The sequence below is a fragment of the Globicephala melas genome, chromosome X, assembly GCF_963455315.2.
Source record: "Globicephala melas chromosome X, mGloMel1.2, whole genome shotgun sequence".
NCBI classification, from domain to species: Eukaryota; Metazoa; Chordata; class Mammalia; order Artiodactyla; family Delphinidae; genus Globicephala; species Globicephala melas.
Window position 1 is genome coordinate 108,115,075 of NC_083335.1, and position 112,555 is coordinate 108,227,629.

General features: G+C 40.1%; 1 protein-coding gene and 3 pseudogenes across 5 annotated transcripts; 3 read left to right on the forward strand and 1 right to left on the reverse strand.

Moving 5' to 3' along the window:
- Positions 1 to 22,378: 22,378 nt before the first annotated feature.
- MBTPS2 (membrane bound transcription factor peptidase, site 2) lies at positions 22,379 to 62,300 on the reverse strand. Of its 5 annotated transcripts, XM_060291832.1 has the most exons (12): positions 62,072 to 62,299; positions 59,075 to 59,223; positions 57,098 to 57,323; positions 47,449 to 47,552; positions 45,611 to 45,738; positions 37,496 to 37,614; positions 37,010 to 37,066; positions 36,388 to 36,568; positions 28,826 to 28,920; positions 28,265 to 28,460; positions 26,677 to 26,752; positions 22,379 to 25,336 (listed from the first exon to the last, which is right to left on the reverse strand). In XM_060291832.1, the coding sequence occupies exons 1-12, from the start codon at positions 62,144 to 62,146 to the stop codon at positions 25,114 to 25,116; spliced, it is 1,629 nt and encodes a 542-aa protein (XP_060147815.1). In that variant the 5' UTR covers positions 62,147 to 62,299; the 3' UTR covers positions 22,379 to 25,113. The 5 variants fall into 5 exon arrangements, with proteins under 5 accessions (XP_060147815.1, XP_030699556.1, XP_030699555.1 ...); XM_030843696.3 differs by lacking the exon at positions 37,010 to 37,066 and having other exon boundaries at positions 25,099 to 25,336; positions 62,072 to 62,298; XM_030843695.2 differs by lacking the exons at positions 22,379 to 25,336; positions 26,677 to 26,752; positions 28,265 to 28,460; ... (2 more) ...; positions 37,010 to 37,066; positions 37,496 to 37,614 and adding an exon at positions 40,955 to 42,980 and having other exon boundaries at positions 62,072 to 62,300.
- Positions 27,857 to 27,966, forward strand: LOC115845684 (U2 spliceosomal RNA; annotated as a pseudogene).
- LOC132594584 (heterogeneous nuclear ribonucleoprotein A1-like) lies at positions 51,045 to 52,783 on the forward strand (annotated as a pseudogene).
- Positions 62,145 to 67,342, forward strand: LOC115845666 (nudC domain-containing protein 2 pseudogene; annotated as a pseudogene).
- The last annotated feature ends 45,213 nt before the right edge of the window (positions 67,343 to 112,555 follow it).

The following is a 112,555-nucleotide window of genomic DNA, read 5'->3' on the forward strand; positions in this document are numbered from 1 at the left end:
GTCAGTGAGCAACACCTTTAGATTTCTCATTTCTGCACCAACATGCAGTGTCTTAGATTTCTTCAACTTTTAAAGGAAAATGTTTATGTGAGTTCTTGTATTTTCCACAACTGAATAACCTTACTATGGAAATGTGCTCATGTTACATACCATAGACTTCAATAGAAAGTTTCAGAGAATTTGAGCTTTTTAATCAGATGATCTTACTCTCGGAAAATGAAATTCCATGGGGAAACTGCTACTCAGAGCAGGCTTTGTTCTTTTATAATATTCGTTTTCTTTTATTTCTCTTTAACCAAGAGGATACTTCAAAAACCATCTGAATAAGGAGGATGGTATTACAAATGAGCAGTTATGAGCTTTTTAAAAATCAAAACTGTTTTGGAAACTACTGTCAGTTGGAGAGTGGGTTAAATGTGAACTGGGCTAAATTCCTTAAAGTTAAGCCAACTCTGAATATGCCTTATCCATGAAATAATGTTTGTCACTTCAGTAACCTAATAGACTAGCATCCATTTCATGGGCTGTGGTGACCTACATAATGCAAGATGACTGAAAATTATCACATGCCCTTATGGTTTCATTTAACCCGATTAATCTGCTTTTAATGGAATCATTTAGGCCTAATTAAATCTATCTAGATATGAATCTAAAAACAGAAAGGGTAATTTGTAATAAAATATCTGTAAAACTGTAAGTTTGGAGCAACATCACAATTCTATGTTTTTAAAGATACCTATTCATTTGTGTCTCTAAAGCAGAAACCCAGACTTGCTTTAAATGCCTATCTTTTATTTCTGTACGCTCTTTATAAATTCATTCATGGCTCTTTGTTCCAGCAGCTGTCACCAGACTGGGTTCGTGTCTGTTAAGGTGGATAGGGTGTATGTAGTGTTTGACTATGTTAAGAAAAAATTACCTAACATTTGGAAACAAGGCAAAAGGATGACTGCTTGTCCTTTCAATGTGGGACTGAAGCTTTATTTAAGGCCCTTTATCTAACAAGCCCACCCAAGGATTCAGTTCTCCATGGGAATGCTCTGTGGCTTGATTAAGGCTCAGACAGTTAACTTGTAGATTTTTGTCCAGTAGAGATGCAAAAGATTTCTGTGCAAAAGTGATAGCCCCAAAGATTATGGTTTTATTGCCCTGTTTTGCTTCTAATTTAGCAAACTTATTTCAGCATTATATTCCGTTTTGAACATATAAATCTCTGTCTCCTGAATTCTCTTTTGTACCAGATTTACCATCCTGCTGGCTCCCCCATTAATGCATAAAACCTGTGACAAGTATTCACACCATATTTTCATCAGAGTTTCGTTTATGTTTTTTAAAAACCTTAAAATTTTTTTTTTAAATTATACTTTGTCTCTATGAAGATAAGAGATGGATCTCGCAAGACATCCAAGAAAATGAATCTCATCACTTTAGTTCATCTAATTTCACCTCTCTAGGGAACACATTTGATAAGAATTAAACCAATGCATTTTGATTCCCCCCTTTAAATCCTATTCCCTGGTAGCCTTCTGACAGAGTCATCAAGCTTATTGTCCCAGGAAAGAAAGGACAGACAGGTGCTGCCCAGAACCGAGAGGCCATTCATCAGCTTTGAATTTCAAAGCTGATTTTCTTGACCTCTTTTTAGTAAGACAATGTACATAAAACCCAGGCTTTCTGAAGAAAGGGATTTCTAAATAACAAAGCTTCCTTTTTAATGCATAGGCTGTGTGTGCAGAATAGAAGGAAGGCCCCCCCACCCCAGGCTGTAAAGAAGAGAGGGGAAAAGCATTCCCCCAATCCTTCTGGACTCACTTGTAGGGGAAAAACAAGGGGGGAGAGGAGCCTGGGAGGGAGATCACAGGGAACAATTGTCCTGATCTCCTTGTTCCAGGCTGAAGTACTAGGGCAGGAGGTATGTTAGCTGGGTTGCTGGGCAAGCAGAGGACAGGAAGAGGCGCTCAGGGTCTGGATCCTACTTTTCTCTGGCAGGATTAACATCTGCCCTTTGCCATTTTGAGGTCAAGGAAACCACATCCCTCCCTCACACACCCAGATGCCTTCTAGGAGAGGATCAGAGGGAGGGGCGGAACTCTTACCGTTGAGCACTTAACTGAGTCATCCAAGTAGAGACTGTTTACCTACAAAGGCATTATAAATTATGGGATTGAACTGAGGTTAACAAATTGGACTTGATCTTATTCCTCCCTCCCTGCTTCTTCTACCTAGACGAAGGGAGCTTGTCAGGTAAATCAGAGCAGACTTAAGAGAAATAAGCTACATTTTTAACCTAGTTGAGTAATCTTGAGTAAATTTGAAAGGCTGCCACCTATGTATGTATTGCACGCTCTTCTATCCTCTTTCTGTCATACACAATTAACAAATGCATTGATGGTGGTGTGATGAATTGGGAGATTGGGATTGACGTATATACACTAATATGTATAAAATGGATAACTAATAAGAACTTGCTGTATAAAAAATAATAAAATAAAATTCAAAAATTAAAAAAACAAAACAAAACAAAAACCAAATGCATTGCTGCTTTTTGATTTCACAAAGAGCATGTCCTATTCTCTTGTGATTTCTGGTCACCACCTGACACATCTGTGCACTTTCTTCAATGCTTATCTGACAAGATCAAGTCGGCCACAGACTCCAGTAGCTGGTGCCAGAAGTACAACCACTGTGATTACAGATTTACTACAGGAATATGAAAAATACATATAAGCAAAATTTTCGAAACATCACCCTCTAATCCCACCACTCAAAGATAACCAGCCGCCTTTGGGGAGACGATCCTTACAGACTTACATTCATGCATATAAACATTTTTATCTCTTCCTATTCTTTTAAAGGATGTTTTAATGTATGCACGTTTTTAACCTGCATTTTTTTCACTTAATATATTGTAAACATGTTGTCAAGTCAATAGACATGTTTCTACATCATTTTATTGGCTGCTCATTTTTCTATTGTATATTTATACCATAGTTGACTTCACTAATCCTTTATGTTTGAGTTGTTGGACATTTGAGTTGTTTCCAATTTTTTACTAAAAAACCATTAAAGTTGTTTCTACTTTTTTTGCGTGGTGATTAATTTCATTATAGCCAATCATCATTTCCCTAGGATCATCTCTTAGAAGTGGAATTTCTGGGCAAGCAGCTGTTGTTTTTTTTTTTTTTTTTTTTTGGCTGCGCCACACAGACGGCAAAATCTTATTTCCCCGACCAGGGATTGAACCCATGCCCCCTGCAGTGGAAGCACGGAGTCCTAGCCATGGGTAAGCAGCTTTGATTATACCATTTTATAGGATTTTGCTTAATTTCTTTTCTTATGCTATTATAGTCATGCAATGAACAAAGTTTCATATCCTGTTCGCTCTCTCTCTCTCTCTCTCTTTTTTTAACAGCTTTGGTTTTTTGTTTGTTTGTTTTTAAATTTTTATGGGAGTATAGCTGATTTACAATGTTGTGTTAGCTTCAGGGGTACGGCAAAAGTGAATCAGTTATACATACACATTCATCCACTCTTTTTTAGATTCTTTTCCCATATGGGTCATTACAGTGTATTGAGAAGAGTTCCCTGTGCTATTCAACAGGTTCTTATTAGTTATATATTTTATATATAGTAGTGTGTATATGTCAATCCCAGTCTTCCAATTTATCCCTCCCCCCCTCATCCCCTGGTAACCATAAGTTTGTTTTCTACATCCATGACTCTACTTCTGTTTTGTAAATAAGTTCATTTGTACCATTTTCTTTTAAGATTCCACATATAAGCAATATCATATATTTGTCTTTCTGTGTCTGACTTAATTCACTCAGTATGACAACCTCTAGTCCATCCATGTTGCTGTACCTGTTCTCTTTTTTAATGAAAATATCTCCCAACGTTATCACATGTGTTCTGTAAAACAATTTTTAATAGCTTTATGGGAATATAACACTGAGTCATTAATCAATTTAATATATCCAGTCCACTATTTTGGTTGTTGGGCAATTAGGTAGTTTCCATTTATTCACTGGGGTAAATCACACTTTTAGGAACATCTCTTTGTAGAAAACCTAGTGTGTACTTAGGATAAATTCCCAGAAAAGGAATTACAGCCTGAAAGGCTATAACCGAGCAGGACCCTATGGGGCCTTCCCACAGGCTTTCCCCCATACCTTCTGCTTTAGCTCCTCTCTGAAGTACCTAGATAATAGTAGTTGATGCAAATTTCCTGAGTTGTTTTGCAGATGTGAAAACCCCCCACCAAATGGAAGATGTTAACTACTTGATGACCATGAGCACATCGCCCCAGGCCTCCTGGAGCCTAAGGACTGATAACGTGAACCCCTGTGACACCACCTGTTCCCTCACCATCAGCCAGTCAGAGGACTGTGCACCATCTGATCACATACCCTGTGATGCCCCCACCCACCCACCCACCCCCGGCTTTTTTTCTTTATTTGGTTGCGCAGTGCAGCTTGTGGGATCTTAGTTCCCTGACCAGGGATCGAACCCAGGCCCTCAGCAGTGAGAGCTCAGAGTTCTAACCTCTGGACCATCAGGGAATTCCCTCACCTGGCTTTTAAAAATGCTTTGCTGAAACTCTTTGAGGAGCTCAGGGCATTTTAGGGCATGAGCCACCTGTCTCCTTGTATGGCCCTGCAATAAACCTTTCTCTGCTCCAAACTCTGACGTTTCAGTTTGTTTGGCCTCACTGTGTGTCGGGCACATGAACTTGCACTAACAAGGCCATGAACATTTTTGAGGTTAGTTGATAAATATTGTAAATTGCTTTCCAAACTAGTTATATCAATCTACATTGTAATGTATCATGTCTTACCACGCTAAATTATAGGCTAGATGTTACAACAGCCTGATAGACTGTAGGACAATCTTCCTTAGAGATCTTCAAAAAGAAAACAAATTTCCTTTTCTGTGTTCCAGGTCAGACTTTCAAGGGTAAAGACATAAAAAAGGGTTGCCAACTCTCAGTTCAAAAAAAAAGACATTTAGGGACTTCCCTGGTGGCGCAGTGGTTAAGACTCCGTGCTCCTGATCCGGGAACTAGATCCCACATGCATGCCACAACTAAGAGTTCGCATGCCACAAGTAGGGAGCCTGCAAGCCGCAACTAGGGAGCCCGCTTGCCACAACTAAGACCCAGTGCAACCAAATAAATAAATATTAAAAATAAATAAATAAAGACATTTAAATCATAAACACCAGGAAGGTTAACATGCACTTGGTGTTCTTTACCTTCTCTCTTATTTCAGATCTTAGACTTGGATGGTAACTTTCTTTTCAAGTGAAATGTTCTCACATTATCTCTGAGAGTAAAGTAGGTACTTATTCTATGGATAGGGAAATACTGAGGCACAAGAGTTTTATAAGTGACTTTCTTTTTTTTAAGTGACTTTCTTATAGCCGTATAATTTACATGGCACTCGTATCTATAGTCCATACCTTGGGGAGGATCCTTTGCCATGCTAGTCAAGTTCAGGTTCACCTCCGGAAAGACTAGATAAAAAACAATATTTTTAGAGAGGGGGTTCCAGGAAGAAAGGCTTCATCTAAGTTCTGTTAAAAAACAAAATTCAACTGAGTAAATTTGAAGATCTAATTGACTGTGCTCAATGATTCATGAATCTGGCAGCATCCCATCTAGTAAACAGAAGGGTATTGTGAAGGGTTGTACAAAATGGAAGGTTTTTATAGGTAGAGGCGGGTGGGGCAAGAAGGCATTGGCAAAAGCAAAGAAAGAATGGTTTCAGGCCAGGCCATCTTCTTCTGGGGGGGGGGGAGGGAACAGCAGGGGTCTTTATCGTGCAGATTACCTACCTCACTAGTGTTGATCAAGAAATTTCAGATTGCCTACTTAAAGGTCACATTCCTGGAAGTGGTTGAAACTGCAAGTAAGTCTGGGTTTGTTGTTATCCCTGGGGGCAAATGATTCCATTTTGGGCTTGTTATTTCTTTTCAACAATTCCCTTCTGATCAAACTCACCCTAACCGAGAGATGTGATAAAAATTTAAGGCATTAGCATCACTCTCAGCTACTGCTCTGTAGTTCCCACAGCTTTGCTGATCCTTGGTGTGGTATCCATAGGTCATGACTTTTTGTTTAATCCCCGTGACAGTCACAGGTCACGGTTCCAGGTTCATAATCCTTAAATCTGTCATTTTCTTCATTCCCTTTTTGACAGTCCTGTCTTAGGGAGATCATTTGCCTGGTGGTTAGTGGCTGTGAACATGCATTTAAAGCTTTTGAGAGGATACAATACGAGGGAAAACATTATGATAACGATAAGCAGGATAATTTCCTAGGAGTACACTTTGGAGTCCCTATTGACTGAAAAACAAAATGCACAAGCTAAAAGTTGAGAATTATATTTTATTTGGTGGACTTTCTGAGGACTTCAAGCCCTAGAGGTAGCCTCTTAGATAGCTCTGACGGACTGCTCTGAAGAGGTAAGGGGGAGCCAGGAGATATGGGAGTTTTGCGACAAAAACCAGGTAGTCAGGACATTAAAAGATGACTGTTAATTAAAGAAAATCACACATTCCAAGTTAATGACTTTAGAGCTTTTCTACGTATGGGAAGATGCAAGAGTCTGGGCTCACTGAAATTCTTCCTTTGCTATGTGCCTCAGCTATCTGGGGCCAGTATCCTGTGCTTTCCCATCCTGAGTCCCCTCAGGGTACACTGTTGGGGGTGGCTGCAGTGGCTGAGGGCTTGGCAGCAGGCATCCTGTTGGTCTCCATCCTGAGTTCCCCCAGGCTCACCTTTAGGGGTGGTGGCAGTGGCTGATGGCTTGATGGCCGCAACATCCTTTGTTTGCTGAGATGGCGGACAACATCTTTTACCCACATCCTCAAGACCCAAACCAAAGAAAGACCCCATTGAAGGACCCCATTTTAAGCCACAGGGCTTGTTCAGTGATCTTACATAACTGAATTTCAACTTCCCCAGAAATATTGATCCAGGTTGTGGACAAAGAATGTCGTATCAGTAAACAAAGTTTACTTTGTTACTGCCTTATCAGTAAAGAAAGAATGTTGAGGCCATCCAGCCATCAGCCACTGCAGCCACTTGGACCGTGTGCCCTCAGAGGACTCAGGATGGAGAAAAACAAGATACTAGCCCTAGATAGTTAAGGTGTATACCAAAGGAATGATTTCAAAGAGCCCAGACTCTTGCATCTTCCCATAAATAGAAAAGCGCTAAATTCGTTAACTGGGGATGTATGGTTTTCCTTAATTAACAGTCATCTTTTGATGTTTCAACTACCTGGTTTTTGTTGCAAAAATTCCTATATATCCTGGTTGCTCCCTTACCTCTTCGGAGCAGTCTCTCAGTACTGAGAGGCTGTCTTCTGGGCTTAAGTCCTTAGAAAGTCCACAGAATAAAACATAATTCTCAACTTTTAGATTGTGCAAATTTTTTTTCAGTGGATAAGATGTAAGCACTTATGGTAGGGGGTCCCTGGAGAAAGAGAACCAGGCATGGCTTTCTTGACATGAAAGAAACATTTCTGGCCTAAGCATTTAGTTATCTAAGCCTGGCCACAATGGTTGTCCTTGAACAGGTCTCAGTAATTAATGATCTTAAGGGAAGTAAGGGAATGCAGGAACAAAGGAAAATCAGTCAAGAAACAATAGTTCAGAGATAAAACAGAGTCCTAATTCCCTCTCAAGGGATATACATAACAATCTGATACATATCTTTGAGTTCTGTGGAAACTAAGGCCCCCACTCGGGTGGAGGATGAAATAAGGAGTTGACCTTTTCTGACCCTCGTGACTTCAATCAACAAAGCTTGGACTCTGTTGACCTTTGCCCCAACTCTATGCTGAATCCTCCTCTGCTCAAGCCCCTTCATGAATATGCGTATACCCTTAGCTTCAAACTTCCCCAACTTTGGTGTTCGGGGAGATTCTGCTTTGGGAAAGATCCTTGGGGGTCTCCTTACTTGCTGCAAGTAATAAATCCTTCCTTTTCCTGCTCTTTGTCTTGGTTATGTCTTTGGCTCGACACCCACCAAGAAATGAACCCAGTTTTTCGGGTAACACTCCCAACAACTATGTTTAGATTACCCACCAAAACTTCATGAGACATTGGACAAAAATCAGCCATCGTTCTAAGTTATTTTTCTTGACAAATCCCATAACAGAGATAACATGGACTTATTTGAGTAGTAAGACCAGGTAGAATAAAAGTTGGTTATCTGCCTTATATTCGGTGTTGATAACTTTAAAGACATGTCTTAACTAAACCAATGAACTTAAACTACCTTTATTTACTGAAGATTATCCCAGATTACTTGAACTTGAAAAGCATCTGGGGTACTTTCCTGCTGGTCCAGTGGCTAAGACTCCGTGCTCCTAATGCAGAGGGCCCAGGTTCTATCCCTGGCCAGGAACTACATCCCACACGCTGCAACTAAGATCCCACAAGCCACAGCTAAAGATCCTGCATGCCGCAACGAAGATCCTACACGTAGCAATGAAGGTCCTGCAAACTGCAACTAAGACCCAGCACAGCCAAATAAATAAATATTTTCTTTAAATCATTTAAAAAAAAAAAAAGAAAAGCATTTGGGTTAGTTTCTGTTAATGCCCCATCCTTGCAAGTGCTTGCCTTCAAACCAACTAAATAGAGCTCTCTTACAAATTAATTTTGGCAATACCGTCAAGAGGTAGGAAAACACCACACATTTAATATATATACATATATGTGTGTGTATATATATATATACAGACAGATGCAAACAGATAACTTACAGTTACTAACATCTGTGGAGAAGATTTGCAAGATTTTTCATTAGCCCAATTGCAAAATACCCCTTTTTCTTTTTTTTTTCTTTTGATGGGAAACTTCTTCTTAAAGTTTGCATTTCAAAGAATGGCTCTTAGGTGCTGGAGAAGATGGGGGTAGAAAATCTGTATCACAAATGCATAGATTAAGCTCAGGACGATTCTGTTTCCAATGTCCTGATCTTTTCAAGCATTTTGAGAGGAATAGGTGAGGTCTGGCGGATTGGCAAAGAAAAAAACTGCAGGTAAACTTTAAACTTTAGGATTGCAGCCTAAATGATAAAGAGGCTGACCTGTTCTTACAACTACCTTTTCTCCAATTTGCATCTTTCCTTCTGGGTACATGGTTTTATTTTAGCTAAGGAGAGAAAGCATTTAAAAAAAATTCCTATCAGGCTCTGAATATCAGCTTCTGACTTGGCCAAATTTCTGATCATATAGTTATTAAATCCTTTCAAATATCTTATCAGATTTCTGGTTGGATAAACAGTATTTCTGGCAGTATTAAACAATCCCATTAATTTTAGTTTCCCCTTGCTGCTTAAGGGAATAATGTAGCAGTTTACCAAAAATTCCTGAGTTTCATCAATTCTAGGAGGAGTACATACAGGTGCATTGGAGTTGATGTTGAAGAATTCACATAGGGCTTTTGAGGACAATCTGTCTTCCAGTGCCCCAGTTGATTGCAATAGAGACATCAATTTTTGGGCCAGTGATTTGATAATGAACCCTAGGAGGGTGAAATGTAGGAGGCCTAGGTATTGTTTTAAATACCTTTTGTGTCTTTAATTTTTCATTAGCCTTTTGCCATGAATCTTTCAACAAAGCAAGTTTGGAATTTTGAAAAGTTTTGGAGCCTTCTGCATGCTAATCAAAATCAAAATCGGTATTCCATTCTGTTAGCTTGATTTGGGAGCCCTTTTTTGAGTCACATTAGAAAGGATCTTATCTATTTGGAACATTCCTCATAATGGCCATTGTAATCTCCCTGAGGGCTGGCAGCAGGTTGGTAGGTTCCTGGCTGCAAATGGAGTTTAACCCCCATTTCTATGCTGGCCATATTTTGGAGCCCCTACCCTTTCAGCTACCAAGCTAAGCTCTTAGGACACAGAACAAGCTTAGCAAGATATTACCATTTTTGTAACTATCTATAGCTTCCAGAATCACAGTTCTCAAACATATAATAATAAGCAGGTGTGCTTATTTTAGAGTTGAACTTTCAACTCTTTGGATGTAAAGGATCCCATTAGCAGTGAGCCTTTGTCTACAAAAAATAAGTCAAGCAAATACATGAAGATATTGGCAGTAACCAAGAGATGTTACTGTGTCCTGGCTGAAAGATGGCCTAGTGCACACGACCAACAATTCCTGTGGACCCTTGAATGGGGGAAGGATTGAACCAGCAAACCTGAAACAATGGGGACTGAGGACTGATTCCAAACAAAATGGAGAACTGCAGCTGCCACCAACAGTGCCAAATGTGGAATCTGGGGAAGGATTCCAAACAAATAGGGGGATTGCAGACTAAATGATCAGCAGTTCCCAATGTGGAATCTGGGAACTGAATCAAGGGCTGGGGTTTTCCATTAAAAAACTTGGGAACTGTGGTCAGAAAGGCTAGGGGCTTGGCTCTGGGCAGAACTATCTGCTAGCTTGATTGAGCTCTGGGCAGAATCGTCTACCAGCTCAAGCTGACCTGCCCCAAAAAGGAAAGCCAGTTAGTTTGGGAGCTTGAATGCAAAGAGAGTGGAGCTCAAATTTGAGAGGAACTTACCAATGGCCTTCAGAAACAGCGGGAACAACAGTGAACTCAAAAGTGTTTGTGGGGCACCACGCCTGTGTTTCTTGTTGTCCCCGAATGCCATCATAAGTTTGCTTTGGATCCCACCACTGCCAACAAGTCTATTAAAAAACAAAATTAAACCAAGTAAGTTTGAAGATCTAATTGGCTCGATTCAATGATTCATGACTCAGGTAGCATTCCATCTAGTAAACAGAAGGGTATTGTGAAGCGTTGTACAAAACGCAAGGTTTTTATAGGCAGAAGGAGGGTGGAGCAAGAAGGTATGAGCAAAAGAAAAGAAAGGATTGTTTCAGGTGAGACCATACTATTTTTGGGGAAGGGAACAGCAGGGGTCTGTGTCATGCAGATGACCTCACTAGTGTTGATCAAGAAATTTCAGATTGTCTGCTTAAAGGTCACATTCCTGGGAGAGGTTGAAAGTGCAAGTAAGTCTTGGTTTGCTGTTGTGGAGGCAAATGACTCCATTTTGGACTTGTTTCTTTTTATCAGTTTTGTCTTTGCATGAAAGAAAATATAACATCAAAAGGAGTTTCTCATACAAAACACACAATACATACAAGCTGAATGTTAACCTAATGTTTTACAGTTTGTAAGAATCCAGCCTTCCCCTGAGAAAATGTTGAAATGATTTTAAAATGATAATAATCTATTCTTTCCTCTATAGGAATTCTAGTGAACAAAGAACTGTTGTCGAACCCAAGTTCATGTACCCAATGTACAGTGAGGCCAAAGTAAATGAAAAAGTCCGAGTTTGTTTCTTCTTTTTCCTTTGTTTCTGCATTCCCTCACTTCCCTAGTTAGTTTGAATCTACCCTTCGGAACTCAGAGAAGGTCTAGGAGGCTGAAGCCTTTTTCGTACAAAGAAGAAAGAGCGGACACAGAAAGGCTTTGTACCTGGCAGGGCCTTGCAGAGTCCTGCTTGGTTTTAAGCCCCTCTTCTTTGATACTCCTCAATCTTGAGGGGAACAGGTGTCCGACAAGAAAGGAAATAAAGTTTTGGATAGAAAAGTTAATCATAAACTCGGTAGAGGAACTCAGTTTTAGGTGGACTAGGTTTCAGAACCAGTTTGTGCTGTATTTTAAACATCAGGGTGCTTGGTGTAGACCAGAGTTTCTCAACCCTGGAAGTATTGATACTTTGGAGATCATTCTTTGTTTTGGGGGGCTGTTTTGTGCATTGTGGGATATTTAGCAGCATCCCTGGCCTCTACCCACTAGATACCACAGGCACCCTGCTAATTCTCCAGTTGTGACAATCAAAAGTGTCTCCTGACATTGCCAAATATCCCCTGGAGGACACAATCATCCCAGTTGAGAATCACTTGTGTGGTACATATGGTATATTAATTGTATTTGATAAGCTCTGATTATGTCCAGATGAGTAACAGATGGCAAACGATGAAGAGCTTGGACACTAACATGCTTTAACAGATATTTTTATATTAATTTCATTTATTCAACTTGATTTGATGCATTTTGAGAAAAATATATGTCTTAGCAAAATAAATGGAAAAGGAAAATGGACATCAATTGCTAAGTATAAAGTGTTCCAAATCTGCAAATCAAATGTGTGGGTCCCATATAAATTACAGTAAATCTAAATGTTAATGAAGATAGTTTTCTAGCAAACTCGATAAAAAACAATGGATTTGTTCATTACGTAATTACCTGTGAACGACAATACTTTATCAGTCAATGGCTTTTCCTGTTTTATTAAGAAAAATACAAGGTCAGATAGCTAGGTTTTCTAAGATATTACAGAAACTACTTCTAAGCTGCTTTATTTATAAATTCTACTTTCAATCTGGATGATTTATGTGGCATTTCAAACTGGACAATTTAAAAACCTCATTACAATCAGAATAAATGACAGATTTGAATCCATAAGAAAATCCTTGACTAATTAAGATTGGCAGTCTTATCTTTGCCCTTATTTATTCACTTAGCATAAAACCCTCCAAGTCTATCCCTGTTGTAAATGGCAAAATTTTGTTCTTTTTAATGGCTGATTAGAATTCCAGTGTGTATTTATATAAATATACATTCTTTACCCATTCATCTGTTGATGGACACTTAAGTTGCTTCCATATCTTGGCTATTGTAAATAATCCTGCTAAGAACATTGGGGTGCATGTATAATATCTCTTTGAATTAGTGTCTTCATTTTCTTCGGATATATACCCAGGAATGGAATTGCTGGATCATATGGTGTTTCTATTTTTAGCTTTTTTGAGGAATCTTCATACTACTTTCAGCAGTGGCTGCACCAATTTACATTCCCACCAACAGTGTATAAGGGTTCCCTTTTCTCCACATCCTCACCAACATTTGTTATTTGTGGTCTTTTTGATGATAGCCATTCTGACAGGTGTGAGGTGATATTTCATTGTGGTTTGGATTTGAATTTCTCCAATGATTAGCGATGTTGAGCATTTTCTCATGTGCCTGTCGGCCATCTGTATGTCTTCTTTCAAAAAATGTCTATTCAGGTCTTCTGCCCATTTTTTTTTTTTTTTTTTTTTTGTGGTACGCAGGCCTCTCACTGTTGTGGTCTCTCCTGTTGCGGAGCACAGGCTCCGGACGCGCAGGCTCAGCGGCCACGGCTCACGGGCCCAGCCGCTCTGCGGCATGTGGGAGCTTCCTGTACTGGGGCACGAACCCGTGTCCCCTGCATCGGCAGGCAGACTCTCAACCACTGCGCCACCAGGGAAGCCCCATTCTGCCCATTTTTTGATTGGGTTGTTTGTTTTCTGATGTTGAGTTGTATGAACTGTCTAGATATTTTGCATTAGCCCCATATCTAGCCAAGTCATTTAGCTTCATTAAATGTCCCAACCTATAAGGCAGAGAAAATGATTGTAAAGGAGAAATCAAAGAGGTAATGTATGAAATTTAGCCACTTAGCTAAACATATGGTGTGATACAAAATAAGTTGTTATCGTGGGGGTGATGAGGGGAGGTTTCATAAGGGCAATGAGATTTGAACTGGTACTGGAAGGGTAGAGAATAACATTTATTGTGTGCCTACTCTGTGCCTATCTCAGTTTACATAGCAACATTTTTGAAGGTATTATCCTCAAAAAGAAGGAATTAAAACACAGAGATATAATTTGCCCAAACCTCAAAGTAGCTCCATATTTCAAATTCCTCATTTTTTCCACTCATAGGAAGTTGTGAAATAAAAAGGTGTTGATATTGGAAATAGATGATAATAGAACATAAAAAAGCAGAGATGATCAATAAATGCAGAAGCTGGTTCTTTTCTAAAAAAACATTTTATTTTGAAATAATTTCATACAAAAGTCTCAAGAAGAGTACAAAGAACTGCCTCATACCCTTCTTCCAGATTCAATAACTGTTAATATTCTGCCATATTTGCTTTATCATCTCCCTCTCTCTCGCAACCATCTGAGAGGATCATGCCCCTTTACTCTGTCAGAGAGAAAACAGTTTTTCCTCTACCCTCTTAGGTTAATGATTTGGGGCCTACAAATTAAACTGACAAAAGACAGATTAGCAAGAGAAAAAAAACACACCAGATTTAATTACATATATAACACAGGGGTTCACCAAGAAATGTGACTCAAGGAGGCAGCTGGAATTTAGGGCTTATCTAACATCTGAATGGGGGATGGGAAGGGGTGGAGGGGCACTTCTAGAAGAACAAATGACTTCTTAGAAGCAGGGGAGAAAGGGCACTTAGGAAAAACAAATGACTTTTTGGAAAGATAAATGGGCCCTTAGGAGTATAGGTAGGAGATACGGTAGTTTTGTGACAATGTTTGAGAAGATTAGAGGTGCACCTGGGGAGGCACTTTATGATAATTAGGCTCTTCTGGGAGGCTCTGCTTTTAGGCAGATAGAGGGTTTTAGGAACTCAAATGCCTTCCGCTCAAAATCATTTTTATGCCACAATGCCTTATTCTGGACCTCTTCGACTTTTGTACTTCAGCCCTGTGTTTCCTGAGAATTTAGGTAAACACAAAACATTCTTGAAATCACTAAATTCAGTGCTGTTATCCCAGAGCTGAGCACTGTGTGCCTGTTCCTCAAGTGCCTCTGCTGGCAGGTCTTACCTAGAAGTGGGTTTGGCTAGGCTGCTTCTTGCAGCTATGTGAGGACTATCTTACTCAACAAAGATTTCTAGAGTGCCTACTCCGTGCCAAGCACTGTTCTAGACACTTAAGACTCAGATGATGTTTGATGGAGAACTTCAACTGAGGTTCTCCATCAAACCCACAGATAACCACACCTGAATCCGTGTTTCCTCTTTCTCCCCTCTTAGAAAGGCATCCCTCTTGCTGCTTTGCTTGTGCTCTGGATCCCATCTCCTCCCTTGATGGTCTTTCTTTCTCTAGGGTTCTTTCCATTAGCACCAAAAACATGCCTCATGAACTTCCCATTGCTAAAGCAACGACAGTAACACTAAAAACTTTCCCCTACATCCTTCACCAAGTCCCTTCACTCTTTCTCCCCACCCCTTCCAAATGGAACTTCATGAGGGCATTTTCTGCACTTGCAGTCTCTATCTGCATGCCCCCCCTTCCCCTGTCCCCACAATTCCTCCATTCACTTCAACCTGGCTCAGCTTCCCCTGCTGTACTGGTGCTGCTCTCTTAAGATCATCTATGAACTCCTGCTAATCCCATGGACATTTTGCAGCTTCTCTCAACCACATCTCATATTATCGACACCTCCTTCTTGACACATGCTCTTCCTTTTGTTTCTCTAATACCAAACTCTCACTTATAATTTTCTTACTAATTTTTCTGAAGCTCCTTCTGTTTCCTCTTCCTTGTACCCTTCTTACCTAAATGCTGGTGTTCCTGAGAGCTCCATTCTAGGACACCTTCTCTTCCCTTTTCCTTTTTCTACATTCTCCCTGGACTATCTATCCACTCCCATGGGTTCAATTACATATTTGGTTTGCATGGTATCTCCAACTAATTTCTTTTGAGTTCCAGACCTGTATACCCAGTGGCCCACTTGAAGTCCTCTCAGGCATTCAGACTCAAGAGTTCCAAATTGAACTGTGCATTTTCTGATGTTCCCTAGCTCTGTTAATGGCACTGCCATCATTTAATTATCCAAGCCAGAAATGTGAAGTCCTCTTGACTCCTTCCTGAACCTAAACTATGTGTAACCATCAAATATAGTGGATTCTACTTTTGAGTTGGTCCTCTTCTCTCTTTTGGTCTTTCCGGCCACCATTCCATTCTCTCTTTCTTTTATTTTATATTATTTTTTAATCTTTTGGCCATGCTGTGCAGCATGTGGGATCCTAGTTCTTCAACCAGGGATCGAACCGTGCCCCCTGCAGTAGAAGCACGGAGTCTTAACCACTGGACCGCCAGGGAAGTCCCATGCCACCATTCTATTCTATATCATCATCATCTCTTGCTGAGATTACTGAAATAGTCTCCTAACCAGTTTTGTTGCCTACAGACTTGCTTCCCTCCAATCCATGCTTTACCCTCAGCCAAGGTGATCCATACAAAATGTAATTCTGATTATGGCACTCTCCTGCTTGAAACTTTCAATGACTTCCCATTTTTAATGAGGTTAAAGTCCACAGTCTCCTTATCATATTTGTAAGACTTGGCCTCTGCTAACCTTCGTTTTCTTTTTCTTTTTGGCTGCATTGGGTCTTTGTTGCTGTGCATGCGCTTTCTCTCTAGTCATGGTGAGTGGGGTCTACTCTTCATTGCAGTGCGCAGGCTTCTCATCGCGGTGGCTTCTCTTGTTGTGGCGCGCAGGCTCTAGGGCCTGCGGGCTTAGTTGCTCCGTGGCATGTGGGATCTTCCCGGACCAGGGCTCGAACCCGTGTCCCCTGCATTGGCAGGCAGGTTCTTAACCACTGCGCCACTAGGGAAGTCCCTCTGCTAACCTTTAATCTCTTGCCACCCCATGCCTACAACACTTAGTAGTAGTCAGCATATACTTACTGTTTTAAAAATAAATAGCATTTTTTTCTTTCAAAATACAAAAGAGAAAAATTGTCTTACTTACTGCAGCATCCTCAGAGCCCAGAACACTGCCCAGAACATAGTAGGTATGCAATAAATATTTCTTAAATGAAGGAAAGAATATATGTATCAGTTCTAGTGACAGCAGAATGAGGATGAGCAAGAAAAAATGGGACATTTTTAATCCAATAAGCATCTATTAGAGTAGCGTACTTACAGTGTCATACTCTAAAATCTGGCAAGTTAAAAAACCAAGTACAATGATCTCAGAAGCATTTTAAATGGGGGGGGGGAAGCACACTTAACCAACTTCTTTTAAACTGATCATTTATTATGAATAGAAAAAGTTAAATTTTTATAAGAAATAAAATACAAATTCATAGTATCCTAACCTCTCATTTTCCTGATTTTAAACCATGACTAAAATTAACGCATATATTTGAACAAGTAATCAAGAAATGCAGTGTTCCATACTTAATCATTATATAACTAAAACAGATGAAGATACTTACTTTAAAATCAGGACATCTATTTCAAAGACAGATTTTTTTTTAAGCTTTAAAGACTAATATTTAAAATTCCACAGAAAGAGGAATTAATGTTTGAAAATCTCAGCAAAAAAAATTTTAATTAAGAAGTTGATGAAAACAGTACCTTTAGATAATGATATATATTAAGGATAATCTCCAGATTGCTAATCTATATTGTTTAGGAATGAGAAACACTATTTCAAAAAAACCCAAAAAACCCGAAAAACTTACCTTAAGGAAAATAAATTATTTAAGCACTCTATTCAATTAAAACACATGAGATACATACTCTCAGTTCATTGTATTAATGAATTGAAAAAGTAAAATAATAAATAGTTGCTTCCTATATAAATAAGAATGATTTATCAAATGAGAGATAATTTCACTTATTATATCTATTCTCTCCAAGGTATATAAATTTATGCCTCTTCCTGGCTGGTATGAAAAATCTCTTAAGGCTAAACCATCTCCTTTGAGACGACTGGTTAATCATTTGGGGATAACAAAACACAAGGTTACATCCCTACTTTGCACCAACATCAAAATACACTGCACGTAGATTAATGATTTGAATGTTTGAAAAACAAAATAATAAAAATATTATAAGAAAATGTGAATCCTTATAAAATCTTGAGGAGACTTTCAAAACATATCATCAAAGGTGGAAAGCATAAGGTAAAGACTGACAGACCATGATATATGAAAACATAAAAATAAGCATTATACTTAAGTGATGTTTTAATATATTTGCAAGTAACAAATCAAATGATGGAGCTGAGCTTATGAGGAAAAGCAGTAAGAAGACAATAATCACTCCCTTGCAAAATGGGCTAAGGATAGGGATAAACAAAAAGAATACAATGGCCAATAAATACATTTTAGTATTCAACCTCTTTTCTAATCAAAGAAATGCGAATTAAAATGAGACGCCATTTTACCTTACCCAATTAACAGAAAAAAATGTAAATGCGGGCTTCCCTGGTGGCGCAGTGGTTGAGTCCGCCTGCCGATGCGGGGGACGCGGGTTTGTGCCCTGGTCCGGGAGGATCCCACATGCCGCGGAGCGGCTGGGCCCGTGAGCCATGGCCGCTGAGCCTGCGCGTCCGGAGCCTGTGCTCCGCAACGGGAGAGGCCACAACAGTGAGAGGCCCGCGTAACACACACACACACACACACACACACGCACAAAAAAAAAAAAAAATGTAAATGCAACAAGGCAATATGTATATATAAAACTTTGTTCAATTTCAAGATAGCAATTTTTCCTTTTAGTATTAAGTTTCTAGAATTACCCAAAATCATAGATATGCAAAAAGATGTAGTTATAAGGATATTCCTCACAGCTTTGTTTATAATATTGCAAAATTGGAAGTAATAGGGGCTGATTAACTTATGGCATATTTAACACTGCAATATTATACAGCTATTAAAATAACACCAGAATATTAATAACATTGAAAAGTGCTTATAATATACTGTCAAGTTTAGAAGGTAGCTTACCAATTATCTATAATATAATGCTATTTTTTCAAGATATTACAATTTACTTTCATTTAACATGTTCTCTATAATGAACTTGCCTTTCTTTTCTAGTAAGAAATATTCTATAAAGGCCCCTAAATTACATTATCTGTCTCTTTCTGTTCCAATTCCATATTCCCAAAGTAAACTCCTGATAACCAACCTCTTTTTCCCAGTTATTTCCGTAACAGAAAAGGGGATGGCCTGAACTGGACAAATGAAAATTCTGTAAATTGCTAAGTGCTACCTCCCACTGTAGATTGCTGGTGATACAGAAAGCCTAGGAAGAAAATTGGAAGCCATTAAAGGATGGAAACAAAGTGGCTGAAAGGGAAGATAAGAATGCTAGGAATAAAGCGTGAAGGTCAAGGGCAGGTAAAAGAAGTTAAGATATGGTCCAATATATTTGCAAACCCTTTGTGAAAATGTGAATCTTGAATGATGACAAGCAGTAAGAAGGTGATAATGGCTGCAGGGAAATATGGGCAAAGGATGTGGATAAAAAAGATCTACAAAACAACAGACATTAAAAAAATTTAGCCTCTTTTCTAACTAAAAAAATACAAATTAAAATGAACTTGTTTAAAAAAAAAAGAGCTTACTTTGAAATGCAATATCCCAGACTGTGTACAGCTTTCTATAGTCTGATTTAGTCCTCAAAGTTCATCCTGCCCCAAATTCTCTCCTACATTGCTTCATCACAGTGCTTCCTTCTGAATTAAGACAGTTTGGGTCAAATGCCCATGTTACTATCAATGAATACACCCATGAACACAGATTATTTTGAATAGTTTCAGTGAGCAAAATCCTTAGCCAACACCTTAAATACGATTTTAGGTCCATTTTTATTGCAGGAAAAAATATTTAAAAGGGTCAAGGCCTGGGGAGACACTCTGGAAAACCAGAGCTAGCCCAAAAGCACTGGAAGCCAAAAAGGCATACCAAATGGAGGCAAGATCTAATGCCAGTGTGGACTGAGATATGAGGGAAAATTTATGTTATAATTCTGCATTCTGAAAATAAATAGAGTACATAATAGTAACTTGAGCGTGTCAGGTGCCATATTAAGAACTTTAGGTAAACTGTTTTATTTAACAATATTATAAAGGAAAATACTATTATGTCTATTTTAAAGATAGTTCATTCTATACAGAAAAATAAACCTGGATTTCCTACCTCACACAATATATTCTAGAAATTAAAGATCACATTGTGAAAGTACAACTCTAAAGCAAACAGAAGAAAGTATAGGATATTATTGTGACTTTGGGACAGGACAGAACTTTTTAAGTAAGACTCACAAAATACAAACAATGAATCAAGAAATTAATAGATTTGACTACATCAAACTAAAAATCCTTGTTCAACAAAGGACCTCATAAATAAAAATTTATAGATGGATGATAGACTGGGAAAAATTATTTGCAACATCTAAAATGGACAAGAGTTGATATCTAGAACTTGGGTTATTCTGTAAATAGATAGTAAATATTTTAGGTTTTATGGGCCATATGGTCTCTGTTGCAACTGTTCAACTCTGCTGTTGTAGCATGAAAGCAGCCATAAATGAATGAATATGGTTGTGTTTCAATAAAAACTTATTTACCATAATAGCTGGTGAGCAGGATTTGGCCTTCAAGCTATAGTTTGTTGATCCCTAATCTAGAATATACAAGAAATTCCTATGGATCAATAAGAAAAATTTAGGATGCTTGATGGAAAACTGAACAAAGGATATCAATAAGCAATTGGCAGAATGAAAAATCCAAATGGCTAAACAAATATATAGATGTGCAATATTATTAATAATATGAGAAATGCAAGTTCAAAGAAAATGCCATTTTGCACCTAAGGGATTTGTCAGGACATGGAAGTCAGGTAATTCAGGTGGAGGTAAGGGTGCGGGTAAACATGAAACCCACATGCCTTGCCAATGAATAAATTTCAGTTACAGAGAGCCCTTAAGTGCTAAGTGAAATTATTGCATTTCCATACTCCAAATAAAGGAGGGCTCTTTGATAAAGGGCAGCAGGCAACCTTTTAACAACACACATACATTATCTTTATTTTGTAATTAGAGATAATACACATTATCTTTATTTCACTATGGATCCAAAAACACCAACATAGGCTGTCACTAGTCTACAGACCAGCTGTTATATACTTTCTACCAATGTGTTTTATTTTATTTTATTTATTTATTTTTTGGCCACACCGGGTGGCTTGCGGGATCTTAGTTCCTGGACCAGGGATTGAATCTGGCTCATGGTAGTGAAAGTGCTGAATCCTAACCACTGGACTGCCAGGGATTCCCTCTACCAATGTGTTTTAGACATGAAGAAAAATCTTAATATTCATAGGGTTTAATTCTTTTACAGTTTAGAGTTTCATATCTTTAAGAGGAGGACTGGCTTTATGATGCCTGATTAATGGAATGTAAAATTCACATGAATTTAAGATAAAGTGAGATTCAACTTTATAGGATGGAGAGCCAATTACAGGGTTCTACTCTTAGATACTTCTGGGTTTTCCCTTCTCTACAGTGTCAGGAGCACTTCAGTACAAAAGTCTGAGAAGCATTCAGATAATAAGGGACATTTATTGAATATCCATCAATCTTTAGCTAAATAAAACTAAGATATAAGGGTGTTTTTTTTTCTTTCTTTAATGCGAAATCAAATTACACAATATAACCTGCTTGGTAATTAGAACTGCAACTTCCTTTAGCCATTTTTTTCTATCTCCACCCTGAATATAACCTATTGTAGCATTAGGTTCTGAAATAGAGGCTTTCCCCTCATTGAATTCATTTGCCATGGTCTGATAAAATATACAATGGATTATTCAAATTAGTATGGCCTAAACAGCAAGAGTAGCTTGCATATGCACTGATTTAAAAAGGCTTACTGTTTCAATAAAGTATATCCACATGCTTTCCCTTAAAAATAAATTTGTTACTTAACTCTATCATTGATCACGTGTTCATGTACTTAAAAGGATAGATTATACTAAAGCGTATGTATACTATTGTTTGATGAGTCATTAAAAGAAAACTGGTTTACATTGAATCGTACATTTTAAACAGGTGAATTTTATGGTATTTAATTATATTTCAGTAAAGCTGATAGATAATCAATCATCTAGTCTTGTGGCTCTTAACTGTAGTATAATGGGATCAGAGGCAAAGAGGAGGTGTGAGATGGGGCTACTAGTCAGTCAGGAACTGCGGTAAATTCCCAGCCTATTTTATCTGGCCCTTAGTAACCAAGAAGAGAGAGGAAGAGGGGGAGGGGGAGAGAAGGAAAGAGAATGTGAGTGTGTGTGTGTGTGTGTGTGTGTGTGTGTGTGTGTGTGTGGTGTGTGTGTGTGTAGGAGGGAGGTTGGCTCTGTGGACAACGGAGGAAGTGCTAGGGCAAAAGGTGAAACACTTTCTTTCACGAATTCCTAAAAACATAGACTTAGAGAAGACTTCTATCAGTCACTAACGAAACATGATGGTCTTCTTTCTTTATCCATGAACAGGCCATTTCCAAAACAGTAGTGAGAGTACAGGGATTTCATTTAAAAAAGACTTCTTTCTGTGGCCTACCAACAACTTTCATATACAGATTGCTTGAGTGAAAACTGAGGCTGCTTTTAGAATCAAGAATTTTAAAACATCTAAGATGGTACTGTATGTAAAGGGAAAAATTTTGACAGAAAAGAATACAAATTTAAAAAAAGACAACACATAGATGATAAAACATAGAGTGCTGGTACACATTTATTCTTTTATTGCTAAACATTAAACGCCAGCAACTACGATATCTTCAAGTTAAAGCCTAAGAATGAATTACAGCTCAGTTGAAAGATTTATAGAAAAAAAATACCTGTGTACCATTAGTATGTGGACATTCAATAAATACCACAGGACAAACTGATGACTAAGAGCCACATATCCATGAAGTGCATGGTTACAATTTACTGTTAGAACAGATAGTGACCTGTAAGAGCGATGATCAGAAGGTCAAGTTTAACTGCATGTCTTTTCAAACTGAAATGCTAAAAAGAATATATACATCCTTTACGGATTTTAAGTGATTAAAAACAACCCTGAAAAATGTAAACAGTGCAGAATAGAAACACTGAAAATGAAGTTTTACTGCTGAACAACTGCCAACACAACACTTTCTTCAAATCCTCAAAATAATTCATTTTTCTAATTGCTCTACAGAAACCAAAATGGACTATTTTCATAAAGATGATAATATATCAGGGACACAGACCTTCCAAGTTATTATTTTATGTTATATATTTACAGTATATTCAATAATACTTTTTACAGCTTACTTAAATAGAAACATGCTTTTCTAATCCATAAATAACACTAATCATCATCCATTCAACCACATTTATTAAGTATTTTTGATGTCTCATGCACTGTGCCAGGGATGCAAAGATGAGTATGACATGGTCCTCGCTCTAGAAGTGCCCACAATCAAGCTGAAGAAACAACACATAACATTTCCTTTCTTACACAATGAGGCCATTTCTGTAAAAATGGGACTGATGTGCTCAATATCCTAATAGAGTGTTTGCCAAATCCTGACCCAGTGTAGCAGAAGACCAAGGTGTTTAAAAGCCATAAGAAAATGACATGCTTGGGGTTTTTTTTCCACCCAGAAAAAGAAGTTTACAGGTAGGATTTCATCTATTAAATTTTTTTCTCAGTTTTAAAAAACTGACCTGCACATATATAGCATTTCCATTAATAAACTGCTTAGTTCATGTAATAGAATTAATTATGTAAGTATTTCATGGTATTCCCCAAACGTTACTACCTGAACAGGTCTGCGTAACACTCTGTTAATATACTTTAATCCTGAAAGACTGTCTGCCTAAAAACAGAACAAATGCCTTTTTCCTAGGATAAACCAATAATTTGTACAGTTTTAAGTAGTGGTAATAACTGATGACCTTGAGTCATTAAAAATATTAAAATTATATTCAATATATAATTTCTGTTTAAGAAGGCAGGCAGATTTATAATACAATCTAAAGTTTCCTTAAAAATGGTTAAAAAGTTTTAGTGCCTAAAAAGCAACTCAGTGATCTGAAAGAGGTGAACCCCACGAATACCTCAATTAATGAAAAACTTGGATACATGACTAGTCATGTTCTTGAGTATATGAGAGAAGCAAATATTTTTCATCAAAGAAAGAGCTTGCTCATATACTTCTAATACCAACAGCTTCACACTGGCCTATTGACTTCCCAGATCTTCCAGGGCTGCATCTCCAGTCCAAAAGATCTCAAACTAGGCAGGGCTCTTTTGGGCTCAAGAGGCAGTTCCCGGGCACTGGCAAATCCACATTTGTACTCACATGCAGCCATACTCACTCTACTACCAAGTCTTTCGTGGACCCACAGAGGTAGCTTAGGGGAAAGATGGAAAGCAAGGACTACATATTTAATTACCCAACACAGAGAAACATCGGAGCCACTGGTGAGGACAGAGTATGGTTCAGGGCTTAAGGTAATTGCTTCTTTTTTTTTTTTTAAGGTAATTGCTTCTTGAAGACAGGGACCTAGGAGCTAGGCCCCAGATAGCTCCAGCAGCACAAGAGAAAATACCTACCCTGGAAGGATTCCAAGCTTTGAAGCTCTGTAGAGAACAGTAACCCAGACTGCAGAAGGTCCTGTGATCTGTCTTGTGACCTGCCGCAAGACCCACCTGGCTCATTTCTGAGGTTCACCCCTAACTGTCTCAGCTCACATACTGCAGGTGGCAGATACTTCTGCAGCTCACTCTGAATGTCAAGGGTAGTGTTGCTTTATGAGAGTATAGGGACATATTATCAAAGAGGCAACTCTTGTGGGGCAAAACATGTCTCACCCTATTACAGACCCTACTTCCTCTTTGTTCATTTATTTGGCATCATTTGACAAAGATTTTCCCTTTCATGTCAGCGGATTCTTTTACAGAATTTTATTAATTTAATTGTAATCAGACCTCAGTTGTCAGAGTACAAAATAATACACAATTTAATTTAAAAATACTTTTCAAACAAGACAAGGGACAAGAGATATAGACCAAGAAAATGCTCACCTTTCCACTTGGCCAAAGTCTGGTCTCCTTCAAATCTGGATTAATGATGCTTTTTCAAGAAGTTTTTCCCATTTAATCCTACCCAATTCTGTTTTCCTTTACATTATTTCAACATGATACGTAGACACACAAAAATGGTTTAACATGAATTTGCACTTGTTTAGGAATTGTTCCACAAGCATCTGAAGGTTGTAGGTTCAGTCTTTAAAACTAGAATGTAATCAGGGACTATGCCTTTCATTTCTTCTGTTTATCCCATAGTTTGGATACTCTGGATAAAGAACTTAAAGTTGTTGGCTAAAATGTAATTTTAAGGAAACACTTTATATTTCACACCAAGTAAGGTTTTCAATATTGTATATTGTAACTCAGAGATTCTATCAAATGAGTGCAGATATTACCGTGCTGTAACCATCCAGAGTCCCAGGGTCACATTGGCAGCCAAAAGTATACTGCCACCAAGCAAGATGAAAAATCCTATCAGATCTTTGACATCATTGTCTCCAATCACTGAGGTAAGAGTAGCATCTAGGAAAGAGTTTAAAATCCATTGTCCGTCCAAAGCAAAGCAGGGCACTGCATTAACAATAGCCAGAGCTCCCGAGAGGGAAATCAGGTACCTGGTTAAAATCGGTTAAGGAGCTTACGGCGAGGTCTGAGGGCAAAGCACATTTGTGGGAGTCAGAAGCAGGCATTTTACCAGGACTGGATTTGAGATTACAGGTGACTTCCTTCCTTTCTTTAAATCTCTGCTTACCAGTATACACCACTGCTTCTTAGATCTCTACTATTTAAAACAAATGACATATTATTTCGAAGTTCAAAAACCTTGACTAGAAAAATAAAGGCCAACCACTTGTAGACCAAGACAATCTGTAATGAACTCCTTCAGAAGACTAACTCTTTCTAATTCTTTAATTATACATCAAGAGAAAGGAATAAGAAATAAGGGAAAATTACTTTTTGATCCTTACGAAGTATACGTTATATTAGATATATAAAGATTTTGGCCCCTTGAACTCTATTTTACTATCATCTGTAAGGTCATAGTGTAAATATCTCTGAGAAAAAGCTGTAGTCTACAAGGTACAATTTTGACTGTACACATTTTTTAGTAACTCATTTGTTAACTAATTTGTTACTAATTTGCTCATTTGTTTCATTTTTTTTGCAAATCATTAAGGAAAGAAATTAAAGATTTAAAAGTGACAAAAATAAAGAACCTTTCCAAACTGTTCAGTTTATTGAAATTCTATATAATAACCAATTAAAATTTTTTTTTACATGCAAATATAATATGCTAAAGAACACATGAGATTTTGTCCTCTGAATGCTATTTTAGTATTGGAAACCAGTTTGATCTCCCTTACGCATTCCTCCACTTGATCAGAGCCAACAGGCTCAGAAGGGGTGGAATTCATCACCGCATCAGTAGCTGAAGCGTTCATCCTTTATAAACGTACTAAAAGGTTTTATACCCCTAAATTCAACTCTCAATTTGTATTCTAGGTTCCTTCCCTTCGACATCTTAACCTTTCTCTCCTCCCAATCAATCTTTCTTCTCTGACTTCTTCCTCCCTAGGTACAATCTGATCTTTTTCAACTTTAAAGTCTCTTTTTTTGGTATTAGCAGTTAACTGATACTTGTAAGGTCTGTTCATGCTCTCTAACCAAGGTAAAACTAATGAAGTTCCAAGTAGCACTTTTTTTTTTTTTTTTTTTGCGGTACGCGGGCCTCTCACTGTTGTGGCCTCTCCCGTTGCAGAGCAACAGGCTCCGGACGCGCAGGCTCAGCGGCCATGGCTCACCGGCCCAGCCGCTCCGCGGCATGTGGAATCTTCCCAAACCGGGACACGAACCCACGTCCCCTGCATCGGCAGGCGGACTCTCAACCACTGCGCCACCAGGGAAGCCCCCAAGTAGCACATTTTAAAAACATCTTTCACGCCAGAAAGGATACTTGACAAATGTCTCCACAACCACAGGCAGATCTATGCTTAGAAAGTTGAAACGTGGAATAAAACTGGTGATGCTCACTAAAAAAGAAAAATAAGAAATAATATTATTTATACAGATAAGCAACAGCATTATGAATTTTACCATATGACTAAAAATTGGGCTAGCCTATTAAATTGATTGAGAAAGCCCTTCCCAAACATATGCAGGCAGGCTCTATGGCCCACATATAAAAGCAATTGGCAATTCTAGAACATCTAATAAAAATAGTGGAATACAGAAATTCATGTCTCAGTGTACTTATATTTTGAGGTGCGAATATGATAAAACTGATTATATACCAACTATGACTACCAAATACAGAGATTGACTTTAAAAATACAAAATATTTTTCAAAATATTTTTCAAAGTATTCCATTTATATGAAATGTGTAGAAACAGGCAAATTTGCAGAAACAGAAAGTAGATTAGTGGTTGACAAGGGCTGGGGGTGGGTGGGTGTAGAGAAGTAGAATGACTGCCTAATGGGTATGGGCTTTCTTTTTGGGGTGATGAAAATATTCTGGAACAAGATTGTGGTGATGGTTCCACAACTCTGAATATATTAAAAACTACTGAACTGTACACTTTATTTTTTATTTTTAATTTTTTTTAACATCTTCATTGGAGTATAATTACTTTACAATGGTGTGTTAGTTTCTGCTGTATCACAAAGTGAATCAGCTATACATATACATATATCCCCACGTCTCCTCCCTCTTGCATCTCCCTCCCTCCCACCCTCCCTATCCCACCCCTCTAGGTGGTCACAAAGCACAGAGCTGATCTCCCTGTTCTATGCGGCTGCTTCCCACTAGCTATCTATTTTACATTCGGTAGTGTATATATGTCCATGCCACTCTCTCACTTCGTCCCAGCTAACTGTACAATTTAAAAGGGTGAATTGTATGATATGTGAATTATATTTCAATAAAACTGGTAAAAAAAAAGGAACATAAAAAAAATCTTGTACAACAAAATAAGTTAGACTGTATGATCTTCAGCCATATGGAGAAGCTATATGTTTAATCCAATCATGTTGCCACTGTTAAAACAATTATGTTGGCCCGGTTGTGAAATTATATTCATATAAAATTCATGTGTCATGCACAAATTACTTTATCATCATTATCACTGTGATTCCAATCGCTTCTCGGCCTTTTGGCTAAGATCAAGTGTAGTATCACTATGATTCCAGGCATTCTTTGACATATGCTGCTCTTGCTACTGTTTTGGGAGCTTGGATAAATTTAATAAACGCTCAGAGAATATCTTAGAGATCATCTATGTGATATAAACGGTAGTGAAGGAAAAATGCGTCATGTGTCACTCTCCATAGGCAGACATGGTGTTCAGCTCCATCTTGCTTTATAAATTCAGATTATTTTCCTACTGCTTAAATTTCATTTCGTGCTTAAGAACAAGTTAACAAGACTTTGAAAAGTGATCAAATATAATAAATAAAATTAATGCAAGATGTGTACTGAGTTGCTACCACTGAGAATATATGCCATTGTAGCGATATTCTGAGGGTCTACCACAATAATACCCACCTGTGTAGTGAAGGTGCAGTGGATGTCCTACATACAACATATCGATTTGAGGTGGGTGTTTCACTTTTATTAAGCGAGTATGAGTTTCCAAAGAAGGTATTATACAGAAACTTGAACTTGAGCTTTTTTTACAATCTTTATTGGTTCTACAAACTTGGGTGGCTTCCACTGCTTTCCGGGCAGGTAGACATGTATGCTAGGGATAGAACATTAATTAGTCAATATTAAAAATGACTTGTTAACAAGAAAAACACCAAGTTACATTACTTCAATATCTTTCATGTCACCTAGCATATTAGAAATGAAGCTCATATAAAGGAAATGCCATTTATGTGTATCTACTATAAATTAGATTCAATTATTCCACTTTGGCCAAATAAGATATTACCATTATAAAATTTTTAAAGATTCTCAGATGAAATATGACATGTGAAATGTAGAGATTTTAATAAAATTATACAAAGCAAAAGGGCAATGGTTTTGTAGATTCCATTTTAGTTCTATATGCTTATTTTGTAATAATTATATCAGGCAAGCAAGACTGCTTCAGGGACAACTTACCAAACGCTTATTAAAATTATTTCTATAGGAAAAGCACACATCTGTAAGGCTGTGATTGTTACAGCATTCAGTCGAACCGTCTAGCCGTTTGTATGCTGAAGAGAAATGGTTTATTAAAATCTGTTATTAGAAAAAAGAATCCATTACACAGAAGTACATTTGTAATAAGAATTTTGCTTTCAAGACAAAAAGAATTAAGTAAAATGCATATGAATTCAGAAACAACTGTATAATTGACAGTTCAGCTTGTCAGCTACTCACTGCAGAGTTTGATTTTACATTATAAAAAGAGATACATCCAATTTGAAATCAAGAAGCATCAATTACCCTAGGTTAGTTGTCTTCATATAAACTTACCCACTCGTAAAGCTGGAGTTCCAGGGTCTCAGTAGGTTTTGCAATAACTCCAGGTGGTCAAGCACAAATATTTAATGAGCCACTATTAGATGTCCTAATGCTGCTGATCCACTGATCCAATTTCACTACTGAACTCCTGTGCTGTGCTGTTAGCACAGTGAGCTAGAGCAGGGGGTCCCCAACCCCGGGGCCGCGGACCGGTAGCGGTCCACGGCCTGTTAGGAACCGGGTCGCATAGCAGGAGGTGAGTGGCGAGCGAGCGAGCGAGCGAAGCTTCATCTGCCGCTCCCCATCGCTCGCATTACCGCCTGAACCATTACTCACATTACCACCTGAACCACCACCCCTGCCCCCTACCCTGGGGAAAAATGTCTTCCACAAAACCGGTCCCTGGTGCCAAAAAGGTTGGGGACCACTGAGCTAGAGGATGCCTAAGAGACTCTCATCCCTAAGGACATCATATCAAATATCTCTCCCACCTCCAGGCTTATCTTGAGGCTTTCCCCACAGAACCAGGGCAGCCCAATTGGACCCCACAGATATGCACATATTTGCCTGCATACTAGTAATCCAGTTACCATTTTTGGAAGATAACAGAAACAGGGCAAGTATCCCCATTATTCATTTATTTTTTCAAGTTCTTTGGTAGACTGCTTCTCTTGTGTCTAGGGTAGAATAAGGAAGCTAAATCACTGTTACAGCTGGGACAAAAATTTTTTTCCATATATTTATTTTGGAAGGTTTCCTGCATTCAGCACATCAAACCTGTAAAGCAAAATTGATGCGTGGGGACTTCCCTGGCAGTCCAGTGGTTAAGACTCCCAGCTTCCACTGCAGGGGGCACAGGTTCGATCCTTGGTCGGGGAACTAAGATCCCACATGCCACGGGGTGTGGCAAAAAAAAAAAAAAGAGAGAGAAAAAAAAATTGATGTGTGGCAAGGACCAATTAAACTTAGAATCTTATATACCTACTACCATACTCATATGTGCTGAAGAAGAGAAAGTAAAGTTATCCCCGATTTCCAATACTACGAAAAGCATTATTAACAAGAGTGCCTTTAGGAGTGCTGGCGTGAAAATGGTTGTTGATATGCAATCTGACTTTATAAGGATTTTATATTTCAGGCAAAGGTTTCTGTTTGTTTTTAAATCTTTTCTTTTTTTCTTCTAGATCATTTGGTTAGACTGGATGTCCTTAAACACGCACTGTTGCCAACGCGAAGAACAAAACAGAGGTGAAGTAAACTAACAGATGCATCAATTTCTCCTCTGCAATGGCTAGCTGTGTGGGTAGTTTTGCCTTGTTTTCTTACCATAACTGAATGGGTATTTAAATTCTGGGTGATGAGTAATATTTAAAATATGAAAGCAAACTGTGAACAACTAATGGCACAAACTTGTGCCTATAATCACTCATCAGCCCTAACGGTAAACTATAAGGTAAAAAGGTGTTTAGGATTAAAAAAAAAAAAAAAAAAAGATCCAGGCAAAAGCCCTCAGTATTTTTTCTCATCAGTTGCCAAGTCGCACCAATTTTTACCTTCTCATTATTTTTCTCTTTATTCCCACTAAAGGGTAGACTCCAATTCTTTCTCACTTGACCCATTTGAAGAGAGTACTAACGCATCTAGTTTACCACCTAGCTCTCATATGCAAACTTGTCCTACATACTGAATGCTTCAGATTAACCTTCCAGTGTAGAACTCTGAGAAGGTAGCTCTTCTAATCCAAATATCCAAAGACTCTGTGCTGCTCCCTAACAGTCTAAATGCCATAGCCTAAAACATAAAGACTTCTACTTTTTTTTTTAGTCACCTTAGCTCATACTCTTCTCTTGCTGAACCAAATTATTAGCAGTTCCCTGACCAACTTCTAGTCTGTGGCGCCGAGGTTCATTTATATCGGTCTCCTGAAATTAAACTCACTGTTGAGGCCCAGCTCAAGAGCTGCTGCTATGAAGCCTGTCCTCATCTTTTCAGTCAAGACTGACTGCCATCAACTCTCACAACTCCCAATACTTTTTGTCATTAATTATATTTAACCTTGTACCGTAATGTGGGCATGGTCTAATTCTTTGATTAGACTGTGAGGTCTTTGAGGGAAAAGTTTCTCAGTATCTTATATAAGGTGAATAACTCAATATGCACTGAATACATAAATGGTGTTCTATGCCACTTGCCTTTGTATCAGTAATGATTTTTAAAAATTTACATCTGATGCTTGATTCTTATTTTTTCCTGGAGGAATGTATGCAACACAGAATTGAAAAGTCAAGAATTTGATATCACTGTTGATATAGCATGTCTGATAATACAACAGCTTAAAGGGGCCAAGCAGGTATCAAATAAATGAAGTGGATAGTGTGTGGAAAAAATAGGAAATGGTGGGGGTTGTGATGAATTAGAGAACACATACCTTGTTCTAGGCCACTCAACTTGGGGCCGAGAGTCAAGAGATCATCTATTTTATTCCATGAGAAAGAAGTCTGGACCCTCATGTGAAACCTTTTCTTTTTTCTTTTTGGCCGTGCTGTGCAGCATGCGGGAACTTAGTTCCCCGACCAGGGATTGAACCCGTGCCCCCTGCAGTGGAGTCTTAACCACTGGACCACCAGGGAAGTCCCGAAACCTCTAGTCTTCAAAGGATGGTCTAGACCATCCTTTGGTCTAGACCATCCTCTGGTCTAGACCAGAGGTAATTTTGGAATAAGGCTGGAAGGAAGAGACTTTTTCAATCTATAGTTCACAGTACTCACTACTTTTTACATCACTAAAATGAATTGAACAATTTTCTTACCCTAGTTTAATAAATATATAAATGTAACTAGAGTTCCAATATAGGCATGCAAACCTATTTATTCTATTTATTTATTTATTTATTTATTTACTTATGGCTGCATTGGGTCTTCATTGCTGTGCGCGGGCTTTTGTGGCGAGTGGGGGCTACTCTTCGTTGCGGTGCGCAGGCTTCTCATTGCAGTGGCTTCTCTTGTTGTGGAGCACCGGCTCTAGGCACGCGGGCTTCAGTAGTTATGGCTCGCGGGCTCTAGAGCACAGGCTCAGTAGTTGGGGCGCACGGGCTTAGCTGCTCCGCGGCATGTGGGATCTTCCCGGACCAGGGATTGAACCCATGTCCCCTCCACTGGCAGGCAGATTCTTAACCACTGCGCCACCAGGGAAGTCCTTTTATTCTTAGTTCTATGGTAGAATTTATACCAGCACCACCTAGTACCAAGTAGTTAAAAAATTATAAACTCTCTCTCTCTCTTCAATTGGTGAGAGCAAAGAAACCTTGGATGATACCTTGATATTCACAATGGGAGAACAGACACTTTTTTCTAAACATTAGAGAAGATTTGAGCATAAAAACAATCTGGGTACTCAAACTATGTGGAAAAGATTTCCAGAGTTTTCCTTTTACTATTTTAAACTAAGTCAGGAACGGCCTTTTCTCACTTCAGTTAAAGATGCATAAGATAGGACAATACTCCCTGTGCCAGGCAGTTACAGGTATATACCCTCATCTCCTCTGAACAGGAATATAGGCTATTCAAAGGGGATGCCTGTGTCTGGACTCATAGCTTCATTTTAGGGAGCGGTTGCCTTTAGTATTCAATCTCACTCTTTTTAAAATGCCATTCAAATGCTGGACTTAGTAGTCTTTCTTATTCAAGACAATGCTTCCAAGAAAGAAAAAAAGGAATTTAGCTTTAGGCATATATGAAGAGTGTCTCCTGAAACTAAAGAAAGAGGATGCAAGCTACTTGTTAGAAAATAATCCCCAAAAAGAAACAAACTAGTTCTTGTCTGTAACTTTTAGTTTCATTCAAATCACTAAGTGGCATATGGACACAGAGCAATCTTAAATTAAGCAGAGGCTTGAATATGAAGAGGGGAACTTTGTTCTGTTCTGATGCAGAATGAAACCAGAGATTTATTCCAGGTACAAAGGGCTCTAAGACTCACCCAGTGTCCTTTTTGGGGCTTCCTGGAAAGGCCATTCAATCTGCAAGGAGTGTGTGGGACAAGCTCCTTAGGCTTCTTGCCCCATGTACCAAGGGCAGAGGTGTAATTAAACCAGCCTTGGTTCTGTTGGTGCTGCTCATAGTTTAGCAGGTTAATGTTTAAAAATCAAAAACGAAAGGACTGACAGAAGAAAAAAGTAGTTCCCAACAATTTCATAAAATGAATAGTCATTTCATGTTGATTAACCACATTTTTCTAATTTGCCAGAAATATACCTGTTAATATTTTAAGGAGAACATCTAGTGTGCTTAATTAATACCGTAATTAATTAATATCTTAGGGAATATCTTTAAAAATTTAAAATTACACCTGGGAGAGTCAGGGTATGAAATGAGGCCAGAAATGATTGGCTGGGACAGCTTATGAGCACTTTCAGGGTCAGATCTTTCTAAGGTGGCTTTATTGTTTTCAAGTGGTATAAATTTTCAGAATTTGAATTATGTATATTGAATTCTACTCTAAATTGAATATGAATCACTTTTGGATTATGAGCTACTTTGCATTACCATATTTGGCTATATCTTTGCCATCTACTCATAATGTAGGATAACAAAGGTCCCTAGATACATGTAAAATAATATCAATCCATAGTTTTCTTGTTTTTTTTTTTTTTTTTTTTTGTGGTACGCGGGCCTCTCACTGTTGTGGCCTCTCCCATTGCGGAGCACAGGCTCCGGACACGCAGGCTCAGCGGCCATGGCTCACGGGCATGTGGGATCTTCCCGGACCGGGGCACGAACCCGTGTCCCGTGCATCGGCAGGCAGACTCTCAACCACTGCACCACCAGGGAAGCCCCGTAGTTTTCTTAAATGTCCATAGCCACTTTGGTCAAGTCTGCCATTAAAATTAATCTAGTAGGGCTTCCCTGGTGGCGCAGTGGTTGAGAGTTCGCTTGCCGATGCAGGGGACACGGGTTCGTACCCCCGTCCGGGAAGATCCCACATGCCGCAGAGCAGCTGCGCCCGTGAGCCATGGCCGCTGAGCCTGCGCGTCCGGAGCCTGTTGCTCTGCAACGGGAGAGGCCACAACAGTGAGAGGCCCACGTACCGCAAAAAAAAAAATCTAGTATATATTTTAAGTTACATTTACAGTCATTAAGATTTCTACAGTCTGGCTGAGTATATGTACTCCATTTAAAAATGATTAAATGGAGGTACGGGTTTATCAGATACAGTCATCATGTAAAATCAGCAAGTATCCTAATACAGTCGCTCCTAAGGAAATGAGACATATATTGAAGAATTATTATTTTGGGATTGATTTTTTTATTAGTGTGGGAAGAGTAATATCTGCTTTGGGTTTTTAAACAAATACCTCCAAAATATAGCATATGATCCATAATAGTGAAATACTCAAAAAGTTAATAAGGAAAGAGTTTCAGAGTATTTCAAGAAAAATTTCACTTCCATTCTGTCTGCCTGAATAAAGACAAAAGCTTAAACATCTGAAATGCAGATATTCTAAATAAAACAATCCTACTGGAGAGAGCTTTATTTGATTACGATGTCATTTTGGCTTTTGTAATTCAATACAGATTGTACCAAGTTTAGAGAAACTTGAGGAAAATGATAAAGGACTTAAGAAGTATGAAATTATGGATTATTTCTCTTACAGAAGAACACACTGTGGATTACACACCCAACTGAAAAGATGCGATACATGGAAAAACATGAGATGCAATATGAAGTACTGAGTGCTACCTACGAGGTATTTCTGCCCCTGCCAAAAATGGATCCTGAATCTAATCAAGCCTCTGGACCTAACTACCATCTATAGGAAATTTGGGGGATACCGAACATGTTAATGATAAATTTGACAAAACAAATGACTCAGTTTCTTCAATAAATGATATTAAAAATAAAAAGTCAGGGGGAATTGTTACAACTTAAAAGAGACTTAAAAGGCATACCATCCAACTTAAACCAACTATAAAAACAAAACCAGAGAAGAGTGCAGGTATTAGGAATTATTGTTAATTTTGTTAGGTGTGATAATAGTACTGTGGTCATGTCTAAAAGGTCATCATCTATTAAAGATATGCTGAAGTTTATGGATAAAATGACAGGATACCTGGGATGTGCTTTAAAATACTTCCCTCAAAAGTGGACAGGCTGGATAAAAAAAATGGCAAAATGTTGATAATTGCTGAAGCTAGGAGAAGGATACATGAGGTTTCATTTATACTACTCTCTCTCTCTTTTTTTTTTTTTTTTGGGCCGTGCTGTATGACTTGTGGGATCTTCGTTCCCCGACTAGGGACTGAACCCATGCCTTCAGCAGTGAAAGCGCGGAGTCCTAACCACTGGACCACCAGGGAATTCCCTGTACTACTCTCTTGACATTTATGTATGTTTGAAAAATGTTTACAATAAAAAAAATTCTTAAAAATGGGTTATACATGGAAGACTACATTTGAAAAAAATTTTAAATCAGTTCTTACTACTTTGTCACTGTTGTACACAGCACTTTAATACAGTTATTCTTGATAATTAATCATATTTCTTAACCCCAGTAGATGTAGACAAGTATCCAGGCATTTCTTGACTTAAAGATGTAGTCTGTGAGCATAATTTGTGCTTTCCAGCACTTTCAATAATTTGGGTCCCCATAATTTTGTATGAAGAGTTGGCAGACTGGTTTTTCAGAGCTGGAAGAGCTAAAAATAAATTTGGAAGCTTCTGAGAATAAACTTGCTTCACCCTGTCGCCTACGACACAGAACAACAGATGTGACTTCAGTGGGTATTTTCGGACACCAAGATGACTTCCTCTGGATGACTGCCACACAAAAAAACCCTACCCCAAATAGCTTTGGACATGCCACCATCCATACAGCACAAGGGTATTTAATTGCTGGAATTTAGTTAATTGGTTATGTTTGAGCTTGAATGCTGACTTAACACAAGTGTTTTTTAAATGCTGAAAGAATTAGATACTAGAGTTCTGAAAATCAAATATGAAATTAGTTAGAAGTTCAACAACAATATATAATAAACAAAACATACATATTAGTATCTAACTTACCAAGAAGAATGTTTACTAGTTTAGGCTTATTATTACTTTACTGATTTGTTTTAAATAAGTTAGGACAAAATAAATCTACAGACATGATCTAAGAATTAGCAAATGGCAAGTACTGCTGCTTGAAGCATTATATTATACTGAGGAAATATACACACCTCTAACTGGGAAGCTTAACTGCTGTAAAGTTGATGCACTTATACAGTAACCAATTTGGGGCTCATAGGCGATGGTATCGAGACATTCATTCCAATCTTGTACATTTGTAACAGGACAATCCTGTAGATGGGTGACAAGGTCTCCCACAAAAAGGCCTCTGGGTCCAATGGCAGGTGAGTCCTTGGGAAGAGGGCAGAATTAAATCAGATAATGTGTGAAGACAAGCTATGATTAATCTGAGCAAATAATAAAGACACTGACTTAATTAAGTAGACTATTTTGAATAATGTAGAAAATAATCCAGCTTTGAATCCAAGATGTATAGTCCTAGAAAATTAACAAAATAACACCCAATAATTATACTTTTCATATTTCACTAAAATTTTGAATTTTTCACAAATGAAAACCAAACAAACCCCACTTGCCAACAGTTAAGATTAAAATGATAAACTTTTTCCCAAACTGCTAATTAAAATTTTTTGTGAAAGTAGTCATCAGAATGCTTTCAATGTCCTATATCATCAATGGATAAAATTATAAGACTTATCTAAACACAGTCCCAAATATGCAGACAATACCGTCAGCACAATGAACACATGAGTACATGAGGCAGTTGCTCACAAGGTAATTTTCCTTGTCCCAAAGTGTGAAGAGAAGACTTGATACCATCATAGTAGTCTAAGGGAGTGAAATACAGAGTTGAAGACATTAATTTAAACTCCCACGAAATGTTCTGCTGGCTAGCCTAGGTTCCATCTTTCTTACTTCTTAGGAGTAACGACATCTGACTCAAAAGCAGAGTTATAAAAATAAACAGTAAAGGTAAATGATGCATTTAATCAAACTACAGTTAGAAAGTCTTGATACTATCCTTGTAACTCAGAACAGAAACAATTTTCAGTATTTTAAAAGAGCCAATGTAGTTCACAAAACTATTTCTTTGATTTGAAAGGATTACAGTAATTTCTTCAGGAGAAACTGAGCACTCTGTACATGAGAACAGTTTGAATAAAAGTTCCTTAAAAAAAAAAAAGTTCCTGACATAAAATGCTAAGTGTTACATCACAAAATCTGGCGAAAAAATACCCCAAGTAATCTGTTATTTACCTCAGCAACTTCAGTGATAAGCACCCCGACTCCAGTGTAGTAAAACGGCAAGAGAATTACAGGAAGGAGAACAAGAGCTAAAATACCCAGGAGTGCAAGGACGAAATTATGCCAGATACCTGAAAAGAGGGAAAAAAAGGAATAAGCTCAACCAGGGGCAGGAATGATATCATTCCAGGTAGTTGTACTTCATAATACTTAGGCATTCTGATAAATTAGTAAAGTAACCAGAAGAAGCTGTGAGGCAGATAGATCTACTTATTAGTACAGAAGACAGATGTTCAGTTAGAGGTTTCTTCCATTTCAGATATTAAAATCTAAAATGAGCATGTTAATACAATACTAGGAAGACCACATGCTAATATGATTTAACACTATTAGAATCTATATTCGATTACATACATACCTCTATTATATATGTAAAGGTGTGTGTGTATATAATGAATAGAATATCTTCTACTTACTACTCTTTTCTCAGAAAATGTATACATATTAATTTAAACATAGTTGTGAAAAAAAACATACTTGTGATCTTTGAAAGGAACTTCAGAGCTATCAAATAAAAGTTATGATGAAGTAAAAAACATTCTTGCTGAACTGGGGTATGTATCTTACATCAAGACTATAACTATCTCTGCCATCTCTGAAGAGATGGTTAGGTGAACCCAGTGGTGTGCTGGAGCCTGCTCCTACCAGCTTGCCACAGTTGACCGGGCCTCTTTAACCAACTCCTCCTTCAGGAACTTCAAGTTGGCGCTTTGAAATTGGCCACGGTGGGAGTATTTACACCACAGAAACCAGCAAATGCTACATATCAGAGCTCTCCACCCTCTCCTCCAGGGCTAGATGTTAAACATTCACTAGCATACCTCTAGATTACCCCCCCTCCCATACTGATCCTTGCCCTCTAGTACAGTTTTTCTCATAAGGCAGGGTGGAAGCACTACCCACTCTCTGAGCAGTGTGATTCTTAGTTGTGCAGGTCTTGTCCTTTACAATACAGGACATATAGCATTCCCGACTCCATCTTCTGAAAGTCATTAGTGTTCTCCAGTCACTGAGACAAGCAAACAACTGCCCTCACCCCACACATTCCAAATATCCCCAGGAGGGTGATAGCACCAGTGGTTGAGGACCAGTGTTCTATAATGATAGAAACATAACTTAAAAGACATCTCCCAGACTCTCAGGAGGCTGAGTATGGCCATATGACTGTTTCGGCAAAAGGATGCAAGTGGAAGTGATGGGGATTGTCTTACTGGCTGGAATGTAGCTATGATGGAGCTAAACCTGAGTCCATGACGCAGAAGCTGCATGTTGGGAATAGTAGAGCTAAGACAGAAAGAGTCTGAGTCCCCCAAATCATAGAATTATCATATCAGCATTGAACTACTTACATTTGCAATGTTTTATGAGAGTTTAAGTCACTACTATTTTTAGCTTTTACAGCAGCCAGATACCTAGCTAATATGGATCATATTCACAATGTAAAATGTTCCTCTAGTCCAGGACATATTGGGTAAACAATATTTTCTGTTTTGCACACAGCAAGATCTTTTTTTTTTTTTTTTGGCGGTACGCGGGCCCCTCACTGATGTGACCTCTCCCGCCATGGAGCACAGGCTCTGGACGCGCAGGCCCAGCGGCCATGGCTCACGGGCCCAGCCACTCCGCGGCATGTGGGATCCTCCCAGACCGGGGCACGAACCCATGTCCCCTGCATCGGCAGGCGGACTCTCAACCACCGTGCCACCAGGGAAGCCCCAGAAAGATCTTTTAAAAACACTAATGGTATCAAGCTATTTATCACAAACTATATTTTGCTTTTTCATTTATATATTTTCGACTTCTTCCTCACCTGCACATTCATATCTAACCCACTTCTTATATCCACTACAGAGTAATCCATTTCAAAAAAAAACATTGACTTATTTATAAGGTTCCCTCCTAATGATCACTTAGGCTGTTTTAACTTTTTCATACAATGCTGCAACAAACAGCTTTGCTCATATTGTTATGCATCTAATTAAGAATGCATCTGAAGGTATGGAAAATTGCACAGAAATGGAATTATTGGGTCAAAAAATACATACATTAAAACTGACCTCCAACAAGTCTGCATTATATTCTAAGTGGCATATGTTTCCCCACCCTCTGAACAATACTGGATGGGATGCTATCATAACTTTAGACTGCCATCTGCTAGGTGAAAGGTAAAATCTCATTCTGATTTCTATTTCTTTAATGATGAGTGAGCTTGTACATTTTTCATGCTTATTAAATGGTTATTTGTATTTTTGTCTGAGAATTGCTTACTTCTATCCACTATCAGTTTACATTTTTTGACTGGGTTGTCTTTTTTTTCTTAAACTAATTTATATATATTATTATTTGTAATACATACACTGAGGAATTTGTTCTTCTGTACGAGGTATTATAATCATTTCCTCCAGTTTGTTTGGCTTGGTTTATAGTTTTGCCTATGCAGACATTTTAAATTTTGGTGAGGTCAAATGTCTCCTTTTGTATTAAGCCTTTCCCAGTTCAAGACTACAGAAGACACTCACCTGTGTTTTCTTGTATTGTTTTCATAGGTTTTTTTTTTTTTTTTAATTTTCACTCGAGGCATGCGGGTTCTTAGTTCCCCCACCAGGGATTGAGCCCATGCCCCCTGCAGTGGAAGCACAGTCTTAACCACTGGATGGTCAGGGAAGTCCCTAGCATCATTTAAAAAACAAAATTAAAACAAACAGAAAAAAATCTCTAATTCTTTGACCCACTGGAATTTACTCTAGTGAAACTAATTAGGAATACAGCTATACCACCCCACCACCCTGTTGCTAGTCCCAAGACAATTTCACAAAATAATCCAGCCCCATTGATTATATTTGCCACCGTTACCATGTGCTAAATTCAACTTTCCCCTTAACCCCTCAGGAGGGCCTAAAAGCTTGCACCCGACCTCTCCCTTATCAGGATGACACCACCATACGACCCTGGCTTTTCTCATCCAAGCAACAGTCAGAGGGGCACACAGCAGCACTGCTTCTTTGACTCTCTGGGCTGGACTCTCCTATCTCTTGTCAGGGATGCAGCTGGTACCAGACCACCCTGTTGGATTCCAGATTTGCCCATGATGGCTAAATTGCAATGCAGGTACCTTTATTTCCTTTATTTAAACAATCTCTTGTTCATTAATGATTTGCTTTTTGAGTATACCAAACAAATTTTTGTTACAATTTTTACTTTTTCTAGAGCAGGGTTTCTCAACAGTGGCACTACTGGCATTCTGGGCCAGATAATTTTTTGTTGTGGGGGACTATCTTGTGCACTGTAAAATGTTTAGCAGCATCCCTGGCCTCTACCCACCAGATGCCAGTCGTACCCTCCCTGTTTTCTCTATTTTCTAGGTACAACATTTATATAGGCAAGTTTTTTTCTTTCTTTAGAACAGGTATTTTATTTTTTGCTTTTTCTATTACAAGGGATGTATGTACCAAGTATTAAAAAGTCAATACACACACAACATATTCCACAACTGAACACCACTCCTTAACTAAACAGGCAAAGAAATGACACTAAAAGACAGCACCTGGTAGTATTTGGGGGAAAATAAAAAGACTAAAACAGGTTTAAATCGACTACTACGTCCCATCCAATATTCAATACTACACAATCCAGTGCATCTAAAAGGTAGTTATGCAAAATGTGTTAATGTCAAAGAATACAACCAAAATTAAGATGGCAAACTAAACCTATATAACTTTTTTAAACAGGAAAATACTTTATAGATGCATGTAACTGTCCTTCTTTTAAAGAAAATCTCCGTTATCTACTTCCAGAAAAACCATATATAGAACTACTAAACGTATTCTTAAAAGTATAAATGTGAACATTTAGAAAATCCATAACTTTAAAATCATAAATAGACAAACTTGATATTTAAAAGAATGTGAAAAGTCCCATTTTTAGCACAGTTGTATAAACAACAGTCTTTTGATGTGAGCTTCATGAATTGTCCTTTTGTGACCAAATGTTACAAAAACATAACGTTTTTCAAACTGTATTACAGAACAAGACAGAACATCTTAACAATGTTATCTTATATAAAGAATTACTTTATCTTTTAAATTTTACTTTTACTAACCTATCAAAACCTGACCCTTAGACGTGTTAGAGTCATTAAAAAAATTCTTTTCTAGAAACAGTACACAAAAAAGAGGCATATTTATTTCCCATCACATTATTGGAAGATGCTTTCCGAGCCTGAGAAGTTTCTTCTCTCCTTTTTACTGTCTATCTTTATTCTTAGCATGTGCTAAGATATGAGTTTTCAGGTTAGCTGACTGAGTAAATGTCTTATTACAGTAATTGAAGGGGCATATGAAGGGCCTCTCTCCGGTATGGATTCGCACATGGGTACGCAAATTGAAATCCAGGGAAAAGCTTTTTCCGCAGCCTTCGAAGGTGCACTGAAAGGGCTTCTCTCCCGTATGCACCAGTTGATGACGTTTCAGTTTTGAGCTCTCAACAAAAGCTTTGCCACATTCTGCACATACGTGGACTCTGGGACCATGGGTGTGCAGATGCTTTCTCAAAGCAGACTTATCCCTGAACATCTTCATGCAGCCTTTGCTAGGGCAAGCTATTGATTTCGGGGGCTCTTCTTTGGTTTTCTGGGGCTTCTTTCTAGTAAATTCTGCCACTTGTTTGGGATCTGAGAGGTCAAGGCCAGGAATTCCTCCAGGAGGCAGCTTCTTCCCCGTCAGGTACTCTGAATAACCAAGAGTTCGTTTCTCAGCAGCCTGTCTAGTCTCGTGGCCTCTCTCATCGCACGTGGAGCACGTGGTGACGGTGAACACACCTTCCAGGGATTTGACGTGCACCTGCTCCTGCTCCCACTTCTCGCTGCCCACCTCGGAGCTGCTTGCCGCCCCGGCCTTGCCGCCGGCGTAACTACTCTTATCGCTGGCCTTTGTGCCTTGGCCACTGTCCTTCCTGCTGTGGCTGTAGGCCGAGGAGGACGTGGAGGGTGGTGACAAGGGAGCCAGGGTCTCCTGGAAGCAGTTGTTTTCGTCGGCCAGGATGGCCGTCTTGTTCTCCAGGTTGGTGACCTGCAGGTCTTCAGACCGGTAGTAGCCCATCACCTCCTCCTGCATCTGCATCATGATCATTTCCTTGTTGCAGTCCCCTTGGTTTGGGGTGCTGATAATGAGAGGCTGCAGCACGAGCAGAGACGTATGGTGGTGGCCATTGTGGACACAGCTGCCGCTGATGTCTTCGTACTCCTTGGCTGCCTCAACCGCCATTGTCTCCACAGGGACGGTCTCCACAGGGATGGTCTCCACAGGGACGGTCTCCACAGGGACGGTCTCCACAGGGACAGTCTCCACAGGGACGGTCTCCACAGGGACGGTCTCCACAGGGACGGTCTCCACAGGGATCTGGTGCAGCTCCACAGCATCTGCGTACATCTCCGAGTTTTCTGTCATGATGTAGAAAATGTTGTTTGAGGCCATGGCCGAGGGCTCTTCTGAGGCTTTGGCTACTGGGCAGCGAACGAACGACAAGACGGCCGCGGAAAAGAAAGGCTGTGAGAGAAAAGCCCGAGCTCCAGAGGAAAGAGAGGGCGCTTCCGGTGCGGGACGCGGAAAACGCAGACGACGTGGAAGCTTCTGGACCCGCCTCACACGTTCGCTTTGGGGCACACCCCCCACCGTACATGCGCTTTACGTCACCCCACACACACGCTTTGCGTCACCCCGCACACGCGCTTTGCGGCACCACCCCCTCCCCGCACATGCGCTTTGGGCACCCTGCACATGCGCTTTGGAGCACTCCCCCCTGCACATGCGCTTTGGGGCACCACCGGCACATGCGCTTTGCGCACCCTGCACATGCGCTTTGGAGCACTCCCCCACCCCGCCCCGCACATGTGCTTTGGGGCACCCCGCACATGCGCTTCTAAGCTGGGGCACCCCAGGAGAGTGCAGGACCATGCTCATGCCCACGCTCACACACTCGTGCGTGCGCCAGCTCTCCTGCCACTGCGTGCCTCTTTGCTCAGCGCGCCAAGCTATTGTTTTTTTTGAATACAGCAACCAGGCTCTACAGAATTTTTCTGTATTTCATTTCCATTGACTTCTTTGTCCCTCCCCCTCCCCCCGCCAGGTATATAATAGTATGGGCGGGGAAGGCCTACTCCTTTCTAATACTTATGCTTCTTTTTTTTCTTATTCGATTGCACTGACCCACATTTACAGGCCATTTTTAACAGTATCAGTGGAATGCTTGTCCTGCCCGTTAATAGGAATGCTTCTAAGTGTTATACCATTAGGAAGTAACCAGCTATTTCTGTTTAGTACTTCTACTAAAGATTTCTGGGTTTTAGCCATTAATGGATGTTGAATTTTGTTAAATACCGACTTCAATATCTGCTGAGATGAGGATATTTTTCTCTTAAGAGTAATTAATGTTTACCACATTCAAATAAGATTTCCTAATTTTAAGCCATCCTTGCACTGTTTAGATACACCAACCGTCTGCAGAATTTTTTTTGTGCTTTACAAGTATCAGTGGTACACTGACTTTTAAAAAATTCTTAGTTTCCTTCTCTATGCGACCTGGAAAGTTTATACTAAATTGGAATTGAAACGAAAAATTTTTTCCTTCAAGATTCCTTCAAGACTTGAAAGAATTCTACCTATGAAACTTTCAGGACCACTCTTAAACTTTCTTAATTTCTCCCATGGTAATTAGCCTATTTATATTTTTTTTCTGTCTCCACTGGGGTTAATTTCGGCTGTTTAAAAAAAAAGATAATTATCCAGGTTTGTGAAAATTTTTTGCAGAGATGAACAAAGAACACTTTTATAATTGTTTAAAATTTCTCTATCAGTTGTCATTCCCCAATCTGACTGCTAATTCTGTCTATAAATGCTTTCTCCCATTTAATCTTTTTTTTTTCTTCAAAGAACTCTTTTATTTAACAGTTCTATTTTTTCTAATTTATTATTTTTTGCCTATATGCATGCTAATTACATCATTTCTTACCTATTTTATAGTTCTTTTCTCACTTCTTCAGTTTAACTGATTTACTTTAATTTATTTCATAATAATTGCCTAAGGCAGTGACTTTTCCTTTTAGCAAAACTTTACACATTATTTCATTATCATTTTTAAACATACTGCAATTATGGTTTTGAATTAAATTGGCCAATTTTTATAAATTTCATGGGCACTTGAAAAGAAATTGTCATGGTATAGGATTTGACATAACTGTTGATTTTGACTTTGCTAATTAGAGCTTTGATGATTGAAACTTTTTCATACTTAACCTGCTATGTGTTGAGAGATGAGATAAGCCTCCCTTATTACATTTCTGTTTTTTCCTTGTACTTTTCCCATTTTTGTTTTGATGATGTGTTACTTTATTCAGTAAGACTCACGATTACATTTCCATTGTGGATTACACTCCTTATGATTATCAAGTGATCTCCTATGTCTAATTTAATGCTTTAGTCATATTTTCATGATATGTTCTCATTTTTTCAATCTTTTAAAAATAATTCATGTTAAAAAAATGAAAAAAACTGGAATGTAAATTATTTTGCTCTACCACTTCTGACTGAGAGTCTTTTTTAAAAAAATTTACTTATTTATGTATTTACTTTTGGCTGCGTTGGGTCTTTGTTGCTGTGCACGGGTGTTCTCTAGTTGTGGCGAGCGGGGGCTACTCTTCTTTGCGATGCGTGGGCTTCTCAATGCGGTGGCTTCTCTTGTTGTGGAGCATGGGCTCTAGGTGTGTGGGCTTCAGTAGTTGTGGCACACAGGCTCAGTAGTTGTGGCTCGCGGGCTCTAGAGCACAGGCTCAGTAGTTGTGGCGCACGAGCTTAGTTGCTCCGTGGCACGTGGGATCTTCCCGGACCAGGGCTTGAACCCGTGTCCCCTGCATTGGCAGGCGGATTCTTAAGCACTGCGCCACCAGGGAAGCCCTGACTGAGAGTCTTATAAACTGAATTTATCAACCAAAAGGTGAGGTGTTTTCAGTTGTGATGTACTTTCCATAAAACCACTAATAACACACAGATGAATAAAGAAATTTAAGTCTTTTACCTGCGCAAAATATCCTTAGCTGCTGGACTGGTGATATAAGTTGCAAATGAGTGGTGAACAGATCAACAAATGCTCCAGGATAAATAATGAAGAGAAAAATCCCAAAGCCATTAAATCGAACTTGTTCCCTAAGAAATCACATAAGAAAAAGGAATTTACTACTAGTATTGCATTTTTCAGATTAATAATGCATGTAATCTTAAAACTTCCCACTGTAATTCAAATTCTTGCTTAAAATACAAGTCTCTCTGGAGAGTCAAAAAATTATATATGATATATATCATCATAATTTTATAATAGCATACAGATTTAGTTACCAGTGAAATTGCATTTTGTAAAACAGGGCATTCTGAAATAGACTTAACAACTTCAAAAATTTTTAGAAACCAATATGCTGAGCAAATAACTTAAAATTAGTCACTTGTATAAAGAAATAGTTAATATTTCTATGAGAAACTAAACGAAAAACATTTTTATGGTTTATTCTGAATTATTTTCAGGGAAGGAGATAGTAGAAAATAGAATTCAAGTAAATTATCTAAATATTTATATTTCTCTTAGCCATTATAAAGGTGGAGGTTTATCTAAGTGTATTCCTGTTGAATTAATGTTAAAAATAAGTACTGCATTTAAAAATGCATAATGCTCAGACTGTCCTCAAGAGAACTATTTTTTATCAATTCATTCTCTAAAACTGGAATTACATTTAAAAGCCTCGTAAGACCACACAGCTACTCTAAAAAAAGCATCATCTAAATATATTGTGCTGTCACCTAGCATTAACTATATAAGATGACTGTAAAATTCACTTTTTCTTGGCAGTGGGATTTTATAAAATATTACCCAAACTATTTCACAAACATATTATGAATGATTAAACTGTAATAACAATGCTTTTCTATGTAAAACCCTAAAAGCTGCAAAGTTAAGGTGCAAGTAAAGATGAAAGAGAGAAAAGAAAAAAGTAGCCGACCACTTAAACCACTACATGGCACACCTGTGTAACAGTATATGCTCTGTCAAGATGAGGGTTTATTGCCAGTCAATAGACTCTTGTTCATAAGCAACTGGAAAGTAATAAGAAGTGATTAAATCTTCTCCTCTAAAGCCTTTTATCTGGTCCACACACCCAAAGGATGAAACACATTGCCATCAGTATGTGTGTTCATTATGTGGGAGTGAAGGGGAGTTGTGACTCAATCTCTCCCCACATCAGGATTTTACACATTTAGGAGTCTTTAAAATGCTCAGGTATAATTACAATGATACATTTGGATAGTCAAGACAAGAACATGGCATGATACTTGAAGCAAGTCCCAGGTCTCATCCTCCCTTATCTTCTTCCACTTGGATTTCTAGATAGGCTATAATATTTGTTAACAAACCCAGAGCTTTCAGTGTTCTTGCTGTAGCCAGCAGAGGCCATGAGTAGAAGCAGGAAAGTATTTCAGATGATGAGCCAAAGAAAGTACTAAGAAGGCAGGTGGATGGGCTTTGATTTGAGTGCAGTGGTTATCATTCTGATCCAGTGATGAATAGAAAGATTAGGTTTCAGGATTGGATGAAAATAGTGAAGAACCATGAGGATATAACCATGCTGGCAAAGGACAAAGGATAGAAAGACCCAGATTATAGATGTGCACATAGTTAATTGAGCATATTCATCAATATATTAATCTCTACAAAAGAGAAGTTACCTTAAAATAATAATGGTGGATATGCACTGGGCAGTATCCAAAGAAAGAAAAAGTATCAAATGTAGCAGATTTTAGTAATAAATACTCCTAAATGAAAAGCTTCTTTGCATGGAATATAGAGAGAGAGGTAAATACCATTACCTAATAGCTGCTATCCCATGTCCAATTTCATGTACAACACCACTAATGAGGACTGCAGCGAAGAAATAGGTCAGTTGGTTGACGGGTAAATTTATGCCAGGAACCTGTTCACAGACACAATGATAAAAACACACTTGGGCACCAAGAGAACACGATGTTCACTCTGTACTAAAACTTAACCTTCCAAACTCAGTGTTCGGTAAGCTAAAACTAATATGAAAACTGATGGTCCACTTCTCCATTTCTATCATAATAAATATAAAAACACCAGTCAGTTTTTTTGAACTAGGCAGTTTTTGAGCTAAGCACACCACCAATCTAAAGAGAATAGGAAACACCAGGTTAAAAAGTTGAAACGTTAGCTTCCTGAAGTCTTTACCACGGGAAAGAATTAGGGAGCCTGGCATAGTGCCAGGGAAGGCAGAGTGGCAGTGAAGGAGTCAGTAGCTGATCCACCCTCGAGGGCTGGCAGCCCGATTTGGGAATTCTTGTTACAGTTCCCATTCCTTCCGCTAAGTGTTATTGCAAGGCTCCAAGTACTTATGTGAGTAATACAGGATGTCCCCACCCCCCTTCAATGAGTTTCATTTTAGTATTATCAAGTTATATGAGAGTTGATCATTAAAGGCAGTGTAATAAAGTGCCTTATTGGTGTGGGAGCACCAGGCCCTTCGTTTCTTCTATCAGTTTGTCTAGAACATTGGTTAGAAAAATCATATCAAAGTGATACATAAATATTATACTAAAATTGAAATTTAATGCAGAAAGTAAGGCATTTGGAACATACAGACATGTTAAGGACCCACGTGCTCCACTGTTATGCACTTAAGGTTGCTATTTTAAAGGCTGCACAGTAAAATTTTTTTAGATACCCAAGAATCTTCTTGCAAGATAAATAATCGTTCCTAAGTTCTATTTCTCACAATCCAGGCAGTGGGACTCTAAAGGTATCCTTCTGGAGGAAAGTTCGTCTTTCTTTCATTAGTTAGTATTTTAAATTAATTACAAAATATGTTTAAAGCAGGAAAACTTGAAAACTCAAAGAATAATAGAAACCGTTCCTGTTCCCCAAACACAAAACAAAAAACCATTCTCAGTGTTTCAATGCATGTCTTTCCAATCTTTTCATGTACACATATTAAAAAAAATTATACTCTTTTATTATAAATATGGTTTTGAAATCTACCCTTTTCACTTAATAGTATCACAAACATTTTCCCATGAGTATTTCTGGTTCAACATGATTTTTAATAGCTGCATCGTATTTCATGGAGTAGATTGTTGGGCATTTAATTGTTTTAAAGGTTTCTGCTCTTATAAAATACTGTGATAAATATATTTGGACACATATACACAAATATTTGGAGGGAATAAATTGTTACACAAGCACGGTTGGTTCAGGCTCTGGGGACATATCATTTGGGTTTGGTGTTCTGGCTCCATCATAACTAGCTAAGGGACCTTGAAGAACCTTGGATTATTCCTCCAGTACTTCAATTTCCCCATCATTAAAATGGAAATCACCACATTTACATAAAAGGGTAATTCTGAGGATTACAGGAGATAATCCTTGTCCACTGTTTAACATTACGCCTAACAGAGAGGGTAATTATACACAAAATTTAAAGGACTTTGATACATATCAAACTGCTCTCCAAAGGCAGACACTTCAATAACCTTGGGTAAGCTCATTTTATTCAAATCTGCAATTTGAGAGGAATAAAAAGCATCCCATTGTTTGATTTCTATTTCTTTGATGATTATTAAGCTGAATATTCCCCCTACTTTTTGACCACTGATAGATCTTTTGTGAGTAGCCTACTCCTGACTTGTCAATTTTTTTCTCCTTAGAGTGTTCATGTTTTTCTTATTGTCTGTAAGATCGCTTCAAGTATCAATTATTAATTCTCTGTGATACACATTACAGATGCATTCCCAAGTTTTGCCATTCAATTTTATTTTGCTTTTGGTTTTTTGATATATAAAAAATGTTATGTAGTCAAATCTATCAATATTCATGGTTTCTGCCATTAGTTTTATGCATATGTCTTTCTCATTCTGTGTTCCTATAAATAGAAACCTGTTTTTATTTCTTTCAAGGTCTTTTATGATTTCACATTTTAATTTTAATTCAACTGCACATTTATTTTTGTGTATAACAAAGGAATTTCACTTTTAAGCCTTTTTTAGTAACTGAAGAGGAGATTCAAACCATGCTGCCTGGATTGCTTTCTAAATTCATTGATTCCAAGAGTCCTTTCTCTAGTTATGAAACTAGCTTTCATAGTCATCATTTTTAATGTATTCATAACATTTCACTGAATGACAATCTCATAATTTAACCATTCCTCAATTACATATTGTGGTTGTTTCTAATTCTTCATAGTAATAAATGTTAGGATAAACAGCTTGATGAATACTAATTTTTCTATAATTTGGAAGTGTTTCCTTAACCTAGAGTCCCAGATGTGGAAGTAAATGGTCAGAGGATATTTTTATGATGCTCATTATCTGAAGTTCTCTCTACTCAGACTCTACTAAGCAACTCTTTTCAAGAACATCAGTGTACCTTTTTCTACATATCTGCTCCATTCCCATGTTGTCAGGCATCTGTCTGTTCAGACCTGTAGTTTCCTTTTCTCTGATTCCTCTCTAAATTTATGTACTTAAGATTAATACTCATACATTCCCTCTATATCACAAAGTATTCAGGTTATCTTACCTTTATTTCAAAAAAATCAGTAGCCTTGATCCAATAGGATATTGATTTCTTCTCTTTATTATTTCAGTGATGTAATAATGAAATAAGGTAAGGATTTGAACATGTGACTACACCAACAGATGGTAGGTCTTATTTGCTGGCAACAATACTCGACTGCCCATCTGTCTCAGCCGTGATCACACAGGGTATTAGATGTACCAAAATACTGATCTCTCAATAACATAGAGTGCCAGGTTTTGGGGAATTAATACTGAATGAGGCTGTAGGGAATTATAGAGTAAACAGAAAGTATGTGCTCTAAGCTACAAGAGCTCATATCAAAGTCAGGAGATACAACAAACTTAAACAAAAACATGCCAGGTAGATATACAGAGGGCAGCTGACTTCTTAATGGTTCCAAAGCATGGCTCTCCTAACTGAATCAATATTTTGTAAGCTCTATGAGTAAGTTGAAAAGCAAACAGAAGAAATAATTTCTTCTGTAAATTAACACTTTACCATTCAGGCAATGATTCTTTGGACATGATGCCAAAAGCACAAACAACAAAAGCAAAAATCAACACATGGGATTACATCAAACTCAAAAGCTTCTGCATAGCAAAAGAAACAACCAATGGCAGCCTACAGAATGGGAGAAAAGTTTTGCGAACCATATACTGGATAAGCGGTTAATATCCAAAACATATAAAGAACTAACAAAACAAACAACCCCCCGCCCAACAATCTGATTAAAAAATGGACAGAACTACTATTTAGTAGTTCCAAAGAAGACAGCAAAATGGTCAAAAGGCACATGAAAAGATGCTCCACATCGCTAATCATCAGGGACATGCCAATCAAAACCACAATGAGATACCACCTCACACCTGTTAGAATGGCTATCATCAAGAAGAAAAGAGACAACACAGGTGCTGGCAAGGATGTGGTAACCCTTACACACTGCTGGTGGAAATATAAATTAGTCCAACCACTATGGAAAACAATATGGAGGTTCCTCAAAGAGTTAAAAATACATCTAAGGTATGATCCATCAATTCCACTTCTGGGTATATACCCAAAGGAAATGAAAATATTTCAATGAGATATATGCATATCTCTGTTTATCACAGCATTATTCGCAATAGCCAAGATTATGGGAACAACCCAAATGATCACCAACAGATGAATGGATAAAAACAATGTGGTACATGTACATAAACAATGCATTACTCAGCTATGAGAAAGGAAGATATCCTCCCATTTGCAACAACATGGATAGACCTTGAGCACATGATGCTAAGAGAGATAAATCAGAGAAATACAAGTACAGTATGATATCACTTATATATGGAATCTAAAAAAGTCAAATCTATTAAAAAACAGAGAGTAAAATGGTGGTTACCAGGGGATGGGATGGATATGAGTGACGGTATTTAAGGGTACAAACTTGTAACAAGTAGTAAATAAGCTACAGAGATCTAATGCACAGTATAAAGAATACAATCAATAAAATTGTACTATAATGTGATAAATATTGCTCCAATGGCAATCATATTACAATAAATAAATGTATGAAAGTACATAAGGTGTACATCGCTGTACACCTTAAATTTGCAAACAGTAACATGTCAAATTTATCAAATAAAAAAATTTAAAAAACTTTGTTAGCTTTGTTTCTGCTCGTGGACGCCGCTGAGTAAGCATCATTAAAGTCTCCCCAGCCCCACTGCTGTCACGTCTAAATCAGAGTCTCCCAAAGAGCCCGAACAGCTGTGGAAGCTCTTCGTTGGAGGTCTCAGCTTTGAAACAACCAGTGAGAGTCTGAGGAGCCACCTGAGCAGTGGGGAACGCGCACAGACTGTGTGGTAACGAGGGATCCAAACACCAGGCGCTCCAGAGGCTTCGGGTTTGTCATGTATGCCACTGTCGAGGAGGTGGATGCAACCATGAAGGCAAGGCCACACGAGGTGGATGGAAGAGTTGGGGAACCAAAGAGGGCCGTCTCAAGAGAAGATTCTCAAAGACCTGGTGCCCACTTAACTGTGAAAAAGATTTTTGTTGGTGGCATTAAAGAAGACACTGAAGAACATCATCTAAGAGATTATTTTGAATAGTATGGGGAAAAAAGTGACTGGCTGAGGCAATGGCAAAAAGAGAGGCTTTGCTTTTGTACCATTTGATGGCCATGACTCTGCAGACAAGACTGTCATTCAGAAATACCACACTGTGAAGTAAGAAAAGCCCTATCTAAGCAAGAGATGGCTAGTGCTTCATCCAGCCAAAGAGAGCAAGGTGTTTCTGGAAACTTTGGTGGTGGTCGTGGAACGGGTTTTGGTGGGAATGACAGCTTTGGTCGTGGAGGAAACTTCAGTGGCCGAGGTGGCTCTGGTGGCAGCCGTGGTGGGGGATATGGTGGCAGTGGGGATGGCTATAATGGGTTTGTTTGGTAATGACGGAAGCAATTTTGGAGGCGGCGGAAGCTACAATGATTTTGGCAATTACAACAATCAATGTTCAAATTTTGGACCCATGAAAGGAGGAAACTTTGGAGGCAGAAGTTCTGGCCCCTATGGGGGATGAGGCCAATACTTTGCCAAACCACGAAACCAAGGTGGCTATGGCAGGAGGTTTTAATTACTGCCAGGAAACAAAGCTTAGCAGGAGAGGAGAGCCAGAGAAGTGACAGGGAAGCTACAGGTTACAACAGATTTGGGAACTCAGCCAAGCACAGAGGTGGCAGGGCCTAGTTGCTACAAAGACATGTTTTAGACCAGCGGTCCCCAACCTTTTTGGCACCAGGGACTGGTTTCGTGGAAGACAATTTTTCCATGGATTGTGGGGGGGGGGGGATGGTTCAGGCGGTAATGCGAGCGATGGGGAGTGGCAGATGAAGCTTCGCTCACTCGCCTGCCACTCACCTCCTGCTGTGCGGCCCGGTTCCTAACAGGCCACAGACCAGTAGTGGTCCGCGGCCCAGGAGTTGGGTACCCCTGTTTTAGACAATACTCCTGTGTATGGGCAAAAATACCCCAAGGACTATATTTGTGACTAATTGTATAATAGATTATTTTAGCTTCTATTCTGTGGAAAGTGTAAAGCATTCCAACAAAGCGTTTTAATATAGATTTTTCTTTGTACCCACGCTGTTGACTGCTAAATGTAATAGTCTGAATAAATGTGACACTGAATAAATGTGTCTTTAAAAAAAAAACAAAAACACAAACTTGTTAAACTGAAATAAAACCAAAAACCCCCCAAAAACCCTTTTGCCATTCTAATCCTAGCAGGCAGACAGGCCAGTGATCATATTTTCTCCAAGCCTGCTTCTTTCTCTACTATCCTCTTTCTTGGCAAACAATAAACAGCCATGCAGCCTGAGAGTCATCCTCGACTTTCTTCTCCCTCTAGCCTCACATTCAATTAATGACTGAGGTCTGAGAACTCCACTGCAAAAGATCCCTTGAATCCAGCCCCTTCATTCTCCTTACCACTAATTTAGTTAAGATCTTTATAACTTCTAACATGAATTATTCCAAATGCTCTCTTAAATGGTCTCCCCATCTTCGGTGAAACCCTACTCCAGTCCATTTTGCATAGACTTGTTATCTACAGATAAAATCAAAACTTCTTAGAATGGCCCTTCATAACACAGACCCTACCTATATCTCCCATCTTATCTCCTACACCATATACCTTCCACCATATACCTCTTAGATACAGGTCAAAGTTACTTTATAGTTCCTTGAGGAATTACTGGTCTTTTTTAAGAGAGTAGAGCATACTGTGCACAGGCTCTGAGGTCAGTGGTGGGTGAGTGATGGACCCACCATTTACTAGCTGTGATCACAGGCAAGTGACTTAACAGCTCTGTGCCTTGGTTTTCTCATCTGTGAATCAGGGATAACAACAATGCTTACCTCTACATTGCTGCAGGAATAAAATAAAATAGGCACAAAAAACCTCACATGGGAAGCATTGCATATTAACTAGTATTTTTTAAAAATAAATTTATTTAATTTATATTTATTTTTGGCTGCATTGGGTCTTCGTTGCTGCGTGCGGGCTTTCTCTAGTTGCGGCGAGCGGGGGCTACTCTTCGTGGCGGTGTGCGGTCTTCTCATTGCGGTGGCTTCTCTTGTTGCGGAGCACGGGCTCTAGGCGCACGGGCTTCAGTAGTTGCGGCACGCAGGCTCAGTAGCTGTGGTGCATGAGCTTAGTTGCTCCGTGGCATGTGGGATCTTTCCGGACCAGGACTCGAACCTGTGTCCCCTGCACTGGCTGGCAGATTCTTAACCACTGTGCCACCAGGGAAGCCCCTAACTAGGTTTTATTATTAGTATTATTATTCCCTCTGCCTTTCCATGTTATATGGTTCCCTCTGTTTCTGGCATGCTCAACTGCCATCTTCCTTTCCCAGGCTATGTGGACTCTCCTTCCCTTCCCTTCTCCTCTACTCTCTTCCCAGTACCAGGCACACCTCAGCAGGGCTTGTCTTTGTTCCCGCAGCACCTTGTACTCTGTCCAACTGTAGAAAATCATAGCAGCTCTCCCTCTAGACTAAAAGCTCTGTAAGTGCTAGGATTGGATTTTGTTCCCTGTATAAGCAGGACTAAGCACAAGGCCAGTAGGCAGACTACACTCAGTAAATGTTTGCTGAAGAAATAAATCATCTCGTCTGAGGCCTCACCCACCTGAATCCTTCTAACCTCTAAGAAAGAGCTATTACCATAGGAGAGATTCTTTATGTTTTGCTACAAATGACTTGTAATCTTCCCATAGTGACACAGCTAGTAGAGGCCACAAAGAGATGAGTTAAAAAAAAATCTGTCAATCTTGAATAGACATTTTTCCAAAGAAGACATACAGATAGCTAACACATGAAAAGATGCTCAACACTGCTAATTATTAGAGAAATGCAAATCAAAACCACAATGAGGTATTACCTCACACCTGTCAGAATGGCTATCATCAAAAAGTCTACAAATAACAGATGTTGGCGAGGATGTGGAGAAAAGGGAACTCCTGTGCACTGTTGGTGGGAATGTAAATTAGTGCAGCCGCTATGGAAAACAGTATGGAGGTTCCTTAAAAAGCTAAAAATAGGACTACCATATGATTCAGCAATCCCACCCCTGGGTATATATATGAAAAAAACAAAAACACTAATTCGAAAAGATACATGCACTCTAATGTTCATAGCAGCACTATTTACAATAGCCAAGACATGGAAACAACCCAAGTGCCCATCAGACAAATGGATTAAGAAGATGTACATATATATATATATATATATATATATACACATATACATACACTGGAATATTACTCAGCCACATAAAAGAATGAAATACTGCCATCTGCAGCAATGTGGTTGGACGTACAGAATATTATGCTTAGTGAAATAAGACAGAGATAGACAAATACTGTATACTATCACTTATATGTGTAACCTAAAAAATAATACAAATGAATGTATATGCAAAACAGAAGCAGACTCACAGATATAGAAAACAAACCTGTGGTTATCGAAGGGGAAAAGGAAGAAGGGAGGGACAAATAAGGGGTATTAACAGATACAAACTACTATATAGTTTGTATATTTGGGATGAAGTGAGAGAGTAGCATTGACATATATACACTACCAAATGTAAAGTGGATGGCTAGTGGGAAGCAGCTGCATAGCACAGGGAGATCAGCTTGGTGCTTTGTGACCACCTAGAGGGGTGGGATAGGGAGGGTGGGAGGGAGGCTCAAGAGGGAGGGGATATCTGTATACTTATAGCTGATTCACTTTGTTGTACAACAGAAACTAACACAACATTGTAAAGCAATTATACTCCAATAAAGATATAAAAATAAAATAAAGTAAAATAGATAAGTAACACGGATATACTGTATAGCACTGGGAATTACACCCATTATCTTGTAATAACCTACAATGGAATTTAATCTGCAAAAATACTGACTCACTATGCTGTACACCTGAAACTAACATAATACTGTAAATCAACTATACTTCAATTTAAAAAAAAGTCACTAACTCATATAGTCTATTTCATTAATAAGAACACGATTACAAACATAACGTCCATGACTCACGGAAATGGAAACTATTAACGTAAAAAATTTAAAATTGAAGTTAGTCAGTGGTAAAGCACCCTTTCAAACTCTGGAAACATGAATTGATAAGGTATTGGTCTACACATGTGCTTTAAAGTGGGAATTATTTTAAGTAGCTTACAGTCAAAGGAGTACAACTCAGCACATTATTCTTCATATCAAGAAATCACAGTGATCATTCAAAAGGTCTTTTACCTTTAATTAAAAGGATATTATTGCTTAAGAATCTGAAAGCCATGAAGAAGAAACGGGAACATTTTGCATAGGATTAAGATGCAATTTATTTCTACATTATAGAGATCTTAAATCAGTATGCTTATTCCTTGACAGTAACAATTATTCAACACCTCAAGAAGACAACATGAATTACCAAGTTAGGTATAAAACAAGCTACAAGTATATATTTTACAACACAGGGAATAGAGCCGATATTTTATAATAACTATAAACGGAGTATAACTTTAAAAAATTGCGAATCACTATATGGTACACCCACAACTTATATAATATTGTACAGCAACTATACTTCAATTTAAAAAAAACCTTGCACTGAAAAAAAAGGCAACATGAATTAAATCGAATACTTGTGTAATTGTTGACAGTCTTAGTGGTGGTCCATTTGTTCTATTATTACTACTACTACTACACATTGCAACAATTCTTTGCTATACTCTTACTAATGATTTTGTTTCAGCAAGTAATTTGAGAAATTGTGAGACTTTTCATTTATTTCATATTTATATTATGGATAGGAATTATGCTATCCAGAAGAAATTTCTTATATCTATGTTTCAACAAAGCTACTTAAAGCAATAAGAAGGCACTTACCACAACTTGTAGCACCTGTTCGTTGTGAAGTGAGGAAGAGGAAGAGGATGAAGAGGAGGAGGAAGAAGAGGAAGAGGAGGAAGAGGAAGAGGAGGAAGAAGAGGAGGAAGAATAAGAAGCGGGAGAGTCAGCCATCATTTGGCCTAAAGTCTGCATCAGCGTTTTCCCCAGAAGAAAAAAAGAGCTGAACATAGCAATTACACCAAACACCATTCCAAAATTGAACCTGTCAAGAGGAAAAAAATTACATAAATGTACAATTCCTCACAATTCATGGACTAAAAAATTCATTAACCAGCCACCTTTCATAGCTTCAAAACAATGTCTAAAAATTTCAATAACTCTGCTTCTTTCTCCTACTTGAAGTTCAGATACTTGACTGAAGCATGGGCACTAGTCTCTTTAAGCAGTTATAATTTACAATTCTCTCATAACTGAAGAGGCTGAATGTTGTTCCCAATAAAAAGTTTGTTTCCTCTCATATTTTTTTGCTCATTTACATAGCATTGTTTTGATCTTGTTCTCATGTAGTTATGAAAGCTCTTTTCACATTATAGACATCATTCTTTTTCATCTACCGATTCTTTTGTTTGCATTTTATTTTACTTGAATTTTGTAATGAGCTTAAATATTAACATGGTAAAACTTAACAACAGTTTCTTTCTTCTACTGTTTTAATAATTAGAAATTAGAAATCACTCCTCTATAGTTGGGAATAATCTATTATATTTTCTAACTTTTTGATAAGTTGTGTTTTTCAAGGCATTTGTCCATTTCATCTAAATAGTCAAATTTACAGGTATACAACTGTTCACAATAGTTTCATTTTTCAAAATGAGTCTCACTCCATTCTCTCATTGCCAAGGGCGTGGGTTCAATCCCTGGTTGGGGAACTAAAATCCCAGAAGCTGTATGGTGTGGCCAAAAAATAAATAAATAAATAAATAAAAATAAAATAAAACAAGTCTCAGAATCTATAGTAATGTTTCTCCTTTCAATTCTGATTTTTAGTTATTTTGTTTGCTTTTTTCCTTGATCAGTCATGGTAGGGTTTTATTAATTTTATTAATCTTTTCAAAGTACCAACTTTTGGCTTTGCTGATTTTCTCTACTGTATACTTTCTATTTCATTTATTTCTGTTCTTATCTTTATTATTTCTATTTTGTTTGCTTTGATTTGCTGTTGCATTTTCTGCTTTTTGATGACCTGATCGTTTATATTTAGCCCTACTCTAGTTGGAGCTAAATTTTTAACAGAAAGGAATTTCGACAAAGGCCCCCTACTGCCATATTAGAAATTCTGTCAAGTACAGAAACTGTCAGTCTCTAGGGTGTCCCAGAGATCATTGTAAACCCCCTAACCATAAACACTATAAACCATGATTTTAAAAATATTTTAAATTAAAGGGATATGCCTGGTATAGCCAGAGGGCTCCAGGACCCTGCTGCTGTAACCTGGCTGGCCATTTTCCTGATTGGTTTGTGTGTATGCCTTACTGGATGATAAGTATTTTAAATATCCTTGCCCTGGATGGGTATCACAGAAGACTTATAGAGGAAAGCCGGCAGACTTTTGGGAGCCCTATGACTCCCAGGACCCTTGTTTCTATGTGTCATGATGGGGGAGAGAATTCTCCAGGATTATTTTCCTGGTGGAAAATGCTCCATATGCTTTTTGCCTTTCTATTGGTGTATAACTTACACAAAGTGCCTAAGTCTGAAGCGTACAGCTCATTGAATTTTTACATATGTATACCGATGTATCCACCACCCAGATCAAGACAAAGAACCTTGATTTTGAATGTATGCAAAAGCACAATGATGCAATCCCATGAATTTATATAAAGCCAGAAAGTTTTTACATTGTCAACATTTTAAAACTCAATAAATTGAAAATGATGGAAACAGTTCATTTAACAAGTATTTCTCATGATCACAAATGATTAATTTAAACCAAAAAGAGAAAGTAAAGAATACCACTGGTAAAGCATCCTTGCTTTCCGCCGTCCCCAACTGTAAAACGCACGATTGAAAATAGCAGTCTGCCATCTTATGTGAAAAGGGGAGATGCTCAATCCGTTGTTTTCCAGCCAGTCTTCATAAGAATGCTTAAAATACACAGATGACTAAGAGAGAAAGAAAAGTTCCACATCACTGAATTTTGAAGAATAATTTATAAGGCTTAAGAAAATAAAAGTGTTTTCTACAGGAAAGCAAGATACTGACTAATCAAATGTTTATAATTTTAAAGCTTTATGTTTATTCTTCAGGATATTAAAGTAAGAGTCTTGGATTGGCTGATGTGCTGAAGTCAGGGTCTGGCAAACTACGGCCCACGAGCAAAAAAGTTTGCTGGCCTTTGCTTAGAACAGCATTGTCCAACAGACATATAATGGGAGCTATAAGTGCAAGCCACATATGTAATTTTTAATTTTCTAGTAGCCGAATTTTAAAAGGCAAACAGAAACAGAGATTAATTTAAATGTATTTTTAACTCAAAATATCAAGATATTATCATTCAGAATATAATTAATATATTGAAACACCTCACATTCTATTTATTTACTTACTTACGCATTAAGTCTTTGAAATTCAGTGTCAGCTTTACACTTACAGCACATCTCTATTCGGACTAGCCCCATTTCAAATGCTACATGGCCACATGTAGTTAGTGGCTACCATACTGGACAGCACAGGTCTAGAAGCCTTGTTACCAGAGAAAGAGGTCTTTTGTTGTAATTAAAAAAGACCCCCAGCCAATCCAACAGAGGGGACAGGTTAGCTGGAATTGGTGCTTTCTATCCTCTTCTGAGCAACAACCCTAAGAAATTAGGCTGAATTTGACCATGAAAAAGTACAAAACTTATCTAAAGCCACCTTGGTCTCAGTAACTTCTTACATTCTTCACTGTTGGGGAGATAGCTGCTTATTCGCAGCCTAGCAAAGAGTTTTATCTTTAGGGAAGTTTGAAGTCCTTGAGTAATGTAAGATTTTGGATAACATAAGGCTGTTTTACATACACTGCCACTGACCTCTTACCTCTTACAGTAAGTATGGTAAGTATTTTGTCATACAGATGCCCATCCATTTGAGAAACTTATCTAGAAGGATATTTCAGCCCTATCACAGTCATAAAATGACCTGAGTCTGAATATAGGTATCTGTTTGCCTTTGGATCCATAATGCTCTCTGCTCTCAATCTTCAGGTGAAGTTATTAAACCTGCTTGTCTTCTAGGACGTGGAAAAGGAGAGTGGCACACCCCTCCAGGTGTCTACTGAGGAAATCCTAGACAAACCAAGGATGGAACAGCAGACCAAGTTAGAAGCAGAGAAGCTGAAGGTGCAGGCTCCTAAAACCTGAGGTCTCTCCATTCCCCAAGCGGATACTCTGAATGAGAGATCCGTCTTTCGCTCAAGGAATAGTGCTCTCTTAGCAAGTTAGGAGCTGTTACTGAAATTAAAGTGACATCCTGATCACCTCACACACTGGACCAGAGACTATAGAGATTTGAAAAATTATTTTTATTTTGGATTTTTGTCACCCATGCAACATGAAGAAATCACGCGGCTTTGTTTTTTCCAAACAACAAAATCACTGTTTAAACCAGCAGTGGCCTGTACTGCTCATGACATGCTAAGCACCGTGCCAAGTATGTGCAGAGAAAGCACCTGGGGATCTTATGAGGATGCAGATTCGGATTCTGTGGGTCAGGAATGAGGCCTGAGATTCTACATTTCTGACAGGCTCCCAGATGATGCCAAGTGCTGCTGGTCCTTGAATCTCAGGTTGAGTAGCAAGGCTCTATGTGGATGAATTAATGAAATCCTCTCTATAATCTCAGGAGAGCTTTACATTTATTATGCCTATTTTAAAGATGAAGAAATGGAGGAACAGAGAGTAATCTGCCCAAGCTCTCAATGGATAGGAAGTGGGAGAGCACAGCTCTAAGGACTGCTCTAAGGATTCAACTGTATAATCTCCTCACTTTGCAAGTTTGAATGCAACAAAAGTTATCATTTTGCTGTTAAGCCTAAACCACACAATACTAAACTACAGTACTCTATTTAAAACAGTATTCATAACATGAAGGTTTTACTAGTCATAATTGGAATTTTCATTAAATATTTGAGAATTTACATGATTTTATTCCACGCATACAATACTCCCACCCCCAGTATGCAATTCCGAAAGGGTGCCTGAAGCATGTGGTCAGACAACTGTCCATAATATCTGCTACCCAAATAAGAATGGACCGTGCACCCAGGGTGTGTGTGGGGTCGGGGGTGGGAGTATTAAGCGGGGTTAGTGTGAAGAAACGGCGTCTAAGATACAAATTAGAATTCGAGTAGTCAGAAACTAGTTATCTAAAGCCTTGCTACTTTTAAGTATGGTCTGTAGATTGGCAGCATTGGTAGCACTTGGGAACTGGTTAAAAATGCATAATCTTAGGTCCCCGCCCCAGACCTGCTGAATCAGAATGTGCATTTTAACTGGAACCCCAGATGGTCATAAGCACTTTAAAGTTTGAGGCCACTGATGTAAATCACAACTTGATTTAGATTCATTCCAATACCAGTCTCTGGAGGGTCGTGGCCTTAAAGACAAAGAGGGCAAACAAAGTCTTTCCCAGGAGGATATTTTATTTCCTCCCAGGTGCAACGCCGCGGGGTTTGGCAGGGCCCCGCCCCTCCCGAACCCACTACCGGCGCCTCCCGGGCAGGACCCGAAGGCTGCGGGGCCTGCAAAGCCCCGCAATGATACTGCGGCAGCTGCGCAGGCCGCCACACCCCTCCCGCGGCCAGCCGTGCTTTATTTACTCCATGGGACCGGGCGCCACGCGGAAGGCCGCACGTGGGTTCCGGTCGCACGGCTTTCAGCCCGGGAGGCACAAGGCAGGGGAAGAGAAAAGGCCTAGGGCCTTGCGCCCCGGCCCTGGCACCGCGGGCTTGGGCCTTAGGCCCGAGGCCCTCACCTTCAACACCAAGTCGGTCAGGTAGACGGCAGTCCAGCCGCCCACCACCACCACCACCAGCGATACCGGAATCATGGCAGCGGCGGGGGCAGCGGAGGGAAGGCGAGCGCCGGCGTCCTCCCTGCGAGCCGCAACCAGCCGGCCGCGCGGCGCCTACAGCCCCAGCATCTGCGCAGAAACCCAGCTGCCACCGGCTCCTTTTTCGTGGTGGCGTCGTTTCCTTCCGGATCCTTCTGGTGGGTCGCACGAACGGCAGTGTGCGCACCGGAAAAGGGCGTGGGGGCTTATTTTAGCGGGGCACTCGGGCGCCGCTGTCTAGGTATCAACTAGACTGCGGCTGCCAGCCCTCTAGCGATTTCTTAGGCTATGGCCCTCCCTGCTGTCTGCTCTCCATTCTCCGGTTCTGGTCTGGGGTTTGCGCTTCCTTTTAATCTAGTGGGGTTTGGGTAATCCCAAATAATAATCGTCTCCGCCGCTCAGACTCTGTCATAGGTATCCAGATTTAAGTTAATTATGTTTATTCGTTCTTTTTATTGAAGCGTAATTTACATATAGCGAAAACATAATACGGATCTCAACTATTTCGATGAGTTTTGATAACTATATATCTGTGTACCCTAATAAAAATAGAGAACATTTCCATCTCAGAAGTTTTCTTCGCTCGCTTCCCGGTTAATCCTCTCCTCGCCCTCCCATCACCCCTTTTCTAATTTTTAAATCTTTGTGTAAATAGAATCATACAATAAGTATACTCTTGTGTCCGGCTTATTTCGTTCAACATGATTTTTTTGAGCTTTAGGTTCTTTTCTCAACCTCTTCCATTATAAAATTTGAGATTGGTGCTACATTAAAAAAAAGTTCTGAACATCTGTACATATTTTTTTGTTGACGTGTACCTGATCATATATTGACCTGGCGCAGTGGTTCTCAACCTTGGCTGTAACATTAGGATCACCAGGGGGCTTTAAAAATTCCTGATGCCTGTTCTCTAGCTTAGACCACTTGAATCAGAATTTCAGAATGAGATCCAAGCATCAGTATTTTTTAAACTCAGGTCATTCCATTGTGCAGCCAAGACTGAGAACCACTGAAGGAAAACTAGTATTTATGGAGTTTTGTTTGTTTGTTTGTTGTTTCTTTGTTTTTTGCATTTTCTTAAGGCCCAAGTCTTTAAAAGTTATTTGTTTTTACTTTTCTGGAAAATCATCATTAGCAATAGTAATACTAATACCGAAATATTGAGAACATAATACTAGCTTAAGAACAAGTATCCCAAATAAAACTGCACCCTCAGCCTTCTTCAAAGTAAAAATATAGTGTCATACTAGGAACCTGTATGACAGATACTGTTACTCATTTGCCTCACTCTCCCATACTTTTCCTAAAGTTTTAATAATTTAGCACCGTATCTCCCTAGCTTCAAGAAACCTTATGACTCAGTTTTACATCTTCTTGCCTACATGTGTGTACATGTGTTGTTCTAAAATCTTTCAATTTATTTTGGACAAAGCTAGGTATAATTATAAAAGTTTATATTCAAGCACCCTGTGACTCCACAGTTTTCCATGGACAGGTTTCCCGAAAGTCTTAGTGCAGTTTTAGGTTTTGATACTTTCAGAAGTATAAATGCCGAAAACTTGCATAAAGCATCACTTGAAAATTTATTTAAATTTCTTTTACACTATTTAATTTGGTGAATTTCAAGTAATTTTAAATTTCAAATTTTTTAGTTCCCCTGAGGATGGCAAACGTTGACTGAAACAAAAAATTGAATTACATTTATTATTCAAAAATTCCCGAGACCAAAGAAGCATGAAAGAAATTTAAATAATTTTATTTTTCAAGTGATGTTTTGTGTAAGTTCATAGAGTTTGTACTTCTGAAGTTATTAAAGCTTAAAACTACACTAAGACTGTTGGTACACTATTGTATTTGAACTGACCTTTGTTTGCTCTTGTATAATGACTGTAGCTTTTAACACTGTTCTTTCCTAGGATGAGAAAATTTACTTAAGAATTAAAATGTCTTCTCTTTTGTTAGCCTGAAGCCTTGTCTGGACCACTTGCTGGGACAAAAACCAGTTACTGTGTGGCTGATTACCCAAAATATGTAGGAAATGAGTTGATTGTGTTTTTCTGTTCCCAACCTAAAATTTTACTTGTTCAACTGACTTGGTGTTCTCATCAGGGACCCAGCAGTCAAAACAAAACACTGGGGCTTCCCTGGTGGTGCAGTGGTTGAGAGTCTGCCTGCCAGTGCAGGGGACACGGGTTCGAGCCCTGGTCTGGGAAGATCCCACATGCCGCGGAGCAACTGGGCCCGTGAGCCACAACTACTGAGCCTGCGCGTCTGGAGCCTGTGCTCCACAGCAAGAGAGGCCGCGAAAGTGAGAGGCCCGCGCACCGCAATGAAGAGTGGCCCCCACTCGCCGCAACTAGAGAAAGCCCTCGCACAGAAACGAAGACCCAACACAGCCAAAAATAAATAAATAAATTTAAAAAAAATACATTCCCTTCCCCCACAATTAAAAAAAAAAACACTGAATAGAATCCTGCTGGTTTCTGGAATTTATCAGTAGTGGAAGCCAGCTGGTGGCAGCAGAAGAGACGAGACCTAGGATGCAAGGTGGCAGCAAAAAACACCTGTATTCCATAAGATCAAGGTATTCCTCCTTAGAAGAAATGTGACCTAATTTACAAATAGTTTCAGGTTTCTGTCAAGTAACTAACTTGAAGGACGCACAGCCAGGCTTTTATTCATATCATTTTTATTTAGTGTATATATGTGTGTATATATATATATTTATTTGTTTGTTTGTTTATTTATTTATTTATTTTTTGCGGTACGCGGGCCTCTCACTGTCGTGGCCTCTCCCGTTGCGGAGCACAGGCTCCGGACGCGCAGGCTCAGCGGCCATGGCTCACGGGCCCAGCCGCTCCGTGGCATGTGGGATCTTCCCGGACCGGGGCACGAACCCGTGTCCCCTGCATCGGCAGGCGGACTCTCAACCACTGCGCCACCAGGGAAGCCCTATTTAGTATATTTTTTTTAGAGAGGCACCAAAAATACATTTTGGCTGAATGCAAAACAGCTACATGTTAGGGACTTCCCTGGCTGTCCAGTGGTTAAGACTCCATGCTTCCCCTGCAGGGGGCACGGGTTCGATCCCTGGTTAGGGAACTAAGATGCCACATGCCACATGGCACGGCTGAAAACAAACAAAAACCAGCTACATGTTAAAAATCAGTATTTGGCTGAAGCAGAATATCACTATTATATAATAAACTTCTGAGATACCAGAATCAACATGAAATATAAAAATTAGATAATATTAAAATATTATAATTTTGTTGTTAAAATGTAAGTATTCAGATTTTTAGAGTTTGACATCCCCTTCAGGAGTATTTACTTCTCATCAATGTAAGCTGAAAGTTTGCTTCTGGGGTCATTATACTATATGTTTATGACACTAACTTACACCAGTCAGGATAAGCTAGGTTATGCTTAGGAAATAAGCCCTAAAATCCCACAGGCTTAAAATGAGAAAGATTTATTTTTTGTTTGTGCTGCATATCCAACAGGGGTTGGTAGACTGATGGAGACTCCATTTTATCATGCCCAGTTCTCAAAGTGAGGCTCAGGATTTAATGCAGCAGAGAGAGGACTAGAGTGTTTACCACTGGCTGCGAAATGCTATGGCCCAGACATGCACACGTTCCTTCCACTCCAGCTTCATGAGCCAAAACTAGTGAAATAGCTGTTCCTAATTTAAAGGGCAGAAGGAGTGTAATCCTCCGTATACCTAGAAGTAGAGAAAAATATACCTGGAACTAAACAGTAGTGCCATCTACCACATAAATAGATGCTCTCTTTCATCTATGGAGGGCAGTGTAACAGAAAATGTTTGGTTAGTGCTGCCATTATGGGATACTGCTAGTATTGATGCTGCCACAAAATTATTAAGCTTTCCCTTCTCTTTAATAGGAACTAACTAAGATAAAGGCTCATGTCAGTTTTTTTTTTGGCCGCGCCGCACGGCATGTGGGATCTTAGTTTCCCAACCAGGGATCGAACCCACACCCTCTGCAGTGGAAATGCTGAGTCTTAACCATTGGACGGCCAGGGAAGTCCCTCATCTCTATTTTATATCCTCAGCTTGGTGTGGTTGCTGATGATGGTGCAGTTTGGTTGAAGCAGTCCCACAGACGGAAGCTTCTAGTCCCAGGTGAAGAAAATTTTTTTTGAATCTTTGCTGAAAGTATTATCCACGCTTATATTTTTTACTCCAAATACACACACACACACACACGCACACACACACACACACACACAATATTTGCCTGCAACTGCTGCTTTACACGGTCATGTGAATAAAATTTGTCCTTAAACCTTGGTTCTAAAACTGCGGCAAAGGAGCAATACAGTTGGCCTTCAAGAAACCAGTCATCTGGGGTTTTCCATTTATATTTCAGTTTCATTTCATGTACACCAGTCTCAGCATCTTCCTGGAGTAGAATGATAAGAGAATCTTTTCAGCCACTGTCATGTAAGAAATACTTGTACTCTGAAGTCATCAGTTTGATGACTTCTTCCTCAGGTTCCAGAAAGCAAAGTATTTTTCTCTGCAAGCAGTTTTAATAAGTTGACACATTGTTTTCATCTAAAAAGCATGTTATTTTAGTTTTGCTCTAGATGGCTTTTAAACACGTAGTAGCTGCTATTCCATCTTGTTTAAACATCTTGTTAAATATATGACAAGGCGATTCAAAAACCTTTGGATGGCCACCAGGGCCAGGAGGCGACTGGAGTGTGTCAGCCCTGTTTGAGGAGCGCAGTGGGGCGGTTCCATGCAGAACGCCGTGGGGCCAGTGGTACCAGATCTTGGAGGAGGTGTTCATTGAAGTTCAGGTGTCGCCAGGCACTCGCGCTCAGGATATCCAGTGCGGCCCGCAGAGCCGGCATGTGGCGCTGGCCGTGGGTGGCCACGAGATCCTCAAGGGCAAACTCTTTGATTCTACAATAGCTGATGAGGGAACCCGTGGACTCTGGAGGGTAGAAAAATGGTCCGTATTGTTCTTACAAAGAGAGATGCAGCAAATTGTTGGACTTCTATTCTGGAATCTGAGTATGCAGCTGATCCTTGGGTGCAAGACCAAATGCAGAAAAAGCTTCCAGAAAGAAAATCCTCGTTTTAACTTCAGCGGAGCAGAAATCTCAGGAAACTACACTAAAGGTGGACCAGGTTTCTCAAATCTTGAGAAATATCTGTGAACTTGCTGCATTTTGTGGATCCTAGCAAATGTTGCCAGCTTAATCAAAGGAACAGATTATGTGGTGGAAGAAAAATGTGGACGCCTACAGTTAACAAATTGCAAAATATATTTAAATATGGTTCTGAAAATTGCATTCAAATATGATTTACATAGGAAACAAATACTGTAGGAACTATTCTATTGATATATGGTAGCTTTTTTTTTGGACTTGTTTTTGTTCAGCATGAACTTTCATATGCTGCGGTTTACTAATCTCATATTTAACCTTTTTTTTTTTTTGCGGTACGCGGGCCTCTCACTGCTGTGGCCTCTCCCGTTGCGGAGCACAGGCTCCGGACGCGCAGGCTCAGCGGCCATGGCTCACGGGCCCAGCCGCTCCGCGGCATGTGGGATCTTCCCGGACGGGGGCACGAACCCGTGTCCCCTGCATCGACAGGCGGACTCCCAACCACTGCGCCACCAGGAAAGCCCTAACCTGTATTTTTAATACAAGAAACTTTAGGGTATAGATCATGTGAAATGACAGGGTGCCTTCAGGGAAAATTAAGTTTTTCTTTCAATAAGTGTGATGCAGGAATAATGTTCAATAAACTTTTCTAGGAAAAAAAAATAACCTTTGTACATCATGTATTTTTGTCTTTGACTGAAGTATGAGGCAGTGGCCCACTATCTTTCTGCTTATAGACAGTTATAATTGCTTTCAGATTACAGTACTGAAGGTTATATGAACAAAACACTGTATGCTTATGATTCCTAAATCACTCTTAGCCTTTACCATGTTTGTTCTATTATCCATAACAATTGACACATTTTGAAACTGATTTTCCACCCTATAAGTAGTTTTTCAGTCAGAATGCATTCTGTTGATAGCTGTGTGAGGGAGGCCTCAACAATCTCTCAACAATTGAACAGAATCAGAGTTGAATTCATTATTAATCTACAATACTGTTAGACTTAAATATGATTTATAGTCATTTTTGCATATCCAAGTGTCTGATGTCCAAGGTATAATGGCACATTTAATACTATTGCCTTTTTGTTCATAGCAGAATACAATTCAGGAAGTTTTTCAATACCATATTTTCTAGAAGGAACTTAACAACTAGGATTTATAGCTTCAGCAAATATGAAAAATCCATCATCTTCAACTACTGAAAATAGTTCATAGTCTGTAGCAGGAATTGTCAAATTATGGCCTGGGGATCAAATCCAGCCCTCTGCCTGTTTTGTAAATAAAGTTTTATTGGAAAACAGCCATGCTCCTTTGTTTGCATTACCTTTGGCAGCTTTGCATCACAACAACAGATCTGAGTAGTTGTGACAGAGACCTAATGGCCCACAAAGCCTAAAATATTAACTATCTGGTCCTTAAAGGAAAAAGCATGCTGATTTGTGGTCCGTAGTGATACTGTCAATAAGATTTTTCTTTAATTTTAGCTTCCCTAGACATAGAACTATAAGGAATTCTCTACTTTTTTTTTTTTGGCCGCACCGCACAGCCCAGACCAGAGATCGAACCCGCGGCCCCTGCACTGGAAGCACTGAGTCTTAACCACTGCACTGCCAGGGAAGTCCTAGGAATTCTCTTCTTAAAGCCTTCTCATAAAGTCTATTATTTTGGACTTCCAAAGGCAAAGTTGAGGGCCCAAATCCCAAGGCGTAAACTAAACATAAGTACATCCCTGTTATTTAACTCAGCAGGCTCTAAAATTAATCTCTTACTGCTTCTCTGAACATATTTTGATTTCCCTCTTATTTGTAGATAATAGTTCTATAGGGCATATAATTCTAGACTGAAAGTTGTTTTCATTCAGCATTTTGAGAATGTGACTTATTTTCTGGCTTCCATTGCTGCTGTTGAGAAGTCTATTGTTAGTCCAACTGTCACTTCTTTTAGGCAATCTGTCTTCTTTCTAGTTTCTTTCTACTGATCTGAGTTTGACTTTGGTGTGTCTAGGTGTAGATTTCTTTTGTCTAACTTGCTTGGAATTCGTCATATGAATCAGGGTCCAGGCAGGAGAACAAAAGCCCTGCTAGGTACTTCAAAACAGAGAGGATTTGATAAGGGAATCGGCTACACGTGTATTGGGAGATTGAAAGAGGAACAAAGGTCAGGTAGCCTGGAGATTAGAAAGCAGAAAGTGTTAATAGCTAGCACATCCCTAGGGTTCAAGGCACCAAAAGGAGGAGGTTATGTTACCAGAACCTAGGAGGGTGGAGCAGGTGGCCACCATCTCAGGAACAGCTATGCTATTGGGGATGGATGGGTGGCTGTTGCTAAGGGCTTGGGACCAGAAGGAGTAAAAGGAAGAGAAAAGAGAGAGAGAGAGAGAGAGAGAGAGAAAGAGGAACTCCTGCTGTTACCCTCCTCCTACCTTTTGATCACATACCAGCATTTCTTATTGGTGGAACCTAGGAGGAAGCCAGCTGCTAGAAGAGCCTGGAAAAGCACTGTGGACACCCAACCCCAGTGCTGCCTTACAGGGAATAGAAGCCTGGGTGTGGAGCTGAAAGACCAGCACAGTTTAAGATTTGTCATCTGAATTTTAAGATTTGTCATCTTCATCAAACTTGGCAAATTCTCAGCCATCTTCTCTTTGAATGTTCTCTCTCCCTTGTTCATCTCATTTTGAAAGTCTGATTGGATGTAACAGCTTCTCTATCCTCCATGTCTATTTTCCTTTAACATTTTCCATGTCTTTACCTTGCTGCATTCTGGGTAATTTCTTTCTTTCTTTCTTTCTTTTTTTTTGGCTGTGCCACACAGCATGTGGGATCCTAGTTCCCAGCCAGGGATAGCATTGGAAGTGTGGAGTCTTAACCGCTGGACTGCCAGGGAAGTCCCGGTAATTCCTTGAAATCTATCTTTCAGTTCATTATATCTTACTTCATTCAGTTGTGTCTAATCTGCTGTTTTGACCCATCTATTGATTTTCTGATTTCAATTATTTTATTTTATTTTTCATTTCTAGAAATTATATTTGTTTTTGTTTCAAATCTGATTTACTATTTTTTGCTTTCTCTTGTTCCTTAGCCATATTTTTAATTGTACAGATTAAACATGCTTGTTATATACTGTGTATCTGATAATTGCAGTATCTGTAGCATTGGCAGATCTGATTCTTTGTTTCTGCTAATTGGTCATTCATGGTGACTTGCATTTTTTTTCTTTTTTATTGCAAACTCATGTTTGTTGGAACTCTATCTAGTGGAAGTACTTAATACCTGAGCTTGAGGTAAGTTTCTCCAGAGATAATTGGCATTTACTTTTCCAAGTACCTAAGGACCTCACTAACCTGGGGTCACTTAAATCTAAATCCTTAATGTAGGTCACAATTTTAGGTTTCAGATTAGGAGTTGATGTCCAGTTGTAGTAGGCTGCTTCTGAAATGGCTTCCAATGGTCACTGCCTCTTGGTAATCACGCCTTGTGTAATCCCCTCCCTTTGTGTGTGGGCTGGACCTAGTGACATGCTTCTAACAAACTGAATATGGTAAAAATGATGGAATGTCACTTCCATGATTAGGTTATAAAAGACTGTGACTTCTGTCTTCCTTTCTCTCTCTCTGGCTCTCCTCACTTTCTCACTCTGATGAAGCAAATTACTATGCTGTGAGCTGCTCTGATGAAAGGCCCACGTGGCAAGGAACTGAGGGTGGCCTCCAGCCAACAGACAGCAAGGAACTGAGGCCCCCAGACCAACAGCCTCAAGAAACTAAATCCTATGCAAAACCACAAGAGTGAGCTTTGAAGCAGATCCTTCCCTGGTTGAGCCTTGAGATGACTGCTGCCCCTGCCAACAACTTGACTGCTACTTTGTGAGAGACCCTGAGCCAGAGGACCCAGCTAAGCCACAACCAAATTCCTGCCCCACAGAAATAGTGAGATGATAACTGTTGTCATTTCAAGCCACTAAGTTTTAGGCTAATTTGTTATTCAGTGGTAGATAACCAAAATGTCAATCATGAGTGGTAATAGTTCCATTCTAGTCTGTCGGTTGAGCTAAATCTGTTACTATTTTCCATTATGACTATCTCCTTAAGGAGATACTGGAACAAGCTAGAAAATACCCAAAGGGATACTGTTAGGGGGATAAGAGGTCTGAAAAATATATCATATGAAGAACAGGTGAATGAATTGGGTGTGTTCTACCCCAAAAATTGATCTATGATAATTTTTCAAATTTTAAAAAAGGTGGTAGAAAAGAAGACTGATCTGGGAGCAATAGGAATGACCAAGACGTATGGGCTTCAAACCTACTAGAGTCCAGTTTGTAATCAGAAAACTACATGGGAGACTTTTTTTCTCCTCTATTTATAGCCAAGGCCAAGAGAGGCAAGTTTCGTTAAGGTCACATTCTGGGAGTGGTTGGTCTGTTCTAGTTCATTCACCAAGGGTCCAGTTTCCAAGTCTCTGAGCTTTATCTTCTACCCCTACTGAAGGCCCACTCATATAGCTAAGGTCAGCAGATGACAGCAGGGCAGACACCAACTTTAGATCTCACCTCTCTGGATTTATGTTTTTTCATCTTGCCTTTAAAAAAAAGAAAACAAAAACCTCTGAGGATTTCCCTTACTTTCCACTACCTCTACTACACATTTATGAAATATTTACAGTACTTTATCCAATGCTTTATGTATTTTTGTCCCAGGAAGGTTTTTTCAGGATGACTAATATGCTATATTGCTGGAAATGGAAGTCCCTATGGACCAGTTTTTTTAAAAAATGGTGGTAAAATATACATAACATAAAAAGATCCCGCATGCTGCAACTAAAGATCCCACATGCCACAACGAAGATCCTGCGTGCTGCAACTAAGACCCGGCACAGCCAAATAAATAAATATTATTAAAAAATAACCATTTTAACGTGTACAGTTCAGTGGCATTAAGTACATTCACAATGGTATGTAACCATCACCACTGTCTATTTCCAGAAATTTTCCATCATCGGAAACAGAAACTCTGAACCCATTAAATAATAATTCCCTACTCCCCCCCGCCCCCTGCTCCTGGTTACCTCCTGTGGGCCTGTTCTAAAAGGATAAGTTACTACAGACCTTTGAGAATATATTTGCCAAACCCCAGATATTCTCAGATACCAGGGGGAGAAAAAAATGGTCTAAGACTATAAATTTAACATTGGGAACTTACACCAGGGAAGTGCTATTGATTACCTCTGTACTCTGTGCCTATGACCAGTTCCTTTCAAAGTTGACATGTGCTGCCAATATTCATATTTTAGGAAACTGCAACTTGGCTTTTCTACTATTCTCCAGAAGCCATGCTAATTCCCAACTTTACTTTTACAGTCTCCAGCAAAACAAACAAACAAACAAACACACACAAACACACTGCATGGAATTCCTGGTATAGGCTAGTAGATATTGCTAAGAAGAGCAAGACCAAAGTTTACTGCCTTTTACGTGAGAAGCCAGTTGTTTGTACTGGTGCCCACTATCATTCAAAAGAAATAATTACTCAGTGGTATTCCTGCCCTAGGAAAGTTCAATTAACTTCATAACTGAGGGTGTGAGAGAGGAAAAGATACATTACTGGCTGAGCATTCTCTACTTCTCTCCCTGTAACTATCTAGTAAAGAGAATTTTGTCCTTGCTGTCCTATTTCAGATTTTTCAGGATGCGGAATTGGGAGAACGAGATGGACTTAGAAAGGGATGGTCCTGAGAGATCGACAAGAGAAAAGGATTTAGTAGAAAGCCAAGTCAAACCTGGAGTTAAGGTTAAAAGAAGGGAGAGATAAAGGACAAACTAAGGGCTGGATGTCAGAGAGAGGTTGGGGATTTGGTCAGTCAGAGGGACTGTAGCAAGTATGTGTGTGAGGGAATCGGGGAGGAGAGGAAAGCTGACTCTAGGGCTGTTGCTGTCAATTATGATCTGGATCCACTTTCATGATCTTCACTGATTTCACATTTTTCTTTTATTTTGAGATGTTACTCATATACAGTCATGCACACAAATCTTAAGGATTGAGCTTGATGAATTTTTACATATGTCTACACCTGTGTAACCACCACCCAGATGAAGATACAGAACATACCAGCGCCCCACAGCTCTTCCTCATCCCCTTCCCAATCCAGCACTCAGGAAATGATCACTCTTCTGCTTTCTCTCACCATAGATTAGTTTTTGTCTGTTTACTTAACTTCATAAGAATGGAATCATATGGTAGGTACTCTTTTGTGTCTGCCTTCTTTCACTCAACATTACATCTGTAAGACTGATCAATATTGTTGTAGGTAGCAAAGCAGGTTATTATTTTTTTACCATTGTGAAGTATTTCACAAATTATTTTTCTGGACTATATACTTGATGAACATTTGGGTGTCTCTAGTCTTTGGCTATTACGAATAACAATGCTATGAACATTCTTGTATATATGTGATGGTGGACGTAATCACGCATTTGTGTTGGGTATATGTCCAGGTGTGGAATTACTGGATCCTAGAGTGGACATATCTCCATCTTTAGTATTTGTTGCCAAACAGTTTTTCAAAGCAGATGTACTAATGTACATTTCCACCAGCAATGCAAGAGAGTTCTGGCTGCTCCCTGTCCTTGTCTAGACTTGATATTTTTAAAATTAAAAAAATGTTTCCCCCAAATTTATTGTATATTATTGACATGTACGGACTTGATATTTTCAGTCCTTTAATCTTAGTCACCTTTAACATTCTTTGAGAGGCACAAGCAGACATCAGAAATCCTTTAAAATTATTTTTGGTGTTAAACTCTGCTTCAGTATAAAAGATTCTATGCATAGACTGGGTACATGAAGCCTTGGAAATTATCAGGGTCAGAGGCCTGAGGTTTTGGATGTGTGCAGATCCAGTTCAGCTGTTGCAGGAGGAACATATTTGAGAAGAATTCAAGAAGATCACTGTGTTCTTGAAGGTGAAACTTTATTCCATAAAGATAGAACACTCTCTCTCTTAGAAGATGGATCGTTCAGTAGAGACCGTCTGAAGTAGGCAAAGCTGTCAGAAGACTGGACGAATGCATCATTCTGTTAAGCCAGTTGTTAAACTTGAGGGCGCATCAAACTCCACTGGAGGACTTGTGAAAACACAGCTCGCCAGTCCCACCCCCAGACTTTCTGAGTCAGCAGGTCTGGGACTTGGAGGGCAGAGAATCTGCATTTCTAACCAGTTTCCAGGTGATGTCTATACTCCTGATCCCAAGACCAACACTGTGCCATGAGGGCCACTGAGGTCCCTTACTGCAATGTCCCAGTGAGAAGCAGTGAAGGCAGTGAGAGGTAATTGGATTTGGGATATATTTGGAGGGATCGAGCCTACAAAACTTGATGTTAAACACTGTGATCCTAGAATGTTCCTTAAGTAGGTTTCTTGCTTGTGTGTTTTTGTTTTTTAGTTTTTAAATTTAAGAGCCATGCAGTTTTGTTGTTAAGCATATAGGCTCTAGAGTTCAGTGGCCTGGGTTCAAATTGCAACTCTGCTACCTATTAGTTGTGCGGTCTTGCAAATTCATTTCTCATTTGTAAAATGTGGATAATATGAGCAGGGGGTTCTTGCAGGGAATAAATGAGATATCATATATAAAACACATAGTATATGGAATATAGATTTCTGATTGCTTCAATTTGGGGCAAGAACACATTGCTTAGATATGATAATGAGGATTGTCAGCATAAAATAACTGAGAAGAAAATTCTGCATTTATTTTCTAATATTTTTTGATAACTAATAAAATTTACAGAAAGCTAATTTTTAAATTTAGATTTTTATTACTTTTACATAAAGCATAAATTGTGTCAAAATAATTCTGATAGGTGACTTGAAAAATTTCATTTGTACCTTCTGTACAAATTCTGTACAATATTCTGTACAATATTCACAGTGGACATTTTATCTATTCAGATTTAATGGGTTTTGGTAAGAACGGCAAATTAGATAGCAGTTGTACTTGGCACTTGAAAATTTTCATCTAATTAGTTATCTTATCTGTGACACAATTAAAAATTGCTGAATTATTATTCATTCAGCTAAAACACTGCCAAAGGTCAAAATCTCTGATACTGGTTTTCAGCATATTGACAGGGCAAAGCAAATGCTATAAAAGTTTTAAAATGTTCTCAGAGCCCAGCAAAATTTTGGCCAAGGAGTTTTCAAGCAGGAAATATGAGGTAAACATCTATTTTTTCTTACCCTTTTAGAAAATGGAATTGTACACTATATAATGATACATAATTCCAACAGGGTCTTCTGCATCCAATTGGCTGTAAAAAGAACTAACCACCCAAAGGCAATCCTCTGTAGCAAAAGCATTTTATCTTTGTAGATGCCAATAAATTTTTCATTTCTTTTGAAAAATAGGCAAAGTATGTTTTCCTGCAAAATATAAACAGTCTCCTCACATGATATGATTATCCAAGCTTGTGATTTTGTGTTCCAGTGGTTCTTAAGCCGGTTCACACACCAGAATTGCTTGGTGTGGGGGTGTGTCTTCAAAGTACCCCTGACCCTGGCCCCTGGCCGGATGCAAGACTGGGACTCTCTGAGGATAGAGTGTGGACACGCCCATGTTTACAGGCTCCCTCAGCTTCGACACCACCTGCATTTCGGCCATGTGGCAGTTTGGATAATCTGCAAGCCTTTCTGCTCCTTTTATCCTTTTTTATCCCTTTTATCCACCTAGAAGTGGCAGATAAAATAAGGCAAGCATCCTTTTAAATGCATAGTTAGGATAGTAAGGGAAAAACTGAAGGGCCAAAATCAGAGCCAGACCTACAGTTGCCCATGGTGAGTGGCTGCTGACACTTCATTTTTCCTGGAAGAGGAAGAGAGTACGCCCATCTTTGTAACCAAGTACTCGTAACTTTGGGTTTTAACAGCTTTTGGGGTACAGAGAAAAGGCTCTGGGCACAGACAAGATGGGGAATTGGAACTAAAAACCTTGTACAGACTTGGGACCCTGATTAGGCTACAGTGGAGTAGAAAGCAAAGCCATCCATCAGCTGAGGCAGAAAACAAAGAAGCTTGTCTGCCCTTGCCTGAGCTTTGAGTGGAGGAAAAAAAAATACACATATATGTATAAAAAAACCCCACACATGTAGAAGCTCCATAGGAACTAATAATCACCACCTTTCCTCAGGTGGTTTTCTTTCTGTATTTACACTAGTTGTGTGGTCTGGCAGCCCCCACCCCCAGCTGAGAAATTAGTATATGAGATGGGCCCAGGCTGGGACACTTTCAGGGCTCCTGGCAGGTGGGAATGTAAATTGATACAGCCACCATGGAGAACAGTATGGAGGTTCCTTAAAAAAACTACAAATAGAACTACCATACGACCCAGCAATCCCACTACTGGGCATATACCCTGAGAAAACCAGAATTCAAAAAGAGTCATGTACCAAAATGTTCATTGCAGCTCTTATTTACAATAGCCAGGACATGGAAGCAACCTAAGTGTCCATCGACAGACGAATGGATAAAGAAGATGTGGCGGGCTTCCCTGGTGGCGCAGTTGTTGGGAGTCCGTCTGCCGGTGCAGGGGACATGGGTTCGTGCCCCGGTCCGGGAAGATCCCACATGCCGTGGAGCAGCTGGGCCCGTGAGCCATGGCCGCTGAGCCTGTGCGTCCGGAGCCTGTGCTCCGCAACGGGAGAGGCCACAACAGTGAGAGGCCCGCATACCGCAAAAAAAAAAAAAAAAGAAGATGTGGCACATATATACAATGGAATATTACTCAGCCATAAAAAGAAATGAAATTGAGTTATTTGTGTTGAGGTGGATGGACCTAGAGTCTGTCATACAGAGTGAAGTAAGTCAGAAAGAGAAAAACAAATACCGTATGCTAACACATATATATGGAATCTAAGGAAAAAAAAACGGTCATGAAGGACCTAGGGATAAGACGGGAATAAAGACACAGACCTACTAGAGAATGGACTTGAGGATATGGGGAAGGGGAGGGGTAAGCTGGGACAAAGTGAGAGAGTGGCATGGACATATATACACTACCAAACGTAAAATAGATAGCTAGTGGGAAGCAGCCGCATAGCACATGGAGATCAGCTCTGTGCTTTGTGATCACCTAGAGGGGTGGGATAGGGAGGGTGGGAGGGAGGGAGACGCAAAAGGGAAGAGATTTGGGAACGTATGTATAACTGATTCACTTTGTTATAAAGCAGAAACTAACACACCATTGTAAAGCAATTATACTCCAATAAAGATGTTAAAAAAAAAAAAGCAAACGCAGGACTTCTGAGGGACACACACACAGCCATGCAGCTGTGGTTGCAGTGGGGTCAGGGGAGTAATTTAAGTAGAGCCGAGGCACTTCTGGGGTGCGGAGTGGCTGAGGGCAGGGTGCACTCCCTACAGGCCCTCATAGCTGATGGAGGCTGCCTTCTCCAAGTGGGTTCAAAGGTGTACCTCTAGCCCAAGAATTTGTTTGGTGGGACGAGAGTTAACAGGCGACTGACTCTATTTCACCATCCTGTCCCCAGCACATAATATATTTAGTGCCTTCCTTGAGGCTTTGCTTATAGGGAGTACTTTTTTTTTGCTACTTCCCTTGAACTTTGGAGCTGACCCAGATTAGGGGCTGGCCTTCAGTCATTACCTGTAGATATTACCAGGCCAAGTAGCTAGTACCTCTAAGGGAATGTACGTTCATAGGCCAAAATAACCAGATATCTGAAGAAGACAGATACCTTAAAAGAAAAACGACAAACTGGAAACCATGTACCAATTTTAGTAGCAACACTAACAAACCAAGGGATTTAAACAAATATGAAAGGACTTCCTTTTCTGGTTAGGGTGTTAAAAGTTGTAAGAGATAGCTGTTCTCCCTCTACCAGTTGATTCTGATGTAACCATCCATTGAAAATGGCTACTCTGGGGACTTCCCTGGTGGCACAGTGGTTAAGAATCCGCCTGCCAATGCAGGGGACACAGGTTCAATCCCTGGTCCAGGAAGATCCCACATGCCGTGTAGCAACTAAGCCCGTGTGCCACAACTACTGAGCCTGCGCTCTAGAGCCCGTGAGCCACAACTAATGAAGTGCCCGCACTCTAGGGCCCGTATGCTGCAACTACTGAAGCCCAGGCGCCTAGAACCTGTGCTCCGCAACAAGAGAAGCCACCACAGTGAGAAGCCCGCACACCGCAATGAAGAGTAGCCCCCACTTGCCGCAACCAGAGAGAAAGCCCGCGCACATCAGCAAGACCCAACGCAGCGGGGGTGGGGGGGAAGAAAAGAAAACAGCTACTCTGTTCCAATAACCTGTAGAGCAGTAAGTGCCTGGGTTAGGCTGATTTTCGACAAAAAGAGTGATCTATAGTGATACTGTTTACCTTGATTTTGACAAGAATCAAAGCTTATTGTGATAAGCTTAAAATGTAAGCTTGTGCTTACATTTTATTCAGTGCCATGTAATTTTATCTTGAAACTGCTTAATTAGGGGTTAGTTGGGGGAGATGTAAAGGTGAATACACCACTGACAGAATGATTTCTTACTTTGTGGTTCATTGGAAGACCAAAGATTGTTCAAACAAATACTTGTGAAATTTTCCCTAATCCCTTGTCATGGAGGTGTAACCCCCAATTAAAATCAGTGTGCCATTATTGTAGTACTACGACCAGCTTTATAAGAAGAGCCAGCCAAATTTTATTTATTTAGCACTACTTCACTTGCTGTTTTTTTGTTTGTTTTTCTTTCTTAACAAATTGTATTTGCCTATTCTACCCTGCTGTATTAAAACATTCCACGTGGGAAGGTCCCATGGCCTTGATGTAGTGAATTCCCTACAGAGGTTTCATGGAGACCCAAGTGTGAATCAGAAACAAGGGTGGCCAGCAATGGAGCCTAGAAAACAACAGGGTGAGCTAGGTAGACATGGGCAGTGCCTTTCTATGCACTGTCCTGGGGAGACATTCTCTAAAACCTACTGAATGAAGTGCACTAAACTAAGTCCTAGCTCTTTCTGGATAGCAGTGTTCAGGATGGGTAGCCGACAGTGCTTTAGGGCCAGCTGTAGCCTGTGTACTCGTTAGTACACCTTAGGTTCTGGGAGTCTCAATAAATACCCCCCAAAATGTCTGACACTTCAAACCATGAAATTAAGTCAGGTTAAGAAAAACCTGATTGTATTTTAACATTTAAACCCTCTTTCTTTGCTCTAATTCCATATACCTCAAGCCACCTTCTGACAAACAGACATCCCATATAGCTTGTTTAAAGGAAAAAGTATACTGGTCAGACAGCTAAGAATAAAAAAAGTCCACACAATAGTCATATTTCTCAATAAAAATTAATCATGAAGGATATTAGTGCATAATATTTAGTCCCTTGTGGTTAGCATGAATCAGGATCTCTGAGAGAAAGCTCACAGACAGTAACAACTGAGGGCCAGACATAGACCAGGGTGAATTCGTTAAGGTAAATGCCATTAAGGTAGTAGCCATCCTTCTAGCCCTTCTTCTGTGTACCTTCCTTCCCACATCTACAGTGCATATGGCGAGTAGGCTAATCCCCACTGATGGAGAACTTAAAACCAAGAAAGCAGGATGAGGACACTTGCTCTTACAGTGTGGTCTCCTACCCCAGCACTCTATCAAAACTCTGCCCTCAAAAGTCAATAGCAGCCTCCTGGTGGCCCAGTGCGATGTCTTCTCAGTTTTCCTCCTACACTCTCTTTGCTACTCACAACTATTGACCATCAACTCGGTTCCCCGGGGAATGCTATCTGAGGTAGTCCAGACCGGAGAGAGACAGAGGGTGAATCTGAGCCAAAGTCTAGGAAACTAAGCACAAAACCCAAATATTTATTAACCATCTACTAATTATGGGTGCTAGGCATTTTCTTTTAGGTACCTGAGATATTTTAGTGAATAAAACAGACAAAACCCCCTGCCCACATGAATGAATATAAATGTCTCCAGGAACATTAATAAAGTAAAGGATCGTACTCTCCTCTATGTTCCTGTAGGTTTTATTCTCACTTTTATTATAGTACTTCCAACATATTATTGCAATTATTTGTTTACGTGTCTGTCTCTGCTTCCTGAACTGTGGGTGCTGGGATGGCAGGGATGTCATATCTTATTATTCACACAGCAGGCATTCAACAAATGGCAGTAGAATGAATACCCGAATGAACAAATGAAGCTCGACTGCTAAATAGGCTGTTGAGCTCTAATGTATTAGAGAGATTGTGCTTATCTTGGTCTTAGAGGAAAATAGGTTTTATGTTAGAAAGAGAAAGCCCCACAAAACAAGAATACTGCACAAAAGGAATACTAAACAGGTATTAGCACTTCTCTCTGTCCCCTCCCACTGACACCCTAGGCAAGGCCACCATCATTTCTCTCTCGATTAACAAAACCATGTCCCAAATGGTCTCTACGCCGCTTCCAACTGGTCCTCTCTCCTTTAGTCTGTTCTCCATAATGGAGCCAGGGAGTGTTCTAAATTATAACGATGACCATGTCATTCCCCTCTGGAAAACTTTGCCATGGTTTTGTATTTTAGTCAGTTTTTGCCATATAACAATCCCAAATCTCAGTGGCTTACCAAAAGAAATATTATTTTCATGCTCTCGGGTCTGTGGGTTAGTGGCAGTTCAGCCCACCAAGGCTGGGTTCAGCTGGGTAGGACCTCAGGCTTCTGGCTGGGTTTAGTTCTAGCTCATGAAGTGTCTGTCATCCTAGGGCTCAGGCTGAAGGGGCAGCACCTACCCAAAGCATATCCTTTTCATAGCTGATGGCAGGGGCACATGAGGGGGAGTCAAACCAAGTGAGCTCCTTCAAGCTTCCTCTGGCCTTCTCTGTTAACTTTCCTTTGGCCAAAGCAAGTCACATTGCTAAACCCAAAGGCAGGGACGTACACTCTGCCCGTTGTGAGGGCATGATCACTTCTCTAACGTGAAGGGAGTGAAGAATTGGGAATAACAATCAATCCTACTTTTCCTTGACCTTAGGGTCAAGTCCAAAACCCCTCACAATCTTATTTTTTCTTATTTTCCACCTTCTTCTCTTGCAACCTCTCCACCTCCTTCACTGCATTCTTCTCACTCTATTCTCCTGATCATCTTTCAGGTCCAGTTATGGGACATACTATTTCTCACTTTCAAGCCTTCATCCATGCTACTGCCTTGTGCTGCCGCACTCTTCCTTCTCCCTTCCCCACCTCTGTCTCCCCGCCCCCCACTTACTACAGGGTATCTGCCTCTCCCAGCCATCAATGTAAATGTCACCACCTCCTGTAGGACTGAATTAGTTACTCTTTCTCTGCATTGCCAAAGCTCCAACACTTGATTTTATCAGAGCCTTTAGCGCAAGGCGTTGTTTTTTTCTTACTTAATTGACTGTCTTCCCTGATAGGCTACGTGTGACCTTCATGAGGTTGCAAACTGTCATGTATTTCACCATCCTCTCCCCAGCACCTAACATTGGTGGTGCCTTGCATATAGGGAGTGCTCATTTTGTTTTTATTTAACGAATGTATACATGAGTGAGGACAAACAACCAAGAACATAATTTGGTTTGAGGATCTGCTCAAAGTAATTTATTTTGAAAAGTCTAGTATATAAACATGTCCAAAAAACTCATGGCAATGAAATATTGCATATCCTTTGCCTTTTTCAAAGTCCTCTCTGCTGTTTATTTTTATTACACAAATCTCCCCTTTGTTAGACTTTTGTCATCCACACACTACACTGCAAGACAGCCTACAGGTGACCCTAGTAGTTTGAAGAGAGACTTTACCTTGTGGCTATAATAAAAAAGACAGAACTGGGCTGATAATGTTTGCAACAACTCAAAGGATGCAGCTGCAATAATGATCAGCTCTGGTGGCTGATTGGATGCCAAGGGACGAAGGCATCTCCCCCAGGAGGGAGTGGTAGGATCTGCCTTTGTAAGATACACTGCTCCAAGTTATTGTTTATAGCCAGGAGACTAATTTTAATCGATGCATTTCTGAGTGAAGAGACCCAGATGTTACATGCTAATTTTCCTTTTTAGAGTGTGTCAATTTATACAGTCTGGCTTGAGGGTTGGGAGAGTCTATGAGTCACCCCTGACTAGCTGCTCTGCATGAAAATATGAGCAATAATGTTTTGTCTCTGGAATTTGAGGAAGAAAATTTCGTTAAAGACAGGAGCCATTCCTAGTCGCCAATAAGAGCAGACAAGAAGGCCGATTAAGGATTTGAAAGTGACTGGCTGGTGCGTGGTGTGGTGTGGGAGGGTAGCAGGGTGCATAGAGGGGATGGGAAAAGTCATGGAAGAGACCCAAACCTTCCAGGGTCCCAGCATATGGATTTGTTTACTTCGAGAGGTAATTGCCAGCTGAGGCCCATGTTCTTGCAGCTCATTTCAAATTCTGATGATAGAGAAATTATTCCTTTTTCTGATGATGAGAAATCTGATCCAAGTTGCATAGGCTTAGAAATGTCTCTGCTAGTAATTTGCTAGATTAAAGGATATAGGATTTCACAATTAGAGTCTCATTTAAGAAAAACCATCTTGCTTATTTAGAGAATTAGTCTTTTATTAGTCAAAATGGATTTGCTTCTGAGGCCTAAACTACTTGGACTCATTTCAGGCAAATGTTTTTGAAGAGCTGAATTCTTAAATTGAAAGAGAAACATAAGCCAACACAATAACATATTTAATGAACTGCATGAATGCCTTGGAAAATTCCCATCCTGACCAAACAGTAGAACAGAAATCACAACCGAAGGTGCCAAATAGCTCCCATTTCCCCCAAAGGCCCAAATCATCCTAGGTCACGGTATTGACGCTTGCATTTATTGATTTTTTTATGTTCTGCATTTCTTAAATAAAACCCGATCCTTTGAAAACGTGGCCTGATTGTTCTAGGCATGATCGGCAACACTGAATTGTTTATTTCTCAAATGAGATCAGTAATCCCTTTGGGCAGAGCGTGTGTGTTCGTGTTTGTGTTGGGGGGTGGTGGGAGATGGTTATGAAGAGACTTTGAAAACTTCACTTTATACGCAGGAGCAGGGATGTGGAGAACTCTAGACTGTATGATTAGCCTCTTCCTAAATGTGTAATACCTCCCATCCTTTGTGTTGTGACCCTTCATCTCCCAATTATTTCAAAAGTTACCGCGAAACTCTCGTCTTAGCTACCTAACAATGGCCTTGGGGAACTCTGCCCATTTACTCACCCACAGGACAGTGAACCCTCAATGTGGAGGTGGGAATTGTTCTGGTGGCCAGAGAGAGGAGCCCAGCAGGACAGGGCCTGGGCGAGGAGTGGCGGTGAGGGAGAGTGGGCTGAGGGCTGGAGGGAGGGGGCAGTTCTGGGAGGATCATGATCTGTAGGGTGAAGAGATGACTTCTCAACACACACAGTACCTAAGTTCCGGGGAGAAGCCCTGGAAGGAGAATGTCCATGGATGGATGGTCTGCTGCCCATGCTGTTCTGACTCAGCCCCCTAAATATGACCTAGTCCTTGGGGTTCTCTCCCCAGCACTCTTTGAGCTCCTGTAAATGAATCTAAGCCAGTGTGGCTGCTCAGACATTGCCAGGTTTTTGGATTAATATAGGAAAAGACTTAATGATCAGAGACAGATGAGAGTCCTGGATCTCCTCCCTTACAACCAGGCGGGATATTACTGTAAAAGCACATCACAGACCAAATTCTGCCAAACATACAAGTAACTTAGAGCCAACAGTCCCCAAACAGGCAACCTGTTCCTATGAGTCAGTTCCTTAGTCATTCCGACAAGCACCTGGCCTCAAAGGTTTAATCCACGTGGATTTAGCACTATTCCGAAGACAGGTGAGCAGGTCTTTTAGTCAGATCAGGCCACATTGTCCTTTCTGAAGGACGCAGGACACCAGTTCAAACAGAATGCTGTGCCAACATGTTAGGCTGCTGGGTACGCTGGATTCTTATTTTCTCACTATGCAAGAGCTGTGAGCCTCATGCAGTCTTTCTAGCCCAACACATATCTCAAACACCACTCACTTCACCAATGAGAAATTCTTTCTAACACCCCTTAAGTTAACATAAAAGCCCCAGTGCAGATTCACATGGCCATGTTTGCATAGCTACCCCGGAGGGTGGATTATTGACTAGAGCCCTTCAGTGTTCACTGACTGTCCCTGGGGTGCAGATTAAGGTACATTTTCACTTACAGATTTAGCAATTCCTGCGTTCCTCCCCCCACCCCCCACTAATCCGCATAAGTGATATTATAAACTACATTCATTGAAAGAAGATAACTCAGTTAAACCCCTGGCACTCAGAGGAAAGCAGTGCGCAGGTTATTAAGCCATTGTTTCTCAACTCCGAACTCTTCTTTGTGATGCTAGGGCGGGGACTCTGCAAACATCTCTGCTTTGCCAGCTGTCCCTGTTAGGCTCTGTCTGTAGGGGCACTGGAGAGAGACTGCAAAGCTGAGAGACTGATAACGGACTGCTCCTTCTGAGTCCAGCATCAGCCGGCGACTATACTTCACTTTATCAGTAGCCGTGGCTTCCAGCACCAATTGGTTCCACTTTCTAGGTTGTTTATAGCACTCCTGGAGCCTCTCGTCATGCTCTCCTCAGTTCCACGAGGCTGTCTTCTCACACATCTGAGGCACCAGCACCAGCCAAGCAGCTGCCCACTCAGGGTCCCAGCTCCATGGGGCCCTTCCTCTGAGCTTCGAGGCTCCAGCAACTCTGACTTCTTTCCTTTGTTTCCCCAGCCCCAGGGCTGGTACCTACTTCTTGCAGTTATTGTCTTTGTGTTACCTCAGTGTTCCCCTTTGGCTTTTCCAACCCTCCAACACCTGCTTTATTAAACCCCTATATTAAATTTTCCCTGTTAAAATAAGTGGCCTGGGTTCTATTTTCAGACTGGATGCTTAACAGTACAGTCAGGGTCTAAAAACAAGAACAGAAGCAGAAGAAATATTCTAAGAGCTTTACAAAGAAAATTTCAAACCAAAAGGTTGGTTTACAAGGAAAGGACTAGTAGAATATGATTATCTTTGGATAGCCCAAGATCTAAAATGTCAATATCGTAGGCCTGCATGGATAATTAGAAGATTTCCCAACACCTAGTTATCACAGTGATCTGACAGCAGATACTGGGGAAGCAGGCACTAAGTGCCGAGGAGTTATAGACAGTGTGCTAGCTAGTCTCCAAAAATGGCCCCAGTAATTCCTTCTCTCTCTCTACGCACATGTCACTCTTTACATCAAGGGTAGAACTTATTTCCCCCCTCCCTGTGAATCTGGGCTGGCCTTTCAACTGGCTTTATGCTGTCATTCTGGGAATTCTGAGCCCAGTCATTACGAGGACTGGCAGCTTATGCTTCTTCTGGGGTTGCTCATTCTTTTTTTTTTTTTTAATACATTTATTGGTTTATTATTTTTATTTTTGGCTGCGTTGGGTCTCATTGCTGCGTGCGGACTTTCTCTAGTTCCGGCAAGTGGGGGGGCTACTCTCCGCTGTGGTGCGCAGGCTTCTCGTTGCGGTGCTTCTCTTGTTGCGGAGCACAGGCTCTAGGCGCGCGGACTTCAGTAGTTGTGGCACGTGGGCTCTAGAGCGCAGGCTCAGTAGTGGTGGCGCACGGGCTTAGTTGCTCCGCGGCATGTGGGATCTTCCCAGACCAGGGCTCAAACCTGTGTCCCCTGTATTGGCAGGCAGATTCTTAACCACTGCACCACCAGGGAAGCCTGACTGCTCATTCTTGAGACACTCCCTCTCATAACCCAGTCACCATGCTATGAGAAGCCTAAGCCACGTGGGGAGGCCATGTAAAGGAGAACTGAGGTATGCTGGTCAACAGCCCCAAATGAGATCCCACTGGATAGCCAGCATTTACTGCCAGCCACATGAATGAGCCATCTCAACTGTTTCAGACCACTTGGGCCCCCAAATGACTGCAGTCCCAGATGACACTATGCGGAGCAGGAGAATCATCCAGCTGAGCTCAGTCAACCAAGGGGCTGGTGAAAGAGAAGGAAATGGTTATTTAAGCCCCTAGGTTTTGGAGTGTACTGTTCGCAGTAGGAGAGAACCAAAACAGGTAGGAAACCCAGTTCCCAGATACTGGGAGGCTAAGATCACTGATAGGAAATTTGCTGACACGGTTACTAAGGTTGGTCAAACCCATCCTAGCAGGAGTATTTGTACCTCTACCAAATGATTCCTTTTAAGCTAGCACAGCAGGATGAAAATTTGATTATCAGCTGCTACCAGAGTGTAGGGAAGGGTCTAAGTCCTCTGATAGGCTGTTTGGGAGATGGAAGATGAAGCATGTGGACATTGAGTGAAAGGAGATAACAAAGAAAATTGCCTACATAGAAATGGATAGGAATTCCCGGAGTGAGTGAAGACAGGAAAGAGGAGAAGGGGAAGTAGAGAGTGAGAGAGCAAGTGAGCAAGTAAGCAAGGACTAGGGTGAGAGTGAGGCTGAGAATGAGGGGCAGGGTGAACAGGTAATGATGCAGCAGGCTGGATGCTTGAGAAATTCCTGGTGGTGGAAGTGGGGACGACTTTTAGAACAAGGTCATCCAGTACTTGGTATTTGCTGTAAACGCAGGCCTTTGGGGAATGTTTTCTTTTGAAATTGATGTGGCAGTGAGACCAAAGACTCAGAAATTTTTGAAATAGAAACATTTGACATTTACTAAAACATATGCATGTGAGAAGAAAGGAGAGCAGCTCCAAGCCAGAGCCAAAGATCAACTTGCCTCAGTTCTTTTTTTTTTTATAATTAATCTTTACTGGAGTATAGTTGCTTCACAATGTTGTGTTAGTTTCTACGGTACAGCAAAGTGAATCAGCTATATGTATACATATATTCCCTCGTTTTTGGATTTCCTTCCCATTTAGGTCACACAGAGCACTGAGTAGAGCTACCTGAGCCATACAGTAGGTTCTCATTAGTTATCTATTTTATACATAGAATCAATAGTGTATATATGTCAATCCCCGTCTCCCAATTCATCCCACTCCCCACCTTTCCTGCCTTGGTATCTATAAGTTTGTTCTCTACGTCTGTGTCTCTATTTGTCTTTTGCAAATAAGATCATCTATACCATTTTTCTAGATTCCGCATATATGCGTTAATATACAATATTTGTTTTTCTCTTTCTGACTTACTTCACTGTGTGTGACGTTCTCTAGGTCCATCCACTTCTCTACAAATGACCCAATTTTGTTCCTTTTTATGGCTAATATTCCATTGTATTTATGTACCACATCTTCTTTATCCATTCCTCTGTTGATGGACACTTAGGTTGCTTCCATGACCTGGCTATTGTAAACAGTGCTGCAATGAACATTGGGGTGCATGTGTCTTTTTGAATTATGGTTTTCTCTGGGCATATGCCCAGTAGTGGGATTGCTGGGTCGTATGGTAGTTCTATTTTTAGTTTTTTAAGGAAACTCCATACTGTTCTCCATAGTGGTGCCTCACTTCTTAACAGTTTTACCATTTCTCTTATTCATGAGTACAATTCAAGATGTCTACCCCACCCCTCCCAACACTTTCCAGAAACTGTGTTGGGATCCACAGGGAATGGAGACTCTAGTATTCATAAACAAATATATATGACTTTGAAAAGCAATTCAAGTGTACATTTTGAAAACAAAGAGAGTCACAGCAAATAGAATGATTGTTCACCTGGAAAAATATTCAGGTGACTACTGAAATAGAAAGAATGACAGTATTCACTCAGAAGAACAGAGCCATTAAATGTTGAGGGAACAGGACTTCCCTGGTGGTCCAGTGGTTAAGAATCCACCTTCTAATGCAGGGGACGCTGGTTCGATCCCTGGTCGGGGGACTAAGGTCCCACATGTCACGGGACAACTAAGCCCACACACTCTGGAGCCTGCGCACCACAACTAGAGAGGCTGTGTGCCGCAACTAGAGAGCCCACATGCCACAAGTAGAGAGAAGAGAGAATCTCGCGTGTCACAATGAAGAGCCCACACGCCATAACTAAGACCCAACGCAGTCACATACATACATAAATAAATAAATATTTTTTAAAAATGTTGAGGGAACAAAACATTAAGGATCTATTTTGCTACTTGGGTTTTTAACTTTTGGGACACATGACATAGAGTACTTTTTTTTTTTTTTGTGGTACGCGGGCCTCTCACCGTTGTGGCCTCTCCCGCTGCAGAGCATAGGCTCCGGATGCGCAGGCCCAGCAGCCATGGCTCACGGGCCCAGCCGCTCCGCGGCACGTGGGATCCTCCCAGATCGGGGCACGAACCCGTGTCCCCTGCATCGGCAGGCGGACTCTCAACCACTGCGCCACCAGGGAAGCCCGACATAGAGTTCTTTTGCTTTTGCATAGCTGATTTCCCTCAACTGAATGAAGGATAAGGGGTTGTATTTCCCTCTTGGACCGAGAGGAGAAAACAGAATAGGAAGAAATGTGTGAGTGAGACTCAGGAAGGGCTGGAAATCTTACCAAGAAGTGGTCAGGAAATCATGAGCTCCAAGGAATTTGCAGACATTTGGGGACAGCACTGAATCTGTCACAAGGTTTGGGGAGACCTGAGCTCCTTCAAAGCCAAATAACGGACCCAGGTGACAATTATAAGAGAGTTTCAAGAGAGAATTAGACCCACGTGTGCTATGGGCATTCATTCTATGTAATGAATTATCTTTCCTGTGCATCTAGAATGATACTTATCAACTCTCCTTGGGAGAAATGAGAACAGAGTCACTTGCATCATCTTCTCTGTGTTCTGGGGTTCAGATATGGAAACCCAGTTGAGATATCAGGCTTTTTATAGCCAAATAAGGTGCCTTCTGATAGAGTCCGAAGAGTTTTAGAGTCTTTATTTATTGATTGATTTTTATAAATTTATTTTATTTATTTATTTTTGGCTGCTTTGGGTCTTTGTTGCTGCACGCAGGCTTTCTCTAGTTGTGGCGAGCGGGGGCTACTCTTAGTTGCAGTGCTCGGGCTTCTCATTGCGGTGGCTTCTCTCGTTGTGGAGCATGGGCTCTAGGCGCACAGGCTTCAGCAGTTGTGGCACACGGGCTTCAGTAGTTGTGGCTTGCAGGCTCTAGAGTGCAGACTCAGTAGTTGTGGTGCACGGGCTAAGTTGCTCTGCGGCATATGGGATCTTCCCAGGCCAGGGCTCGCACCCGTATCCGCTGCATTGGCAGGCGGGTTCTTAACCACTGCACCACCAGGGAAGTCCCTATAGTCTTTAGAGAAAAATTTTGGCGATGCGCTCCAGGCCCTGGCTGGTGAGAGGGTCCCTATTATAGCCATCAGGAACCTCTGGTCTCTAAGCTGGAAGGCACTTTTAGAGTCATGGAATTCAGTCCCTTATTTTCCTGATTGTAAAAGTGAAGCTCATAGAGGTGAAGTGACTTGGCCAAGGTCAAGAGTTGGTTAGGCAGCAAAGCTGGAAAGGGAATCCTGCTTTTTAACTCTAAGTCTAGGGCTTTTCTGAAAAATAATTCCATGTACTTGTGGTAGATTGTATTACTGTTCCCCCAAATACTCCCTTTTTTCTCTCCCTTCAGTATCCCTCCCTTGTGGTTCGTGATCCCTCTTTTCCTTTTGCCTCGACAGCCTGAATGAATATGACGTGCAGCAGAGCTGTGCTCGACATATAGTGTGAGTAGGCATACCCTTTGCTTGTTGTCAGCCACTGAAGTTTTGTAGTTGTTTGTTACCACAGGCTAACTTAGCTGATCCTGACTATTGCAGCTTTCTTCTGCCTTGTAAGCAGGTTGTCTTGCAAGTGAGGGAATGTCTTATCCATTGGTCTGCTTGGAAACTACATTTCCATTGTAAGCTATTAATCTGAAATGCTGCTACAAATTCACTTCCTAAGAGTCTGGGTTAGATCTGAATGGATCTAATCAACCTGGTTAACTGAAACATCAGAGCCGGGAGTTTAGATAAGAGACAGTGACCTTGAGGCCTTCCCTGACCACCCCTTCCTCCACTAGAGAGAAAGCAAGGGAGAGAGGAAGGAGGGTGAGGAGAAGGGGACCAGGCCAAGAAAGGGATTTGGGGGATTGCAGGTAGGCAAAATTTCCTGACCTCATACTTTTGCAGAGGGCCAATCTTGAGAGTTAGCTCTGTACCTGAGCCTTAGAAGGTTCTTCCTTACCTGGTACCATTCCATGTACCCTACCCTCTCAGAGGAGGCCATTCCTTATCCCTAACTGGGGGCAGAAGGAAATTTTAAGATGGTGGCTATTGGACTGTATCCTAAATGTTAAATTTCGATTTCCATCTTAGCACTGCCAAACAGTCTTTATCCTATGTTGCTCATTTTTTTCATAATCAAATTTAAAATTATCAAAGAGGTTGACTTAGGGTATTCACTGGTTATTATTTATTGCATTATATCATTAATGTCACCCACTGTCTGTCATTAAAGTGAATCAGCTTAAGGTGAGGTAATGGCAGCCCCAGAATTGGATTATGTCATTAGAGAGTCACCCTTTGGCTGAAAATACTGTATACCTGCCCTGTGATTCACACATCATCCAGAGGCAAATCCCAAACACCGGACTTAGGTGAAATACTATTTCTGAGCTTTTAGAATTTTGGCATTCCCCTCGCCAGAGGCTGAGCTACCTAAAGGTGTTGCCAATAAACAGTCCTCATATTTTAACCCAAATTTTATATATTTTATGAAGTCATGAGTAGGCTTTAAAAGGAGCCCGGAAGGAAATCTATATGTATAAAAAGCCTCCTTAAAATGAATTCTGTATTTAGTACTTCATGCACAAGAAAGGCACAAAGTAATTAAAACAGATAGGAGCAAGCTTTGTGTTTCAAATACTGTTACCTCATGACTCCGGCAGTTGAGACAAAAGCTATTTCATGTCAGCATTCAGCAGGCAGCCATAAAATCTCTCTGAAGTAACTGTGTGAGAAACAAGATGCTTTGGTTATGTATTGTCAAAAGTTCACAAAGACTCCATTATGTGGGAATGTTAAGTATAACCCAAGTGGCAACTCCACCCTAACATATGCCATGTCTGATCTTGCCTGGCCAAGAGCAGCCCAGCCACAGGGACTGCTCTTTTCACAAATATTTGGATTAGATACTGTCTATTTAGGATTCTTATGAACACAGCGTGTCACTGTCCAGATGGAGTAGTCCTCACTGCCCAATGGGTGCCACCACAACCTACCACCACAGCACTGGGGAAAGGCACCAGACCCTGGGGTCCAATGACTGAATGAATGACAGTGCCTGGCATTCCTTCTTCACCCATGTGCTTCCTACTGCCTCCGTGAGCTGCATTTTTCAATGTTTGGTTCAAAGGACTGCAAAATTTACGTGGGTAAGAGGCAGTCTGGTAGTTAAGAGCATGGATTCTGGGACCAGGCTGCCCTGCTTCAAATCCTGGCTCTGCCATTTATTAGCTGTGTGACCTTAAGCAAGTTCCTTAACCTCTCTGTGTCCCATTCCCTCGTGTATAAAATGGGTATCATGATAACAGTATCTACTCACAGGGTTGTTATGAGGATTAAATATGTTTGGGCATATAAAGGACATAGAGAATGCTGTTCCTGGCTCATAGTAAATGCTACCTAAGTGTCAGCTGTCACTGGGTAGCTGTCATTGCCTCTGGTTAACAGTTGCTGTGATTTGGAATTGCATCTGTCAGGAGAGGGTCTATCTGCTTTATCAGGACATTAGTTGCCAAGACACCTAGAAAGCCTATCACAGGAACTAATCTGAGGGATGCCTGAGGAGACCAGTATCTTAGGAGACAGTTTTACAAAACTTTGTCACTGGGTAGAGCTTGGCAGCCCCTGCATAGTAAAGCCTCCCTTCACCTGAGTGGAGCCAGGGCAGGAGTTCCTGACATCGATGCAAAGACGAACAGTGAACTGGTGGCGGCAGCTAAGCTCCCAGAAGGGCGTGATGATGGACTTCGCCATTATTTCTTACACGAAGGGAGTATTTCATGCACATAGTTTTAGGTTAAGAGGATTGTTCCAAAAACATCTGTCTATGCTAAAGACCTTCAGCCAAAGGTTTAGTCCCATACAGGCCCTGAGCCATCTGAACAAGTGTTAGAAGCCCCATCCTTACTGGAAATGGGGATCTGGACTTGGTGTGGCTGCCCATGCCTGGTGTCTGGGATGCTGCTGAGTGGGGAGACCACGGGCCCTGGCATATTCCGTCAAGCTGCAGCCTCCTTGCCATGCTGTGGCAGATGCTGTTGGCTGGTTATCCTATAACCATTCCTCTTTTTCCTTTGCCTACCTCACACTGTAGAAGTGCAAACTCAAATACCACGTGTTCTCGTGGGTAGTCATGTGACACAGCTCTGGCCAAGGAGACACAAGGAGAACTCTTTGGAGAAATATTTTCCCCTGCTTTCTGCCTTTGGGGACAGTTATGTGAGGATATGATGCTTATAGCTGTGGTGACCATTAGATATCAAGTCCAAAGGCAAGAAAGCCAATATTCCGAGGAATGGTAGAGGGGAAGGATGGAAAAACCCTGAAATCTCTATGTCCTTGTTGAGCTGCTGAACGAATCCTGGGACTGCTTATCTCTGGACTTAAAATAAAATTTTTTATTTTAAACAACAGATGCTCTTAAGGTATAAGCCACTGTTAGCTGTTTTTCTGTCACTTATAGCCAGAAGCATTTCCAAGTGGTCCCTTAACTCTCACCCTGTATGTCTAGTTTGTGTACATGAACTGCTGTCTTTTCTCCTGATTGCACACCCTTTGGCCCCGAGTCAGGCCCTTGTGTGATCAGGTATTGGTAGCCCTACCAGCTCTTGCATTTCCCTCTCTCCAAGGTGCTGGAGTTGACTATCCTGAGCCGCTGGCCAAGACCCAAGGATGCCCCACTTTCCGGCACTCAGATGGAGAATCTGGCCAGAGATTCTTGCCATGGTATCCCATTCACTGAATTGCACCCCTTCTGTGTTTTCCTTCCAGACCCAAGGCTTCCCTATTATTTGGAACACCGTGATTTGAACTAGAGGCCACCCAAGAGGTCAGCTCCCTTGGTCTCAGGCTCGCCCAGTTCTGTCTTATGCATGTCCCCCTGACAGACCTTTGGTTGAGGTGACATCGCAGCAGGGCTGACAGGTGGGCCCACGCTGGCTGGGACTTGCACAGCCTGGAAGGTTAAGCCCAGAAACAGCTCCTCTCAGTGCTGACAATTTGAGTACTAAGTGCCTCGCTACTTCGATTTTCTCATGCTGCTGATGTCATTTTGACCTTGGCCAATAAACCTGATCTTAATCCCTGCATTGCATCTGTTCAGCATGTTATTTTGGAAAAGAGGCCTGGATTTTAAGCTTGAGGAGGTTTTGGCTCTAGTCCTGTCTCTCCCACAAACCAACCAAAGTAGGCTGCTACTGTTCCCTTTTGGGCTTCTATTTTTTGTGTACAAAATGGAGTGGTGAACCTTTGCCTGACACTGCTATTTACGTATTTTAGGAAGTGAACTTTAAACTTGGAGATACAATAAAAATTATAGAGTACACCTTAAAGAAATTATTTAGACCACTGAGGGACATTTTCATAAGTACTCATGGTGTCTTTCTAAATTTGAGGTTCGGGGAGTATAATGAAAATTTCATTGGAGCCCATCTTAATTTTTTAAAAAGCGCATTAATTCCCCCCCCCGCCCCCCCGCGGCTTTTCTAACACACCAGAAATGAATTACAGAAAGGAGAGGTTAAAAAAAGCACTAAACAGTAATTCTTCCCAGCTGTAAAGCTTGCTTTTCATGTGAATTAAGTCTTTGATCCCTAAAAATCCATTTTGCTCTTGGACAAATTCCAGAGACACTGCCTTCTTGGGGAAGTACCAGTGCCAGGGACAGAATGGCTGTTTACGGATGAAGTTTCTCCTACGATTGTGCTGAACCAAGAAAGAAGCTTGAGGAATGGGGGTGGAGAAATGAGCTCTGTGCTCCCACTTTTTGGCATATGCAAGGTGCCTTATCCCTTTTTCAATGTACTCTGCTGCTTCTCTCCGCTGTCTTAAGAAACGCAGGCCCTTATGAGTATATTTGTCTTTGTAAGTCTGCAAGGCCGTGGCAATCCAGCTGAACGAACTCTGCTGGAAATGGCAAGGCCCTTAGTGTATAGTCAAGTCTATCCTTATGTAAGCTCATCTGTTTTTTAACATCTGAGCATTTCTATGTGCCAGCTATTGTCCACGGATGTACCGAGAGGCAAAATGGGTGCAGGGCACCAAAAGGAGAAAAAGCCCATTTGGGATAACTCATGCTGGGATGGGGACTGCTTTTTTAAAAAAACAGTTTTAAAAATTGTGGTTACATATATATAACATAATATTTGTCATGTTAACCATTTGTAAGTGTACAATTCAGTGGCATTAATTATATTCACAATGCTCTGTACCCATCACCATTATCTATACCCCCAAATTTTTCATCATCCCCAATATAAACTCTGTACCCATTAAACAAGTGCTCCTCATTTCTTCCTCCCCTCAGCCCCTGGTAACCTCTGTTCTGCTTTCTATCTATGAATTTGCCTATTCTAGATATTTCATATAAGTGGAATCATATAATATTCATCCTTTTGTGCCTGACTTCTTTCACCTAGCATAATGTTTTCAAGGTTCATCCATGCTATAGTATGTGTCAGAACTTCATTCCTTTTTATGGCTGAATAATGTTCCATTGTATGGACAGACCACATTTCGTTTATTCATTTATCTGTCGATAGACACTTGGGTTGTTCCTACCTTTTGGCTATTATGAATAGTGCTGCTACGAACATTTGTGTACAGAGATCTGTTTGAGTCCCTGCTTTCAGTTCTTTTGGATATATACCTAGGAGTGGGACTGCTGAGTTATACGGCTTTTACATGTGGATATGGTGTCAGTAGTACCAACACAGGCAGTAAGTGTTTGCTAAGACAGGACACGTAGCCACATCCAGAGGGCTAAGGCAAGGATCAGAGCCAAGTGCAAGGAGAAGAAAGGGTCGGAAGACAGACCACGTGGCTCTGCTGTAAGGTGCTGAGATTCATTCAGGCCCACAGGGAAGCCAGAAGTAGGGGCCAGGCGCCAGGTGAACTGTCCCTTTGTAGAAAGACTGCAGGAGCTCCAGGGAGGGTGGAGCAGAGCAGACAGATGGGGAGACTCAGCTGCCAGAAAGGTGAAAGAAAGGCAGAGGGTAAAGGGTGGCCAGGTAGTAAAGAGCCAGAGAATCCACAGGAACCAAGTGGCAGCGAAAGTAGTGGTCAGGGGCCAAAGTACCCATCCAGGAAGCAATATAGGTCCTGGAAACCAACAAGCATTGATCCTGTGGGCATTCCCCCCAAGCTAGAAAGCCTCTTATATCCCTCCTGCTGATACACAGAGAAAACCCTGATGGCTCTTGGTTTGAGAGGGAGGGTATCTAGATAAGGGCCGATCTTGAGCCAAGCCTACTAGTGGGAAAGGATCTTGAATCACTTCCCTTTTGGAGACCAAAGTGAGCAGTTAAAGGCTCAGGGTGATCCATCACCCTGGACTATGACATGAGCAACTATTACAAAACAGTACAGTTTTATTATATGTTGCACCCAAGGGTAAATATGTACTGGGCAAAGCTTTCTGCTAGGAGGCCAAGAAACACACATATTAAATTCTAGGTGATGACTAATTCTCAACTACTTGGCTTAAAAATAACTGCAGAGGCCATTCCAGGCCACTACGATCAGTAATTCCATGAGGGCACAAACCAGGTGGCGTCCTAATCCCCTGTCCTAAGGCCTGCTGGGAAGGGAGTTTACACATCATCTCCAGGTTTATCCATTGAGCAGGGTCAACAATAAAAAACGTCATCTAGTGAAGACAGCCAGGAGAACAGCTGCCTGGGACAAATCCCGGGTAGGTGAGAGCTCTCAGCCCAGAACTGTACAGATATCCACGTTCAGGAGCACCAAACAAGGCTACACAAATCTTGGATGGTACAAAACCTGGTGGCTGGAAACCCCAGGTGGTTTTCGAAGCGGCCTTCTAGACCAAATTATTTCTGGGGTCAGAAGTTGCAAAGCCCAATCAGGCCTAATCTGAGAGTCTTCATTGGGACTAATTTATACTATCATTAATAGCACCCAGCTATGATTACGAAAGGTTCCTCTGCCGCATCTCTGCTACAGAAAATCGCACCAGTGCTTCCAGAAAGCATACAAACACCGCTTTGAATTTGCACAATGTGTAACCCAAGCAGAGAACCTACATTATGAGAGAATTGAGTTCATGTTCCTTCCCTCAAGCACTGTAACATAGGCCTCAGTAGTAATAGGCTCAGCTGTTGTCATTCCGACACCTGGAGAAAAGTTCTGTGTTTCTGGCTTCTGATGTGTTTATTTATGCCAGCCCCTTTCTCTGGTGGGGTCTCACACGCTCCCCATTTGTGCAAATCGGAACTCCTCTAGGCTCAGAGATGCCCTTGCTTCCTGCTCCCATGGTCCTCCTCCTCCTCTGAAAACCTAAAGTCACTTTCCATGTTGTTTTAGTTGTGTACCTTAAACTCTCCTCTACTCTGGGAACTCCCTGGGGGTCCAGTGGTTAGGACTCGGCACTTTCACCGCCGTGGGCCCAGGTTCGATCCCAGGTCATGGAACTAAGATGCCACAAGCCACACAGTGCGGCCAAAACAAACAAACAGTCTCCTCTACTCTATGGTAAACTTCTTCAGGTCACATGTTTTTTTCTTCAGTTTTCCATTTCCCCAGTGTGTCTTGCAGTTAAGACACATGCAATGGATATTTATAGAAATATTTCATGAATAAACTCATGAATATAGAAGGAAATTATATTTAGCACAACTTTTTGGAATCTCTACTCCATAAAGTTGTGTCAGTATATTTTGGGAAAGTGTTCCTAAGTATCTGATTTCCATTCGCAGTGTTTCAAGATGTCTATTTTTCCGTCTTTTTCTTAGTAGAAAAAGCACCATCTGCTGCATAGTATTACTTAACTAATTAATTAAATGATTAATTCGGTCCTAAATGCCTCTGCAGCTCCTCCTTCTTCAGGCTGGCCAACTCCTATTCTTTTTGTCCTCCATTTTCTACCCCGTGCCTTAATTTTCTCGGCAGTGAACTAGGTCTGTATGTCACCTCACCGGGTTGTTGTGAGGGACAAATAAAACAGTGCCAGGAGAAATGATGCTGGACCAGGAACTTTTCAAACCAATGTGTAGAATGACACATTTGATCGTATGGGAGAGGACAGCACCACAGGACAAGTTATCGGTCATAATGAGCTCTGGGGAGACTGTGCACTACGAGAGTCTAGGGAGGAGCAGTCGGGGAGCAGGACTAAGGACATTTTCTCCATTAACCATGGGACCGAGAACAGAGCTCTCCTGTGTAACCACTTAATCAAAACAGCACACCTCCCCTCCAAATCAGCCAAGAGCTAAACCACACAAACGAGTTATTTCAAAGTCACAGGAGTTGCCTTACAGAACAAGACAGCCTATTAAAAAATGAGTAATGGGGCTTCCCTGGTGGCGCAGTGGTTGAGAGTCCGCCTGCCGATGCAGGGGACACGGGGTTCGTGCCCCAGTCCGGGAAGATCCCACATGCCACGGAGCGGCTGGGCCCGTGAGCCATGGCTGCTGAGCCTGCGCGTCCGGAGCCTGTGCTCCGCAACGGGAGAGGCCACAACGGTGAGAGGCCCGCGTACCACGAAAAAAAAAAAAGAGTAATGTGCATTTCTTCCTGGAAAGAGCAAATCAATATCCCTCAGTAGGCCCAGGGCCATCCATCAGCCTCCACAGAGCAGTTAGCCCTTATCCAGAAGACGCGGATGCAAAGGACAGCTTTTTCTTCCCCTCCCTCTGGCTCACCAGTGAAAGCAGCTCACATCTCTCCCCTCAGAGGCTGAGTCTGAAGTAAAAGAAGTTTACCTTCCCCCCAATAGTACATTATACACTTCAACTATGATGGATACTCTGGGGGCAAATATTTTATCCTAAACTCCATGTAGACTTTAGGCTCCGATTACTCAGAGAAGTACAATTGTTCATTTTGTAGATTCAGCTATAACTCCTTTACAGCTCAATTCAATTAAACAGATATTTATTTTTAGGCTAATACTTTTGAGTTTCTACTATGCATCAGACACTGTGCTAAGCATTTTCTATGAATTGTCACTTAATTCTCTCTTTGTATAAATAATGGGATTGACATCAGAGAGATTAAGTTGTATGCCCAAAGCCACACAGCTGGTAAGCAGGAGAGCTGGGTTTTGAACACCTGAGTCTCTGTGGCTCCAGAGTCCTTTCTTTGAATCATTAGGCTATACTTTCATTTGCTGTGTGGCAAGTACTGTATTAAGTACTTAGGACACAGGAATGAATCAGATTTGCTTCCTGCCCTCAAGTGTGAGACACTGGCATATTATCTTGCATATTTTACCTCAATTTAATTTAGAGTCTACTGGCTATCATAACCCTGTGAAGTGGAAACTGAAGAGCCACAGAGCTGAAGGTCTTGCCCAAAGTAGGGTTATTAAGTGACAGAATAGGGATTCAAACCCAGGCAATGTAATCTGACTCCACAGCCCACATGCCTAAGCACTGTGCCACATTTCTCCCTGCAAATATTTGTAAATAGATATTCACCCAAGGTGTGATAACTTCTTTAACTGAGGTAAGTAAATATATAGTATAACATAACCCCAGCTTGGACTGAGGAGTTAGGGACACCAGATTTGGAGCTTAAATGCTGCCACCAAGGGCAGGAAGGTGTACCAGTGTCCATCACACACCACTCTTCACTTCAGTGCTGCATTCAAAATGACTCGATAGCCCAGACATTGCAGAGCAGTCTCCCAATACCAGAGGTTCAGTTTGTCATTTTTTGGTTTTGTTTTTTACTTTTTATTGAGGTTTTCCTTACATATGGTAAAGTGCTCTAATCTTACATGTAGAGCTTGATGAATTTTCACATAGGTATACACCCACATAGACACCACCCAGAGTAAGATATAGATCATATCCATAGCCCCAGAAGGCACCTTCCTGCCCTTTCCCAGTCAATACCTATACTACTCTCCTGAGATGATCAGTATTCTGACCTCTATCACCTCTACCGGTTAGTTTTGTCAGTTCTTGCATTTTGTGCAAACAGAATTATACAATATGTATGTGCTCTTTTGTGTCCAGCTTCTTTTGCTCAACAAAATGTCTCTAAGATTCCTCTGTGTGGTTGTGTGTAGCAGCAGTCAGTTCTTTTCATGGCTGTGTCATTTCCATTGTATGAATACACCTCAATTTACTCATCCATTTTAATGGTCATGGATATTTGAGTTGTTTCTAGGTTTTGAATATTATGAATAAAAGTACTATGAGTGTTCCTTTACAGGTCTTTTGGTCGACACATACTCTCATTTCACTTGAGTATATACCAAGGAGTGGAGCTGTCAAATCAAAAGGGGTGTATGTGTGTGTGTGTGTGTACCTTTTGGCTACACACACACACACACACACACACACACACACACACACACACACATTTAGATTCAGTAGGTATGGCCAAAGTGTTTTCCAAAGTGATTGTATCAGTTTATACTCTAACCTTCTTACTGACATTTGATATGGTTCAGTCTGACCATTTAAAAAAACGTTTTATCTTGAAATAATGATTGATTGAAAGAACTACAATTAAGATACAGAACTGTTCCATCACCACAAAGATTTCTCTCATGCTATTCCTTTATAGCTCTACCCACACCAGCCCTAACTTTTGGCAATCACTAATTTGCTCTGTCTCTATACTTTTGTCATATTGAGAATGTTACATAAATGGAATCATACAGTCTTGTGGCCTTTTGAGATTGCTTTTTTCACTCAGCATGGTGTCCTTGAGATTCATCCAAATTGTTGTGTGTATCAATAGTTTGTTCCTCTTTATTGCTGAGTGGGATTCCATTGTATGGATGTAGCACGGTTTGCTTAATCATTCACTTATCATAGAACACCTTGGTTGATTCCAGTTTTGGACTATTACAAATAAAGCTGCTATGAAAAATCACGTACAGGTTTTTGTGTGGTAATAACTTTTCATTTCTCTATGATAGATGCCCAGGAGTAAGATTGTTGGGTCATAAGTTAAGTGTATGTTTAGCTTTTTAAGAAACTGTGAAACTATTTTGCAGGGTGGCTGTACCATTTTACATTCCCACCAGCAATGTAAGAGAGATCCAGTTACTCTACATTCTTGAAAGAAGTTGTTGTTGTCACTTTTTTTGTTGTTTTCTGTTTGTGCTCTCTGTGTTTTTTTTTTTCCCTGTCTTCCTATGAGTTACCTGAACAATGATTAGAATTCCATTTTGAATGGAATTTTTTTGTGATTAATTTGTATTTATTTGATTTATTGTTTCTGAGTGTATCTCTCTGAATAACTTTTTAAATGGTTGCTCTAATTACTATATTACGTGTATATAACTTATCACCCTCTACTAGTTTCAGCGTTTTACCAGTCTGAGTGAAGTGTAGAAATCTCACTTCTCTTTATGTTCCTTTATCCTCTCCCATTGATAATAAAATCGTGTTAAATATTTCCTATACATTCACTGAGAACTCCAGGCAGTATTATAATTTTTGCTTCAACTGTAAAACGTAATTTAGAAAACTCAAGAAGAAAAGGAAGGTGTATTGTATTTATCCATATTTTTATTCTTTCCATTATTCTTCCTTCCTCTCTGATGTTCCAAGATTTCCTTCTTTTATCATTTCCTTTCTGTTTATAGAATGTCCTTTAGCTATTATTTTAGCATAGGTCTGCTAGTGACAGATTCCCTTATTTTTCCTTCACCTGCGAATGTCTTTATTACCTTTTTTATTCTTTTTTTTTTTGGTTGCGTTGGGTCTTTGTTGTTGCGTGCAGGCTCTTCTCTGGTTGTGGTGAGCGGGGGCCGCTCTTGGTTGCGGTGCGTGGGCTTCTCATTGCGGTGGTTTCTCTTGTTGCGGAGCATGGGGCCCAGGTGTGCGGGCTTCAGTAGTCGTGGCACACGGGCTCAGCAGTTGTGGCTCGCGGGCTCTAGAGCACAGGGCTCAGTAGCTGTGGTGCATGGGCTTAGGTGCTCTGCGGCATGTGGGATCTTCCCAGACCAGGGCTCAAACCCATGTCCCTTGTATTGGCAGGCGGATTCTTAACCACTGCGCCACCAGGGAAGCCCACCTTTTTTATTCTTGAAGGTTATTTTCACTGGATGTAGAATTCTGGCAGTTTCTTTTTTTTTCTCTAGCACTTGAGAAATTTTGTGCCACTCCCTTCCAGCCTCCCTAGTTTCTTATGAGAAATCTGCTGCCATTCGAATTGTTGTCCACTATAGGTAACGTGTCATTTCTCTCTCACTGCTTTCAAGATTTTTCCTTTGTCTTTTCAGGAGTTTGACTATGATATATCTTTGTGTGAAATTCCTTAGGTTTATCCCATTTGGGGTTTGCTCAGCTTCTTGAATCTGTTTGTGTCTCTTGCCAAATTTGGAAAAGTTTTAGCCATTATTTCTTCAAATACTTTTAAAGCCTGACCCTCTTTCTCCTCTCATTTTGGGACTCTGATGACACAGATGTTAGATTATTTGTTATAGTCCCACAGGTCTCTGAGGTTCTGTTCATTTATTTTTTTCAGTCTACTTTCTCTCTGTTGTTCAGATTGGGTAATTTTTATTGTTCTATCTTTCAGTTCACCACTTCTCTTGTCCATCCTCTATATTCTGCTGTTGAGCTCATTCATTTAATTTTAAATTTCAGTTATTGTATATTTTCACTTGTAAAATTTCCATTTGATTCCTCTTTATATCTTCTATTACTTTGCTGAAACTTTCTAATTTTTCGTTCAAGTGTGTTCATCATTGCCCATGGAAGCATTTTTATGACGGCTGCTTTAAAATACTTGTCAGATAATTCTAACATCTGTGTCATCCCAGTGATGGTGTCTGTTCACTGTCTTTTCTCATTCGAGTTGAGATTTTCCGGTTCTTGGTGTGATGAGTGATTTTTGATTGAAACTTGGACATATTAGGTCTTATGTTATGAGATACTGGATCTTATTTAAAGCTTCTATTTTAGCTGACGTCTTTTGACGTCACTCCAGCAGGGAGGAGGGGTGTGTGTGCTGCCTTGTTACTACTAGGTGGGGGTAGAAATCCAGGTTCTCCATTGGCCTCCATTGACACCTGGGCAGGGAGGGCTCCTCATTACTGCAGGGCTGAGGTGGGAGTTCAGGCTCCTTCCCTACTGGGCCTCTGCCAACTACCCTGGCTGAGAGGAATAGGGGAGCCTCTTTATTGCTCTCCACAAAGCTTCCACTGACAACATGGGTGCGAGGCCTTATTACCACAGGGTGGTGGTGAAAGTCTTGACTCTCTGCTAGACGCCCTCTGACCCCACTCCGGTGGGAAGGAGGGAGGTGCCTCCTTCCTGCCAGGTGGCAATGGAAGTCAAGGCTCCTCATGTGGTCTCCACTGACACCAGGAGCTGGGTGAGCCATCTTTAGCCCGGTTCCTTACTTGGTCTTTTCTGACAACACCCTTCTGGGGTACTTTCAGTGCCCTGTGACAGCCTGGAGAGCGTGGAAGTATGGGTTTCCCATCATTTCTTTTGCTGATGAAGATGGCAGTGGCAGCAGCAGTTTTTGTATGCTGTTTACCTGTTGAAGAATGCATTGTCGAAAACTTTTCTGTCTTTCTAGGCTGTCTCTTTCATGGTCCTTTGGCTAGAGAGAGCGGGCTTTTGGGGGGCTTTTTTTGGTCTGTGCCCATTGGCATTTCCAGTTTGCAAGCTTCTGCAGTACATGGACTGGGATATTTGAGGCAAAAACAAAAAGGCAAAAAACCAAGAACTCACCACCATGTTTTTCTTTAGGCCCTAAGGTCTCTAGCTTGTCTACCTTCTTCTGTTTACATTTCTGAGTCTTTTTTTAAAAAAAAAATTTATTTATTTGTTTATTTTTGGCTGCGTTGGGTCTTCATTGCTATGCACGGACTTTCTCTAGTTGCGGCGAGCTGGGGCTACTCTTCATTGCGGTGTGTGGGCTTCTCGTTGCACTGGTTTCTCTTGTTGCGGATCATGTGCTCTAGATGCGCGGGCTTCAGTAGTTGTGGCTCGTGGGCTCTAGAGCACAGGCTCAGTAGTTGTGGCGCACGGGCTTAGTTGCTCCGCGGCATGTGGGATCTTCCCGGACCAGGGCTTGAACCCGTCTCCCCTGCATTGGCAGGTGGATTCTTAACCACTGCACCACTAGGGAAGTCCCCTAAGTCTTCTTATATTTGTTTTATATATAATGTTCAGGGTTTTAGCTTTACTTAGAAGGTGGGGTCATGGGGTTCTGGGGTATTACCTCAGAGGCTTCCATGGTGAGGGGAGGGGGTGGCAGAGGGGGGACATGGAGTGGGAACTCCCTCACCTATGATTTAATAGAGCAGCTTCACTTTCATTGATTTTATATATTTGGGTTCTATCTAAGATCTCAGGGACAAAAGGGTTCTGCTGCTTAAAAGAAGTTATAAACTACTACCATAAACTATTGAAATGTCTTCAAATTCCAACATTTTGGTTTCCTAATTATGTCTCTCTCACTGTCTTTCACACCTGAAAGAAGTGCAAAAATCTTTTGTCGAAACCATGTGTCTATGTTTTTAATTTGGGCAACATGGTAGCCATAACCATATGCCATGAAAGCAAAGTGTCTAGGAAAGTCCCAGATATCTGCACACCTAACACAGATGTTCCATTTTGCTGTTTCTTTGGGGTTTTTTAGCTAGTGGGACATGGAGAAGGATTCAGCCTCTGGAGTCAAAAGCCTAGATTTGTGTCTTAACTAATTCCTAGTTGTGTGATCTTATATAAGTGATAACTTCTCAGAGCCTCCATGTCTTCATGAAAACAGGGGTAATAAGGTCTAACTTATGCAATAACTTGTTAAATGCTAATAGGCCATACGAAAGATACTCATTTAAAGAGCTGGCCTCTGCAATGCTGTCTGATACATCAGCCACTAGCTACATGTGGCTACTGAGCATTTAAGTATGACTAGTGCCGTGAAGAATTGAATTTTATTTTATTTGAATTAAAATTTTAAAAATGATACTTGATTCAGTTATTGCAAAACTTTGTAGTATATTTGGAACGATTTAGATGTGAGTAGTTGCAACACCTTTGAGTATGGAATAGCTGTAAATGTTATGAAATCTAAACACAGGTCAAGTATTTCTGATGAAAATTTAGTGTCTGAATTGTGATGTGCTCTAACTGTAAAACACACTGGATTTTGAAGACTTATGAAAAAGAGAATGTAAAACTGTAATAGTTTTTTATATTTACTACATGTTGAAGTGAAAATATTTTATTGGATTAAATGAAATGTATTATTAAAATTAATTTCAGTTATTTTTATTTTTTTTCTTATGGCTACTAAGAAATTTTAAATTACTTAAGTGGCTTGCATCATATTTCTATTGGTCATTTACATATGAAGTAGGTAAATTAACATCACACGCTTTTAACATTGGTGAGACTGAGTGACTCCTTTAGGTAGTTTTATCTGCTTAAGCTATTAAAATATATTATTTAAAATAATTGACCATTTATGGAATATGTACAATTTTTGCCTAAAAGTTAGCTGACTGAGGTTATGAGGGCTCTTTTCATTATTGGTGGGAATGCAAACTGAGGTAAGCCTTACCAGATGATCATTCATTCATTTATTCAAGAAGTAGTTTTTAAGCTTCTACTATGTGCCAGATGCTATATTGTGTCTACAGACACAGAGGTAAGCAGATATGAGATGCCTGCCCTTGCAGAAGTTACTGGCTATAGGGAACATCTGTGTTAGGTGTGCAAATATCTGGGACTTTACTGAAAACTTTGCTTTCATGGCATATGGTTATGGCTACCATGTTGCCCAAAGTAAAAAGATAGACACGTGCTCTTGACAAAAGATTTTTACATTTCCTTCAGACTTAAAAGAAAGTGAGGGAGATATAGATTGGAAGCCAAATTGTTAGAACTACTTGGGAAGTCAGTCATTTGAAAAATAATTACAAGAATTGTCATTTAGTTATACTTCTGGTTGGTTCTACAAAGTAAAAAATGCCCGTTTAAAAAACCCTTTTAAAATAAACATACCAGGCTTCCCTGGTGGCACACTGGTTAAGAATCCGCCTGCCAGTGCAGGGAACATGGGTTTGAGCCCTGGTCCAGGAAGATCCCACATGCCGCGGAGCAACTAAGCCCGTGCACCACACTATTGAGCCTGCGCACCACAGCTACTGAAGCCTGCGTACCTAGAGCCCATGCTCCGCAATAAGAGAAGCCACTGCAATGAGAAGCCTGCGCACTGCAACAAAGAGTAGGCCCCGCTCGCCGCAACTAGAGAAAGCCCGCACGCAGCAACAAAGACCCAACGCAGCCAAAAATAAATAAACAAATAAATAAATTTTAAAATAAAGTAAACATACCATTTGTATAGAAACTCCCTTCTTAGGAATTTATCCTAGAGAAATAAATAATCATGGTTGTGCCCAAATGTATGTATAAGAATGTTCCCTGAAGTGTTAAAACAGCAAAAATATCTAGAAACAACCCAAAGGGTCAACCATTTGAAACTATCTAAATTAACCATTTGATGGAATACTATGCAGCCACTAAAAATCATATTCAGAAAGATACTGAATGACTTTAAAATGTGATCACAAAACAATATGTATACTATGATTCTGATTAAATAAAACACACAAATGCATAGAAAAGTATAGGAGTGAACTTCAGTAACATGTTAATAGTGTTTGTTTCTCTACTGGGGCTGTAAGTGATTTTTCTTTCTTCTTTGGCCTTTGTGAAATTTCTACATTTCTTCTACAAGGAACATGTATTAGTTTATTATTCAGAAAAAAAGATAAATAAAGTGAGCTGATTGAATCATGCTGTATATGTCATTTCATAGTTGTGTTTAATTGTGACACAAGACATGAAATGGAAAATGGAAGTGTTAGTCCTATAGGATTTAATAGTTAATTTTAAAAAGTTAGGACATGTTTATTTTATATTAATTGCTAGTTTGAAACAATTAACATAAGGGAAAAAGAAATTTAATATAAATGAAAAAGACAGGAACCTCAGCAACCTGAGTGAAATAGGAAATGACTTTTTCTTCTTGGATTTGTCATCATGAACCAGCTTTCTCTGTACAATTTACTTTCTCAGGAGCTGTACTTTGTAAATTCAGATGCTTCATAAATTCACAATAAAGGCTTTTAATCAAAGCTGGATTTTGTTTTATTTCAGAGATTAAACGTCCCCTTCAACAAAATGCAGATTACTTGGGGTTGATACAGAAGCTCCAAAATAAGAAGCAGTCTCTGTTTTTTACCACCTGCCGGGTACCACTTGGCTCAACCTGTATTTTTCGGGAACAGGATTTTGGTTCGCCCCCATTTCACGCATTCCTTGGGTTGCTCTTTCGATTGTCCAAGCAAAAGACTGAACAGCCTGTCTAGAATAGAGATTTCACCATAACACGATCTCCTAATGCGAGTGCCTGGAGGACTTTGTCTTAAGCAATGATGCTGCTTCCTTCCCTCAGAAAAAAATACTTGTATTTAATCAATGACTTAAAGGAGTTGGTAACAGTTAAAGAGTGCCAGTGGGGGAAAGAGTGCCAAAGGAATCAGGGAGAGAGAACTTTCAGTGAGGACCAAACCAAACTAGTGTGCCTATGTGCTCTATTATGAGGATAATAAACATTTCTAATTGCATGTCACGTGCCATGGGGTAGAGAGATAACTATGGTCCACTGACTGAATAGCTGACATGATTCTGAGGACATGTCTAGTGAGTGGGGACAGGAATCAGTGAGGGAAGGTCATGAGGTCCTAGGCAAACAATAACACACCAATAACAATAACAACTATATTAACTGAATACCTCCTTTCAGCCAGACACTGGCTTAGGTATTTTAAATGTTATTTCATTTGCAAATTTATTCTCAAAACCCTTACAAGGTGGGTAAGGGTTTTTGAGAATAAATTTTTCTCACTTTACCAATGAAGAAAGTGAGGTTCAGAAAGGTTATTAAATAATATTAGTACTACTGTTACTACTGCTACTACTGTGACTGCTGGTTAATTTGAGCAATTGCTATGCCCTAGGCACATGCACTGTATTTTTTATCTCATTTAATCCTGGCAACAACTTAATGAAGCAGGCACCAGAACACACACCTAGTAACCTGAGATTCATATCCAGGTGTGTTTGACTTCTAAGTCCATCTCTTTTCATTGCACCATACAGTGTTGTTCACCACCGATTGTCTTTAGAATGGTAATCTAATGATACAAGTGAAGAATAACTGAAGAACGAAAGTTAACTTGATTTTTCTTCTAGTTCTAAATTTGCTGTGGATTTCTTTTTTGGGAGGGTGCTAATATGTTATATGTGCCAATGATTTTCATCCTCCTCTTCGAGGAGATGAAATTTGGGGGACTTGCATTTGTTAAAATGTTTATTTCTATCCCGTTCATTGAAGTAAGAACACTTGCCTCACTCAATGATGATTCCTGGGGCTGAGCCTCAATCTATTTCCATCTTGAGTCTCCCTGCCAACCCAGTCCTCAACATATATTGACCAGTGTCATTATTTTCCTTAAAAGTTTGTCCAAAGTCAAAGAGGAAATTAATTTCCACCCCAAATCAGGACAATAGAGATCATGAATACATGTCATGTGATCTATTGGATTTGGCCCCAGTGAGGTAATCGGAATTCCCAGAACTAGCCATATGTTCTCTCTTAGGCGCATTTGTTCTGTTCATTTCTCGTGCAAATCCTGTAGATCAAATGCTTATAAAAACTGTCTTTTTCAAAAACTATACCACCCAAAAAAAAAAAAAAAAAAAAAAAAAAAACTATACCACCCTGAGGCCAGCCTCAGCATAGTTATACATCTAAAAGAAAAACCCAGTCTAACCCAAAGCCTTCAAGAGTAATGCAGATCAAATGATATGACTGATGAGGGATTAATATCCAACATATATAAACAGCTCATACAACTCAACAACAAAAAAACAAACAACTCGATTAAAAAATGGGCAGAAGAGCTGAGCAGACATTTTTCCAAAGAGGAAATGCAGATGGCCAACAGACGCATGAAAAGATGTTCAATATTGCTAACCATCAGGGAAATGCAAATCAAAACCACAATGAGATATCAGCTCACACCTGTCAGAATGGCCATGATCAAAAAGAACACAAATAAGAAATGTTGACAAGGATGTGGAGAAAAGGGAACCCTCTTACACTGTTGGTGGGAATGTAAATTGGTGCAGCCACTGTGGAAAACGGTATGGAGGTTTCTTAAAAAACTAGAAATAGAACTACCACATGATCTAGCAATTCCACTCCTGGGTATATATCTGAAAGAAACAAAAACAGTAACTTGAAAAGATACAACCACCCCAATGCTCATAGCAGCATTATTTACAATCGCCAAGATATGAAAGCAACCTAAGTGTCCATCAACAGATGAATGGATAAGAAGATGTGATATATGGAATACTACTCAGCCATAAAAACGAATGAAATTTTGTCATTTGCAACAACATGGGTGGACTTGGAGTGTATTATGCTAAACGAAATAAGTCAGGCAGAGAAAGACAAATACTGTATGATATCACTTATATGTAGAATCTAAAAAAATACAACAAACTAGTTAATATAACAAAAAAGAAGCAGGCTCACAGATGTAGAGAACTAGTGGTTACCAGTGTGTGGTGGGGGAGGGGCAGTATAGGGGTAGGGGAGTGGGAGGTACAAACTACTGGGTGTGAGGTAGGCTCAAGGATGTATTGTACAACAAGGGGGATATAGCCAATATTTTGTAATAACTCTAAGTGGATAGTAACCTTTAAAAATTGTATAAAAAATTAAAAAAAATTTAAAATAAATTAACAATTTTTAAAAAAAGAGTAATGCAGATCTCTATTTGTTACTCAGTTAGCTTTCCTTTTGTTTCTCCCTCCTTTCTCATTCATTTTCAGCCACTCACTCTTGCAAGTATACATTTCTACCTATTCCACTGATCTCAATGATACAAATACCAGAGCAGCACAAAGCAGGAGTTGGAGGTTCAGAAGAGTCAGGAGACAGGTGCTATATATTTATAATTGTTAAGTCCCTGTCACTGTCTTGAACAGTGTCTTTGCCCCTTCAAGGCAGTGGTTCTCAATCCACTGCACATTTTTTTTTTTTTTGTGGTACGCGGGCCTCTCACTGTTGTGGCCTCTCCCGTTGCGGAGCACAGGCTCCGGACGCGCAGGCTCAGCGGCCATGACCCACGGGCCCAGCCACTCCGCGGCATGTGGGATCTTCCCGGACCGGGGCACGAACCCGTGTCCCCTGCATCGGCAGGCGGACTCTCAACCACTGCGCCACCAGGGAAGCCCAATCCACTGCACATTTGAATCACATGGGGAATTTTTATAAAGCACCAAATGCCTCCCAACCCCACCCATACCAGTTAAATAGGAATTTCTGCCTAGGTCCTGGGTACTGATTGTTTGTCTTTTAATCCCCTCAGGTGATTTAATGTGCAGCCAAAGTTTAAAACCTCTGCTTTAAGGGATCTATGGTTGGATTCTTTTGTTTCATCTCTTCCAGGATTTAACAAGTTTCCTTTTCATCTTTTCTGCCTGTTATTCTTTTATTTTTCATATTCACTTTTTAACCTTTTACTTTTCCATTCTCATTTATTCCCTCACACCTACTTTCTTTCTAATCAACCTATGGGACAAGGATTCAAGTACAAGTTGTTTCTTTGGGAGGTGATCCTAAGAAATTCCAGCTGGGGAGTGGGGAAGTAAGATAGGGCAGGTAAGTCAGCTAATAAAGGATGTGTTATCAAGGGTGCCCCCTCTGGTCAACTACAGCTTAATCTAGGTGGGAAGCTAAAACACATATCTCAGAGTTATCCCATCCAAGGAGGAAGGGAGCTAGAGTATTTATCTACCAATTCCTGCCGGTCTTTGGTTGAGGAATGCTCTCAGACATTCTTTGCCATTTCTAGCCTGCAAGCAGAGTGGGCTATAGCAACCAGAGCAGGCCCTGAAGTGAAGGGTTATAGGTGCTGACAGTTGGAAGTCTGGCCAGTACCCAGCAAAGTTAAGCTTACACCAGACTCTTGCTCTCAACAACGGGTAAACAGATTCAGGTTCAGCACCTTTACAACTTCTTTAGTGTCTGCATCTACTCTATTCTCCCTCAGCTTTCATCTATTTTTCTCATTATCTTACTTCACACCCATGATACCTCATACTTCCTCTTTCCTCATATTTCTTCTTTCCTGTCTGGCACTCTCCTTTGATGTTTGAGGCTATGATCTTCTCCCTCCTGGATAAATCTGCATGCACACAGTGGTTGGGGTTACTGTAAAGAATGAAGGAATGGGCATGATCCACACTGCTGCCAGACCTAAACACTGATGTGTTTCCAAAGCACATATTTAATCACATCATTTTATCAACTCTTTGTCCTCAAGATCTAGCCTTTCTTGCCTTCATGCCTTTACCAGATTTTGCATCTGGCTAACTCAGCCTTCGATACCTAGCTCAAATATCACTTCCTCTGTAAAGCCACCTTGAAAAGCCAAAGTAATCTCCCCTTCCTCAGTGTCGTCATAATGTGTGTAAACCTCGGTGACAGTATAGTGCTCATCACAAAACATCCTAAGTATTTATTTATATGATAGTTTCCTCACACAGAATATGAATTTTAGGAAGACAGAAGTTATTTCTCTTTGTAATCCTTTCCCGAGTGTTCCACAAAAGTATGTGTTCCAAAAATGTTTGGAGGATTATACCAAATTCATGTTGAGTTGAAGTTGGTTTTGGAATATGGACATTGTTTTACAGGTGTGCTCACAAACTAATCAGAGAAGCTTTAATCAGAAATGATATTTGGTAATTGTCCTGATACTGGAAGAGTGACAACAAAAGTTAGGAAGGGACTGAAATTTGAGGAAATACAATTATATATAGCCAACCTACACCTTGGAGGACAAATAATGAGAACATTCATTATGTTAGAATCATTGTCACAGTGAACTCTTATTTGTATGATTAACATAGAATATTAATCAAAGGTACATGAGTCATAACAGCTTTCCACAGCACAACAAGGTAGTGGTGCTGGAGAGAGGTATTGGGAAGTCTTTGACTGAAAGAATGGTGTAAAAGGAACACCCTAGAAAAGAATTTGAGTCAGATTCTCCACTGAAATAAAGCTATTTTCATTTCAGTCCTGTCCTATAATTTTGCCTCTGGAATTCGACCTTCTTTATTTTATCATCAGCTCATTAGTAATTTAGTGTAATACTTTTCTTCCCCAAGATGTTATTTTATTTATCTTGGGATTTTTTTCAACATTAAAAATTTGTTTTCTGTTTATTAATTTTGTATCCTGCAACCTTACCGAATTCATTGATGAGCTTTAGTAGTTTTCTGGTAGCATCTTTAGGATTTTCTATGTATAGTATCATGTCATCTGCTAACAGTGACAGTTTTACTTCTTCTTTTCCAATCTGGATTCCTTTTATTTCTTTCTCTTCTTTGATTGCCGTGGCTAGGACTTCCAAAATTATGTTGAATAAAAGTGGCGAGAGTGGACATCCTTGTCTTGTTCCTGATCTTAGAGGAAATGCTTTCAGCTCTTCACCATTGAGTATGATGTTAGCTGTGGGTTTATCATATACGGCCTTTATTATGTTGAAGTAGACTCCCTCTGTGCCCACTTTCTGGAGAGTTTTTATCATAAATGGGTATTGAATTTTGTCAAAAGCTTTTTCTGTATCTATTGAGATGATCATATAGTTTTTATTCTTCAATTTGTTAATGTGGTGTATCACATTGATAGATTTGCAGATATTGAAAAATCCTGCATCCCTGGGATAAATCCCACTTGATCATGGTGTATGATCCTTCAAAATTAATACATAGAAATCTCTTGCATTTCTATACACTAACAATGAAAGATCAGAAACTGAAATTAAAGAAACAATCCCATTTACCATCACATCAAAAAGAATAAAATACCTAAGAATAAACCTACCTAAGGAAGCAAAAGACGTGTTGTCTGAAAACTATAAGATGCTGATGAAAGAAATCAAAGATGAAACAAACAGATGGAAAGATATACCATGTTCTTGGATTGGAAAAATCAATACTGTCAAAACTACCTAAGGTAA

Excerpts from the sequence above, each read along its gene's own strand:
- MBTPS2 (XM_060291831.1), bottom strand. The coding sequence starts at position 62,146 with ATGATTCCGGTATCGCTGGTGGTGGTGGTGGTGGGCGGCTGGACTGCC. Across the intron at positions 57,324-59,074 it reads GCAAGGATGCTTTACCAGTG|GTTCAATTTTGGAATGGTGT; the intron begins GTATTCTTTACT and ends TCCTCTTGACAG. Across the intron at positions 45,739-47,448 it reads CATGGGATAGCAGCTATTAG|GGAACAAGTTCGATTTAATG; the intron begins GTAATGGTATTT and ends GTGATTTCTTAG.